Here is a 104108-nt window from a genome sequence, read left to right on the forward strand (position 1 = left end):
TAGACTCACTGGGGTGTTTGAATGTGTTACAAGTGCCGAAACAAAGCACCAAGTAACAGATATATGTTTACCTGAAAAACAGGTTACAGTGTTGAGACAAGAGAGTCAGCAACACTGTTTTTATAGTTAGTGAATTCTCAGCAGATACTATATATATAAGTATTCACACGTGTTTTGCCGCCATCTTTCTGCTATGGATAAACGAAGGAGACAAACTTAGCAGCCATAGTTTCTGGACATCATGACAACAGCATGTGTAATAAATACCATCCTTACTCTATCACTTGAGGGACAACTACCAGTTGTTTGCGATAATTTTATTTTTGCATTGCTATGGAAGAAATTGGTAGTTGGCTTGCGTAGTGTGCCTGCTTCAAAATGCACATGCTTTGAGCTAAGATTGCTGCATTCACTTAGTTTAACATTAAATGGTACTAAATTCTTTAAGTGATATTATGTGATCTATAAAGCTTTATCTAACTGAAAAACAGGTGACAGTGTTTTAACAATTGAGCCAACAACACTGTTGTCATTAGTTCGTCAATTCAGTGATGAGGAAATGGCTGCCCTCTCAACTCCAGTCTCAGGTGAATCGGGCTTAACCGTAGACTTACACTGCCGTCTACTGACTAATTTGAGTACTTTTCATCCGACACAATACATCAAAATGTAGATTAAAGAAATATTTTAAAGGAAAAATCTAATCCCCTCAAAACATATGGACAAAATTATACGTGCACCACTGTCATCACACTCAGTGGGCATCACATATGACATTGACAGGTAAACTGCAAGCTCTCCCCTTGCGGATGATAGAGTCGGTCGTGCATGTGACATAGGCAATTGGAGACCGCCTTGCACCTCCAATCCTGCATCCAAGTGTGACACGCCCCCACACCAATAGTGACGGGGGTGCTGTTAAAATATTTTTAAGATGACAATGATTATAATTGGGCGGCCCCATGGTCGAGTGGTTAGCGCATCAACCTCACAGTGCAGAGGTATCGGGTTCAATTCCAGCCTCGGTTCCTGTGTGGAGTTGAGGGCAGCTTTGCGGTGTTAAATGTCCAGACGTTGCAGCCATTGGACAGTGGATTCATTAGGTGCTGTGAGGTTCAAGTTGCCATCTGGTGGTCGATGAATGGGACAGTAGTAGATGAGATGTTCTGCAGTTTGGAGTTCTGGTCCACAGTCGCAGAATGGTGATTCGACGAGACCCCATCGGAACACGTTGTCGTTGAAACGGCCTACCCCAGTTCTTAGGCGGTTGAGTCGTACCCAGACTTTCCGGGGTAGCGTTGAGCCAGGTGGGGGTTCGGTGTTGGGTTGGACCATGAACTGGTTGGGTCTTGCAGTTTTATCCCAACTACTTCTCCACGCTTCCAGGATGTTAAAGTTGGAATCATGAAGTTCTACAGCATGATGAGGAAAAGGGTGGCGAGATTTTAGCCTTTGGCGCTTTCCAGGTTATACCTCGGCGATCAACTGGTTTAGGGCATGGTTTTTGTCCAGCACAGCATGTTGAGCAAGGCAGTGGCTAGCTTTTTCTCTACGTAAGCTGGCTGGGGCAATACCTGCCAATACTGGTAGGAACTCCGTGGGGGTGGGACGCAGACATCCGGTGATTATCCTCATCAATCTTCTTTGAATGGGTACTTCGGCACCACACTGGTGTTGCATATTCAGCTGTGCTGTAAGTAAACGCAAGAGCACTTGTACGGAGTGTGTGAGTGCTTGCACCCCAGGACGAGCCAGCTAGGCGTCTCAGCAGATTGTTTCGAGCTGTTACTTTGCCACGAAGAGCATCTATGTGCTGTTTATATGTGAGCTGTCGGTCGAGCTTCACTCCGAGATACGTGGGGGATGGGTTATGTGGGAGTGGAGTCCCATGCAGGTAGACAGAGAGTTGGTGCTTGGATTCCATGTTGTTCCGGTGGAAAGGTGTGGTGGTAGTCTTTGCCAAGCTCAATTTAAGTCTCCACGTTCTCAGGTATTCCGATATCAGTGCCATATCAGCAGTTAGTGATTTTTCCACCATGCGCCAGCTTTTGTGGGAGTAGCATAGTGCAAGATCGTCAGCATATCCATCTTGATGAGACTTGGTTTTGGGCATATTGCTGATATAGATGTTAAAGAGCATAGGCGAGAGGCATGATCCCTGTGGTACTCCACTTCTCAAGCGGTGAGGTCGACTGCGTTGTCCGTCACTGGTCTTTAGCACAAAGCTTCGGTTTGCCAGAATATTGCTCAGGAAGCGAACCATTAGCTTGTCCGAAATCATCTGGAGAAGCTTCAGTATCAGGCCTTGATGCCATACAGTGTCATATGCCGCAGTTAGGTCAACCTGCGTGGGTTTTCTACGGGTACTCCGGTTTCCTGCCACATTCCAAAAACATGCGCGGCAGGCTGATTGAACACTCGAAATTGTCCCGAGGTGTGGTTGTTAGCGCGGATGGTTGTTCATCTCTAGGTGCCCTGTGATTGGCTGGCAACCGGTTCAGGGTGTCCCCCGCCTACTGCCCAACGAGAGCTGGGATAGGCTCCAGAACGCTCTGCGACCCTTGCAAGGATAAAGTGGTTCAGATAATGGATGGATGGGTGGATGAATATAATTTGTCAAATGAATTTCATTCTACAATGATTCAGAGAGATTATTTTAGGCTGCTGTCATATTGGTGAATGAAATACCATGATGTCCATCATACACATCCGTGGAGTACTATATTAGTCTGCCTCTGCCTTGATCAAGTCACCAAAATCGCAGTGTACCACCTGCATCATGAGTGAGACTAGCTTTCTACGAATCTTAATAAAGTCAATTGTGTTGCTCTTGTTAGATTCCTCCGTTGAATTTTGTTTCATAACACACTTTCAAATGCTTATGATCCCCAATGCCAGGTTTGCTCAGATAAGAATCGGGTCTTTTCCAAATGTGGATACAATCTGATATGTATTTTGGATATCTGCCAACGTTACAGAATGTGAGCGGGGAGATTGGATATATCCTGTCTATGCAAGTCTGATGCTAGTCAGTCCATGCCAACTAATCAATAGCTCTATAACATGTTATTAGTTTTTATCTTTTATGATTATAATGTTACTCTGGTTAGAATATTCTTACATTTTTTTAAAAATCTGAGATTAAAGTAAAGTTTTCTAGATTGCACTGATTCGAAACTGCCCTTGCTTTATCTCTCGCTCATTAGGTTTGCATCATCATCCTCATTATCATCATCATAATATACAGTATGTGATATATTTAGTAATATTTATCAATTAAGTGTTAGTTTCAGGTGGAATTCTTTTCTGAAATGTCATAGCTATGAATTACAACGCATGGTCAAATCCATATTGTGCATGCTTTTATCGGTCAAATTTAAAAACAAAAATGAAAATATCTCAAAAACCTGATGTAAAGACATTTTTTAAAAATCAGAATCAAAACCAAGTTTAGGGACACATAAAGCCATGTCTGATTAAAATGTGTTGTTGAGCAGTGTTATTATTTATGGATAGGGTGTAAAATTGATTTTTGCACAGACTATGTTATGGTTTCCCTCAGATAGCCATTATGACTGATGCCATATAAATATATCATTATTTCATCATAAATACATACACAACTTCCCCTACATTTAATATACATTACATTACATCCCCTACATTTATATATACAGTACATACTGTATCTTTTTCAGCAGCAAATTTAGTTTTAGATTAAAAGTCGGAATAATTAAAAATATAAATTATTATGGGCAGCACAGTGGTCAACTGTTTGGCACATCCACCTAATGGCTGCGGAGTTCTATTCCTGTGTGGACTTTCATGTTCTCCGCGTGCCTGAGTGGGTTTTCTCCGGGTACTCAGGTTTCGTCACACATCCAAAAACATGCATGGCAGGTTAATGGAACACTCCAAATTGTCCCTCGGTGAGAGTGTGAGTGTGAATGAATTTTTGTGTGCCCTGCAATTGGCTGGCAACCAGTACAGCGTGTACCACGCCCTACTGACCGAAGACAGCTAGAATAGGCTCCAGCACGCCCGTGATCCTCGTGAGGAATATTTATGGATGGGTGAATTTCCTATAACTATTGCCCAATTTAGATAAAAACGGGCAGGTGAAAATATTGCAATGAATGTGCCTGCGAGTGTATGACAGCTCCTAAGCCACGCCCACTGTCTATGATTAATTGTTTTCCATTGGCGCTGTGGCATTAGAATTTTTTCCCAGATTAGACTCATCATGTACTCCTGTTAAGACATAATGAATGTTTGAACAAATGACAGAAAGTGTTTTGTTTTGTTTGTTGTTTAATTGTATACCGTTACTCCCTTTTAACAGTGGTAGAATAGACACAAAACATTCTCTTTTTGACACAAAAACAAAAGTGACAGTTTTTCAATGATAACAGAAAACTCCTCAGTTTTCCCTTCCACTCAGGTGAAGAGTGTGGGTATTATCTTTGACAGTGCACTATCATCGCAGTCTCATGTCAATAACATTTGCATATTGTGCACCTCTTTCACCAGCAACACTATTGCCACTGCTCTTGACCGAAACCATGCATTGCCCTTCACATTGTTTTTACATGCAGATACTGTAGTTTTAGTTGTAATGATTGATTTTAAGGTTGGTTGTCCTTGGATGCCCCACCATTCATCCCTGTATCTCTTGAGACTCCTGTCCTCCAAGTCAGATGAAATTACAAGATCACCTGATCAAGGTAAACAGTACACTTTGTTTAAACACTGGGTAGGGAACATTTAAGTGGTAAGGTGGAAGCTGTTGAATCAGGCTAACAATTTTTCCTCACACATACTCATAAATATCAGTGTGTTATACATTATGTCATTTTGTATTTCTCTTCTCTTCAACTCAGTTTGTATCCTTCCATGTGCTATGTTCATAACTCCATCAACCTTTGGCCATGCAATCCCAAACACTGAGGCGGCCTTTTGTTGTCTGCGTTCATGCAGTGAATCATATTTGTCAAGGATGAACCCTTATCCGAATCAGGTCAGAGAGAAATGTTGCTATAGTTATCTACAGCTGTTTAATGTAATGACATGCTGGATTTATGTTTACATGCTAGCCTTAAATATTTGTGTAGACTCACTGGGCTGTAAAAAAAGGCCATGTAAAGTAAAAAAAATATTGTTCAGAGTTGAGAATATGAAGACATTGTCACTCGTGGTCTGATGAATCACACTAATGAGATTATGGAAAGCAGTCAATCCCTTAAAAGTCCATACAAAGAGGACAATGTAATGCCTCATCATGATCTTTGAGAACATCGCTTCTCTTTTAATGAAACTTAAAATGTAATTGTGATAGATTTGGCTGGGCTGTAAAAGGAAATGATGGTGAAATATTAAGATATCAAGTGTCTACCATTAAACATTGAAATAAAAATGCACTTCAAGTCCAACAGCGTGATACAGCTAAACATAATTTTGTAACTTCTACATGCATGACAAATTAGATATCAATTGAGTGAGGGCAAAGTTCTTGCTCATTTTCTAAAAAGAAAAAAAAAAAAGCACATGATCAGCCCAGGGTTACTCCAAGTCAGTTACACTTTTGGCTTGTCAATCCATCTGTTAAAAAACAATAACAGCTGTGAATTCGATTCACAGACCTAAAGCCAAACTGCAATGTCACTTAAGAGAGCATATAAAAACACTGCAACTCCTTACTTGCGTTCGTCCCTTAGCCAACCTCTTCTCACAACATAGAGGATGATATAAGAAGTTAGGAATGGAGGGGCAGTAGTTCTAGTTCCGGGATGACAAAAACAAAGTAAATTTGAATTAAAGACAGTAAAGTGAAATGCCGACATCCAAATATTCTGATTTGGTGCAGCGGATTACAAGGTGCACTGTTGATTTTTGAGAAAATTAAAGGATTTCGTGTGTCATATGGTCTGAAAAATTCTGTATATCAGTTCTTATTTTGGTATTCGTATATCCTATACTGAGAATGATCAGGTATTCGGATAAAAATAAAAAAGAACATTTTTGCTTGGTTAATGCACAAGTATAACAACAGAAGACAAAAGTGGGGCCTGACAATACAGAGAGAGAGTAATTAATATATTAATAAATATATTTTACAATATCAAATGAAGGGCGGCACGGTGGAGGACTGGTTTGCACATCTGCCTCACAGTGCAGAGGTGCAGGGTTTAATTCCACCTCCGGCGTTCCTGTGTGGAGTTTGCATGTTCTTTTCGTGCCTGTGTGGGTTTTCTCCGGGTGCTAAATTGTCCCTTGGTGTGAGTGCGAATGGTTGTTCGTCTATGTGTGCCCTGCGGGTGACTGGGATAGGCTCCAGCACTCAACCCTAGGATAAGGGGCTCAGAAAATGGATAGATGGATGGATATACAAAAGAAATGAGTGAAATCAATTGAATCACATGAATTCCTGCATCTAAATTGTAATTTCCTGAGACAATGCATAATCTGTCCATAGAATGTTGTAAAGTTCTATGACTCCATCTACATTCACAGGTGGGTATAAAATCCCATAATGAATAAAGGACCAAAAGTGTAACACTAAAGTACACACTCCGAGCCACATCGCTATTATTTGGTCCACTTGTCACCAATCCAAAATACTGTGTAAAACTGGTTATGTATATTTAGCATAATGAGTCACTGAACTTGCACACTAAAAAAGATAATTATATACAGTACTTCTACTGAATTCAAATTGTACAATAGTTACACATGATCAAAGGTGTTTAAATAACATATAATGTGATTATGTTCAAGGAAAAGAGAGGGGAATTACATCACCACATTTTGCAAAATTCTACAAAGTACTCAATCTCCAAGTCTTGGTGAGTTCTGCAGCAATGGGATCTCACCATCTAAACAATATTCAAAAACAATCTTTGTCCAACGATGACCACTGATAGACAAGCTGCATACCAGCATGATAGGCCTGTTTCCAAAAATACTGAAAAACCAGTCCTGTGATCACCCGCTGGAAACTTTCATCTCCTGCTACAAGAGTGCTGAGAGATGAACAGATTGGTGGCTGGGAGGAGTTTGAATTCCTCAAGCCCATTCACACATAAACACACCAGAGATCAGATCATCACCTGCAAAGAGAGACAGACATGCACCCATGTCAATCAGACACTTTTATTAGACTTTCCCACACACACCCTTGGCGTGTGGAAACACACTAAGTGTGAGCACCGCTATTATAATGAAAGATGATGATCTGAATAACTGAGACAACAGTGACCACAAATTTTCATCAACCTGGCGTGCGTGCAAATAATAGATGAATATGGAAGAGTTGAACTTTATTACTTTTTGCATTTAGAAAAGCCTACTGGGAATGTTCCGCGGTTAACACTGCCAGAGAGGAATTTCTTTAACAATAATATTGTGGTTGTCATATTTAGGCCCCGGTTAACCATGTACGTGTTTTTTCATAAATTCCTAAATTCATAATGCAGTATACAAAATTATATCATTATACCACTGCAAACTACACCTATATACCTGTATACAGTATTTATACAGCAATGGTGAACCATCGCAAGCATTCATCTATATTTTCAATCAAGTTTTTTTATTAATTTCTTGAAAGTCGATTAAACCAGGGGTGTCAAACTCATTTCACATTGTGGGCCACATACGGACTTGGTCGCTGTCAAGTGGGCCGGACCATTAACATTATACCATACTCTGCTATAAATAACCAAAATATCATGTCTTTCCTTTGTTTTGGTATAAAGAAGTATTGGCGCATTGATACTGTCTGCTGTGTTGGGTCTGTTTCAGTGCCAGATTGAGACTGCTGTTTTCTTCTCTGATCAAAACAATGTTGTCTTCTACTCTGATCAAAACGGTCTGCTCCCTAGCGGACAATCCATGAATTGCATTTTATTAAAACATTCATTCTGTGTCTTGAATGCATTTTTTCACTTTTAAATTATCCTGTGGGTTCCGACCCTCGGGCCGTATGTTTGACACCACTGGATTAAACCCTTTCATGCACCCTGTAACCTGATGACATGATAAACTGTCCACTGTAGTCACCGCTGTCCCTGAAAGGGTTCATTTATTTCCAACAGTCTCTCATTGTTTTTGGGGCCAATCAGATTTCAGCCTATAAGTGCTGCCATGTCATCTAATCTGCCCAAGGGCTTCAGAAATAGTGGGGCTCGCCCTTGTACCTTTAACGATATTGCCAATGGGGACTGTTTTTCTGACCATTCAAATTTCAAATTCACCCACAATAACGTCACCATTTTCCATCCGCCATTTGGTTGGTCAGAGCAAAACGGTTGCAGCCAAGTTCCACTAACTTGTCTGCAGTGATCAGGATAGCAGACCGCATTTTAATTTTTCATGCCCATAATAGCTGATGATGGTGGAGAAATCGACTTGGTCTCAGACATAATTACTTAAAAGTGCATCTTCGAGGTGGACTTTTTCAGAAACAATTACACATTATGAGGCATCATTCTTGAAAAGTGTTGATGGCTTCAAAACATGTGACGTGGTGGTATTGAGGGATAGATTAAGTTGCATATGCCCCCACTGAATGCTCAGGTACCAAATACACAATCTGCCAATGATACAGTATATAGGTTAAAAATCAGATAATTGGCTCTATGAAGGCTTCTGTGCATTGAAATTGACTTCAGTCGGGTAACGGGAGTTCCTAAATTTTCTTTTCATGCCGGCACACATACAAGCACACACTCCTGCGTTGATTCAGTAGGCAAGGATCCATCCCTCTGTTGGCATTTCTGTGGGCAGCCTGGGTGCTTTGGTGGTCAAAGCAGACAGTCAGAATTGGAGAGGGATGGAAATCCACGTCCCTTATTAACACAGATGATTCAGCCTCTTTTCAAAGGGGCCCTACTGTGTGTGCGCGTGTGTGTGTGTGTGTGTGTGTGTGTGTGTGTGTGTGTGTGTGTGTGTGTGTGTGTGTGTGTGTGTGTGTGTGTGCGTGTTGGGGCAAGGGTGTGGGGTACAAGCATGACTGCTTCAACCACAAAATATCACTTACAAACGGAGAGGTTGTGACCTTCAGTATTTGTAAACAGTTTTAAAAGTGAAATTTTGTCCAGATCATGTTGCCAGTGACGAATAATATTATTGCACTTACCAATACTGTCATTATATTTTCATCAAGGTGTATGCATGCAATCAGGTTTAAGAGTCGAATCTGAAAATTAAACAACTTAAGAGTGTGAAATGAAAATAATTAAAACGTTTGTATGAGGGGCAGACTCTTATTAGAAGCTATATTTTGAAATATCCTGAATGTAGGGGTAAACATGTATATAATACTCACCAGATTTTAAAACTACAGATGTTTTTTTTAGGCGCCAATCAGTTTCCCAAATCTATTAGAGTAAATAGCATTTTCTTTGTGCGCTTTATAGGTTGTCATTTTATGAAGTTGAGTGAAATTGTCCTCGTTAATTTACCGGGGCGCTTCCACATCAAATATGGCAGACAGCTCGCGGCCAGAAAAGCACTCAAAGTGGAGTCGATATTAAAATATGCTAAAATAACGATCACTTTTGGGGGTTTTTATTGGTATAGTTTCAAATTTTTCTTTCAAAAACAAAAGGCACACTATATTTCAAAAAAATAGATCTTCAAATGCTAACAGAATGACGTGTCAAGTCATGGAGTTCAAGTCAATGTCAAGTCAGGTCTCATGAATGCCTAGCCACATTCAAGGTGAATCTATCATAAATATTCCTAAAACTAGGGAATTTAGTGGACTCGAGGGCATATCAGTGTGTGTTTTGCTCGTTTTTTTTTTTTCAACATGACTGGAAGTTTGAGGAAGGCCCTTTGCTGTTACCAATGCCCCAGTGCACAAAGCAAGGTAAAAAAGGTATGCTTGGATGAGTTTTGTGTGGATGAACTTGAGAGCCCTGCCCTCGACACAATCAAAAACCTTTGAGGTGAAGTAGAGCAGAGATTGTGAGCCAAGCACTCTTGACCCATATCATGAACCTGTGATTCACCTGACTTACTCAGATCTAAAATAGCGGCACTAGATTGCTTTCACCATATCAGATTGCGTATGTGGGTGTGTTGCATGTGATTTATAAAAATGACTTCTAAATAATCACTTAGACTACAACAGAGACAAGCGTTAATAGTTAAAGCAAACGGCATCAGCATAATGTTCTGTTTTGTTATTTTCTTCTTTTCATGGTCAGTTCAACTCGGGCTGTGGACAAGCAGGGAGTGCTCTTGGATGACCAAGCCATTTGTATCTTTGGGGCCACACAAATTAGCACGGTTTGTCAGACATAATCCTGATTGCACCTGGATAGAAGATCAGTTTTCACATCTGTGTTCAGAATCTGAAGCAACATATGCTGCCATCCGAGCAATATCTCTTTCAGGTATGTTTTTAGGCTCCGCCCTTCCTGTGTGGAGCTTGCATGTTTTCCCCGTGCCTATGTGGGTTTTCTCTGGGTACATGCATGCATGGCTTAATTGGACTGGCTGTTGAAACACTCTAAATTGTCCCTCGGCTCCAGCACGCCTGCGATCCTCGCAAAGATAAGCGGATTTGATAATGGATGGATGAATGCATTGTCTTTTTATTTCCGTTTTACACAACGTCCCAATTTCATTGGAATTGGGGTTTGTATATGTGGTTTATAAATGTTGTGTCGTCGTGTCAAGGCTACTCTACATATTTGTTGTGAAGTTTTAATGACACACTGGAGAACCTTCCTGTCCTGTACAGTACAGTTCCACAATTAGACAGTGATGGAGATGGTCAAGAACCTCGACTGCGCAACAATATCAGCAGGAGGTCATTCCAAAGCTCGATGTCCTCTGAGGCTCCGCTTAGTCCTCGGTACCTCAAATAGTGTATGGTCTGCAGACCTGAGGGACCGGGCAAGTGCATAGGGGCAGAGGAGCTCAGAGAGGTAAGATGGAGCGAGGCCATTTAAAGATTTGAAAACAAATAATCAAATCTTAAAAAGAACTCTAAAATGCATCGGGAGCCAGTGAAGGGATGCTAGAGTAGGAGGTCTGTGCTCCCTCTTACGAGTACCTGTCAAGAGGCGAGCAGCAGCATTTTGGACCAACGGGAGACGCTTCATGGAGGACTGGCTGACTCCAAAGTAGAGTGCATTATAGTAATCCATCTGAGATTTTCAATGCTGTTTCATTTGTTTAACTATTTTGAATATAATACGCACATTTATATAGTAATTATTATTAATTAAGCAACCCAATGAATAACAGTGGCCACCTGAAGCATTTGGGAATATTGGAAAAGTTGACCCATCCTCCCTCTTCTCTTGTTGCCCTCCATCCAAGCCTATTAAAACTTGCTCCGCAGGAGGAAACTCCCACTTCCTCCACATTCTTGAAGGATTTTCCATACAGAGAATAGTAAACAAACCTTTAAACAAAGAGTAAGTGTGGAGGGGAGGGTGAAACAGTGCACGGACAAGTCAATGTTATTTCCTTCTTGTAGTAAATCAAAAGCTGCTTTCACACTGACTTCCTGGCAAATTGATGGGGGGGGGCAGTTTCTTTTGTGAGGCAGTTGAAGCGTTTACAGTCAGCAGCGATGGTGGCGGGAGGAGCTGAAAGAACAAAGAGCTGTGCAAAGACCTGGAAAACCCTCTTCGTCTTCCCCCAGCTCCCTACACACACACACACACACACACACACATTTCCTGGCACTGAGATGAGTAAGCAGGGGGAGGAAGGCATCCTTATCAGTTTTCCTTATGGGGATGTCTGGTTTTCACTGACTCGTGTCAGTATTTCACTTTTGTGTCAACCAATGCCTGTACTGATCTTCAGGGTATGTGTGTTTGTCTGTGTGTGTTTTTCATTTTTAAATACTGTGTTTGTGTTTTGAGTGTGCTGTCCTAATACCTAGGTGCAATTTGGCCACAGACATCCAAGTGGCACACACCCGGGACAAGTTCAATTAAACAAAACATGGCATTTACCTGGTGCAGGCTTCCCCCAAATTATCAGAGCCATCAATTTCTTTTTTGTGACTCAGTAATACGTTTGTTTGTCTTCCGCCACCACTTCCAACGTCACTTCAAACTCTATTTGGTGATTGTGGTGCTCTCCCAAATGTTCCATGGTGAAAACCATCAGCTCTATCTAAAGCGTAAAACACTCCACCACTTTTTAACCTGTTGCCAACAGTGCCCAAAATCTATTAACGTGAGTGAATACTGTGCACAATTTGATGCCTGCTACTTGTGATCTTGGTGGCCCGGTGGTCCAGTGGTTAGCGTGTCGACCTTACAGTGCACAAGTGCGTTTGATCCCGGCTCCGGCCTCCCTGTGTGGAGTTTGCATGTTCTCCCCAGGACTGCGTGGGTTTTCTTCAGGTACTCCGGTTTCCTCCCACATTCCCAAAAACATGCATGGCAGGCTGACTGAACACTTGAAATTGTCCTTATGTGCGAGTGTGAGCGCGGATGGTTGTTTGTCTCCATGTGCCCTGCAATTGGCTGGCAACCGGTTCAGGGTGTCCCCCGCCTACTGCCCGAAGTCAGCTGGCATAGGCTCCAGCACCCTTGTGAGGATAAGCGGATGGGAAAATAGATGGATGGATACTTATGATGTTACTCAACCAGGCCCTAAGTATTTTTTTCAATCATACACTATTTTTTAAATAATCCCTCTTCGACAATAAACATTTTTAGATGGTGGTAGTTTGACCCCATTGCCATTATTATTTGGAATTGTTTTTCTAAATCTGAGCAAAAGGGGTTCACAAAATTCCAGAATCCACCAGGTGGCAGGACTGTTTGATAGGTTAAGGTTTATTTTTGTCTATAAAGCAGAAAGGGATAGGTTCAAAAAGTGGCTAAGATGCAAGTCATAAATAAATACATACTTACATAAAACATCAACATCAACACGCATTTATTTCCGAGCTGGTGAGTCTTTTTCATTCCAGGACTGAGTGGTCACACAAACTACAGTTGAAGTGCTTACTTGATCAGACATTTCCCACAGGCAAACACACACACATACAAAAAAACACAACTTTGGCATATGCAAGCATTTGTTAATTTGGCTTCCCTTTGCAGATGTTGCTCCACTCGCTGTTGACAATTTCAGTGGCCATGTTAACTGGACATCCACCTACAGTCCACACGAAACCCCCGTTCCAAACATAAAATATCTCCTGGAAGCACGAGTGCACACTCATTAATCATTATTCAGACTCCCATGGTTCCATCTAACTAGGCCCTATGAAATGTAAGTTCTGACCGTTTCGTTTTCCTCAATCCCTCTGGCAGGGTTTAGTCTGGAGCTTTGGATCATGTCCCAGCTTGCTCACAGGAATGCGCTATTGAGAAAGCACCGCACCGCAAAGCCTCCCAGTCATTCCAACCCATAATCAGATCCAGCTTGTCATCCCCCCATCCCATCTCATTCTTTCTTTCCTCCTCACTCCCATCTTGAAAAGAAAAAAAAAAAAAAAAAAACGACAAGCACCCACAGCACACAAACACCCACATCGAGAACAGGAACCCAGACACCCCCACAGAACAGCAATTTGTAGAAATGTAAGCTTGGGCAAACATAGCTCCGCCGTGACTTGTAAAAAGAGTTGTACTGGGGAAAACCAAAAGTACAGTGCAAAGACAGACAAGAAGAATTCATCCGACTGATTTCATGCATGGACTGTTCTATGTGCTCGGTATTGTACCATGAACACAGCAATAACTAATAATGAGCAAGCGAGCATATGATGATTCACGTGTTTTATTTAGGCAACAAGATGATTCATTTCAATGCACTTTTGAAAGTTGTCCCCCTGAGGCAATTGGTGTGTCGAAATGTGGAAGGAGACTTTCATGTCTTTTTTTCCCCCATCACTTGCATTGCAGCCTATCTCCATTTCAAACTTCTTATTGCCACATCACAAACTGTCATTTCGAAATCATAAATTTCCCTTGAAGACTTTTGACTCGTGGGATTGGTCTTTCCGATTTATAGCTTTTAAACAACCAAAAAATCTTCATGTTGTGTTGTAGCACAACAAAGAATTCAAGTGGCGACCACCAGAGCGAACTGTTGGATATGTAAACCATAGGGGAATCCATAAACAGAATAATAATGCAAAAACATAATTATTTTTATTTTATTTCGTTTTGCCATGACCTTTCTGTCCAGTTCTGTCACCTTGACTGTCATACTGACAGTACTGTCATTGGCCGGCTTTTTATTTGCTGTTGACCAAAGAAATGTCAATCATTATAGCAGCGTGTTGGTCATGAAGTCACTCAGTATGTGTACATGTGTACATGTAATCAACAGATTGATATGCAGATAGCGTAATGCATAACTACATACAGAAACTAATTACTTTCAATGACAGAAAATAGTGACATATAAAAGATAAATTGGCCAACTGTGATTTTATCCTTGAACTCAATGGTCAACCCTTGCTTTTGGGCCAATGGTTATTTTGCCAAATCTCAATACACTCTTCTGTATTGCTGAAAATAATCAGTTCCAAAGGTTATTATAGTTAACGAAAACAGCAAACAGAGCAAAATAACAAAAACCAAAGCTGAAAATGTTATTTTTTCCCAAGTAAAAAAAAAAAAAAATTACTATTATAGTGTAATCATAACGAAAATGTCCTTCATTTACTCTTTGTCATTTAATTTCATACTGTACTGTTGAATATCCATCCAAAAGAAGGAAGGTCAAACAGCTGTTTGAGAATTGTAGTTTACTTTATTTTTACAGTACTTTGTAACCTTTTTTTTTATTTTGCACTCCACAAATACTCCACATATGTTTAAAAAAAACCAAAAAACTATGACTAATACTCAACTTAATAAAAACGAAACTAAATAAAGAATTTTCAAAAAATAAAAACTAAGAACCCTGCTTTAAAAAAATTTATTAAAACTAACAGAAAAACAAAATAAAAACTCATGATAAATAAAAAATCCCAAACTATAATAACTCTAATTTGAATCGCGCTCTTGCTCAGGGTAATGGGGTGCTGACTGGGTGAAAGGCAAAATACACCCTTGAGCAGTTACCAGTCAATCACAGGGCACTTGTAGAGACAGACAACTATCCATGCTGACATTCCTGTCACTGACTGGGGAACTGAACCTCCCCTATCTGCATGGAAGTCAGACAATTTAGCTACTACACAATCACTTACTGCATACGACGACTACGGTTACTCTTTTTTTACAATATAATACAGTAACTCATGAATATTTCAGTACCAGTTATGCATACTCGCCCAAGAATGAGCAACCTCATCATTCCTACAATATACTGTATCTCTAACCACCAATCTTTTCATCTCGTTCCACCTGGCCAGCTATGAAATCTGCTGATCTTTTCCCGCTTCATCTCTCCAACTCCAGACCTCCACTCACTTGCTGCATCTTTTCACCAAGGCGGGATCGGGAATATTTCTTTAAGCTCCCTTTTCTCTCATCTTGTATCAGGAAACTCTGACTGCAGGGCAGTTAAGCTGGCTTTCAATAAAATCTTGGATCCCCTGCCTGTATGAGAAACCGCAGCTTCGATTACACAAAATGTGAGCACCGCACAACCATGGGCAAGTGAAAGGTGTTTTCAATAATTACTTATTATATGTGTTTGGAGAATCAAAAACATCTGTGCTGAATTTGACTGAAAGAGCCCCAAAACATTCCTAAAATAGGAGTGACGCACGCAGGCTGAGTCTCTCTCTCCCTTCTCTCTCTCTCTCTCTCTCTCTCTCTCTCTCTCTCTCTCTCTCTCTCGCACTCTCTCGCTCTTCACACACACACACACACACACACACACACACACACACACACGCGCGCACACTGGAAGGCTACACTGCACCATTGTCAGGACGGGTCTATTTACAGGCTGTTGTTTTAGCTGGCCACAGCTGCGGAAATGAATATCAAATGTAGTTCTACCCCCATAAATCAAAACCTTTTGCCATGTTCTGACTTTCTCCCCCCATTTAAAGTCAATTCACATGGGCGGTGTGCATTACACTCACACCCGATGGCTTAAGTCTTTCCTCTGAAATAGTCACAAAGGAGTTTTAAGAAGTTGAAGGTCAAGAAGACAGAGAGCTTCATCAAAGCTTGTGTTGAATGTACAGACATTTCACAGTGCTTCAGAAATTATGAATGCTGGCAGAGAGTCTGAAGTAGGAACTTTTTTCAAAACAGAAATATGTGGGATATAAAGAGAAGCTGTGACACCGAAGATGGGGTTGACAACAGTTTGTTGGAAGCCCAGTTTAAGTGATGAAAATCGCCTACTTTTTACAGCTTTAGAGTAAGTATGTGGGCAACATGAGAACTTTGACATCTTTTATGAATCCTCATTTGAGTCAGTCATGCTCAGCAGTGTAGCTGTCTTGGGGAGGATATAATAATCACATTAATTTCCAGGTTCAGCAATCACACCATAGTCGTCATAAGATATATGAAAACATGGTAACAACCACTGTAAGAAGATATATTGGGAAGGGGAAGATCAATTAAATCAGTTATTTTCTGCTATTTGTTCCCTAACCTGGCCTGCCAACCACCATTTTTTTTAGATGACCTATCTTATGCTATTGGAAGCTTTCCGCACTTAGTTTATATATATATATATATATATATATATGACAACAAAGGTAACGCTAGCCCATTGATGCTAATGTATGTCATCATTTAGCTCGCAGTTTGATTTACTTCCAGCTCTGGTCTCTAAATTAGGTTTGATTGTGGTAATTGCACCAGTTTTAAGGTTCAATCTGCCCAGCCGATCCACTTTTGTACGGGCCATGGTTCACCGGGCAGTCCTCTGATAAATAACGATCACAGACAAACAGCTACTTGATGGTCTGTCGGCAGAAAGGCTGCTGATAGCACCTATTTCCCGGCTGGATATGATTGTCGGACGTCCCGCCAGGAGGTGGACTTCGAAAAAATTCAAAAGAGTGGAGCGAATAAGACTTTACTGGTAAGACAGAGACATTCATGAGTGTGCTGGATTGTCTTACCAATGTAGACAAAGGATGTCCAAGTCCAGTAAACTAAATATCGAATAAATGTTCAAACAGCCTTCGACAGTTGCAAACCTATGTAGTGACAACTGTATTTTGGTCCAAACGGCCACTGGTCTGCTCGCAAATGGCGGTTCCAGGCCTCTTGTCAATTCTGCCACCACTTCTCAAACACCTCCAGTCTTACGCTCTTACCCTTTCTCTCTTATGTACCCTTGTGTGTCAGTTTAATACTAAAACCATTGAAGGTACATAGATGGTTAGTTTATTTTAAACTAACAGTTTAACTTTGAAAAATGTATTTGGGTTCCTCTGATCATCCCAATATGGTGTATGTGTGTGTATGCAGGTGGAGATGGGTTTACTCCAGTGCCGGAGGTCCTGGACTCTGCTTATCTCTGCTTTTGTGGGATTAGTGGGGATCTCATGCTGTCCAAACCTCATTCTGACCTACCAGCCGGGCCAAACCAACACACACACTCCAGATCAAGCTGTGGCACAATAGACATGGCCGTATGTTGATTTAACAGGTCTGGCTGCCTGGTAAAGAGGGATTGGGGTTGCTTGCGCTGATGTCCAAATGTAAGGGAGGGTGAGGGAAGGAGGGAAGCATTGCCAAAGAGGGATGAGTGGTGTGTTGAAGTCGGGCAGGGTAGAGCCGAGGGGTCACATAAGGCTGTGATGTGATCGTGTATGTTTGGGACAATGGAATGTGAGGGAGGGAAGAGTGGGCATGCAGCAAGTGACATCCCTTTAATACCAGACCTAATCTCCAGCGAAGGCATTGCGTGTAGGCACACATATACAAGCAGACAGAAGATGGCCATAGACTACCAAATGTTTAGTGCTCGCAGTTCAGTCTTCAAATAATTGTCCAACTTTAGTCTTGGGACTTGAGTTTGTCTTGTTCAATTGTGGAAACAGCTAAACACTACTGTAAAACGTCAACCTGATGATGATGATGAAATTTTAAAATGACATTTAAGATTTCCATAAAAGGCATGAGATAGTTGAGAAAAAGCTATTTTGCCGTTCTGTCATCTGCCTAAATGGTTGGGACGGGGGCGTATACAGCAGGAAATGACGAGCTGCTGTGTTGTGAAATTCCACATAAATGGTTGTTGTACCTCAAGAATTTCAGCTTTTCTCGACGAAGATTTTGATTTGCAACAATAACAACCCTTTTCACTGGAACGAATGATGTCAGCCTGTCCCCTTCTTTCTACCCACAAGCTGAACTGACATCCGCTGAGTTGCTCACATCAGACACTGGTGAAAATTACTGTACCAGTCTAAGTTATCCAGTCCCGTACATACTGATCGTACATACCGATTCCTACGCTTTGTTTATTAAGCCTTCCCCCAACCCAGCGCTCAAGAGTCACATTCATAGCCCACAGAGGCAAAGCACGATTAATAAAACCGCAAGAACTTGCTGAGTGACACCTTGCCAATTTACACTTACAAGTGTTATCATAATCAAGCTACTGGAAGGTGTCATGATAACATTCGTTTTTCAATATTGAGAGGAAAAACAGCTTTGAAGGGGTACTTTATGTTGGACTTGGGGAGGGTTGCTGTCTTCTTTTGATCAACTGCCGGATGAGAGAGCCACAAGGATAACGTCCTAAGTATAGCGTCTACAGTCAGTCACATGTCTAAGTAGATTTCAATATTCGTAATTTTGAACTCAGTAAAATAATAACATCAGTGGGAGGGAGTTATGCAGCCAGTTGATATTAAAGCTTAGTACAGTCTCTGGAGTTCTTTGGAATAAGTGGTAAAACTCACCTGGATTGAAATAAAGTCTCATAAAGTTTCTGTAACAGCATTGTAAAATACCACTACATGCAGTCTGTGTAGTACACGTGAGTCATTTTCAGCAATGTTACACACCATATACCATTTCTGAAAATGATTCATGCACAGCTCCATCAGCATTAGGGACAGTTTTAGTTGCCCAAGAGGAACTGTTGCAATTTTGTCGGTTCGTTTTTTTCACAGCATGCATTTCATTTCAGATAAAGCTCCCCTTTATGATGTCAATAGAGAAAGGACAGGTTAACATAAAGGATCACAGGCTAACAAGCTCCTTGTTTTGCTTAGGATTACACTCGAGGCTCTATTTTCATGACTGTCGCATGTCTGGCATGAGAAAAGTTCTACATTTGGACAGAGGCGGCCATTTTGCAGATTCGTGCAAGCCAGCACATTAAAGAAAAGGACAGTTTGTTCCATTGTGGGCGTAAAATACAGCCGGCATGATTCGACATCAATCAACGCGGCTCCTCTCATTCTCTTTAAATGCTGACATAGTCCTTGACATGGTGGAAGTAGAAACTAATTTGCTGCAGTCCGACGACAGGTTAAAGTAAAGTACCCTTATGACGAATTGCAGACCTCTCCAATTGGATGATCTAAAGTTGACTATGAAGTGGGCACAATGGTTCAAAGGGTTTAATGCCTGCTGTTGGCATCTTTCTGAATGAAATACGATGACCACTATACATGTCCGCAGAGCTCAGAATCTGCCTGTGCCCTGATCAAATGCGCTAAAATCACATTAAACTACCTGCGCCAAAACTTGCACGTTTATAGTTTAACATGACTTTCTGCCTCAAATACATAAGTTGTGCCGGACGCACGTCAAAGGATCCACCTTCTGTACACCGCAACACCCAGCATCAAGATGAAACAAATTCCCAAACAGCCCAAACAAGGATTGCGCTACCCCTGAAAGCAGGGTATTTCATGACATTTCCACATGCACTGTCAATGAAAATAAAGCCCTAGATGAGTGGTTCTTAACCTTGTTATAGGCACCGAACCCTACCGGTTAATATGCACATTCACCGAACCCTTCATCCGTGAAAGACAAAAAGTATGATTTTTTACAAATTCAAGACATTAAAAAAACACATTTATTAAAAACAGAAAAAAGTCAACAGAATTAGTATAAGTATAAAGTATACATTTTTTTAATTGTGCAGAAAATGCACCAGCAGTGACGGCCAAGCGGGCGTGTCATAACGAATTGACGTGTTGAGTCGGGTGTGTCTTAACCTCCATGGCAGAGGCTCTGTCGAACCTCTGAGACTGATTCACCGAACACCGAGGGTTCAATCGAACCCAGGTTAAGAACCACTGCCCTAGATGTAATGAATAACAAAAGCAACATTGTAGGGAATCTTGAGTTAGACCTTATGTAATAGTTAGCAGGTAGCTGGGCCTCTGATGTGATCAAAGGCAGAACAACAACACTGAACTTGGTTGTTTTAATGACCGTTTTCAACCTTAGCTACTGAAGTCATTTTGACAAAGTTAAGCAGTAAATAGAAGAATACAGAGTCGCTCTAGCGTTTTTGAACCTTTCATGTTCAAAATCACGATGGCCCCATTGACCTTCTTCATCCTCCATGATCCAAGACATAAAGATAAGATAAGATATCCTTTATTTCTCCCACACTGGGGAAATTTACAGTCTACAGCAGCAAGATTGTGGGTAGAAAGAAGAAAGAAGAAAAACAAAGTGTTTGCATTCACAAAATAAATGTTACAGTTTCAATGTACACCTTTCAATTAAGTGCAATATAAATATAGCTATAGATAGGTGGCTGTGCTATTTACAATTGTTTTTCACATCATTTTATTTTTTATTCAGCAGCCTGACAGCAGTCGGTAGGAATGAGCGGCGGTATCTCTCCTTCTTGGAAGCGCGGGTGTAACAGTCTCTGGCTGAAGGAGCTACCTAGTGCTGTCAGGGCGGGCTGGAGGGGGTGAGAGGGACTGTCCATCATAGTTTTTAGCTTAGCTAGCATCCTCCTGTTGCCCACCTCCTCCAGAGTGTCTAGGGAGGAGCCCAGGACAGAACTGGCCCTCCTGACCAGTCGCTCCAGACTCTTTCTGTCCCGGGCCGAGATGCTGCCTGACCAGCAGACAATTCCATAATGGATGGCCGAAGCCACCACCGAGTTATAGAAAGTCTTAAGGAGTGACCCCTGAACCCCAAAAGACCTCAGTTTCCTGAGTAGGAAGAGTCGGTTCTGTCCTTTCCTAATCAGGGCGTCCGTGTTAGTAGACCAGTCCAGTTTATTGTTTAGAAGAACACCTAGGTACTTGTAGGAGGTCACCCTCTCTATGTCCATACCCTGGATGTTCATCAGTGCAGGTGAGGACTGTTTCCTGCAGAAATCCACAACCAACTCCTTAGTTTTCCTAGGGTTGATCTGGAGGTGATTCTGCTGGGACCAGTCCACAAAGTCCTTCGTCTGTCCCTTGTACTCCCGATCGTCTCCCTCTGTAATGAAGCCTACAATCGCAGAGTCATCGGAGAACTTCTGAAGGTGGCAGTTTGGAGTGGTGTGTCTGAAGTCTGAGGTGTAGAGGATGAACAGGAATGGAGCCAGAACAGTCCCCTGCGGCGCTCCAGTGCTGCAGAGAAGCTTGTCCGGCTCACAGCTCTGTACGCTCACGTGCTGCGGCCGGTTTGTGAGGTAGTCTGTAAACCGCAACTAAATGAAGAGATAAACACAATCGTGGCATTTTCTCTATAAATACTTGACACTGGCAGTTGTCTGCACCATAAATTCCTTTTCACTTGGCTAATACTGTGAATTGAATGGTGGTCTATGACCTTTGCACAGTACTGTGTATTCACCTGTAAAAGTGCAATTCTATCACTTTCAATTCATTGAACTTCACATTTAAATTCAAAAAGCGAACATGAATAAGAACGGTTGCGGTGAATTTCCACCATGGAACACTAGACCGGGTGTCATTCATCATTGCGTTACCCTCACTGAAATGCATGAAATACTTGTATGTATTTATTTATTTCCAGACAGATCAAATTCTGGCGTCGCAGAGTGAGCAGCACCTGTAACTGCGCTTGCCTTCCCATCTGTAACCGCAGGCGACGACAGTGAAACTGCAGAGTTTTCCCAGGTTCAAGAAGGGTGAATATAAAGGCCAGTCTGTTCTCCGTGTGTGCCTCCATCTACTGCATCATCTCTTTGAACTGGGAAGCCATGTCAGCAGCTCTCTGCCCCCCACAAGACACCATCCCTTCATGTGCCCACACGGGAATGATAGGCCGGACGCCAACATATCCACACAACACACAACTAATAATCAAACACATACGCACACATGTTGGACGGCTTGTACAAAAATATTTCTCAACATGCACATGGATGTGGAAAAGAGGGAAAATTGTCCCCATAGTACTGCACTGTCCACAGTAAAATATGAACCATCAAACTTTTCCTCAAATTACGAAAGGTCCCCTCAGCCGCCAATCAATTTGTAAAAATCAAAGACCATGCAAGATTGATTACCCTCAAACAAACTCCCATTCCAATGAAGTTGGGATGTTGTGTAAAGCATAATCAAAACTAAAATGCAGTGATTTGCAAATCATTTTCAACCTGTATTCAATTGCACACTACTAAGATAAGTTCTTTATTGTTCCAATTGATGAATGTTCATGGGGGTGGTTTCCAATATTTCTAGTTCAGTGGTTCGTAACATGGGTTCGATCGAACCCCAGGGGTTCGGTGAATCGGTCTCACGGGTTCGACAGAGCCTCTGCCATGGACACACGCGACTCAACATGTCAATTAGTTATGACACGCCCGCTTGGCCATTATTGGCTGCAGACATTGCTTTGTCCAATCAGTACTGTGGGAAATTTAGTTCGCTTAGTCGTCAATGTGTGACTGTCGTGATAGTATGTTGTACAATTGGAGAAAAAAAAAGTATACTTATCTCTTGAAATTGTATTTACTTTTTTCTGTTTTTAATAAATGCATTTTTTTATATCTTGATAAATAAATGTTTATTTTTCACTAATGTGAAGGGTTCAGTGAATGTGCATATTAACTGGTTGGGTTCGGTACCTCTAAGAAGGTTAAGAACCACTGTTCTAATTCATTAATCGTACACAGTATGTCACTGTTACTGGAATAAGCGATATATTGTAGTACATTTGGGTTCTGATATTGGACAAAAGTTGTATTTATTTATTTATTTATTACCTACAAACGAAAGCCCTGACCTCGGTCGTTTGTCATCATTGTATTTATTCGATTCACTCTCTTGTCAAATTTTTCTACTTGATTTTATTTGATTTATTGAACATATAAACACACCAAGAAAGACACAAAAACTAATCAAATCAAAAATATCAATGCATATCTTGACTAGGTACAGCTTATATGCTCAGAAAGAGTAGGAAGAAGTAGAAAAACATATCTAGTCTTACACCTTGTTGTCTATAAATGATTAAAAATCATGATATCGTGCAAATAGACTACATATTCACAAATCTGTATCAGTACACAACCCAAATAAGAGCAAAAAACACTGATCCTCTTGACAGATGTTCAAAAAAGCGTGACGTGTTATTATTCAATATACTGGCAATAAATCGAAACAAAAACGAAGGAAAGTACAAACAGACATGCCTCTTTATACATATTTATAGATAATCTATTTCATAAATTTTAGATTCAGTGCCGTTTTTCATGTCTATACATGATTGATTATTTCTGTAGTACTATATTTTTAAACCTCTTTTTGAACACAACACAACGATTCACTTATGTGATGCCATATAATTACAACATTTGCATGACAGATCATAAATGACATCTAACGACGAATGAATCAGACCGAGTCTGTGCTTAGATGTAAATCGCATGTTATGTCATTTCAAGAAACAAATCTGCTAATACTCAGCTCTTAATAGATGGTGGCTTGTGAGCTACAATGACGAACATTTGGGATGCTGTGCATGCGAATATATTTGCACATCCCATTGATGCTCAACTGAAAAGGCGCAGCTTTGGAAGCGCCTGCGATTCCAAGACAAACACACATTTGTTATTAACATATGAAAAGTCTTCTGTCTTCCATTCTGTCTGCCTCTCTGATGAGCTGAGGTCAGTACAGCCAAGAATGACGTTTGGCTTCAACTCAGTGGAAGAATTCTTGCCTGCCATCAGCATCCCGCACTTTTCCTCTTCCAGAGAGCCATGCACATGCATAAATCAAACAATCTCTGAAGAATTCCCTCCATTATTTGTGACATCAATCTGCTCGAGCGGGCACATTGAAGAGGATGTGGTTGATAACCAGGTACTGTGAGGCTCAATTCCAGGTTTGAGGGTGTGGCTGGTGGACAGGATTAAAACTAATACACATCAACAACCTTGGAAGAATAGAAATGTATTTTATTTTTGCCTTTTTGATATATATTGAAATTGCCACATTCAAAAATGACCTAAAACTTGTTTCTTTCCAATCTGTATGTCAGGCCAATATTTGGAAGCATTTAGAACAGAGACTGTTCATCTTCCCTTTGTCAGGATATGGACTCCCCTTCAAAAATATTGACCAATAAGCCTTAATGCCTTTATTTTTGCTAGAGATTGAAAACATTTACATTTAACATTAAAAGATGAAAATGAAACATTCCAGTCTTTTATTTTGATGTATTTCCATCAGAATGTGAGTCACAAGTGAGAAGATAACCGTTTTGTAACAGAACATGAAATCTTTTGGGGAAGATTGGGTGGATTCAAACCAAAAATGCTGCGCATCAGATTCATATATAAATTAAATCTGACATGTTGATCTCTTGTCTCATACTCATCATTCTTAGAGTATTGAATGGATCACAAATCAACTTTGTATCCTTGGCTGGGGCAAATACGTCACTTTGGACTCCAACACTCAGGTTAAAGCTGTCCTATGCAGCCTATGGTATGTGCTTGAAGCGAAGGGTCTTGTGAGACAGACAGACTAGTCCAGTTGCGAACAATTCAATGCCCTGAGACAAAATTACTTGTATGAAAAAGAAAAAAAAATCACAGGTGTATTAATATTTTTCTACGATAAACCCAAATGATTTCAGTCAAAAGCCAAAATAAAGGGGAAGTGAGCGTTTAACTGGACTCTTCAAGTCATGTGTACATTAGAGCAGTTAAACATGGCACATTACATGTCAACATGTAATATGCTTACATACACCCGGACATTGTTTATCAGAAACGAAATTGATGTCATTTTTCAAACGCTTGCACTCTGACACCCAGAGCGGTAAAAAATGATACGTTAGGGTGTCCTTCATGTTGCATTTGACTGAACTTTGACTTCTCTCCTAGCATTGGTACAGAAAACGAGGCTTTCAAATTGAGTTCGCTGTTTGGATTGCCAAATAAAGTGGAGTTGAAATTAGCTGCCATTTTCTCAAGGAATGTGATCAATATGATGAATGTTGACGAGGTTGAACGCCGATTGCTTTTTGTAACTTGTCTTGTCTTGTCTTGCCTGTTTCCACAACATCTTGTGGATTTTGGTGACAATCCACTGTTTTAAAAATGCTTTTCAGAAACCTAAAGGACTCAAGTTGAACAGCGCAAGTTGACTAAGTGTAAGCGGTTAGCGCAGTAGCTTTCACTCGGTTCGTATACATCGTGTATACGTCGTGTCTCTGAGCACTTCCCGTCATGAGTTCATGGAAAAGCAAAGCGTATGCGACTAGAATTTCAGCCCGTTTCGCTGGGTTTCAAGATATGAAATCCCTTCCTTTCAGCATTGGATGGATGCTTGTCCTTATCAGACCAAGTTTTCCACAACCTCCACCAATTATCTCCAGATCCCACATCCTTTGCCTGACAGCACCTCACAAGAGCCCTCGATGACATAATGATGGTACTAGACATGTCATTACTCGTCAGAGTGGTCACATTTCAGGTTCATACTGTAAAATTGTAGGGAATAAGGTAGCCACATCATTATTTCTGCCGTTTGTCTAGCATGACTTTTTATTTTTATATGCTGTATATATTTCTGTTACTGCTGCTATTTTCAGTCGTCTCTTGAAAAAAGAAAAACAGCTGTGATAACAACGCAGGGTCAACCAAAACTTGCAAGGTAAACGGAATAAAACTATGAATATCAATCATTTATGAAAACATATAGTTTCCAACTTACTTGTCAATACCCATGCATCATAGCTTTATGGAAGGCCGCAGGTGTGGACACATTTTTCCTCTATTAATAAAAAATGAAAAATAAATGTGTAGAATTGTGCTGTATTTGGAATAGAAACATTGGAAGGGGCACATACGTGCGTACTACTCATTAACTCTAACTTATGTATATAAAATGTTTGATATTTGACCAGGGATACCATAAAGGTAAAGTGCTGCAGTCCTTTAAATCCCCTGGAAGAAAAAGAGGGATAGACTTGGTATGAGTCTGTGTGCACGAGAATGAATTTGCTCATACCAACCTATTTTAATGAATGAATAAAGAGAGAAGTCAAGTCCAGTGTCATGGTGTCCTCGTACTGATGTGATATTAATGTTCCATGATTAAATGTGTAACATGAATGTAAAAAATAGCCATGCCTAAATAAACAGAAAACTGATGTAATGGGAGTCTGGGCGGGGGGAAGCAGCCATTGGGCCAACAGGAAGGAAGTTAAAGTACCCCTTCTAATGTCAAAACTGCTGTATATATGCGATTTTTGTTGTCGGCCTTTTTATGTCAGAAACAACGCAGCAAATAGACACATGTACAAACACATCCGTAAATTGTTGCCATTTAGCCGAGCAGAATTTCATCATTTCCTTTTGGCTACTTGATAAATGCTGCAACACCGAAGTTTCTCTTGGCTTGAGAGTGCAATGGCAGGGAGGGCGGGCGGATGACAAAACAATAATAATGATGATTATACCTTTACAGCTGGGACTTTGGAGCTGTCATATTGCTACACTGAGAGCAAATTCATTGGTAATGGCAGACAGATGTTTAATCAAATTTGGGACACATGCTCTGCGGTTTGTGGCATGTTAGAGGAAGGTTTGGATACAAGTCCTAAAATGTACTAATATATACCATAAGGCACCAAGTGTATTACAATTTCAATTATTGGTCAACTTGTCACTGATTGTTTCCTTCAGATTTGCATGTTTGGAACAAGAAAACGAAACCAACAAAGTCATACCGTAAGTATTGAGACACAATCATTGTGTTGTAGGCCAGATTGGGCCATTGGGTACGTGACTGAATATCTCTTTTTAAATCCCAACATTCCACTCCCAACTTTCTTCTCATGAGAACAGTATGACTCACGGGCACTTACACATTCACATCATTACAATTACAATGTGTTCAACTCATAACCAATAGTTCGTGCACAGCGTGGTTACATGATCTCATGACCAAGTCTGGAATTGTTTTCTTTTATATAAGCGTCATTAAATACCCACCTCCTTGCCTGACAAGACTTGAGAATTTTGTGCATTAACCCTAAACGGGACACTCATTAAAATTATTGGGAAATCTGATATACTGTTTAACAGTATATTTACAGTAATTTACATGGAGTTTTATTGCACAATAAGAGAATTCTTTATGCTGAATAGTGTGGTGAGAAGAGATTTTTTATTATTATTTTTTTTTAACTCCGACTATGCAAAAACTTGCATGCTAGGTTAACAGAAGACTCTAAATCAGGGGCCCACCAACCATTTTGAAGGTGAAAGCTACTTTTTGGGGACTGATTCATACCAAGGGCCGGAGCAGCCTGTACGTATTACTCATAGGCCCCAGGGCTAACCATCAAATAAAGGCCCTCCTCCCCAACCGTAAAGGAGATGCTCTGCATGTTTTTCAACATTAGGGGTGTTCACACGGCAAGATTTGGTCCGGTGCTACGACGGGGCTGCCCCAGTAGAGCGTTCACACATGCAAATTAGCTCCGGCGTAGCCCCGGAAAACAGCTCACACCGGACCAAATTTGATCCACCTCAGGGAGGTGGTTTAAAAATTTGCTCCAGAGCAAATGCTCGTTAGCGAAGCAGCACCGGTGTAAATTTGTACGTGTGAACGCAACTGGGTTAAATTTGCTCCAGAGCAAATGCTTGTGAAGAGTTTACGTACGGCGAGAATGCGTTGCTTTCGTGCTCTGTCGGACTTCCGTCATGTGTTTGTTTGATAACGACACAAGACTTTGCTGGTAACATCTTTCCTTTTGTAGAAGACTGGACTGTCTCGGAGTTGTTTGTGTAGTTTGTTCATTTGTTGTGTGTTCACAACCCCCCCCCCCCCCCCCCCGCTCCCCATATAATTTATTTTGTGATTTCCTCTCTTGATTTTCTGTTTGGCGCATTACGTGTTTGCTTTTCTGAGTGTCATTGAAGTCATCGTTGATCGTGTTTTCGGGGGCGGTCACTCTCGAGCAGAAGGCACGGAGACCGAGAAGGAGAAGGGCGTGCCTGTCCAGTAGTCGCTTGAGTTGTGTATACGTTTTAAAAAGAACCAACACGACAGCTCATTTGTTTTCTGTCGTTTTGCCCCGCTGCAGAAACTGCCGTGTGAAGGCAAGTGGGGCTGCACCGACGCTGTGCCGGTGCTGACACGCTCAGCGGCTTTGTACGTGTGAACGCTCCACACAATTTGCTGCGGTGCAAAATATATCGCAACAAAATACATCGGTGCAGCGCCGGAGCAAATGTGTGTCGTGTGAACACCCCTATTGACAACAGCTCACATATTTATGCTTTTGATCTATTTTAATAAATAGATTGAAATGACAGAAGCGTGGCCCGGTGGTCCAGTGGTTAGCGCGTCGACCTCACAGTGCAGAGGTCCCGGGTTCAATTCCAGCTCCGGCCTCCCTGTGTGAGTTTGTATGTTCTCCCCGTGGGTTTTCTCCGGGTACTCCGGTTTCCTCCCACATTCCAAAACCTTGCATGGCAGGCTGATTGAACACTTGAAATTGTCCCTAGGTGTGAGTGTGAGCGTGGATGATTGTTTGTCTCTCTGTGCCCTGTGATTGGCTGGCAACCGGTTCAGGGTGTCCCCCACCTACTGCCCGACGACAGCTGGGATAGGCTCCAACACCCCCCACGACCCTTGTGAGGATAAAGCGGAACAGAAAATGGATGGATGGATGAAAATTAAGACTTCTGATAGGCCTCTTTTGGGCACACACTATAAGAAGCTCATTTGCGCATGCTTAAGAATCAAGTTTTAAAAAAGGGCAATCAAACAAACGAGTGGTCATTGAAATTTTGTATGAAAGTACAAAAGTGAATGCGTAATGGTACACCTTAAAACTCCCAGGGATTGTTTAAAAGGCAGTCTTAAGTTACAAAACGACAGGTGCACTTTGTGCCATGTTTAACTGCTCTAATGGAATTTATTGGCCTGAACGTTGGTGTAAAAAAAAACATTGTAAAACTCCAAGTTCATCCAAAGAACAGGTTATAAACCTCCGTTCATTCTTCACAATTTCCCGACACAAAACATCCAAAATGACATTCAGGTGATTTGTATTTAGCTGGCAGTGTCGATAGTATCGCGTTACAAAACTAGCGATTTTCAGAAACATTTAGTTTCTCAGCATCTAAGTCATTCAAAATATTACATGAGACTATTTTATGCTATAAAGACATTTAATTGAGTCATTGACGATGCATGATGATTCATCACATCATGCACCGAGGCAAAGCAAATGATCACAAGTGTCCGACCTGTGTCATCGACACATCCCAGTGATGCTCCTTTTTGAGTGTCCTCTTTAGTACACACATCGAGCTAAATGTCTGATAGGCAGTTGACTACTGTAGGCCCCGTTGGTAAAGACGGGCCTTCCAAGGGCCACAAGTTTCAAATACACTTCTGAAATAATAAATTTGCAAACATGACCTTGAGTTATGTGGTAATAATCAATTATATTTATACATTTGAAGACACAGATCATGTTCATGATTTCCCCCAATAATTACAACAAACATTTTTGACTCGATTTCTTTTTAGTCAGAGATGCAAATAAACTTTTGTAGATTCATTTTTTTTGCACAGATTCCGAATCTGCCCTTTGTTTTTCTCAAGCACATCAGGTTTTCAAAACAACAACAATAATAATCATAATAATTTCAAAATAATATGCTATGTAAATGCAAATATTAACATTTTCAAATTATCACTTTGCGGGTGGGATATTTTTATATTATAGATAGATAGATATATAGATAGACAGATAAAATTACAAATATCAAATTAGGGCAGCATAGTGATCGACTAGTTAGTACGTCCATCTCACAGTGCTGAGGTGCAGGGTTCTAGTCTGACTACAGAGTTTACATATTCCCCCCGGGGCTGTGTGGGTTTTCATCCGGGTTTCCTTCCGCATTCCAAAAACATGCATGGTAAGTCAATGTCTTTGTCAATGTGTGCATTGTGATTGGCTAGCAATTAAGAAGGCCATAGTCGGAATCGAACCCTGCACCTCTGCATTGTGAGGCGGACATGCTACCCAGTCGTCACCGTGCCACCTGCAAAAAGCAGAGATGCAATACTGAAACGACCAAATCAAACACCCTCAATGCCTCGGCTGTGTGTAGATATTCTGTCCATTAAGGTTATGAACAGGATCGATAACAAAGGGCACCCTTGGCAGAGTCCATCTCTCACTGGTGTCTGTCCAAGTGAAGCTACAGCTGAGCCGCAAGGTGAAGCTCTCAATTTACCGATCAATCTTTGTTCCCACTCTCACCTATGATCACGAGCTGTGGGTTGTGACTGAAATGACGGCATCTCGGATACAAACCGTCGAAATGAATTTCCTCCGCAGGGTGTCCAGAGTCACCCTAAGACAAAGGATAGGAACCTCGGTCATCCGGGAAAGACTCAAGCGTCGAGCCACTGCTCCTCCACGTTGAGAGGAGCCACCGCTAGGAGAACGCGATTGTGCCCCTGACCTATGTCTACTGGTTGGCTCGGGAACGCCTTGGAATCCCCTACAGCAGTTGGAAGTGGCTCGGGAGAGGAAAATATGGCGTTCCCAGCTAAACCTGCTTCCCACTTGACCTGACCTCGGATCAGTGGTAGAGAATGGATGGTTAATTATAATAATAACAGGCTGTGCATATGCTTTGTTAGCATATGGACTTCAAATTCACCATCTGAAGAGCAGACCAATTTTTGAAAGGGTATAAACCACTACGGATGCAGTTGCAAAATAATCAGCACCGGCTTTTAACTCTGTTAAGGTCCCTTAAACTTGTAAGTTCTCTTGTTTTTAATATTTCTTTTATTTCTTTGCAAACTGATCACATTTATGGCTATTGCGGCAAAGGAGTCAGCAGTACATTCTAATCTTTATTTTGCATTGTGGACACAACTGAAACGGTAGAGTGGAGTTACAACTAAGAGAAGGGTTTTTTGCATTGCAATATATGAATACAACTGTAAGTTGAGGGGTTTGCTGTTCTTAATGGATGGCTCTACTTTACGAGAACACACTCCTCGGCAAACTAAAATGACTTCCTGCTTTCCCTGACCTCAACAGCCAATCAGAATATATGAGCATAAAAACATGTCTAAGCAATTATTAAACAACAGAATGCAATTTAGGTAATCTTTTTTTATTCATTCATTCATCGTCTGATCCGCTTTATCCTCACAAGGGTCGCGGGGGGTGCCGGAGCCTATCCCAGCTGTCTTCGGACAGTAGGCGGGGGACACCCTGAACCGATTGCCAGCCAATCGCAGGACACACAGAGACGAACAACCAGCCGCGCTCACACTCAAACGTAGGGACAATTTTGAGAGTTCAAGCCTGCCATGTATGTTTTGAATGTAGGAGGAAACCGGAGTACCCGGAGAAAACCCACGCAGGAGAACATGCAAACTCCATACAGAGAGGCCAGAGGTGGAATTGAAACCGATACCTCTGCACTGTGAGGTCAACACGCTAACCACTAGACCACTGGGCCGCCCTTAGGTAATCTTAACATGAAATAATATGATGCTCAAACATAAAATGATAATTAATAATATAAGCTTACACAACTGTGTGATCTCATGGTTCTTCAGTCTAACATTCCCAAATTATTTTAAACGACATACACTGTCCAATGTTTCTTTTATTATTCTATATGGTCAGAAACCGAAAGTTTTTTTCATTGAAGGTCCCTCTGGATAACAATTTGTGAGATATATGAACATAAAAAATAAGAGGACACATAGATAGATATTTGAGGTACACTTGCTGGGCCAATAGTTTTTATTCAAATATTCCACACGGCCAATCATATCCTTGCAGTCATTTCAGTTCGCTCCACGTCGGTAAATACAAGTGAGGCAAACTGTGGACAGCAGCAGCCCCTGCTGGTAAAACTGCAAACTGCATTTTTTTAAAATAGAAACGACAGAAAAGGTATTACTTTAGCCCTGCAAAAATTCATTACAATGAAATTACTACGTACCAAGGAGTGCGGTGCATTTCAAAGATAAAGTGCAGTTAACCCTTGTGCAATAATAGTGAGTCATAGCAGTTGGCCTTTCAGACAGTACTGTATGTGCAAATACAAATCATATATTGCTTTAATTTGTGCAGAAAAGTGGAACACGTGTTGAGTGCTTAGCACAGCAAGACGTCCTGGGTGAGAATCTTAGCACAGGCCATATTGTGTGGAGTTTTCATTCTTGCATTTTGAAGACTCTAGTGTCTCATCGGGAAGAAGAGAAAATACAATACAATACATGCTGATTTATTGCGCTTTCACAACAGTGGCAGCTGTAAAGCGCTAAAATGGATGGATGGATGGATGGATGGATGAGCATGTAGGTATCACTGAATAAAATAATCCTATAAAAAACATGATGATACATTTTTATATATATTTTTTCATTATGTAAGACCAATGGCATGCCTGAAGACAGCTGGGATAGGCTCCAGCACGCCCACGACTGGAGTGAGGATCAGCGGTTTGAAAAATGGATGGATGGAAGTCCAATGCAAGATTCCAATAAAATGCAACATGTTTTTACCATATCAAATAAATGGGAATAAATTCAGCAAATGTAATGCAAACATATGTATGAACTTTAGGCATTGTTTTTTTTCAGGTATGGTGAACTGGAAACCTGATGCACTCACTCAAAAAAGGTGAAATAGCAAATCAACACATTGCTGTTATGCTTTTCAATACATGTAATCCAAGACAACCGATTAACGTAACCCAATCATTACGCAGCATAAGTGACAACATTTTTTGGCAGAACATCGATTTTTCTATTTTATATTGTATTTTATTTTCATCACTTACTCTTTCTGACTGACAGTAACGACTGAACAGTGACAAATGCAGGTTGGAACACATTGGATGGTACAAATGGAGAACTGACTCCTCAACTCATAACGGAAAACCAGAGTTGGAATTGGAAATACATTCAAATAGTACATCATTTAGAAAAAGCATTACTGTTGAATTAATGATTTACTTAGGTTTTAGTTTTTAGGGAATAAAAATGGGTTCCAAATAGAACAACACAGCTCAAACAGTGGTGACCTCCACCGAAGAAAAATGTTTAGCAACTGCAAATTTAAATGAGTCGACACATTCAAACTTTTCCTCGTTTCATCCACTATTCGGGAATTTATTTTACATTAAACTTGCTGTTCGAATATATTGCATAAATAGACAAAGGCTGCTCCCTACTGGCAGCAAAACCAAAATACTACTGTTCGGGGTTCTCCATGACTTCTAGGCCTGTCATTGTCATTGCAGAATAGATCACAATGATGCATTAATTTGCATAAAACTACAAATATCACAACATATGTGCATTGAAAATACCGTACAAAAGAAATGCGGACTGTGCAAAATTCTGCTCCAGGTGAGGCTCGAACTCACAACCTCGGCATTGCTCTACAGTGTACTGTCATATAAGTACCGCGCGCTAACCGATTGCGCCACTGGAGCTTGGCTAAATCTGCTCGCAGAAAGGTTTATAACCTATAGACAAAACACGGCGTTGGGTGGTTTTAATACAATGGTGGTAAGTCTTACCACGGTTGGAAGACGATAGGAAAGACCACATGCCTACTTGTAGTGTTTCAAAATACAGGTCTAGACACTTTCCTTGTTCGTCGACGTCGTGTCTCCAACCGAAGTACAGCTTTGTTGTGACGGAGCGCTGACATAATTTTTTGTTTCGTTCTCAATCGAAGGCTGATTCCGATAAATTGTCTGCTGTTCTGGTTCATCACAACACATTTCCCCTCCAGCAAACCGTCTTCAGAATTTCCTTAATTTATATCACTAAGGTAATATTCCATCCATTATACAAACCGCAAATGTCTAAAAAAAATGGGACTTAACCCGTTTCCATTCGTTATTATTTTGCAAATGCGAGGCGAGGAAACTGCGCCAATAGATGACGTCAAACGATAGCGTCTCTGCCAGAAGACACTCGGGTGTCTGTCAGCCTCATTAATTCGTTTTGTGTTCGTTTGTTGTTGTTTTTTGCGTCCAATTAACAATTGAAGATAATTTCGGGGTGGTGTGATTGATATTGGTGTCAACAGTTTGTGACAGCGATACAAACTGTCCCCAACTACGAGTCAGGACAGCCGCCACGCCACCACGCGCTGCCGTAACAACTTCAAAAAAAAGCGAACCAAGGCATTGATGTACGATGAAGTTTATTTTTAAGTTTTCCTTCTCACCACGTGTTAGCGTCATGCTCGTCCTCCCTACGACTCATAACCACGGACGTCTTTGGTGTTTCCCATCAAAAATTGCATTCATGTTCATATTGGGGACCCTCTGGCGGCCAGGGGCCCGAAGCACCTGCATATTCTGCTTGGAAGCTGGTCCAGCCCTGGGTCGAAATTTCCGAACCAGTGCGCGCGATTTCCGAATACGCCCCGAATAACTGAAAGCCTCTCCCCTCCCGTCCATGGGCTCAAAAACAACACAAAGTACAGTTGCAGCACAAACACGGAAACAGGAATTGTGTTGGAACTCAATGGTTACTTATTTGTGAACTTAAAAAAAAAAAATTAAATTAAAATAAATAAATAAAGTCGTGTAATTATATAATTAGGTTGACAGATAAAACAAATTCAGAAAGCACTGCACCAATGATCACGAAACAATAAATTGTGAAAAATTATACTTCTAAAATGCATCATTAATATTTTAAATGAATCAAGGACACATTCCATTGATAAATGGGCTGCATTTGAACAGTGCTTTTGTGTCTCTGGTACTCAAAGAGCTGCAGACTATTATCTCATTTACCTACTGATGACGCAGCAACTGGAGATTCAGAATCTTGCTCAAGGGCACTCCGACATGGCCGCAATGGCCAGAGATTGAACCTCCAAACTGGGTTAGGAGATGACCACTCTACCACTGAGCCATGCCACCCCCCAATTGATTATTTAATGGTGTAATTGTGTATAGATGCTCCTCCACATTGATATACTGTATGTTCAGTGGTAAACAATTTGGATGTAAACATGCAAAAACACAAGTCTGCATTGTTTCTGCTGAGGCTGCTCTCTTTATTCTGATCAATTCTACAATGTCACATATGGAGGTGACACAAAGGTCTCATATTACTGGGCATGGAGCTGAGTACAGAAGTCGGGTTTAGTGGGTTCCTTGTGTTCCTCGTTACAGTTGGACGTGAGGATGGAGCAGGCAGCACACCTGCAACTTAACGCCACAGGGTACTTGACCATGGGGTCTACACCTGGAAGGCAGTTAGACAGCTCAAACTCTTGGTGGCCCATATCCTCATACATACAGACTAGAGGCTCTTCGCTGGGGAGGCCGTAGTAGATAGGGTACTGCATGGAAGAGAACATATACAACATTGTTACATTATGCAGTTGTAATTGGAGGGAAACATGCAGGGAACGTTACCTCTGTGGCACAGTATCCAGAACAGATGGTCGTCTCCACAAGGTGGCAAGAGAGGCATCCTTCTTTTTCCAGGCTCACGTTTTGGGTGGTCAGGTGACATCCTGGCACCTTATTGGATGCTGAACATGATGACACCACAATTACACAATAACGCAACAACACCGAAATAAGTTTTGGGTGAATTTACTCAGTAGATCATACTACCAGAGACAAATTCCTTGTGTGTTTTACATACTTGGCCAATAAAGAATATTCTGATTTTATTGGTTTTGTGTTTGCACATAATGAAATCATTTGGATCCAGATAAGTCTTTTCAGTAGACTATACATCTTATTTTAAAAATTATTGTTTTCAGTGAATGTTGCACAGCGCACTCATGGTTATTAACCACAGGTTGAGCAACTGGTGTTACAGAGAGGGCCTCAAAAGTCTTTCAGTTGTTACATTACTTACCACTTTCAATATGCGTAAATTGATTAACAACAGGCTCAAACACTTTAAAAAACAACCTATAGAATATATCCAACAAATGTAGGCTAACAATTTGCAGCCACTTTATTTGGGTACATTTGAACCATATTTCGGGTAAAGAGAACCTTAAGTTTACCTCGCCTTATGTTGCATTCCACAACTAAATCACCCATTAAAATTGAGGTAAACATCCATCCATTTTCTGATCCGCTTATCCTCACAGGGGTTGCGGAGCGTGCTGGAGCCTATCCCAGCTGTCTTTGGGCAGGAGGCGGGGAACACCCTAAACTGGTTGCCAGCCAATCGCAGGGCACACATAGACGAACAAGCATCCACGCTCACACTCATACCTAGGGACAATTTAGAGTGTTCCATTAACCTGACATGCATGTTTTTGAAATGTGGGAGGAAACTGGAGTACCCGAGAAAACCCGTGCGGGCAAGGGGAGAACATGCAAATTTCACACAAGGAGGCCGGAACCGGAATCGAACCCTTGCCTCTGCACTGTGAGGCCAATCTGCTAACCAGTCAACTACCAAGCCGCCGACAATGCAATACAATACGAAACAATACAATACATAAATCCACACAACACAAAACAAGACCTGTAGAGTGCATCCACCAACCATAGGCGGCCAAAAACAAGGTCAGCATCTGAAGGGCCATGACTTGACAGACCTACATAACAAACAAGATCACATAATCTTTGTGGAAACAAATGTCACAAGTATGTTCTGTACAACATGATCTACAAGACGATAATACTGTACATTCATTTTTTTGCAGTTTATCGTGCTCAGGGTCACGTGTGAACAACGGCCTATTACAACTGATTTTGGGCGAGAAGCTGGGCTTACTCAGTGAACTGTTGACACCACTAATAGTTAATAATCACACTTAAGCTGTCAAAAGATTTTTATTATGCCATTCAGTTGAAAGTTACTGCTGGTGAGTGCTATAAGTAAGAAAAATGTTTTCATAGCATTATGATCACAAAGATTTAATTGAAATGCAATCATTCAGAAAGAATGCAACAAGCTTGGCTTACCTGTGTGTGTCCTGTTCATTTGGGTGGTGCTCTGCCTGTTCGTTTTTATAAACTGTAGGGGGCTCTAGCACCTGTCTTTGCCTTGGCTTGATGCCCTCATGACCATGGTGTGTGCGTGTGTGCGTGTGCGCGTGTGTGTGTGTGTGTGTGTGTGCGCGCGCATACGTGTGTGTGTGTGTGTGTACAGACAGGCAGTCTGATGAATAAAAGATTGTTTTTCTGTAAACAAGAGTGATTGAGATAAGAGTGTTCGTCATATACAGAACATGCTATGAGTTATATTGTGAAGTAAGTTTCTGTACAATATCAGTGTTTCAATTCTTGTTGCATGTGCCCCATTCAACTATAAACACTTGCACCTCCAAAGTTATCGGGGCATGACCCTGTGTGTCGGGGTGTCAGAAAGGCCTTTATTGTCATGAGAACAGTAACAAACGGGGAAGGCTAATCTACGCTTGAGTGGGATTTATTTACCTGACAACCTGTACTCGCATGGCAACAAAGATCTGCTTTCATTGATTATCAGACGGTTTTGCTTCTTTGGGATTTAATGTGGATTACAGTAATGGGATAGATGGACTATGTGAATAATCACTTAATTCCTTTTCCTCCATGCATCATTTGATATCCCTTTCCGCCTTTCCATCTTACAGTTGCATGTCTAGTTCCTTCTCCAATGTCTTCTACATTGTCCCGAGGTGTGATTGTGAGTGCAAATGGTTGTTCGTCTATGGGTGCCAACCGATTGGCTGGTAACCAGTTCAGGGTGTACCCTACCTATTATCCAAAGACAGCTGGAATGGGCTCAAGTACGTCCACAACTTGAGTGAGGATATACAGTAATAAGTATAATTTAGAGCAGGGGTCACCAACATGGTGCCCACGGGCACCAGGTAGCCCGTGAGGACCACACCAATAGCCCGCCAGTGCTAGGATTCTGATTTGCTCGTAGAAATTATGATTTAAAAATGCAAACACGGCAGTATTGTGAGACATCTTTAAGATGATCAGAGCCTGAAAATTAAAACACATTCTAATATTATTAAATGTAATTTGTACAAATGTTATTTTAGATGTGGGCAGCCCGGTAGTCCAATGGTTAGCACGTCGACTTCACAGTGCAGAGGTACCGGGTTCAATTCCTGCTCCGGCCTCCCTGTGTGGAGTTTGCATGTTCTCCCCGGGCCTGCGTGGGTTTTCTCCGGGTACTCCGGTTTCCTCCCACATTCCAAAAACATGCATGGCAGGCTGATTGAACACACTAAATTGTCCCTAGGTGTGAGTGTGAGCGCGCATGGTTGTTCGTCTCTTGTGCCCTGCGATTGGCTGGCAACCGGTTCAGGGTGTCCCCCGCCTACTGCCCGAAAACGGCTGGGATAGGTTCCAGCACCCCCCGTGGCCCCTAGTGAGGATAAAGCGGTTCGGAAAATGAATGAATGAATGAATATTTCAGACATGTCTCAATTTGGTAGCCCTTCACACAATCAGGACACATGAAGTAGCTCTCAGTCTCAAAAAGGTTGGTGACCCCTGATTTAGAGTGTTCCATTAACCTGCCATAAATCTTTTTGGAATGTGGGAGGAAACCGGAGTACCCGGAGAAAACCCACAAAGGGACAGGGAGAACATGCAAACTCCACACAGGAAGGCTGGAGCCGGAATATAACCCTGCACCTCTGCACTGTGAGGTTGACATGCTAACCAGTCAACCCCTGTGCCGCCCTATAGTGTATTTATATCAATTAAAATCCACAAAGTAAGGGGTAGGACTAGATTTTTTTTTTTACCTCTTCCTACTTCCTTTGAAAATGGAAATTGTGTTGTCATTTCTTATTCATTCTAATGAAAAACAGTACTTTAAAAGTGCTACGAAACTGACGAAACAATCACATTAACATTTGCAATCGTTTGTGTTAAGTCGCATGGCAGATCTACAGTGACAGATCTCGAGCAAACAATACCACACCGTGCTGAACGGCGGGCCTCGGAGTCACGTGATCCAATGGCCGTACAGACGTTGCAGCGCGCTGCCTTGCACGCCGACGTAATCCCCACAAACGCCTGCAGAGTTGTAGTTTCCAATAAAAGGGTCCGAACAGTGCCCCGGCGCGTGTTAAACTAATCGCCTTGAGGAATTCCTATGACTTTTGGTAGATTTATTTTGTAAGATTGGGATAGCTCACGATTTCAAACGGAAATGTAAACTTATGAGAAGTGATTCCGGTTCATTTGGAAGGTTTTGAACTGTTCTCTGGAAAGTGACCATTGTTGTAATCGGGTCGGGGCTGTTACTATTTCTTCTAGCTGACCTTAGTTGCTCACAGCTTCGCAGCAAGAATAGAGCTAATCTATTTTGAGTGTCATGAAAGAAATGTCAAGGTAAGTCAAATTAGGGAGTCTACCTAGTAGCAGTAAGCATTTTATTCGCGTTTAACAGTCAAAGAATAGGCTAAAAGCTGGCGTTAGCATAGCTAACTGTCATAACAAGGCCTGTCGCTATCGATTGTTGGCTAGGCCGTTACATTGTGGTTTGTCTAACTATTGTTTAAGTGAGGCCACGCGGTGAAGCGGTTTCACTTGAAATTTTGCTGGGGCAGTATGTCAACTGTCGGAGTCTGTCTGAAATTTGCTTAACAAGTCATTTTCACCGTAACAGAAAGCTAACGTTTACGCTCATGCTAAATTAGCCCGCTCGTGTTTCCAACCTGTTCGCGACCTCTTTGCTAACGCTCGCTCGCTCAGTTGATGCTTAATTGTTTAGTAGTAGTGTTCAATGTCCTTGGAATGGGTGAAATTTGGATGTCTCGTTCAGGATAGCGTATATTTATTTGGCACGGCTTGATGCTTCACTGTCGTGTGTGCTGCAACTTGGCGAAGTTGTAAATGACACCCAAACATGTTTCTAAAGTAACCTGCGAGTTTAATAAGCTTTGTTTGATTCATGTGAATGATAATGAAGTTGTTTGTTCGACTCATGTATAAGTGTCATGTAAATTGGAGGTTTTACGCTGTGTGTGCCTGGCAGTGCTCATTAGCCCGACTAAATCACGAACTCATATCTGCAGATAGTATTGTTTGGGTGCTACGCTGTATTTGAGGTCTTTTCAGGAAAATTGGAAACAATTGCTTTTTTTTCAAATATATACACATATTGGAAATACAGATACTTTGAATGAGAACGACATTATTATTCTCCTTCGCTGTCTGTTTTTTGTAATTCTATTTCCTGATACTTTGCAGCAACATGCCTGGTGGGCAGCAGCCTCAGAAACACTATGGTATTACATCTGCAATTAGCCTTGCACCTCCAAGAGACATAGACCACCAGTACACCAAGAAGCTCTGCGATGCTATGAAGCCATTTGGAGTGTTTGAAGATGAAGAGGAATTAAATCACAGGTAAGTGTATGCATTCTATTTACATCTCTCTTGAATATTATTTGTATGAGTGGGTCTGTTACTAAGTTCACCTTGTTTATGTTCTGCTCTAGTCAGTTAAATAGCTGGGCAAAATTGAATCTAAAGTATTCAATGTAATGACCCCTGCCGCCTTCTCTTTTCAGACTTGCTGTTCTGGGAAAATTGAATAACTTTGTCAAAGAATGGATCGCAGAGATCAGTGAATTAAAGGTATGTTGGATGATCTAAGGCGACCAGGCGTAACTGATCTATTGGTTTGTGCAGTGTGTGTGTTTCTGCAACTAGTTTTTGTTAGTTGCCAATCGTTTGCAACTACTTTGGCTGCCATACCACATATCGTGGCAGATGTTTACAGCCAATGAAAATGCCAACACCTAATCTTTCACAACCAAAAATAGCAAACAGCTGGAAGACAATGAGTTAAAGGAATGTTGGCCTTTAGTATTCGGTTGCACTTGTCTCTGCAGTTTCCACCGCTTCAGAAGTATGAATATGGGGCCATTGCAATCAAATTTTTTCCTGGACCATTCCGCTGTATTTGTGGTTCACGAAAAGAATGTAGGTGGCACTTCAAAATGCCTTCCCGATTATAATGCCAGGGTTAATCTTTTTTAAATTTTTTATTTTTATTTTTTTTGTTGTTACATGAAGTGTCTCTAGCTGTGTGAGGGTCAAACACTACTGTAATTTGTTTGAGATTAGCCAGTGATGTCTACTTCAGTGACGTTCCTCAATAGACGGTGGTCGTACTCCAGGAAACTTTTTTGCAATTAGAGGGGAAATTAAATCCTGTTGTCTTCAACAGAACCTTCCACCCTCGGCTATAAGCAGTGTTGGGGGCAAGATATTTACATTTGGTTCATATCGTCTTGGAGTGCACACGAAAGGTATGTCATGTCACACATTATAAAATGTTTTTTTTCTTTCTTTTTTTTTTTTTTTAATTTTAAAAATACATTTTGGTCTGCTTTGGGGAATAAGTGTGAAAGTGGTCATTTTTGGCTCATTATGAACAGACAAATGTACTTTGGGTTGCTTATTTTAAATGGCACTGACAAAAAAAGACAAGGCTTAAAAAAAAGTACGCCCTGGACATTGGCATTTTTACTGTATCATGTGACAAAAGACTAATCTTGTATTAATGAAGATGAAGCTATTTTCTTTCTATAGTAAACAACACTGGATTAACCATGTATCATATCATATACTGTATATACCAAAATTATCTCCGGTAGTTAGCATCCTAGGCATGTTCAAACTTTTGCAATCCGTTTCTCTGATGCCTATTCAAACAATGACAAGTCGTCACTTTGCTGGTTGTTGAAATGGTTTGTACCACACTGAATGTAGACTATAGAATACAAAGAAGAGAGTTGTCTCAGGAGATTAGACAATCATGTTAAAAAGTAAGTGGTTTAAGACCAATCTTGAAAAAACTTACCCAGAAGTTTAAGGTCCACGGTACTGTAGCTACCTTCCCTGCATGTGGCCGCAAGAGAAAAATGCATGACAAATTTAAGAGACCAAGAATACAAATTATAACCAAAGAGGCCAGAACAAACTCCAGACAAATCCAAACTGAAACTCTCAAAGTTTAGCTATATCAGTGGTCGCATCATGTGTCTTGTATTGAGCCAAAGTGGGAGATGACCAAGGAGGGCACCACTAGTGAAATCTAATCATACCAAAAGCTAGACTGGAGTTTGCTCCAATGTATTTTGTATTTTGGCAAGCTATAAAGACTCTCGGAAAATTTCCTTTTGACAGATAAGAGAAGACTGGAGCTTTTTAGGCTAGGCTATCAACAGGAAAGCGCATTGTCCCTGTTGCGCAACATGGAAGTTTGTCTATACTCTTGGGGTTCATTGCTCCACCTATCCTCGGATGTCTTGAGTCTCTGCAGGGTACAACAAATCTTGAGATGATCAAGGCACTCCAAATGAAGGAAATATACTGTTTAGTGTCAGTAGGCTTTGGTTTCAGGTAGAGGTGAAGTGTCTTCCAACAGGTTAATGACTCAAATCACACAGCTGAAAACACCTGGGAATGGCTAAGAGCAAAACATTGAACCATTTGAAGTGGTCTTGAATAAGCCCTGGTCTAAATCCTGTTGCACATTTGTGAAAGGAGCTCAAATATGCCGTTTGGAGAAGGCACCCATTAAACCTGAGACAGCTGGAGCAGTGCGCTCACCAAAAATTACCGGTACAGAACTCATTTTACTGCAGTCATTTCCTCAAAAGGTTGTGCAAAATATTAAGTAAGTGTTCCCCCTAAAATGGAAATGAATCAGTTATGTCAGCCATATAGGCGATGTATTTGTATTGATTTATTTTTAACCCTAGAGTGCTGAATTTTGAGGTCTACACAATGGCAGGTCCCAAAATAACATTGTTTTTGTTTATAAACAAGTTTAGCTTTGATAAGGGACTATATTTGTAATTTGTGACATTTATTTCATAGATGTATTTATTTCGTAGAAGAACAAGTGGACATGTTTACATGAAAATGAAAATATGAATGAAAACCAAAATGAAGAGTATTCTTTCTGCCTCTTTTAACTTATATTATTCGACTAATAGCTTGGAATATTTTGATGTTATGATATAAGTTTCGGGCGGCCCGGTAGTCCAGTGGTTAGCACGTCGGCTTCACAGTGCAGAGGTACCGTGTTCGATTCCAGCTCCGGCCTCCCTGTGTGGAGTTTGCATGTTCTCCCCGGGCCTGCGTGGGTTTTCTCCGGGTACTCCGGTTTCCTCCCACATTCCAAAAACATGCATGGCAGGCTGATTGGACGCTCTAAATTGTCCCTAGGTGTGAGTGTGGGCGTGGATGGTTGTTCGTCTCTGTGTGCCCTGCGATTGGCTGGCAACTGATTCAGGGTGTCCCCCGCCTACTGCCCGAAGACGGCTGGGATAGGCTCCAGCGCCCCCCGCGACCCTAGTGAGGATCAAGCGGTTCGGAAAATGGATGGATGGATATAAGTTTCTCTCATATTCGTAAATGTTAATGTTCCTGGTGAATATTAGGAAGCTTTATATGGGGAGAAAAACATTGTGAATCGAAATTAGGGCAATTATTTGCATCTCCAATAGAATAGCGATTTCATAAAATTTGATTTTCGTAATTGCAAAGGCTGCAGTTGAAATGGTTATTTGATTGAGCCACGCTATCTTTCAGTGAGGTTTCCATCTCATGAGACATTGGGGCGAAGCTCTAACATGGTTGATCTTTTTCACCTTGCAAGGTTCACCAAACTTTCTGTGTATCGAGTGATTAAGAAGTGCAGTCTACGTTTACATGTTGTATCATGTTTCATCAAACAGAATGATGAAGGAAGTGGTAATGTGACCGATTTGTTTACATCGGATGTGCTTATGTTTAAATCACACTTGTGTGGCAGAATAAAGCTTATACCCGTAATTGTTGTAGATCGACTGTTTTTCATATTAATTAATGCTTAATTTGACTTTACCTTAGTATCATATAATGCATAACAGATCTTAGATTGTTTATTGTAAAATAAGATGAGAAAAGCACCGGGGGGATCACAAATCTAATCTGTCTCAATTTAGGGGGGGTGCAATTTAAATTATTTACCATCATCATTCAGTTAGAATGAAATTTGCAATTTCTGACAAAAAACGACAATCTTCCAAAGTTGCAGCAAATTTAAAGTACAGCCATGTCGTTGCTTGACTGATGAATTCTCTTAAAATGTCTTTCCACATCATGGAATTCACGTGTGAATTAGAATTCACATGGAATTCTGATAATGAACAAATTACTTCTAACGAATATTACTGATCAGATGGTGTTCACTGCAGGAGCTGATATTGACGCCCTGTGTGTGGCTCCTCGCCATGTAGAAAGGAGTGACTTTTTTCAATCTTTCTTTGAGAAAATTAAACAGCACGAAGAGATCAAGGACCTGAGGGTAAGTCATGCTCTATTTTGTCAATATTAAATACATTTTAAGTAGTGTCAGATGGCCTGAATTCAGCTAATGCACAAGTGCCTTGACCTCATGTTTGTTTCTTATTTGGTCCATAAATTTAGCCCAATAGCATAATTGCCCAAGAACATTTTTGAATGTTCTCGGGGGGGGGGGGGGGGGGGGGGGGTCAACAGTTTGTCATTTGCCATTTGCCTTGATTCATCCTTTTTTGATATTACCCTGACGACTAAAATTCTGCTTGTCAGAAAGTTAAAAATGACTTGACTGTTGAGCTAACATCTCCTCACTTCGGGCTACTGCTAATTTTCTCAAAATTGTAGGAAAGACATAAATCCTTGAAATTAAAAAAAATGTAACATAACAGAGAGAGAGACGTTGCTACAAAAAGGATACATTTCAAATGTTAAGTTTACCATGTATACTCACTTTGTTAGAATCCGCTTGTGATCATGGCTTTCTTTTCGTTTTTAAGGCTGTTGAGGATGCATTTGTTCCTGTTATCAAATTCAAATTTGATGGAATAGAGGTAAGTTACTTCAAGGCGAGAAGTAAAACAGCATTTGAGCAAAATTGTGTTGTTCATAAAATATACTGTAAATACTTGGTTACAGAAATTAGTTATTCACATTTGGGTGAAGGCCTATTCTGAAATGATAGTTGATAGGTGATTTTTTACATTCAGGTATTGCGCAGTTTTTTTTAAACTCTACATTAGCGCACATATTTTCTTCAGTATCCACCCTATTCCTTGCGTCCATGAACCTTTGTGTGAAATATGGGCCTGACATCCGGTTTGAACCGGAACTGATGTTTTGTTGACAGGACAACCGTTCATGTGAGTCCACTTTCTATGACAGTTATGGATTTAGGGATTATATGACAGGATGGTCCATTTTAAAATGACAAGCTCTGTTTATTTATTCATAAATCAGGAAAATATTACCTTGCATTTTCAGTTATATCAATTTGTTTTCGAGAAATCAATCCAAAAAAAATCCTTTAAAATCGGACACTGAAAATGAGAAATATGGTCATGCCCCCCTCCCCTCCCTTCCATATCTTTGTGTGAGTCATGGGAGGCATTGGAGGCTATTTGTCCATGCAAAATGACTGTAAATACATAACTAATATTGTCAAAATAACGGAGATCAATTTACGTGAACATCTCTTCTTCGGCCCACTTAAACCTCTGAAAATGTCACAAAATAATTAACCTTTCCATGGCTCACTTTATAGAGTTTTTTCTTTCCACAAATCACCAAGATACAACTCGTTCTGAGAAGCTTTTCATAAGATGAATTATTCATAGAATGCTCTACAGTTTATTAAAATCTGTTAAGGCTAGCTTGACTGACTTTCTTCCCTCAAGTCTACTTCTATTGGATACTCCACCACCTATCCGAAAATGAGGCGTTTTAAACGGCCACACTCGACCGAAGTGTCAGCTTCATCGCTGGAATTCCCGTGGTCCGAATCTTTCCAAGTCTTAGAAATTTCGACACGCCGACCTCCGGGGTTTGTCTCGTAGCTGTTTATGTGAAATTGATGCATATGGGCCGGCCCACTTGCACCACGTCACGGCTGCATCTCTGGCTGGACAGAATTCAATCGTTTTGCCCCCGTCCTACTGCATGGACGGCAGGCTGCCACGACGGGGAGGTCCGGATCACGACGTGACCTCCTCAGGTCAGGTGTTCCGGTGGTGGCGAACGTGGCCGGCGGCGGGCACAGAGCTTCTTGACTGCCTGGCCGGCGGGTGTCCGCAACACGGAACCCCTTGTCTGGCTGGTAAGAAGCTGATCACGTTCTGCTAACCTTGTCTGTCTAGCTGTCGAAAGCTAATTCTGCCTGGGCAAGCCGGTAAGAGGACCTAACAGCCATGGCTGACTGCATGTCTCCCTATGGAGCTGTAACAAAACTTTTGCATCACTAAAGGTCTGAAAACTCTGACAAGTCGACACCAAAATTCACATGCACATTGCTAAGATTGTCCACTTCAACCAAAACAAAATCTGCGCAATATTTTTGATTTTGTGGATGTGATACTTTTCTTCTTAGTAGCTCACATTTTATGTTAATAAATCCAAAGTATTGTGCAGATTGCTCTTATATTTTCACAGGAGTAGAAATGTGCATATGAATTTTGGTGGCAATGAATCACTATTTCAGACACTTGCATTTTCTGTTTTATCAAGTTATTCTGGAGGAATCAATAACGCACATACTAATCTCAAAACGACCCTTTCTAGTCAGCAGTATAGCCACTGACCCCCTCCCTCCTCCATGTCTTGGTGGAAGTCAGCGGAGGAACTGGACACAATTTGTCCATTCGTAATAATCGTATATACATCACTAATAATGTTCAGAAACGGTGATCGATCTGCACCAAAATTTATGTTGACATCTCTACTTATGCCCATTTCAACCTCTGAAAATATCACAATGATTAGGCTCTCCATAGCTCACTCATGGCAGAGTGAGGAAATGAGCGGGTGACATGCAGTTTCGCTGACGCCGGATCCGTTTTCTCTGATAAGTCCCCAAGATACGAACGCAATGCATTCAGAGAGGCTTATCGTAGGCTCAATTGTTCGCGGTGGTTATATTAAATTTAAATCCAAGGTTTAGTTTGATTACTCCACCTCCTTGGAGTATGCCCACCCCATGCGTACCCCCCACCCCCCAAAAAATTAAATCACAAGTGTGTTTTACAGGGGGTAAATTTTAGTGCTGACAATTTTTACAGACAGACGGACGTATTCCATAAGTGCCAATGATCAGCTCAATCAATATTAGTCCCTTTAATGGAGAAACAGTCTAAACAAACCTCCTAGATGAACTGTTCAGAAAAATGTAATTCTACATGTTGTTGCCGGACTAATTCTAAAGTGTTGTGTCCCCCATACACATGAAATCATACGTGATGTTCTTGACACTGGTCTCAATCTTTAAATGGCACCTGGTGAAACTTCTCTGGTGGTTTGTCACAACACGTTCGATGCATTTTGTTCACAAAATGAAATAAGCACATGTATGTTGAGGTGAGGTGAAGTGAAGGTTTTCAGCCTAATCCTTCCATCTTCCTCATCCCCTGGTAGTTGCTGCAAATCAATTATCACAACAACATTCTGTCTTTGGCCGGGGTGCATGTTCCAAACATTGCTCTTTGTCACCACAAGTTCAACGTCTTCTGGTTGTTAGTCCAACGGCGTAACAAGTTCCCAATCTGTGCAAGACATTTTTTTAAAAAGCGATTGGGCCTTGGCATCATTTATAAAAGGAAACAAAAATTTAAAAACAAAACAGCTTTGAAATAAACCGCTCCAAGTAAGAAAAGCCGCCTCAACAAATTGCTCACTGCACCTTCAGGTGTCGCTCAGCAAGTCGGACACAATTGTCTGTACATCAGAGCCCTCAGGAATAAGGTGGATATTGCAGTTAAAGGGAAAGGAGGGGTCATTAGTTCTCTGGGAATGTCAGTGGTGCTTCAGAAGCATTTCACAGCCTGTTTGTAGAAGCAGTTTTTGTATCTTCTGCCACTCTTCGCCAGTCCTTGTGGTATGTGGTTACATTTAACATTGCAGCCTTTCTGATTTGACATACAGTTCATCTCTTCATCTCTTAGACATGAAAACTGTCACTTGTATCATATGGACATTACATATTTCTTTTGTTTTCCGGATTTCCGGTATTGATTGATGGTTAAAAAAAAGTATTTCTGTATGATACGTAAATACCCCTTTGTTCTTTGTTACTTTTCTGTTTCCTATCAGATTGACCTGCTTTTTGCCAGACTGGCCTTACAATCCATTCCAGACAACCTAGACCTCCGGGGGGATTCCATCCTAAGAAATCTCGACATTCGTTGCATTCGAAGTCTTAATGGTAAACCACATTGTTTTGCATACATACATACATGAATTTCTCCATCGCGAGACTAATAAAGGATTTCTTATCTTATACCCATCCTAGCAATAACCATAGTTATTGGTTGAATTCTGATGCCAGTGTGCGAGGTCCATACGCCTTTATCAGAATGCAGTGGTACATCAACTGATAAAGATTCTTCTAATTATATTTAATTTTTTGGTCTTTATTCTGTTGTTTTTTGTACACCACAATACTGGAGAGTGATTGTTTTTTGTTTTGTTTTGTTTTGTTTTTTCACCCAATAAAAAAAACAAGTTTTTTTTTTTTTGTGGCGGAACATGGTCTTTTTAAGGGCCGAGCAATTATATTGGAACTGCTTTTTCAGAGCCAAATGGTTATTGTGATTTACATGAATTCAATAACCCTTCGAAATCCACAAATATTGTCAGTATTCGGGTTTTCAAAGGCCTTGTAAAAGTGTGCAAAAACCCTAAAATGTTCTTATTTGGGTTTTTAAAGCTTAATAAGACCCCAGGTTAACCCCTTTTCTAACCTGAATATTTGGTCATATCAACGCGATCGGGTTACCTCCTTTGACTGGACCATTGGTTTGTGTTCTACGCATACTCTTCCCACAAGGAGTCTTGTTTTTTTTAGTCCCAGAAATACTTGTATGTACGGCAGCTGGCTTATTTGCCGTAGTGAAATGTCAAATGTGCTGACTTGAATACATTGATTTCTCCGTGGAGTTTTCATGCCATTCTCTGTCTCTATGGTGACACAGTTTGCATACAGAGATGTGTGTATAAGGACGTGTGTCTGGTGTGCAACTCGCCGGAAATGCACAAGCAGAGGAACACAAACATGGCGAAACTCACACGCAGCCATGAGCAGCACAGCAGCCCACCCGCTGATGTTGCAACTATTAAAACAGTGCCATTGCTTTTAACGTGGATCTGAAGCCCCCTATACGCAGTGATTTCTGATATCTTTTGTGATTACAGGTTGTCGAGTGACTGACGAAATACTTTACTTGGTGCCAAACAAAGAAAATTTCAGGCTGACCTTGAGAGCCATCAAACTTTGGGCAAAGCGTAAGATTTGATTGTCAGGTTGAATGTGGAATCTTTATTTGTATGCCAGCTTTTTTGCCATATGTACTCTATTGCACACGTGAAGATGTTGGCATAAATTCTGTTTTATTGTACAGCCGACTACTCAAATACTGTATTAATAGTAGTTTAATGTAAAATTTGTACAACAGGTCGTGGGATCTATTCCAACATGCTAGGCTTTCTGGGTGGAGTGTCGTGGGCCATGCTGGTAGCAAGGACTTGCCAACTCTACCCTAATGCTGTTGCTGCCACCCTCGTCCACAAATTCTTCTTAGTTTTCTCCAAATGGTGAGATTACTGTTGTTTTTCACTTGCATAGAGTTGTTCCAAGAAACACTGCTGAACCAAATGTATTTATTGCGCATTCCAGCGAGGTATGATTAAATTACATTTCTAATTACCGGTAATATAAATTTCCCTTTTTGTCGATCAGTGTGAAAATATGTAAACTTGTCTTTCTTCATTTGATGGCAGCATTCCACAGCTGGTTATGCATTTCCTCTACTGATTTTAACTTTAATACATTGACAGATGTGATGCTTCATAGACTGTATATCTAATATATATACTGTATCTAAAATATCCCTCCTTCCCTTCAGGGAGTGGCCAAACCCTGTGCTTTTGAAACAACCTGAGGACAGCAATCTAAATCTACCTGTATGGGATCCCAGAGTGAGTATGCTGGAATGCTGTCGCCACATGTTTAGGATAACACATTTGGATGGAATTTGGTCTATGCCTAGGGTTACACTTGGAGTATGTATTTATTTTCTTTTTATTTTTTGGGGGGTGGGGGGTCTCCCAAAGCCACTACTTGAGTTATGACACAATGCTGATTTCATTAAGCCAGTAGCTCCAGAAAGAAAGAGGGGACCCCCCTTCCCCCCCCCCCCCCCCCCTCTCTTGGAGCTCCTCTGATAAACAACGGCTGTCCTCTCAAAAGTCAACAGCGGTTTTATTCACCTTCACTGGTAGATCACCATCACATCTGATATCGTCAACACAGAAACGTGTGAAACAAAAATGTGAAAAGAAACAATAACTCCTGTGAAGTCCACCGTTATGTTAACTGTTCTATTGATGGCGGCGCGGGCACCCGCAGCGGTTCCTCTCTCTACTGAGGATAGAAATTTCATCTGTGCTGTTTGTTGCACATGTGACATTGAAGTTGACATGAACATGAATTTAAGGTCCATCTCCATGAGGACATATATCTGCTCACTAAGGTGCCTGATGTAAAACACACAAAATTCAGGACCAAACAATGCCGCCCAGCCACAAAACGACGCTTAGGGATCTTAGAACAATTACCTTTTCAGAAGACCGAAAAGGTAATCTAAAATTTCCTTCGTAGTTTTTCTACTTGACAAATTGACATTTGTGCTTCAAATTATTGTCAGGCATTTGTGCAAAGTTGCAATGTAACTGAATGCTAAAAGCTATGTCATGCTAGGGCTGTGTAATATGACAGTTGATTTGTTTTTGTCATCCGGCAAATGTAAAACACTATTCAGTATATCACCGGGGTTGATGAAAGGTCCCCCACCACCACCACATTCCTCACCCTCTTCAATTTACTTGTTGAATACTTGATCTGCTTCCTATTCCTTAGGTGAACCCATCTGACAGATATCACCTGATGCCCATTATCACTCCAGCCTACCCCCAACAAAATTCCACATACAACGTCTCCACATCAACACGCACCATTATGAGCGAGGAATTTAAATATGGTAACTGCTCTGACAATTAATTCAAAAGAGGTTCACATATTTTTCCTTTTAATAAGTCAATTAATGTCTTGCCTTTTATTTCTCATCTGGCCAGGTCTCAGTGTCACAGATGAGATCCTTCAGGGAAAAGCTGAATGGCCAAAGCTCTTTGAGCCGCCCAATTTCTTCCAAAAATACAAGTAAGTGTTGAGTTAGACCAGAGTTGTCAAACTCATTTTTCGTGGGGGGGTTCACCATAGTTATGGTTTTGTTCAAAGGGCCATTATGACTGTGAAATAAAATGCATACCTGTCAACTTTTCGGAGCGCCAACCTGTATAAACTACCAAAAAAATCCTTAAAGAGCAAAAAATCCTTATAACATACCAAAGCATTTATATGTCAAAATAACGGCAGAAAAAAACCCACGAAACTTTCAATGATATTTATTGTAGATCTCCATAATACAATGTCTGGTTAGACATACCGTGGAAAGTTACTGGAAATGAAAGCATTCGGGTAGACTAGCACCATTCTGGGCAAAAGCAAACGGAACTACCTGTTAAGGGGGGAAAAACTGAAATTTTCAGAATCCGTATGATTTGTGCGATACGGCCATATACGTAAGATTCACCACAAAATCCGTATGAACTATGACTAAACCTTATGAGTTGACAGGTGTGAAAATGCCTCATATTACATACACACAACAAAACAGGCGAATAACTGGTTTTGAAATCAGGCCTCAGTGAAAACTGTTCAAATTTTAAAAGGGGGAGTGGTCACAAAAATGCCTGACCTATCTCAACATTTCAAAAAGTGAAGACAGTTTACAGTTTTGGTATTTTAGTATGAAACATTAAGTCGAAGTACATAATTTGATCTAGTTAGTTAGTTAGTTAGTTCCGCCCGCTCCTATTTGGAACATTGGGCGACGAGCCTCCTCCATTTGTTCCGGTCACTGGCGACCCTTCTTGCTCCATGCCAGCTGACACCCATCTCACTGAGGTCTTCTTTGGCAGTCTGTCTCCACGTCTTCTTTGGCCTACCTCTCTTCCTCTTTCCACCCTCTGGCATCCAGTCCATGGCCACACTTGCCGGTCTCTCTCTTGGCAGCCGGAGTACGTGGCCGATCATTTTCCTTCTCCTTTCAGAGACAATGTCTGACAGTTCAGCCACTCCTGCCCTCTTCATCACCTCCTCGTTGGTGATGTGGTCTCTCCATGAGATCCTCAGGATGGATCTCAGGCAACGCCGATGAAAGACATCTAACTTGTTGGTAATGTTGGCTGTCTTCATCCATGTCTCACAGGCGTAAATCGCTGTTGGGATAACCACTGACATATAGAGGCGTAGCTTGGTGGTCGTAGTGATGGCTTTCGATGACCAGATGTTGCGGAGGCGTTGGAACACTCCCGCAGCTTTACCAAGTCTACTGTTGACGTCTTTCTCCACATCACCTGTATTTGAGATGTTACTCCCAAGATATGTGAAGCTGTCAATGTACTCTATGTCATGTTGGTGTAGAGTGAGTGGTTGAAGGTGTTGGTGCTGTCCGACGGCCATGGCCTTGGTCTTTTCCTGGCTAATTCGTAAACCGACCTTAACTCCGTGCTCATGCAGATTGTTGGTCAACTCCTGGAGTGCGGGCTGGGTGTGACTTAACAGAGCCAAATCATCTGCAAATTCCAGGTCAGCTAGTCTGCTCCCTCCCCACTTGATACCAACTTTTTCCCCTGTGATGGACTTCCTCATCACAAAGTCAATTATGATGATGAAGAGTAGGGGTGACAGAATGCAACCCTGTCTTACACCAGTGACAATGTCAAAATCATCAGTTGTGCCACTGTTGGTTTTGACACAACAGGTTGAGTTGTGGTACAATGACCTGAAGATGTTGATGTACTTGAGGGGTACACCATACAGCTGGACGATCTGCCACAGTGACTCCCGGTGGATGCTGTCGAAGGCTTTCTTGAAATCGATATAGTTGATCATGAGTGGTGTCTGAAGTTCTTGGCACTGCTCTATGATGTTTCGAAGGGTAAAGATCTCTTCAGCATGCCAAATCAGGTTGAACAGGTGGGTAAGGCTCTCCACAACAGCGTCTTGGCCGTGTTTCAACATCTCGGCAGCTACCTCATCGAGTCCCGGTGCCTTGTTGTTCTTAAGGCCCTTGATTGCTTTGGCAACCTCAGTCTCGGATATCTCTTTCGATGTAATATTTAGAGCTGGAGCTGGTGTCTCTTGATCGAAATTGAAGAGCACGGGAGGCATTGGTTGGTTGAGAACCTCCCTGAAGTGTTCCAGCCATCTTGCTTCTTGCTCCTCGTCGCTTAGAAGTGTCCTGCCATCCTTGCTCCTGATTGGCACGCTAGAGCTGCTCCTGGAGTTGGTTAGCTCCCGCACGATCTTGTATAGGGTCGTCGTGTTGTTGTTCTCGGCTGCTTCCTGTGCCTCTCTTGCTTTCTCTTCTAGCCACTGTCTTTTATCCTTCCTGCAACTCTTCTTCACTGCCCTGTCCAAGCGCCTGTACTCCTCGTCTTCCATCCTCCAGCTCCGGAGCCTCCTCTTTTGTTCTCTTTTTATCTTGGCCACTTTCCTTTCATCAATCAACTTCCAGGTGTCGTCTGTTATCCATCTCTCTTTGTTGGTACCCCTCTTTCTGCTGACCCATGTGGCATTCAGGCCCCTTCTGTCATTATCCAGTTTTGCGTTGAAGTCTCCAATCAGCATTTTGATGTCATGTCTGGGGATTTCCTCAAGCACGGTCTGGAGCTGGTTGTAGAAGGTGTCTTTATCGTCCGCTGAGGCAGCTTCGGTTGGGGCATAGACTTGTACGATGGTTACTTTGGCATATCTGGTGTAGAGCCTTGCTGTAATAATCCGTTCATTCACCGGCTTCCATCAAATCAATGCTTTTGCTGCACTATTGGAGAGGATGATGCCGACTCCATGGGAATGGTGGTCTTGCTTCCCAGAGTACAGAAAAGTTGCTCCATCAACCACGAGACGCCCTTGCCCCGTCCACCTCATTTCACTAACGCCTAAGATGTCCAGGCGATAGTCCCTCATATTCTTCAGCACCTGGTCCATGCGACCAGACTGGAACATTGTGCGCACATTCCAATTTGATCTAATGGGCCACATAACATGATGTGGCGGGCGAGATCTGGCCCCCTGAGTTAGTCCTGCGGTCCTAATTGAAATGCCAAATGTCCTGAACATCATATGGTATATAGCACAGGGGTCCCCAACCTTTTTCGCCCCACGGACCGGTTTATGTCAGACAATATTTTCAGGGACCGGCATTTAAGGTGTGGAGGAAATAATACAACAAAATAATATGGTATGAGCTGCATGAAAACTGGTGTTTTCGAAATATAATAATAAACACAAGGAGAGTCTAATCTGGCCACAACACTCTGATCGCTATAGTAATGTTGAATGCCTTCAAAATACGATACAACGCAAATTCAAAGTGCATGAAAATGACGACTCACCACAGCCCCGAGCTTGATTTTCTGCAACTAGACGGTCCCATCTCGGGGTAATAGGAGACAATGACGCCTCAAGTGTGTGGTTTATGTCCAGTCTACTTCGTAATTTTGTTTTAGTCGCCGTTGCTGCACAAAACCCCCGCATCACACAGGTAGGATGCCGGAAATAGCAACAGCGCTATTCTGGCGATCTCAGAGTATTCAGCCATAACTTGAATCCAGTTGTCTCGAACGTACTTTTAAGGCTGCCGTCATTTGCGATCTCCAGCAGTTTTTTTACTTATTTTGCGTGGCTTGACGTGTGTCAAGTGTGACACAGACGGTGTAACGGAGAATCCGGTAATTTTTCAAAATAAAACATCTTTCGTATTCCGAAATAAATGAAACGGAATTAAGGCAAGTTCTTTCTGTGCGGCCGGGCACCGAATGCCCTGCGGACCGGTACCGGTCCGTGGATCGGCGGTTGGGGACCCCTGGTATGGCATTAATTTGTAATTTAATCACAGACTTAATTTCATATAAACTGAAATTTACCTGTAATAAAATATTTGTTAAACCTTCAAATTAGCATTTCAAAGAATGTGAGTTTGAAGAAGTTATCCAAGAGTTCCTAGGGGTGACAAAGTTAATGTTTTTTTTAAAAACATAAAGAAAAAATACATGAGTAAAAATGTTGGCTTTGAGTATTTTGAATTGCTATATTGTTTGACTTTTGAAAATTTGTGTAGCGTATAAATACAAATGGCATTACAAAACAAAGACAAAAGTAATGAAGACAATTGATTCAACAAAAAGGCACACAAATCTCATGGGCTCACATCCACAGAAGGGGCTAAATATCCTTCAATGTCTTGCTTATCTCCTTCCTCCGTTTAATCAGTAGTTAATTTTGCTTTTGGTATTATCGTCGTTTCATAATGGCTGTGCAGAGCTCACAAAGTAGTTGTCTGAGTGTGTTGGCAAATGCACGTCAATTAGTGTCGGGCAGAACCCGTTGAGGTTACGATTGGTTGCTGCTATAATCACCACTAGATGGCACAGGAACACTAACGGGTAAACAACTCAACAGTGAATATAATGAGAGTCACGGTCTCTTTATAATAGGCACATCGGATTGTAGGGCGCACTGTCGGTTTTAGAGAAAATTTAATGCTTTCAGGTCTGCCTTATAGTGCGGAAAATACGGTACATGCGCTCTAATGGCAACATAGCATCAGCCTTTCATTTCAGATAGTCACTTAGTGTATCCACCACTGCACACTGTCGAACAGAAGGACTCCGTGTGTATTCGCATTGACCTTTCCTTTTTATGTTGTAAATGTGAAAGCAGTCCCCTTTGTGCAAGGATGACGATGGGACTTTGTCATCTTTTTTTGATTTGAAAAAGCTCTGTTGTAAATTTAGCTGCCGGTATTTTTCCATGTTCTCACCAAGATCTGATCAAAGCCACTCCTGCCATCCAGTGGTGATTTATCAGACTGAAATAATTCCCAAAGCCTTGATAATTACTGAAGGGCTGCAAACCATTTTTACATTTTTTTAAATAAAAAGAAACCCACCAAAAACGTAATTTCACACTGGCACTAAATAACAAACGTTTGTATTTGCAAACGTAATTTTACGTTTTAACATTAAATGCGTTAAGTGTTAAAGTTAATGAATATTTGTTAAAAACATCAGTTTAAATCTCTTGTCTTTGTAGTGGATTGAATTAAATATAGGTTGAACATGATTGGCAAATCTATGTATGTATATATTTATTTTTGTCTGTTTAACATAACGTCCCCACTTCATTGGGATTCGCTTTGTCTAACCAATGTAACCAAAATGCATTGCGATGCGTCCCCCCGCATATTAACAAGGCGGCTAAAATGTTGTAATCTGAGATCTACACCTTGTTTGTTTCACAGACATTATATCGTGTTGACAGCCAGTGCATCCACAGAAGAAAATCATTTAGAATGGTAAGTACCATTCGTGGATGTCCACATGGGAAGCATTAATTAAAATGTTGTTCTCTTTGAAATAACGCAACTTTATAGATTCTATATTATATAGAAATCTGATCACTGAAGTCTTGCTCAAATTGCAAGGCTGCTATGTCTTCATATGGTGCCCAGGAATAGCAGTATAGTAATCCCTCGTTTATCGCGGTTAATGGGGACCAAAACCACCCGCGATAAACGAAAATCCGCGAAGTAGCGTCCAATTAACATAAACGGGTAAAAAAAACCAACTTTTTTTTTTTAAAAGTCTGCAAACGGTCCGCGAGAAGCTGCAAAACAACAGCGAGTCACATAGAGCAACATATACAGTACTGTACTCCATGTATATGTAAAAATAAATAAATAAATAATACGCCAAAAAAAAAAAGAAAGTCGATGGGATTGAAGAATGGGGTTTTTTGGTGCCAGTCCGACATCTCATTTTCATATATACAAGTTGTACCGGAGTAAAAGTCACGGGACCCACCAAATATGATTAAAAAGTGACTTATTGTATGGAAATAACATATAAAAATGTCAAAACAATAAAATTGTTGGTAGAAACAAACTTTCATGTGAGTTAGGTATTTGGAGTATGTCAGCCCAGAACCCGATTCAATCAAAACAATGCATTTTTCTGCAGGATTGGACTTGTTGAGTCAAAGATACGAGTTTTGGTGGGAAACCTGGAGAGGAATGATTACATTACCTTGGCGCATGTCAATCCTCAGTCCTTCCCTGGGTCCAAAGAGAACCGCAATGAGTGAGTTCTATTTTATTTATGTATCCCCCCCGCCCTCCTTCGATCATCCCCTTCCCAAGTAATAAAAACTCAATACAATTACACATTTTGACATCACTTTTAACAATGTACCACAAATGAACACATTTAAAATGTCAAATGAGGTCTATTTTTCTTGAAATGTCTTGCAGGAATGACTTTGTGTCCATGTGGTTCATTGGGATCATTTTCAAGAAGGTGGAGAATGCGGAGAGTGTGAACATTGATCTTACATATGATATCCAGTCATTCACAGACACCGGTTGGTAGTCTCTCAAACATACTTGTTTGTGTCAATGTGGCCTCTGTACTTGTCTTTGAAATCCATTTGTGGTCACTGTAATTTTGCACTACAATTGTGAAACGGCAAGTTCGGGTCACAATGGATATTGTCTTCATTGAAATACCACTATAAATACGTAAATAAACAAAGAGTGCCATGAAAAAGAATTGCCCCATCCTGATTATTTTTTAAATTTACAAAATTATTACATTTAAATGTTTCAGATCATCAAACCTATTTTATCATTTAACAAAAACAACCCATATAAATATAACACAGAGTTTCTAAATAATTGTATTTATTAGGAGGGAATACAAACATGATGCTACATGAAAAAGTAATTGCCCCCTAAAACTAGATATTGGTTGTGGAAGCGGTAACTGGTGAGGAGTCGATCAGTGATCCTCACTTCATAGGAATTTTGCCCTCCTCTTTGCAGAATAATTTCAAATCAATCATATCGGCGGGTGGGGAGTGCTGGTCCTGATTTAGGAAGGCAACCCCAAACGTCACTGCTACCATGTTTTATTGGCGTCATGATTTTATCAAATTGTGTTTTACACCCGCTATAATAGGCTCTACACCATATAAAAAAAGTTAAACCTTTGACTTGTCTGTAATGGAATATAATAAAACCTTCGGGGGTTGGCATGGTGGCGGTGACATAATTTTTGCCCAGTGTCTTTCTAATGGTTGAATCAACTGAGTCCTGCAGTCATTGTGGACTCTTTTGTGACCTGAATGAGTTATCAATGGTTTCTTCAAGTAATTTTGGGTGGCCAACCACTCGTGTGAAGGTCTCGTGATTGCTGTGATAGCGGTTTTCAAGTCCCAAAGCCTGGAAGTCCCGATATGAGCCTTCATTTATTCTTTCTTGAACTTCTTTGTCTAGCCTTCTTCATTTTATGTCGGGTATTTTTTTGTGATTTTTTTTTTTTAACAAATCTGGTGATAATCGGGCCTGACATTGAAGTATGACAGAGAAAAAAAACTATCCAAAATCACTGAAGTGGCAAATACTTCACAGCACTGCAATAACACCATAGCCGCATCTGTCAGCTTCCAAAAATATTTATAATTTTTTAAATATTAATATTAAATCTAACATTTAATTTTCACTGTCATGATTAGAGTGCAAACATTCAAGCCTGTCATGAAATACCCTTCATGTGACTTAAATTCTACCCCCCGTTTCCAGTGTACAGACAAGCCAACAACATCAACATGCTGAAGGATGGGATGAAGATTGAAGCGACTCATGTGAAGAAGAAGCAACTCCATCAGTACCTTCCTGCGGAATTAGTGCAGAGGAAGAAGAGGGTGAGCCTTTTTTTTTTTAATTAAGAAACTGGCATTTTTCACTCTTGATTGCTCACTGTATTTCCCTCTTCAGAGCATAGCGGAAGTGAATCGCAGCTCGAATGGAGGCAGCTCGAAGAGGATCTCTCTGGACAACAGTCACCTGGACAGCTCAAGAGACACGGACTCGGGGACTCCCTTCAGCTCCCCCACGAGCAAACCCTCCAAGCCTACATCTGACACAGACGACGGGTATAAAAATAAAGATTCTGACTGTATCTTTCACATCTCTTTAAAACCCTTCCTTGTTTCTTTCCTTCAACATAATTTGCCATTTAAACTTCATAGATGTACTTCTTTTCCCTCTGCAGTGTCAGCCCTCCCAAGCAGCTTTTTCTTGAGGTTTCCACTGCAGCCAGCTCGGCACCGGCTGCGAAAGACCAGGCCGTGTCCATCCCTGCTCTTGGTTCTGGTGAGTCTTAGTATTTCTAATTAAGTATACAGTAGTACCAGTTAAAACTTTGGATACGCCTAATTGAGTATTTTTCATTATTTAAAAAACTTCCAGAATTGTGGATTCATAATTAAGTCGACATGATGAGGAAATATTGATGGAATTATTTGCTAAACAAGTTAATCAAAACAATGTTTTATAACTTTGATTCGTTAAAGTAGGCATCTTATGCCCAAATAACAGCTTTGCACAAATTACTATTTTCTCAGTCAGCTTTATGTTGTGGATGATGCTTTATGACCTGAGATGCCTTCTCAGTTCTCAGCTATGTGTTCACTGTCAAGTTACTGTATTTTTCAGATCATAAGATGCACTTAAGATCCTTTTTTTTGTTTTTTAATTTACAGTGCGCCTTGTCATCCGGCACCATTGCTTGCAGCAGACATCTATGTTTTTATCACACCACAACTAGAACTATTTCCTGCTTCCATGTGTAGAAATTCGTTGTAAATGTAGTCTTACCAGCCTAATTCTGCAGTCAGACTGAACGCAAGCCGAGCATTTCTGGCAGCGCGTTTCCATTACTATAATGTACCGTGAGATAAACGACACAGCCAGCTTCCGATGGATGGCTGGGATGGACCGAGCAAAAAAGGTTTGGTAATGGTGAGTCCATGGACTTGCTTACAGCTGTTGAACTATCAACCGAGATAGCATTTAGCATTAGCCAAAGTAATAACATAACAATGGGCCACCCAATTGACTAGCGACAAACATATATTTTTTTTGCCTGCCTGTCAGAGGATTCCCTCCTCTTTTCTGCTCAAAGCAAGTGCGACATGCGCTACCTTATATTTCCTGTTAGGTCTGAATCGTAATGGCACAAGATCTCCCAAATAAACATCCAGTACAATTACAATTTAACATCCGATGTTTCATAAAGATAATTTGCCTTATAACCCGGGACCTTATGTATGAGAATGTTTTATACTCGACCACTTCATTGATATTGCGACCAATAATACAGCGCTCATGATCTGAAAAATATGGTAGCAGTGTGAATGTCTTGACCTCTTAATGTATTTGAGCACATTAACACTTTGAAGTGAATCTGAACTTTTGACTTGGTACTGCATTTAATTTTCTGGTGAATAAAAATGATCAAAATATAATTAAATAGTCCACAGATTTGTGTAAATAAACCTCTGAGTGTGGTGTGTGTATGTGTGTTGCTCATTCAGAGCAAGAAGACAAAGCAAAGGTGCCTCTTGTTCCAGGCAGCAGCACTGTCTCTGCAACACTGAGCGGGAATCTGATGCCCAATGCCGCAAGCAGCCCCAAAGAGGAGCCAGACAACCAGGAGGACTCTGTCAACGGAGCAGCCAAGAGACCACACTCGCCTCTGCAGGAAGACGTGGCCAAGAGGCACAAAGACACAGAGGTAAGACTACCTGAGCATGTGTGCTTCCTCAAGATATTTACTATTATGATCTTACCTTTCCTGGCAGGTTGCCCCCAATGATGATTCAACATTCAAGGAACCATTTCCACCATCATCAGACACTCCTCGAGAAAACCCTGCGATGGTAGATCTTGTTTGCCTTTATTTGTTTTCTTTCACCCATCAGATTTGACACAATTTTTGCCTGTTCACCATTAGACTCCTCTCTCAGAATCAAAGGCTAAGCCCATTCCAACCATAGATACTCCAAGAACACAGGTGACGCCTCGCTTTCTGGGGAGTTTGGTTTCTAAAAAGCCTGCGCGTATGGAATAAATGTTGTTGTCTCTGCCATCAGAGGCTTCCCAGCATGGAGTTGCCCGACGCATCCTCACCTCTGCCAGCCAGCAACAGCTGTCGTGTCGTCAAAAATTCCATCAAACTTGCCCTCAACCGCCACAAGTGAGTTTTGGACGACCATTCGGTCCCAGCTGCAAAAAGAGTCAGTGAAAGGGTTCATAATGTTTGGTACCTGACCCCGCTCTTAAGTCTGGTCTGTTTCGATGATTTGCAGCATCACACCTCCCAAGGCCCCAGTATTTGAGGCCACCCGAACTCCTGAGGTGCCTCCTGCCAGTCAAGAAAGGGGGATGTTCATTCCAGTTATCGGTTCCAGTGAGTGTCTCTCCTTCGTCGCTGCTAAACACTGAAGATGTGATTGTTCATCAATGCCACTGTATTCCAGTGACATGACTCTGATTCTGTCTGTCAAGGAGGTCTTGTCAGCATTGATGCCAGGGTGCTCGGTTACAACGGCTCTGACGTTTGAAGTTTATGAACACCACGCAATGAACGAAATCTTTTTATCAGTTTGTTTGTTTTTTCTATTTCCAAAAAAACAAAAGTGATCTTGTTGTTGTTATTTTTACCAATCAAAAAATGTCCGATTTATTTCAGTTGAGAAATGCTGAATTGAGAAACAGGCCACAGAACTGAGTTTGATTTTAATGATAAATTGGTCAAGTTTTCGTGATCTGTGAGTTTGGTCACAAGCATTATTTAAGATACCTTAGCCGCCACAATCCATCAAATAATCCATCAACCATATTATAACATTGACCATTGGCACTGTTTGAGCATGTGTGGGGGAGTCATTTTCCAAATGGGCCAAGTGAGAAATTAGAATAATTGTTGATAGCCGTGCCAACATGCTAACCTCAATTGTTTTTGGTATTAATTATTATACCATCAATATTATGGTATAATATTAAATGAAATTACAAGCATTATCTAAGTCAGGGGTGCCCAAAGTTTTTGGACCAAAGATCTACTTTTCGATCAACCAACCAACCGCGATTGACCCGTTACCGCGCATGCGCACTTACACACGCATGCCATAGTGAACAACAGGCAAAACCACTAAAGTAGCCACAAGAGTTTGTAAAAATCACTGCCTACCTTCGCAAGACCTCACGCGGAGGCATTCGATGCACTTTTGCAGCCTGTTAACCGTAGTAGCTCTCGCGTACCATTTTAAAATGCTTCTCTCGACCCTCCACATTGCCATTATTTGCGAGTGCCATCAGTGAATTGTACATGAAACAAACTTTGACTGAAAATAATAAAAAAGGGCGGCCCGGTGCTCAAGTGATTAGCATGTCGACCTCACAGTTGTGGGTTCGATCCCCGCTCCGTCCTTCCTGTGTGAAGTGTGCATGTTCTCCCCATGTTTGTGTGGGTTTTCTCGGGGTGATCCGGTTTCCTCCCACATTCCAAAAAACAAGCATGGCAGGCTGATTGAACACTCTAAATTGTCCCTAGGTGTGAGCGTGGATGGTGGTTCGTCTATGTGTACCCTGCGATTGGCTGGCAACCGGTTCAGGTTGTTCCCCGCCTACTGCCCAAAGACACCTGAGATAGGCTTCAGCACGCCTCGTGACCCTTCTGAGGATAAAACGAATCAGAAAATGGATGGATGGGTGGATAATAATAAAAGCCATATCACAAAAGCTGTGATCACAAGCTGAAATTGCAGACTGCTGAGCGCTAACAATTTCCAGTGATGCAGGTTACCCGGCACCACAAGTTAAAGATGACCTTCTTTATTTATCCATCCATTTTCCAAACCGCTTGATCCTCATTAGGGTCGCGGGGGGTGCTGGAGCCTATCCCAGCTGTCTTTGGGCAGTAGGCGGGGGACACCCTGAATCGGTTGCCAGCCAATCGCAGGGCACACAGAGACGAACAACCATCCACGCTCACATTCACACCTAGGGACAATTTAGAGCGTTCAATCAGCCTGCCATGCATGTTTTTGGAATGTGGGAGGAAACCGGAGTACCCGGAGAAAACCCATGCAGGCCCGGGGAGAACATGCAAACTCCACACAGGGAGGCCGGAGCTGGAATTGAACCCGGTACCTCTGCACTGTGAAGTCGACGTGCTAACCACTGGACTACCGGGCCGCCCCTTCTTTATTTATTTATTTTTAAAATACTTTTTGTGAAGGTGAGACTGATGGGATGATTTGGGTGCAGTGTACATTAACAAAAATATCTTACTAACATGCACAGAGACACACAAATGTTTGTTTTTCACTCTACACCCCTTGTGATCGACTTGTCGATCGCGATCGACGTAATGGACACCCCTGATCTAAGTGTTATATCACCCTTTTTTTATTGCTAATTAAAAATATAAAGACTGAATGAACCATGGATTGAACTAATTTTCGCTGCAGCGTGAGAAAACCTCACACGGTATAAGATGGCAGTGGACTTACCCTTTTCCACTTTTATATTTGCAGCCTATAAGTGCGTTTCTTAGAAATATTTACTGTATTTGTGCCCTCTGAATTAATGTGTGCCTTACAAATATGTACTGTATTGGTGACTTATGAGTTAACTTGAGCATGAACCGATGCTAACGTCACAGCTGCAGGAATAGAACTGAGGTAGTTTCATCTTAATTCTGCTAACTAAGGGTAACCAAGGCTGTGAGACTCAAGTTATATCTGACAGCCCATGAATTGACAACATTGCTTTTGCGTTTTTCCTCCGTAGAACATGTCTCATCCAAACACTCGACCCACTCCGTCGGCAGCTCCATCCCCACGTTAGTGAGCCGAGGAGCAGACCCCTTGAATGGAGCAGCCTCCAAGCGAGCCCATTCGCCCACCCTGGAGGAGCAGGCCAAGAGGCTGAAAGAAACGGACAAGGCCAGAATCCACATAGCGTGAGCTCCACAATAAGCGTCTGGATTCATGAATGCGCACAGGTGGGGGCTTTGTTGTCGGTCAGGTCCAACACAACAGTTGACTTCACACGTTGAGAGAGGCCAGTTTTGGCTGTCACGTTGAAGGACAGACCTCACCGTCAGATCTCCAGCGGTTCCAGAAAAACCAATAAATAGGTGATTTGGTCAATCACGGGGGTTGTCGGCACTCAGCAGCCGGAGTGCTTTTTACACAACGCTCAACTGAGATCTCGAGACAGCAGCAGTTTTTCTTTCCTTTCTTTTTTAACGAACATCTCTCATTTTCCTTCTCTTACGTTTTTTTTTTTTTTTTTTGGAGTTATGTTTTAAAACAAAAATATCCCGCTCATTTGTCAACCTTCACCACACAGCTTAGTTGATTTCCTTTGTCCCAAAACAGTAATGTGTACAGTAAATGTCAATGTACATACCATCTTTGTCTTAAGAAAAACAAGCTAAGCTCACTGTCAAGTCTTTTGATGCCTATATCATAGTTTTATCTAAAAATTGAAAAAAGTTAAAAAAAAAATATTTATTTTTTCTTTGTGGCTTGTTCAAAAGTTTTTTCTGACCTAATGATTTTTTTTTCCCCCAAACACAACATTGTAGTTTAGGTAAAGCAGCAATGATTTTTTTGAAGGTTTGCTTGGATTTGACAGAAATCCCAACCATAGTTCTTTGGACCTCAAGGACCACTGAAAAGGATTCCAGGTTTGTATCAGTCTTTTAAGTGTGCAATTGTTGTTTTCCAATAATGGGCTCAGCAGCGCTTTTACGAGTGCTTATTATAGATGAAAGTAACATTGGGGGAAAATCAAGCTTTCAAGTACCGAAATTATTCAGCCCTAGGAATCGCCGGTTTGTCATTTGCCACGAAATGAACAAAAACATGTCTCGTGTTTTTTTTTCTTCTTCTTCACCCCCTCCCTGGTTTGCTTCAACCTGAGGGTTGATGGTGCACTAAACAAAAACAAAGCAACTGTGTTGCTCCTAAAGCTGCACTGCACTCAGCCACCATCCTGTCCGGCCGGCCCTTTGGGCTTTAGGAGGGCTACACACTCACCCGCTTCATAGCGCCCCAGTCTGGAGCAACCTTTTGACTTCTCTGCCGGTGAAGCAAAGGTTTGTGGTGCTTGGTGAAAACTGGTTCAAAGCTTTGCGATTTGTTGTGCTAGTTTGTGTGTATGCATGCGAGTGGTTGAGTGTGCGTGCGTGCATGCATGCATGCATGCATATATGGTTGTTTTGGAGAGAGACAAACTTCCCTTTGTTTTGGGTAATAACCCTCTGCGCCTCCTGTGGAGGTTCTTAAAAGGCATCATAGAATACCCCCCCACTGCCCCCATTCTGCCATAACAATCTGACGCTAGGTGTGTTACAGCACAAAAGGTGATGTGAACAACTCATGCTGCTGCATTTGTAACCAACAAGGAGCCTTCTTCCTCAGAGCAGGTACTGCTTTGATACAGGCTTTTGTTTTGTTTTTTTACTTCTACACTGCTTTTTCCAACATCAGATTCCCATTCCGCAAAATGTACAGAGGATTTTTTTTTTTGCAACAAAATATCACATGCTTCATTAATGGGGGTTTTCTTATGAATTAATTTATATTTGCTATTTGTACCATTTGATCTTTTTTTTTTTAAATAGCATTCATATTGTAGGTGTTTTTGAGCAAAAAAAAAAAACACCACCACTCTGTTTCAGACAACTCTTTTTGCTGTTCAGAAACATTCAACAAAAAAAGGTCATTTAGATGTTTGTTTCTAAAATGTATTGAAAGGGTATTTTTGTATGTGTTATCACGTCATTTAAATGAATCTGTACAACCATTAAACCCCTAAAACGATACAAGTCGTCTGTGTGCTATTTCTATTCAGGCACCAAGCTTAAATGTGAACGTTGTTGGTTACGGATATCTGTGACAACAGTGTAGGTACGTACGTAATGCAGGTTGTTTTACAATTTGCATCGTTTGGTCTACACTTCTTTTCAAAAGGTGGTGGTAATGCTGAATAATTTGTTTTCCAAGTCGACTAGACGATATAAAAGTATGCCACTCCACAGTACTTACGTATTTTCAATGGCCACATTTCGATCTTGAAGTGCTTTGTGATTTTTGACTTTAATTCATGATGCAAAGGTCCCCTTTGCCATGGAAATGCCTTAAACCCTTAAGGCATAAGGGCATAAAAAAAATCATACGTAGCGATATATACTGTGTATGTGTATATATATATATGGATGGATGGTAAAAAGGGGTTTCCGACTGTACTAGAGAGGCCCATATCTTTGCCTCTGACTGCTTTGGCAGACTCCCATGCAATCACAAAGACCCTACTTAGGGTCGATGTTGCAGAGGTGTGTCAATAGAACAACTCCACAACCCCCAGAGCCTTGAGGAACTTCAGGCAGATTCAATCCACATATATTTTGTTTAATCCTAGGCTGAGAAGTATTTTATTTTGAAAGTGACTGGATTCTCTGTGACATCCGTCTATGATGGACTCAACTCATGTCAAATCTTGGTCACATATCACCAATATTAAACCCATAAGCTAGCAAAATCAGTAAAAACAGGTATTTGGAAAGTCTCTGTAACTGGGAAAGGGCCCAATGATGTGACAACACAAGAATAGATGACCAAAAAGAAAAATAAAGATACATTTTCACAGACAATAGCAGGGGACCGACTTGAAATAAGGATTCAGAGCAACAGGTGATTCCCTCAAACGAAGACCGTTCTGCACAATATGCTACAAGTGACCCTTGATTCTGCCTGATGGTGAGTTATTTATTCAGTTATTCATTTTGACAGACGGCCCGGGCCATTTTGCATAATGTGACCAATGGCTCATTCGTTCAAATCAAAAGTAAAATGGCAGTGACATAAGTTTCCTACTTGTAATACGAGTGAGTGCCTATTTTTGTGGGCAAAATTTGAATATTTAATTCATGAAACAGTGACTGTGGATGGTATGATCAGGAATGACTTCCCAACCACGTTTGCCGGTTGATTGATGCAGTTAATGTCATATCTTCTTCTTCTCCTTTCGGCTTGTCCCTTTTCAGGGGTTGCCACAGCGAGTCATTAATTTCCATCTTTCCCTGTTCTCTGCATCCTCTACTCTAATCAAACTACCTGCATGTCTTCCCTCATGGCATCCATGAATCTCCTCTTTGGCCTTCCTCTCTGTCTCCTACCTGGTAGCTCCATCTCTAACATTCTCCTACCAATGTATCCACTGTCCCTCCTCTGTACATGTCCAAACCATCTCAGTCTGGCCTCTAACTTTTTCTCCAAACTTTCCTGTCTGAGTTGTCCCTCTGATGACCTCATTTCTGATCCTGTCCATCCTTGTCACTACTAAGGAGAATCTCAGCATCTTGAACTCTGCCACCTCTAACTCTGCCTCCTGTCTTTTGCCAATTGCTCGTGTCTCTAGACCGTACATCGTGGCTGGTCTCACAACTGTTCTGTAAACTTTTCCCTTCACCTTAGCTGACACCCTTCTATCACAAATCACACCGGACACTTTTCTCCAGCTGTTCCATCCCACCTGCACTCTGTTCTTCACTTCTCTTCCACAGTCTCCGCTGCTCTGCACTGTTGATCCTAGGTACTTAAATTCCTGTACCTTCGCCACCTCTGCTCCCTGTAACCTCACCGTTCCACTGGTCTCCCTTTCATTTATGCACATGTACTCTGTCTTACTACGACTGGCCTTCATTCCTCTTCTCTCTAGTGCAAACCTCCACCTTTCTAGGTTTTCTTGTAGCTGCTGCCTACTCTCACTACAGATCACAATGTCATCTGCAAACATCATAGTCCAGGGCGACTCCTGTCTGACCTCATCTGTCAATCTATCCATCACCAGAGCAAACAAGAAGGGGCTCAGGGCCGATCCTTGATGCAGTCCTACCTCCACCTTGAAGTCTTCTGTCCGTCCAACTGCACACCTCACCACTGTTGTACTATTCTCATACATGTCCTGAACCAACCTAACGGACTTCTCTGCAACCCCTGACTTCCTCATACAGAACCACAATTCCTCTCTTGGCACCCTGTGGTAAGCCTTCTCTAAATCTACAAATACGCAATGCAGCTGCTTCCTACCTTCCCTGTACTTCTCCATCTGCATCCTCAGGGCAAATGTTGCATCTGTGGTGCTCTTCCTCGGCATGAAACCATACTGCTGTTCACAAATCTCCACTTCCTGTCTCAACCTGGCTTCAACTACTCTTTCCCAAACCTTCATCGTATGGCTCATCAACTTTATCCCCCTGTAGTTGCTACAACTCTGTACATCGCCCTTCTTATAAATTGGTACTAGGACACTCTTCCTCCACTCATCAGGAATCTTGTTTGTGTCTAATATTCTATTAAACAACCTAGTCAGAAAATCAACCGACACCTCCCCTAAGCACTTCCATACCTCCGCTGCTATGTCATCTGGACCAACCGCCTTACCACTCTTCATCCTTTTTAATGCTTTCCTGACTTCATCCTTTCTAACCTGATCGACCCTCTACTTAATCCTCTCTGGCTCTTCATTCCTACGTTCCCTATTGTTTTCCTCATTTAACAACTCCTCAAAGTATTCTTTCCATCTCCTCAACACACTTTCCTCACTCGTAATGACATTTCCCTCTCTGTCTTTAATCAACCTCACCTGCTGTACATTAATGTCATATATACATATATATATATATATATATATATTTTTTTTTTTTTTTTGGGCAGATCATCAACGGGTCTAAGAATACTGCATCCATATGAAAATGGCAGAAAAGTCTCATATAAAAAATTACCCGTGGGTGAAGCCAGAGGAGTTGCCACAGAGTAAAAAGATAAAAGTAGCAAGTAGTCATGGCTAACCCTGTAGCTTCCCTCTTGTACAGCGCACCAGCACTTGACAGTTTTAGCTTCTAGTGTACCAGGACTTCACATCAGCCCACAATAACCTCTCTTGTTCTATTTCGCTTTGTGATACACTCCTGTCTTTCGCGAGACAGTCTCGTGATGTGTCTGTCGATCGCGAACGAATGAGCTCTTCGACCCAGCTTTTTGAAGTGAACAACAAGAACTCCTTGTTCGGACCCTTCTTCATCGTTCACTTCAAAGCTTCTGCACATGGTTGTCAATTCGTGTCTAACTGCTTGCAGCCAAAGTGCAGGCAGTTACAACACGTACAGGAAGGAGAGAGAAACTGAGCAAGTAGAAACAACACGAACACAGTCGTCAGGAATGGTTAAGAAAATGAGAGACAGCAGCATAGAAGAGTTGTTTCTGGACACGTCTAAACTTTACTGACAGGTCAAATCCAGAATTTAGAATCTGCAACAAAAAAAAAAACAACCCTAAACATTTTTATGATATTAAATGAAGGTGCCAGTGTCTCTCATGTATTGCTGCTTGGTGCCGGATTGCAGTAATGTCAGTTCCTAGACAATCCTCTCCAAAACACGGCAGAGAACAAGAGGTTGCATTAAAAAATAATAATAATAATTATTATTATTATTATAATTACAAAAAAAAGTTGCCAGCAACATTTTTAGGGAAGTTTCAGATGTACAATCCAAATATTTCATTAGTTTTTTTCTCTCTATGCTCCCGTTATCCGTGCAGAAAGAGAGGTGAAATTTCTTCCTTGAGTGGACTTCTAGATATTGTACTTTCTAGGAATACCTTGGCAGTTCAGGAATAGTTCGAGGGACCACGTTATAGTGCAGAGTGTTGCCTTTAAGATAAGCCAGTGTTCAACCATATTTTAATTTATGTTTTTGTTTTGGAGTGATTCAGTGTTTCACTTTAAATTCATATCGAAGAAAAAAAAGGTTAAAAGTTTCAATTATTAAATGTTAAGGTTATTTTACTTTTTTTAAACACACTGTTTATGCTCTTTTTTTTTATCTCAAGTTCAAAAGAAAAGCATCAAACAGTTTCACCAGGACCAAAAACTAAATAATTAAAACATCAGCACACACATACAGTAATACCACAATAAAATAAATTACACAACCTCACAAACAATTTATTTTATATTTCAATTGGTTTTGTACAGTAAAAAAAAAAACAACAACAAACATCTAACAGAGAAAAAGTCTATGTACGGATGCTCCTTAAAACAAATGGAGTGTTAAAACACATTTTGTGTGGGTTATTTTTCTAATCTAGCTGTGTGCTTTGTGACACATTGAACATGTTTTAATTAGACCACACATCCTAAAAAATAAATTACACATGAATGACAAAAAAATTGTTGAAACAAAGAATTGTTTTATTTCATACAAATAAACGTAAGAAAAGTTTCGAATTGTATCAGCTATTTTTCCTTTTTATTAAAAATGAATTTAAAAATGTTCTAAATAGCTGTCGCAGAATTATTTTTAAACTTAAAATTGTAACTCAACAAGCACTGTACAATATGTAAGCGCCACATTATTATTTGAAGTTTTCAGATTTGAAATTAATTTAAAATGAGCACCAATATAATGGTATGATGATATAATAATAATGCAACACTTTTTATATCAGACAGTTCTTCATATTCACGTTTCATAAACCCAACAAGGTAAAGTAACCCCAATTCTTCGATTTGTCTTTATGTGGCTTCCATGCGGAATTTTGGGGACATCCCAAAGTTAAGGACGTTTAACTTTTAACATGAGCACCGATATTAAATAATAATGTCATAATCATAATGAAAATCCCAAAAATAATGCAAAGTTCTTTGTATATCTGACTGTTATTCATATTCAGGATTCAATTCTCTCTCCTTGTCTCTCGCTGTCTGTCTGTGTGTGTGTGTGTGTGCGTGTGTGTGTGCGCGTGTGTGTGTGTGTGTGCGCGTGCGTGCGTGTGTGTGTGTGTGTGTGCGCGCGCGTGCGTGTGAGAGAGAGAGAGAGAATTTATAAAAAGAACTTTCTTCGTCGTGTGTAAGATCTCTGAAGTGACTCACAAGCTGCTGATTGGCCCTTTCTAGCTGGGGATTTCCGCCGGGGCACTTCCTTCACGACTCCATGTTTCGAGTCCTCTGTCACGCACTCTGAGCAAGTCAGAAGCCTGTGACAAGTCAACAGAGCGTTTGCATGTGCATCATGGATGGTGAGTAGCAATCCCCTTTTTATTCATTGTACCGTAGTCGAACAGTAGAAGATGTAATGAATGAAAAATGACATTAAGAATACATTGGTATGTGTATGGTGAATATGACTGGCTCTAGAATGTCAACACTATGCATACAGCATGTCTCATAAATGACAACTTGTTGTTTTCACTTTTATTAAACAGTGAGCTCATTTTTACACGGTGTCAGGAAATTGCTAAACTAGCTTATTTTGCAATACCCAACCTTCAGCACACACGCTCATCAATATAGTTGGAGGTTACATTTTTCTTTCCCGTGTGATTCTTTACTTCCAGCTCTTTTGCCCTCCATGCTTGAGGATGACCCACACCAGAGTAAGTACAATTCAAGACTCAAAGAACCACACAGAAAAGCAAGCTCCATCACTCAATAAATGCACAGCAGTGTACTTTCACTTCCCCATTTTGTTTTGAGGCAAAGAATCAAGCGGCATTAGTTATGTTTCACAGCTGCGTTTTGAGCTTTGTGGGACTCGAACGATCATCTTAGGACCGACATTATCTGTCTGTGGTGTGAGCATCAGATTTTTCCATTTGGCAAACGATACACACCGCAGTTAGAAGAGAAATGCGACAGGGCTTGTTTTATCCTGGCAGAATTGTGTGTGTGTGTGTGTGTGTGTGTGTGTGTGTGTGTGTGTGTGTGTGTGTGTGTATGCGCGCGCGTGTGTGTGTGAGAGAGAGAGAGAGAGAGATGGAGAGAGAAAAAGAGACCTGTCACATCGAAGTTCTGTTCATATCACATGAAACTTCCTGGTTCACTTTTAGTTCCTCTCACACAGGCACACTTGTGTCATTCTATAAGTTTAACAACAGCGTCAACAGGGTTGACCCCAAAAGTTGCACAAAGCGCATCGCGGTTCAATTAGTTTTGCCCTGCTGCAGCCCCGCTATATCACTGGAATGCCCTCGTATATGGGACAGGCGAGCCACATCAAATGTTACTCTTGGATTAAGTGTGCATTGATTGGTCATGCCTGCAGAACGGGCAAGAGGAGACTTTTATCTGACGCTCAACGTTGAGTTCAACAAACAGTCTGTGCAGTGTGCATGCGCTCCCTCAGCGTATGAATTGTGGATTTTTGTGTGACGGGAGTGATTTTAGACGCCAGGCTAACATTGTATGAGAAATGAACAAAGGCTGATATCATTGCAGAAAGGCCACTTTGCATGTGTACATCTCTTTTATGGCAGTGCCGGAGGTGCGTGACTGTAAACCACATGGCAGGTGCGGAGAGTTTAGCAAATAACAAAGTGGAAGCAGAGTCCAACGACTTGACACCAAAAAGAGGGAACTGTAATTCTACGGTTTTAAAAAGTCAGACACCAACCAGAAAATGGCCATCTGCAAACATGTCGCCAGCACGCTGAGACTAGCGATTCCAACACGTCGACTTTTTACTATCACTTAAAAGACGCAACACGGAGCACTGTACAGAGACAATGTGAAGTTACGACAAAGCACCAACGTTACACCAAAACCTCAGTGTTTAAAAAAAAAAAAGAAAGAAAAGAAAACAGTGCATGGTTCAGTACCTACATAGTATTTACATGTTAATTATCATGACAAGAGTTAGCCAGCTATTTCTGTCTCTCAAAGTATAAAACAAGTAATGACACGATGAAACAAAAGCTGAAAAAACCCTACAAGAAGATATTTTAAGAAGTTTCGTTTCTAGCTGGCAAACTTGTGTTCCTAAAATTCAACCTCTGAAACTGAAAATGTGACTATTTCATTCCTTGAAAATCGCTACGATCCCAGATACATAGGACAGTATTTTCCAAACATTTTATGCTTGATTTTTTTCCCCGTTTTGTTTTGTCATCAAATACAGTTTACAATGTGTTAAGAAAAGTGTGTTTTATCAAGTTTACATGTGTTTAAAGCACGTTGGTGGATAAAACTACATGAAAACAACATGAGGTCTTTCAACTTTTTCAACTGTTGTGTGTGGCACTGGAACACTGCAATAAACCGGAAGTGGATTTATTTTTTTTTCCAAACAGACAGCCACCATTTATCAGCACTTGTAGATATACAGCATTTCAAGTTTCATTTTAAATATAGAAAAGGCAATATAGTACACTATAATGATGTGATGTTTACAAATTAATAATAACCAGCCATGGGTCAGAGTTTTGTTTGGGTTTATTTTTTAACATTTTGAAGCAATCATTTATCAGTTTTTTTTATAAGCCTTTCGTGAGGGTACTGCTGCTACCTTTTGGTTCTCTGACTATTTGCTGCATTTGCATTCACTGATTGTTTGGACCACCGTCCCTCCCTAGTGGGCGAGCCGGCGATCCGCATCTTTGAGCAACCCAGGATGAGAGGAATGCGCTTCCGGTACAAGTGTGAGGGTCGTTCGGCTGGCAGCATCCCCGGTGAGAAAAGCACGGACAACAACAGGACCTACCCCAGTCTGCAGGTGACGACTGTTTATTGTTTTATTGTCCACCCAAATAAACTTGTCGCGACATCCTTTCTTGAACTCACTTACTGACTTTCCTTGTGCGTGCTTGTAAATCAACTTTTCCACCCACTCCCTCTTGTCCCTCCACAGATTCTGAATTACAGTGGCATGGGTAGAGTGTGTGTTTATTTGGTGACAAAGAATGAGCCATACAGGCCACATCCTCATGATTTGGTGGGCAAGGACTGCAAAGATGGCTACTACGAGGCAGAGTTTGGGCCGGATCGCAAAGTAATCGCGTGAGTTTCACGGGGCTTGTACTAACATGCTAGCTGAATCATTATCACCTTCGCCGTTATTTGAATAGGTCAAGCATTACAAATAAATAAACATGCCTGTACACACAAAAAAAAAAATGGAGTATGGCATCATGGGAATTCCCCACGTGACATCACTGATACACCCCGAACGTGTGGTAGAAAGGGAAAACTGAGGTTGTCTATGTGTATGTGTATGTGTGAGTGTGTGTGTGTGTCTGTGTGTGTGTACTTGAGCATGTGTGAATGAGTCTGAATATTTTGGTTTGTCAAATTTGCAATTCTCTCATGGACCTCGCTATAGTAAATATTTACATTAAGCACAAGGCTTTGTTCGTCGATTGGGCATATCTGATGCCATTTTAGCTCCATGAAACAGGAAGTAGCCCGCTAACTTAATTGTTTGCAAAGTTTGTGCCTCTGTAGTTGCTGTGGCTCATGTAGTATGTCGTGATTGGCTTAGTTTCCAGAATCTGGGGATCCGGTGTGTGAAGAAGCGGGAGGTAAAAGATGCCATTTTACAACGGATTAGCAAAAGGATCAACCCCTTCAATGGTGAGTCCTGGGATTGTCTCAGTCTTTTCATTGCTCTTTGGGGGAAATCTTCCATAACAAAGTCATGTGAATGAAACCAAGTGATGACAAAAAACGGGGACAGTTTGTATGCTTTTGTTCCCACTTGTGCAGTCCAGTCCACCTTTCATTCAGTCGGGCCCAGCATTAAAGCTACCGGTACTCTCCATCTAGATTCAAAACCATTAGTGTCTCTTGTGACCTGAAGCTTGTCTTAGCAGACTTTGGGGAGAGAGGCAGCGTACACCCTGGACGATAGCCAGTCATGCACATATCGACAAATTCAAATTCACATCTAAGGACATTGAAGAGTCACAGATGAACCTTCCACGTATGTTTTTGGAGGAGGAATCCGCTCTACCGGCAGTAAACCTGCAGGAGCATGGAAAGGCCACACAAACTCCACACAGGAAGGCCGTTGCCAAGAATGAAACCCCGGACCTCAAAACTATGAGGCAGACTTGCAAACAACATGAAATATTTGCGTGATAAATACTGCTTGACTTCCATTCGCATTCACACGGCTGCCTGAACATTGTAACATTCCGACTGTGGCGATTTTATCGGAACACAAACCACAGCGTGACCAAGCTTCGATTGAGCTGAAAATGACCCTTCCGTCGGTAATTGAATCGAAATGTCGCAAAAACAACAAATGATAGACGTTAATTGAGTTAATATAATGCCACGCGAGACAGTCCTAGCAATCCTCTCATAACACAGTGCATTGAAATGAATGTTCTCATTTCTTTGCTTGTCGTCAACAGAAAGGTCCAATTCTATAATTTCTCAACACAATTCAATAGAAATCGCATGACAGTGTTTTCTCGAGTTTCCCTTGATATTTGCCTAACGATTGGCCGGCGACCAGTCACCCGGCCTCCAGTTTACCAGCGACCTCACAGAGGACGAGCGCTATAGAAAATGAAATGGATGGAAAATTACAAACTGCAATCCTCTGGTCAACTTTTTTTTTCATGTTGTTGCTAAGCCAAAATACAAATAAAATAAACAAAAGGGGGGGGGGGCATAACCATGCTTAATGCATGGCAGTGTATCCTAATCCTTAATCTTGAGATTCAATACTAAAATGCCCCAAAGGTATGCGACAGTATGACATCTTGCTTTTCTTTTGCTGGGATCAAAGTGGCGTAGTGTGACTGCTCATATCTCAGCGGTCATGAAATAATTGAGATAGGCATCTGGTAACTATTTTCTTCCTTTTGTTTTTTGTTTTTTTTTAAATTTTGCTGCTGTTACAATATCATGTCATTATGTTATGAGCGTATTATCCTTATCAGTACTGCTGCTGCTGCTGTGGTTGAAACGTTTCAAAAGAATTTGACCCCATTTTTTTTTCTCACGTCACACCAAAGCTCAGATTATATACTGTATATCTAGCGAAATGCCATTTCCCCTCTCTTTCCATTTTGCGCCTGTGCAGATCGACAGCGGCCGCTGTCACGCAAACAAGCGTTAGGCTACTTCCCCGTTCTTGATCACAGTTGCTCAATTGAGCACATGGAAAATGCGCGTGAGATATGGGAATGCAGGATTCATTCATAGGCGTTAACTGGGGGTGGCGGGGTTGAAGTTAAAAGCGAAGTTAGCTATTATTTTCTTCATGCAGCTGTCAACTACGGGGAGATGCGTTTAATTCTTTGACTCCTGCTTTACGTTTTACTTTGTCGACAAACATGGCTGAGCGCCTCTGACCTTGAAGCCTACTGAGGATTCATGGGCCTCTGGTTGTTGTCATTTTCAAGTTTTAATCCTCACTAGGGAAATGGTGCATCCTCAATTGCAGTGCACAGCAAGTAGATGCGTTTGAAGGGCATCATTTCAATGTCTGAGTAAATCAGGCAGTTTTCCCATACACACACACACACACATATATATATATATATATATATATATATATATATATATATATATATATATATATATATACACAGTAATCCCTCGTTTATTGCGGGGGTTATGTTCCAAAAAGTGAGAGGGACGAAATTTCAATAAAGTTGTACTTGGTACTTGATAGTCATCTTTTTTTTTACAGTTATTAGACAATACTGAACTATGTATACCAGGTGTGTCAAACACATTTTTTGTCGCGGGTCACTTCGGCGTTACGGCTTCCCTCAGAGGGCCGATGCAAAATCTCAACGTTATTTATTACCCATGACAGTTTAACATTTCGGTACAAATTTCAGCAAGAATCATGATAGTCAACACACACGATTTGTTCCAGCGGGCCACGTAAAATTATATGGGGGCCGGATCTGGCCCCCGGGCCTTGACTTTGACACCAGTGATGTATACAATGCAGAGGCGATTGCTCTCAGACTGCAAGGGAAGCTCAGCTTCTCCTAAAATGTCAAAAAGTAAGTGATCAAATATGTGTGTACGTACAATTGTGTGTACATGTCATTGACTATGCGCTTCAACGCGCTCAACTTTTGTTCCAAATCAGCGTCTTATTACTGATTACGACGCGACTCTCATTCATTCCCGCAGCTTCACTGTGTGGACGCTGAGCGTCTACAGCACGGACGCTGGGCGTCGAGAGACTTCAGTGTAGGTTGTCCCAATGCATTGAAACGAGACGAGTCATTGGATAAATGCTGGTTTTGTCCCACCCATTGGACGCTCAGCGTCTCTGGGAGTCTATGGACAGTGGGCGTTTATAGGCTGGCCAGGAAGCTCAGCTTTTCTGCATGATGATTGGATATTCTGTCTGAGGCTGAATCTCTTTTTGATTGACAGCGAAATGAACCAATCACCGATCTTATGGTGAAGGCATCCTTTTCATTTTTTTGAAAAGGAACGAAGAGTAGAATTCACGTATAAATAAAACAGACACATTTTATGATGTAGGCCGAAATTGAGCTTCCCCTCCTTGACAGACCAGCATCCACCACTAATACAATGAAACCAAAGACCAAAAATTTGCCAAGGTAAATTTGGCAAGCTGTACAGCGACGAGGTGCGGAGACTGTTCACGTTGGTCAGTCCCTTAGCCAATCAGGATGCAGAACACAATTCACTGTTTAAAAAAAAGCATTAAAAAAACTGCACTAAAAAAATCCGTGAAACAGCGAAGCCGCAGAAGGTGAACCGCGTTATAGCGAGGGATTAGTGTGTGTGTGTGTGTGTGTGTGTGTGTGTGTGTGTGTGTGTGTGTGTGTGTGTGTGTGTGTGTGTGTGTGTGTGTGTGTGTGTGTGTGTGTGTGTGTGTGTATATATATATATATCCATCCATCCATTTTCCGAACCGCTTGATCCTCACTAGGGTTGCGGGGGGTGCTGGAGCCTATCCCAGCCGTCTTCGGGCAGTAGGCGGGGACACCCTGAATCAGTTGCCAGCCAATCGCAGGGCACACAGAGACGAACAACCATTCACGCCCACACTCACACCTAGGGACAATTTAGAGCGTCCAATCAGCCTGCCATGCATGTTTTTTGGAATGTGGGAGGAAACCGGAGCACCCGGAGAAAACCCACGCAGGCCCGGGGAGAACATGCAAACTCCACACAGGGAGGCCGGAGCTGGAATTGAACCCGGTACCTCTGCACTGTGAAGCCGACGTGCTAACCACTGGACTACCGGGCCGCCCTATATATATATATATATACATATATATACATATACATACATACATATACATATATAGAGTGGCTGGATAGCTCAGTTGGTAAGGCATCGGTTTGGCATACGGGAGACGGTGGTTCGAATCCCGCTTGGGGCAAAAAATGAGCACATAACACCATCCAGTGTGGGTCCTTGGGCAAGATCCTTCACGCTAATGCCTACCTCATACAATGATGAGAGACAATAAAATGAATGACATGCCGGCTCAGACGTCGCCCGGCCAAACAAGGTCTGCGTCAGGTGCTGGGGAATAGAGCACCTTGATGAAAAATGGGCTACTGGAACAAAGCGGAGATGGGCGAGATGCGATAACATGGCTCTGTTGGAATGCTACTACTCAAGCAACCCTAGTCAGAGGGGTTACATGCAGAGAATGTGGGCTAAATGGCTACTTCGAAACCCACAGTCACGGTTGACTACGAAACAACTAGTAGCACAGTGTTCCAACATCCACAAACGGCAACTGCTGTCACAACTTGAGATTGATGAGGTACAACGCAGGTTCCATGGTGAAGGGCCCAGAGATTGGGAGGCAAGCCCCAATGAATGCAGATGATGAGATTGGGAGGCCAGCCCCAATGATTGAAATGCTGAGCGAGGCAGCAACTGACCTGAAAGCTAAGATCATGGCGAGAATGAAAGCTGGGCAACCTAGAAACCGATTACAACGGCTATGTGAAGTACCACCTGAAAGTCTCATGGAAAGTGTGAATGCAGCACTGAGGGCGATCCCTACCGTAACGATCACGGAAACCAATGAGCTGATATACGCTTCAGCATTAGTGATCCTTGAGATGCTTGGCTATAAGAGCAACCATGGAAGCCATGAGATACATTACCCACCATGGAAAAGACGGTTGGAGGCTAAGATCAAGGCGGCTCGGAAAGATGTGAGTCAATTGACGGAGGCCCAGAGAGGTGTGATGAAAAGGCCGATACCCAAGAGGTACATCCAGATGACCATACCTGAAGCACTCGAAACTGCCAAACAAAGGCTGCAAGCCTTGTCCAGCCGCCTAAAGCGGTACACGAAAGAGAATGAGGCCAGACGAATAAACAGGCTGTTCGCAACACAACCTGCGAAAGTGTACGCTCAGTGGCAGGGTCCTAACAACAGAGCTGACCCACCAAGACTGGAAACTGAAAGGTACTGGAAAGGCATATGGGAGAAGGAGGTTGCACATAACAGCAGTGCACAATGACTGGTGACCCTGAGAGAGGAGCACAGCAACCTCCCTGAACAGAAACCAGTTACCATAACAGTGGCAGACATACAGGAAAGAGTCTCAGAGATGAAGAACTGGACAGCACCAGGCCCGGACATGGTCCACACCTACTGGCTAAAGAAACTCACAGCACTGCATGAGCGCCTAGCAGCACAAATGAACCAGCTGCTGAGGGATGGGGCTCACCCAGGATGGCTAACTGAAGGGCGAACGATCCTGATCATGAAGGATCCCTCAAAGGGTGCAGTCCCATCCAACTATCGGCCAATAACCTGTCTCTCCACGACATGGAAGCTCATGTCAGGCATCATTGCGGCTAAGATAAGTGGACACATGGATGAGCGAAGCACAGAAGGGCATTGGTAGAGATACCAGAGGAGCCAAACATCAGCTCCTGGTTGACAGAACAGTCGCACAAGACTGCAGGTCCCGACGTACCAACCTGTGCACAGCCTGGATTGATTACAAGAAAGCCTATGACTCGATGCCACATACATGGATCACTGAATGCTTGGAGTTGTATAAGGTGAACAGGACCCTAAGAGCCTTCGTTGCGAACTCGATGAGGATGTGGAAAACCACACTGGAAGCCAATGGCAAGCCACTTACCCAAGTGTCCATCAAATGTGGCATATACCAAGGTGATGGCATATACTGCTGTTCTGCATAGGACTGAACCCCCTAAGCCAAGTAATCACCAAGACAGGCTATGGATACCGCCTCAGAAATGGAGCTACAAAGTCACCCCCTCTACATGGATGACATAAAGCTGTATGCTAAGAGCGAAAGGGACATAGACCCCTGATCCACACAACCAGGGTCTACAGCAGAGACATCGGGATGTCATTCGGGCTTGAGAAATGTAGTCGGATGGTGACTAAGAGAGGAAAGGTAGTCCGCACTGAAGGGGTCTCACTCCCTGAAGGAACAATAGCAGACATTGAGGACAGCTACAAGTACCTCGGTATACCACAAGCCAATGGCAACCTCGAACTGGCAACAAGGAAAGCGGCTACCGCCAAATACCTCCAGCGAGTGAGGCAAGTCCTAAGAAGCCAGCTCAATGGCAAGAATAAGACCCGGGCAATAAACAGATATGCCCTGCCAGTGATCAGGTACCCTGCAGGAATAATAAGGTGGCCAAAGGAAGAGATTCAGACCACGGACGTTAAGACCCGAAAGCTCCTAACCATGCATGGAGGTTTCCATCCCAAATCCAGCACCCTGAGACTGTACGCAAGCCGAAAGGAAGGAGGCCGGGGACTAGTGAGTGTGAGAGCCACTGTCCAGGATGAAACATCCAAGCTCCATGAATACATCAAGGAGAAGGCTCCAACAGATGACGTACTCAGAGAATGTCTCAGACAATGGGGAACAGAAGATGAGGCGCTGGAAGAGGGACAAGCCCCTACACGGGATGTACCACCGGACCATAACTGAAGTGGCCGATCTCAAGAAGTCCTATCAGTGGCTAGAGAGGGCTTGCCTGAAAGACAGCACAGAGGCACTCATCCTGGCTGCTCAGGAGCAGGCCCTGAGCACCAGAGCCATTGAGGCCCAGATATACCACACCAGACAAGACCCAAGGTGTAGGTTGTGCAAAGAGGCACCTGAGACGATCCAACACATAACTGCAGGGTGTAAGATGCTGGCAGGGAAAGCCTACATGGAACGCCATAACCAGGTGGCTGGCATAGTCTACCGAAACATCTGTGCGGAGTATGGACTGGAAACCCCAAGGTCAAAATGGGAAACACCTCCGAAGGTGGCGGAGAATGACAGAGCGAAGATCCTGTGGGACTTCCAGATCCAGACTGACAAGATGGTAATGGCGAACCAACCAGATATCGTGATCATAGATAAAGGGCAGAGGAAAGCCGTTGTAGTGGATGTAGCGGTCCCAAGTGATGGAAACATCAGAAAGAAGGAACACGAGAAACTCAAGAAATACCAAGGGCTCAGAGAGGAGCTGGAGAGAGCCTGGAAGGTAAAGGTGACAGTCGTGCCTGTGGTGGTCGGAGCACTCGGGGCAGTGACCCCCAAACTAGATGAGTGGTTGCAAAAGATCCCAGGAACAACATCGGACATCTCAGTCCAGAAATGTGCAGTGCTGGGAACAGCAAGGATACTGCGCAGAACCCTCAAGCTTCCTGGCCTCTGGTAGAGGACCCGAGCTGAATGAGGGATGAACACCACCCGAGGGGGGGTGAGACGAGGATTTTTTTTTTTATAGGACCCAAAATCAGCTCTAGTGAAAACAGCATTATTCAGCTGATTTTCTTTTCCAAAATCTTTTTAACACAGTAACACGTTACAACAAAAATAAAGATAAAGGCAAGATATTTTTAAGCTTTATTGTGGGAAGTGTTAAGGGACAAAAAAAAATGTTTTTTTATTCTTTTTTTTTGGTTTTATTTTTGGGTAATTGGCTATTAATCGGAATCGGTGTACAGGTATATCGGACATCGAAATATTGGAATCAGCCTAAAAAAAATCCATATGGGTCAGAACCCATTAATCTGTTTCCAAATTTTGGGTGCTGCTGGATCAACAGCCCCCCGTGTCCAAATTGAGAATTATACACATGGTAAATGGGCCGTCACTTACATACATTGCGTGTATGAGGTGACATTGTGAAAGTGTTTTGAGTACTTTTAAGTGAAGCCCATTTATAAATACATTTATTTATTTTACGTTTTTCTTCTGGGTTTTTTCCAGATTTGTACACATATGCAGCCGATTGAAGTATGTTCGCGTTTGGCATACTTTCAACTTCCATACTTTGGTGGGTTTAAATTAATTTCTTGTCTACTAATCCTAGTGAGACTAACGTCACCAGAGAGTTAGGGTGGCATACATTTAATATAGAAGTACCATCTGACCAGTGGTTTTCACTAAAAGCAGTATTGCCACCGTTTGTGTGATGTACAATATAGCTCTCTCGCGCGCGGTCTCTCATCAGCTCACTTCTGCTCTGAAATTTGACTTCTCCCCGCATCGGAGGGCATTACTTCCTCTCTCTATTCATCCCAACACACTCAACCAACCTCCATTAAAAACTCACAAACTCCCCTGACAGATCCACGCTTGTCAGGCTTGAGCGTGAAAAAGTGTCTACTTGTCAGTAGTTAATACAATACAATACAATACATGCTGATTTATATAGCGCTTTCACAACAGCAGCAGCTGTAACAAAGCGCTTAACAAAACAGTTAACATAAAGTAAAATAATAAACACAACACATAACATAAAACACGGACAGTCATGCGGTTCTAACCACTTTTCCATCACACGCTTTGTTGTTTGAAGCAGTTTGAGATGAAAGAGGAGAGAATCAAAGTGTCCTTTAACCAGTGGATCAGAGACGTCATGCTCAAAATGTGCACACGTCGGCTACAAGCTAAGTTTCAAAGTCAACAAGAAGCTGTAGCATCCATTGACGAAAAAAGAAATTGGTTCACTTCTCCTGTCCCATGGAAATCCATTTCAATTCCAAGCAGCGACTCACGGTTCCAAATACGCATCGGCGCTCTACGCCAACGCTCCTCTCTCCTCATCCTCAACTTCAGCAGCCATCCATCCAGCCGCACCAACGCCGACTGTCCAACAGCGCCGACATCTCCACTGAACAAAACGGGGTTGTGAAAAATGCTGCCCATTACAGGCGCAAAAAACACAAGCGCCCCAGGTCTGTCCAGCACCGACAGTCAATGGCGCCGACATTCCTCCCAATCAAAATCTGTGCTGGTACAGGCGTGCTGCCGAGAAGGCGCAACCACCAAGCACAGATACTTCTCCTTTGACGAATGTCGTGGCCAAAAAGCGCTGAAAACAGCCCATATCAGGTCCACACGATGAAACAACAAACAACATGTGACAAAATAAAAGACAAAAACAGCAAAAAAGAATAAAAAAGCAAGGCTCTTGAAGAGCACTTGCCGAAGGCTGCCTACTCGGGTGCCATCTTGGAGAAAAAAAAAAGCGTGTTATCTGTTCACAGATGATGCTAGCATAGTATCACTTTAGTTTCTTTAATTCATTCCAGACTTTTCAAGAACCACAGAACAAAAACTTTACACACAATATACTGTAGGTATACACATTTGTCAATACACTGCCTATTCATAAGTCCTTCAGCATGCCTGAAAAAGAGTAAAACGCACAAATCTTTAATTCTACCCGTACTCCAATCTTCACCAATCACCGCTGATATTACTGTAATCCTGAGTCGTGTAAATCCTGTCCAGCAATACTACAACCAACAGTTTTTTTGTTTTGAAGCATGATCCCCCGGTATCATTGTATTTAGAGTGCTAGCTATGTGTTCTACTGCATTACTCTGAATTTTCATCCCTATATTTATTGATGATCACCTTTTAATAGAAAACGAATGAAGGTCATGCATTCTTTTTAACCGTCGTTGTCAGTTGGCCTTCGGCACCAGTGCTCAAGTTAATTTGCAATACAGTGAAACTCCTCTACAACGAAATCATGTTTTCAGCAAGAATTTTTTCACAACAGGGGTTTTTTCACTGTAGCAAATTTGAACTCAGATGTAAACACACACACACACACACAAACGTATGTGTACTCCTTATTTTTATTCCAATGGTGCATAAGTATGAGCATACACTTATTTGACACTTCATATAGTCGGTGTAGAAAGAAAAAAAAAGGAAATAAATTGCTAAATTTACGATCAGCATTCAATTTCACTTACATCAATTTCTTGGATAATGTATTTTATTTTGTTTCCGCCATCTTTCATTTTGATCACTTTTACCCTCTCTTACAGCGTCAGAGCTCTTCTTGTCTTAGCTGCTTGACATCCAAAGGTCCGTTTTGTAGCCTTTTTAGCAATGCAATGTTCTTGCTGCGTCTGAACAAATATTTCCTGGACTACTGCGCATGTGCAAACCAATGTGGTGGTTGCTGTTGCCATTTCCGAATGAAGCAGTAGAGGTCGCTGTTGGAATAACCTTCTTTGTAGTGAATCTCGTCGCGAGGCAAGAGCAGAGAAAAAGATTTCGTATAACGCAACAGGGTTTTTTTTTTTGTATGGGGGGCAGGAAAATGGCAATGATGTTAATGCATGAAGATTTTTTCACACTAGGGGAGGTATTTTCGCCCATGTAGGTTTCGTTGTAGAGGAGTTTCACTGTATACTGACGGTCAACTTACTTTTGGTCTGACAGGATTGTAATGCAAGAAGTACATAGAAGAAATAGAAATATACTATTTTAAAGAGTTTAGTACATTCGTCAAAGATTATTCATGTGATAAATAATCAAGCACTGTACAAACAACTTCATTTCATCGATATAATCTCATGCACTCTGTAACCGGATAACATGATAAGCTGTCCACTGTAGTAACCGCTATTGCTGAAAGGGTTAAAAACAGTGGTCAACAACACTCACTTACTTCAGTTCCAATGTACATATTGGTGAGAAGAAAATTACCCCCCATGCCACAGGAGGCAAGTCACGCTTCTCTGCATAGAAGCATTGATTTTTGATTCTGCAAACGCAGAGAAGCGAGCAGGGGAAAACACCCAACAAGCTAGTTGCAATATTTATGCTACTCAACACGTTCTAGATGAATGAGTTTCCATCTCGTGCGTCGCAGCACCCCAGTCAAAGATTCACGCTTTCTGGTCCCACTACATTACTTTCACATACGTCACGAGCCATTTTCAGGCAATTGTGTTGGGAGTCTCGGCTCTCAGTTATACACGCAGGCACACGCACACGCAGGCACGCACACGTGCGGGCACACACCCTTCTTTCCACTCGACTGTGACGTTGCTCAGCGTCACTGTGGCAACAAATTGTAGGTGGGGAGCTGAAAGCCAGTGTTTGACAGCTTTTGTTTTACCGTATATCAGTCTTGCTGCAAGGTGTGTTTAATGTGGGGCTGTCAAACTCGATTCACATTGTGGGGCCACATACGATCTTGGTGGATGTCAAGTGGGCCAAATCATTAAAATTATACCATACTCTGCTATAAATAACCAAAATAATATGTCTTTACTTTGTTTTGGTCTAAAGAAGCACAAGAACATTTGGAAAATGTTGACAATTAATGAACATATATTTTACAAAACATTTCATGAAGCACCTTAGATTTCCTTATCCTCCCACTGATTGTACAAAGGCACAAAACTTTTAACAAGTAATTGGTATTGAAAAATATAGTAATGCACTTTAAGATTAAACGAGATTTTTAAAGAAAGGAATTTTTAAACCATTTACACATGTGGATATAAAATCAAAATTTAATCCCTGCCTACACCTTACAAACTAAGGAGAGTGCTATTAAATGTGTAAAGAATAAAGTATTCACATGTCCTTGATATCGTCTGTGGTGTTGGGTGTGTCTCAGCGAGAGACTGAGGCTGCTTTTGTCTTCTTCTCTGATCAAAACAGTGTGTCCCCTAGCGGGTACTCCATTAATTGCACCTTGTTAAAAATATCCATTTTTTTCACTTTTAAATGATCCTGCGGGCCTGATCGAACCTACTTGGGCTTCGCCCCGCGGGCCGTATATTTGACACCACTGGTTTAATGCCTATGATGTGAAGATATTTGTACGAAAATTCAAAATCATTGTTCATTTAGACGTTCTCAGTAGTCATTTCTACATCGCATCAATGATTGCCGCTTTAAGTGCGTTCAGCTATGTGGAGTTTTCTTTTTACGTTTCCTGTACCGTCTACTCACGAATGAGCTTGTGATCTGCAGAAACGTGTCGACTGTAATATCAAAATATGCGTTGAAATTGCTCTACGATAATAACAAGCGTCTTGGTGTTTTTGTGCATGTGTGTTTGTGCATGTGTGTGACCACAGTGCCGCAAGAGCAGCTGCTGCAGACAGAAGAATATGACCTGAACGTGGTCCGCTTGTGTATACAGGTTTTCCTGCAAGATGACAACGGCCACTACACTCGAGTACTCAACCCTGTAGTCAGCAACCCCATCTATGACAACAGTTAGTGACATTTTTTTGTTCTTGTTTGTTTCTTTGTATAACATTTGGCTTCAAAGTTTACTTCTTGACTCCGAGCAGCTATCACAAAAGTCTGCAGTACTCGTACAGGTCATTTTTGAGGTTACGTTTATCATCCTTCATTACGCAAGTGGATAAGTAACCTCTGTTAATATTAACATTTTCACTTAAAAGACAAATCATGCAATGCATATCACACTCATGTGAGTCACTTTGCAGATGCGCTTTAATCATCCACAAACCCAATTCCAATGAAGTTGGGACCTTGTGTTAAATAAACATACGGTGATTTGCAAATCATGTTCAACCGATATTTAATTGAATACACAACAAAGACAAGATATTTCATGTTTAAACTGATAAACCTCATTGTTTTTCGCTGCTGATCATTAACTGAATTTTTTTATGGCTGCAACACGTTCCCAAAAAGCTAGGACAGGTGGCAAAAATGAAAATTGAGGAATGTTCATCAAACACCTGTTTGGAACGTTCCACAAGTGAACCTCAGGCTATTCAATGAAATCTACTGTAGGTCAAGCATGATTTGCAAATTATTGTGTTCTGTTTTATTTATGTTTATTTATTTTTCTGTGTTTTGTTTGACTGTTCAGTGTGTTGCGGCAAATGCGACCGTAAGATAGACGTCCTCATGTCTTTGGGCAATCTTAGAAAGAAAAATAACATCCCACTCAATTTTGGAGCAGAGGAATTTACGCCTATGATAATACTTGTGTAAAAGTAGGATAAAAACTGCACTATTTATTGTTCAACCTCATATGCGCCCATTAGAATTATCATATATATCTCTTAAAACAGTTGCAGGTGCTTCAGTCACTTGTGAACGAATTCAGTGTTTTATCACACACACACACACACACACATGCACGCACGCACATCCACACATTGAGAAAGGGGAAGTTGTATACTGTACACATGAACCCTCAAACAAGTGTCACCATGAGGTACTTCCTCTTCTGACAACAGACATGTGACTCAACTTGGCGAGGCTTCAACTTGAATGTTATATGTGTTAGTTAATATGTGTTTGTTTTCATCTGCCTTGATGGTGCTCACAATGTGTTTCTGACACGCCACCTGTGATTCCACCCGTTTGCTCTCTTGTATGTTTCAAACGACAGGGGCCCCAAACACTGCAGAGCTGAGGATCTGTCGGGTCAACAGCAACAGCGGCTCCGTGAAGGGAGGAGATGAGATCTTCCTCCTTTGTGATAAAGTGCAGAAAGGTACACTGGTGTGAAGTGTCTTCCTTTCTATTTCTTTTTTGGTGTTTTATTCCGATTGCTTCCTGTTTCTTGTTCTAGACAGAGGTGGGTCGCTACATTTACTTGACTACTTTTATTTTTATTGTTGCTTGTGCAACCTATTTGTTTTTCTGTTGCCAGCGAGACATTTGTCACATGACTATGTTTCACCAATCTACCGCAACCAGGGGTGATTTTTCAGCACATTTGGACCAGTCAACAGGAGTTAGCAACGTTTCCAAAGTGACTCATTTACGTGACACGTAGCAGGGTAGAACACTGACTTGATTCGATTTTTCACTCAATACTTACCCTTACTCAAGTCATTATGTGGGGGTCTACTTTTTACTTTTACTTGAGTCATATTATTACAAAGTTCTGGTCCTTTAGAGCATGTGTGTCAAACCCAAGGCCCGGGGGCCAGATCTGGCCCGCCACATCATTTTATGTGGCCCGCAAAAGCAGATCAAACACGTCAACTTCCATGATGTTTTCTAAAATGTCTACCAAAAATTTAAATTCTCATATGTAATAAAAAAGAGAGATATTCTTATCATTTTCTTGTTCCAAAACCTCTCGTGATAGTAACTTAAACAAGAGTTGAATCAACAGTTATTCTTGACTTCTTTACATGGTTTCAGTTATAACAACCCTCCAAGGGAAACGGTAACTAAAATGTGGCCCGTGTCAAAAATTAGTTTGACATCCCTGCTTTAGAGCATTGGTCCCCAAACCCCGGGCCGCGGGTCATTTGGTACCGGGCTGCACAGAAAGACTCAATAACATTACATTACTTCCGTTTTATTTATTTCACAATCTGAAAGATGTTTCATTTTGAAAAAAATACCGGATTCTCTATTACATCCGTCTACAGTGTGTCACTCTTGACGCAGCTCAAGGCGCTTTTCTCGGTCATGTGATAGGTTACCGCTAAAATGAAAGCCAGGAGCTAGCAAAATGAGTAAAAAACAAACGTCTTTGGAAAGTTTCTGTGGGAAGGGGAAAAGGCCCAATATCATATTATTTTGGTGTATTTAGCCGCCACAGCTTAAAGTCCGGTCCCTGAAAATATTGTCTGACATTAAACTGGTCCGTGGGGCAAAAAAAGTTGGGGACCGCTGCTTTAGAGTACAATTTTAAGCGACCCCACCCCGATTCTGATCTGAGGCTTAGCCATTCATCTCTTTGCATACTCATCCGTCATCCCTCTTTCCTTTAGATGACATAGAAGTCCGATTTTTCTCTTCTAATGGGTGGGAGGCCAAAGGCTCGTTCTCCCAAGCCGACGTTCATCGCCAAGTGGCCATCGTCTTTAAGACGCCGCCTTTCTACAACACCTCTATCACGGAGTCGGTCACTGTGCACATGCAGCTACGCCGACCGTCCGATGTGGAAGTGAGCGAGCCACTGGACTTCCGATATCTTCCCGATGACAAAGGTGAGCAGTATGCCGGGAAAACATGCACCGGATGGTGGCCGCCCTTTACCACTTAGTTGGATAAGAAGCTGCACAACCTTTCTAATACAATACATATTCTATGCTTTTTATGCTTGGTTTTTTTTCTAGACCCTTATGGCTATAATAAGAAAAAACGCAGCCGAGAGAATTTAATGAAGATGTCCGGATTGTCAGGTAAGATTTGCCACTGAACGTAATCGGTTAAACATTAGCCCTGTGCCCAGAATGCTCACATCCAGAGTGAGTACCTAAATACATGAATGTGACAAAGGTGTTTCTGCATTTTTCTAGCTGTTCCCTTTTCTAGTCTGGCTACGAGCAGGCAAAGAGCAGTGCCACAGAGCACCAGGAATCACATGCAAGGTACAGTAATGACTTTGATTCATATAGTACCTTAAAAGAGACTCAAGGACATACAAAAGAAAAGATCCCGAGACAAATGGTGTCAGGAGTTTTGGATATTCCGCGACCTTCTATCTCCATGATTACTATGTGTTGCAAGGTCATCTTTTTTCAAAACAGATTACCAGATTTACTCACAACACTACCAAAGATTGACCAAATTTACCTACAACACTACCAGTGCCCATTTTCCATTTCAATTGATTAATGAATTATGTTTGTCTGTTGCAAATAGTTATGTCCCTACAATCATTTCCCATTCTGAAGTAGTTACCCGTTCCAACAATGTCCAGTTGCGTGTTCAAAATACTGTACAGTCATTCCCCATTCCATTAAGTATTTATTTGGATTTATTACACCGGTAAAATGAGAAGTCCCAACTGGCAAGTGGCCATCCTTGACAGTCGCATTTTACGGTAGCATAATGATGGTATACAGTATTCCACTGGTGTCAAACTCAAAGCCCGGGGGCCAAATCCGGCCCACCAGGTCATTTTATGTGGCCCACGAAAGCAAATCATGTGAGTCAACTTGCTAAAATCTGGACCGAAATGTCAAATTGTAATGTGTAATAAATGACGTTGAGGTTTTGCAATGATTTTGTAAGCGTTTTACTCTCACTTGAACAATAATTGAACAAACTATTACACTTGACTGATTTTTAAAACGGGTAATCTATCAATTTGTTGTGTACAAGTAATAATTTTGTGGTTTCATTGTCCTAACGGCCCTCCGAGGGAAGATGTAACTCCAAACTGGTCCGCGACTAAAATTAGTTTGACGCCCCTGCTGTAGTGGGTCCTGGCTAATTTGGCAGTGATCCTTCATTTAATGACTATAACATATCACGACACCAAAATCATCATAATTCTATGTTGATCTGTCGTAAAAGTTATTTATTTATTGTTTTGTTTTTTTTCCCCCAGACCTCAGCATGTACCCAAGGCAGCCTCCACCTCCAATGCAGCAGCAACCTGCGTTCAACCAACCCTACCATGCAAATGTTCCAGTCAGCCATTCTTGGACAAACCCCAACCAAGTACTTCCGATGGATGCGGCCTCCGTCAATCCTTCTAACGTCATGGGCAATCCGCCCCGGCCGAAGAACTGTCGGCCACAGCATCAAAACCATGGTTCTGCTTTCCCCTGTGAAAGCAATCTCCTACCTGAGCTCTCTATGAGGGACTTGCAGTGCTTGGACGCAGTTCCTCAAGTTCCTGTGATCAGCCAGCCTGAGTCCCACCCACTCTTCCATTCACAGCACCAGGGGCCGGGACCTGCCTTTGATAACCGGGTCCAGAACCACCTTGGGAGTCAGAACCAGGGCTTTCAAAATACGTGGAACAATTTTAGTGCCCTCAGTCCATTTCAGATTGAGAGCACCGTTCCTGGTTCAGAAAAGAGTGCTCAGGGGCTGGGAAATTTCCCACTCCTGGAGGGGATGCAAAGGAATGAATTTCTGAAGGGCCAAGTCGGAAGAGAATCTCAGACGGGGTTCCAACTGAAGCAAGAGTCTCACGTCTCAGTCAAGCAAGAATCTACCTTGCCTGCGATGCCTTTTCCTCAAGAACCCCACGCGAACACATACACCAACCTTCTTCCTCTTTCTATGAGCAACGGCACCAACACGAATGTTTTAAGGCAAGATGGTGGAAGAAAACCACACCTTGCTCACCTGAATCTGAAAGACCCTTACTCTACCAATCACATGACTTCTGAGAGTCACTTTTCAACTTTGGAGGACTGGATCAGAGCCGAGACAAGCCATTCCTTAAAACAATAACCACTAGGAATCACATCAACAGAAGGTGCTCGGATCCAAAGAATTCATCTCGTCGCATTGAGCATTGACTTCCTGCAAACTGAAACCGATACTAGTCCTAAGCATGCTAATTGGGCATTTGCTTTGCCGTGTGATGTATTGTGGATGACATCAGTGAGTGAGCACAATCATTGGTACAGTTGTTCCACACCCTCACCAGCGCTAGGGAATGATTTCATGGCACGTGGTAATGCAAATCTTTATTTTGTATTCCATTATTTTCACCAGATAATAAATCATCATATTCCATATTAGATCATTTCTGACAGGAAAAACTGCTGCAGTTCCAATGCACTTTTGTCTTCTGTTATTTTGAGCTTTCGTCAGATTTCTTAAACGTAAACCAGAACAAGAGATGAGCTTGTGATGAAGGCTATGAAAATGAGAGGATATAGAAGTGGGTTGGTGGTACACTCGCTTGACTTTGGTTCAGGCAATGTGGGATAATAATAAGAGGTTAAGCGCTAGAGCAGGGATGCCCATTACGTTGATCCTGATCTACCGGTAGATCTAAGACAGGTCCCAAGTAGATCCGAGGAGTGTCGAGGAGAAAAAAAAACAAATAACCATTTGTGTGTCTTTGAACATGTTAGTTATATACTGTATATTTTTTGTGTTCATGTACGCTGCACCCTAATCATCCTATCAGTCTCGTTTTCACAAAAAAAAAAAATCCAAAAAAAATAAAATAAAGCAGGTAAATCTTGAATTTACGGTGGCGCGTGATTACGTCACCGGAGGTTGTTAGCGCTCAGCAGTCTGCAATTGCAGCTTGTGATCAGAGCTGTTGCGCTCTATCTTTTATCGTCATTATTCTCATTCAGAGTTTGCTTCGTGTACAATTCACCGAGGGCACGGAAAAAGAATAGGAATCTAGGAGGGCACAGGGAAGCACTTTAAAATGGTACGTGTGAGCTATGATAGTTGACAGGCTGCAAAAGTGCATCGCATGCCTCAGTTTCAGGCTGTTTCTCATCATGGCCTGCGTGTGTGTGTGTGCGTGTGTGTGTGTGTGTGTGTGTGGTAAGGGTAGATCCCAGGAGGTTAGTTGATCGAAAAGTAGATCTTCGGTCCAAAAAGTTTGGGGACCCCTGCGCTAGAGCAATTGGATGGTATTACTTTGTCCCTTTTTTTTTTCCTCTTGTGATGTGTCATTCCTTGCTGCTGCGAATCAAGTGCAAATGTATCATGATTTCATTGGAGGTTCAATTGTTTGGGGGAAAAGGTGGGGAATTTTCAAATTACCATGGCTCTTTGAATTGCTTTGTAAAAGAATGTCACATATTGCGCATGTGCATTTCGAATTTTTTCCATTGTTTTTTGTCGAACAACATTTTTGTCATTTTAGCCATAATTCAGTACTCTCTGAAGGGCTCATGAATTGACAAGGTACTAAATTTTCCAATGAGGAAGTTGGAGGAAGCACGCAATGTTGTGACTTTCCTCAGTAATGACTATGTCACACTAGTGATCACATGTGTTATTCTCAGAGAGGCAAACAGATGTGTGACTGGTAGAAATGTAAATATTTTCTTGTTTTATTCATTCAGCTGAGGCTTCTTTGATTGTTTTCTTTTTTTTGGATAGAGAAGTGGCTAATGAAGGACAAACGTTCGCTCTTGTTCAGAGCTACTTTGTCGTCTGGCCAAGCTCATCATGTCTTTTACTTATACCTCCTTAAGAACAATTTTTGACTATGATATTTTCTGGGTGATTGGAGGGTTTCACGGCATGATGAAATTTTAATAAACAATGGTATTCAAAATCTGATGTCACTTACTAGTTTAAGGTATCTGATAATATTAATAATTATAATAACAATAATAATCAGGCAAAACCTTTATTATGATGATGATGATGGTGATTATTATTACTACTGCTATGACTATGACTACAATGGTCAATGGGAAATTTTAATCAGAGATGGCTTTATGTGTTCCTAAAATTACTTTATGACGGTGATTAAAAAAAGGCCTTTACTTTTTTCTAGCACATCGGGTTTTTGAGATATTTTCATTCCTAGATTTTGAGTTTGACCAATGAAAGATTTTATGTGTTTTTTGCTGAGCCTAACCCTTAAGCCATAAATACTATATTACATATTATATTAATAGCAGTAGTAATATTATTAAAACCTGATGTGCTAGTGGACAAACGTGGGTAGATTCGGAATCAGTGTAAAACAATTTGCAAGAAATGTTTCCTTTCATCTTCGATTTAAAAAGAAATTGCAAAGAAAATGTTGGCCACTATTATAATTATCATTTTCATCAAGATTATTACCATTATTATTATTATTATTGTTATTATTGTTTTGACAAGTTCCTCCAATGGGAGACCTAATAAAAAGTCAAATCAAATTATAGCAAAGTAACAGGACGCCATAGAAAACCCACACATGCATGGCAAGAATAAATAAACTCTGCAGAGGACCCCTTACCTCAGAACAGTGAGCCAGCCACAACCACTTTTTATGCGCTGCATGACACCAAAAAAATAAAAAAAATAATGGAATAGTTTTTCCAAATTTTGTTGACTTGTATTTTATTAAATCTATTTTACAATGAATATAAAAATGGCTACACTCCGCGTTCAAATGCTGGGTTATTTGTGATTTTTTTTTAAAAATGAGACAAAAAGGAATGATTTTAATAACTTGTTGACCAATGAATTATAACCTATACAATGCAAGTGAAAAAAAAGTTATTTCAACAAGGGAAGTTAAAAAATAAGTAAATATAAATACTGAGGTAAGGTGGATGGTGGCTGTGTAGTTACTGAGTTAACCATTCACATTCAGTCATATGTTAAATATGAGTTAGCACGCACCTGCCACCATTGACTGTTCATTTGATTAGCCACAAATAAAGTTAATAAAGAGTAGACTTTTTCTGACATTTGATTACAATTTGTACTCACATCTCACAGCATAAGCCATGGTCCACAAAAAGCTTTCACAGCATCAGAGGGATCTCATTGTTCAAAGGTAACGGTCAGGAGAAAAGTACAAAAGAATTCCCAAAGCATTGAATATGGATGTGACAGTTTGACATTTTCCTGACAGTGAAGACAGTCATTATCAAATGGAGAAAATATGGCTGAATCGTGAATGGGGACCAGAACCCCCGCCCCCCGCGAAAGATGAAAAACCGCAAGGTTGGATTTGCGCCCCCCTTAGGAATTTTCGTGTTTGTAGGTACCAATATGTTTAAAATATTTCTGGCGCTTACGAGACAGTGAGGAGCAGTTGCACATTTGTAAGCAGAAGAACAAGCTTACTTTTTTGTCAAGTCACACAATGGCAGGTGTTGCCAAGTCATTAGTTAGCATCTCATGCACAATCATGGTGTCACGTCAAAACCGAAATGATCACATAACAACTATAAATACTGAAACAACAAAAACAATAAAAGAAATAAGTAACGCAAAACATGCATTTAAACATTATTTACATTCGAGGTGCACATCCGGTCTCCCAGCGAAGCTACAGTATTTTTACTTTACGTATTTGAGACAACAGTTACACAGTACACGTATTACCTAAATATACTGAAATATTTAATTATAAAACCTTATACAGTAATGAACATTCATCAATATTGCCTCCTGGGAGAAGTGAAGATTGTTGCATTGGTGGCATAAAATAAGGCTCTCACTTGACTCTGTCAGGCTTTAGGGTCACTTGGAGGCTCTTCTGCTAGAGGCGCTGACGGTGTACCTGAGGTTTTTAAATACGAGGGAAAAAAATGCTGATGTGTAGTGCTATGACATTCATATTGTCTTTTTATTAGTTGAAATAGATTTAAAGTTTTGTTTTTATCAGACAGTGGCCTTTCTTTAGTGAAGAAAAAAAACTTATCGAGCTAACAGTTTCAGCTCTCACTTAAGCCTTCGTCTGAGTTGTGACTGCTTCCTTATGACCTGTCTAAAAAAATAGCTGACTGGGTCAGGAAACCTTCAACATAAGGCTCCTAAATGTAAAGCTATTCCCAACCAGTGGGCCGGGTCACATTAGTATGCCATGAGCGCTCTTAATGTGTGTCGTGGGAAATCAAATTTCACTCAATCGGCCCAAAATTGACACAATATATATTATTATAGTAAAATAATGTATCTTTGTCGATCTACGCAAGTGATTTATTGAGGCAGACAGAACTAAATTCATAATCTTCTATTAGATGGCAGAAAGTATAGAATTGACATGTAGCCACTATTTATGATCATTTTGTTTGGAGGTGTGCCATGAGATATTTCCAACTTAAAATGTGTGCTTTGGAAATCACTGTATTAATGTATGCATGTTTGCTATATTTTTTTCCAAATCCATACTGTGCTCCCCCCCTCCTTCCAGGAGCTCAGCTGCACCGAATGTTATTTTCAGTAATGCTGTAATAGGCTGTTGTCGATAAGAATGGGCATCAATCAAGTATAAGTATACTTTGATTTATTTTTAATGCCAAGTGAGCCTGTGTTTCCACAACATGTGCATTGTATAATACACACACTGTACCTGCAGCTAATTTGAACTGGATTACAAAATTGCTCTGCGTGCGTCTGTCTACACCACAAATTAGTCTATCACTGCAGTATTTATTCATCTCAGACTCATGTGAGAATTTATTTTCATGAGGCTTTCAAAAATAAAGCTCTCTTGTGAAAGGAAAAAAATAAAATAAAATGTGAATTCCAGTTTTAAAATTTGATATTAACACAGGTTAAAAATAAGAGAAAATAATGAGAAATTCATCGTTAAGTTAATCAAAAAGTGAAACATTATTACAGTTTAAATTGTATGAAATTCAGCAGTGGAGGTAAAGGTATGTGAACCTAGAATACAGGTATATTTATTTTTATGTATGATGTATAGTTAAAAAAAGCTCAGCAATACAGCAAAACAATGATTTTTCAAGATTCTAACATAGTTGGTGGCACTATCAAATGTTGACTAATTGTTTGAAAACAAGGCAGTGAGAGATGAGAGCAAACAAATTCTGTTGTCCTGCTTTGCCACTAAAAGTATAAAAGGTGAGTACCGTATTTTCCACACTATAAGGCACACCTAAAAGCATTCCATTTTCTCAAAAGCCAACAGTGCGCCTTATAATCTCATGCGCCTTATACATGGATCAATATCCTGATTGCTTGGATGTAGTATTTTAAATGTTCTGTAAAGTGCTTTGTTACAGCTAAAGGCGGTTGAGAAGGCTCTATATAAATAAATCTGGGTTGAATTGTATTGTATTCCCTTTAGGGTAGCTCCATCTCGTGGATGCATAACGCAACCTCAGCCACTATTGTCGCTTCTATTCTATGCGCCTTTTAATGCAGTATATCAAGTATCAAGTACAACTTTATTATTTGTTACCCATTTCATCTGTGCTGTATGGGTAACATACATCACAGATGAAATTTCCTCCCTCTTATACAGTCAATAGACGACAAGAGGAGCCGCTGAGGGTGCCCACGCCACCATCAAAAGAACACTTAACATAAAATGACAAAATAATACAACACAACACATCACTTTATGAAAACAGTTTTAAAATAGGCCATTCAGTGAAAGTGCGCCTTACACTCCGAAGCACCTTATAGTGCGGAAAATACGGTAATGTACAAGGTAGACGAATGATATTTTAGTCTGTGCTGCGAACTGCTAAAAACAAAAAGCCATAGGGTTGGACACCCCAAAAGTAATTGAAAAAAAAAATCATCATTTCAAATTCAAACAATGGCCCATCCCTACTCTACGCTATGTTCTGACTCCTATATTTCCAATAAGTACGAAACCGTATTGCTAAATAATGACAGTGAATACGTCCATTGGCAGTGAACGTATTCAGTGGACGAACGGCTGAATTTCACACGACAGTCTAGAGCAGGGGTGGGCAAACTTTTTGGCTCGGGGGCCGCATTGACTTTTAAAATTTGACAGAAGGGCCAGGTCAGCACGAGCTATGGTACATTAAAAAAAACTGCATTTGTTGACAGTCTATATCAAACATCAACAGAACAAAAGCATGAAAGTACGGTATTAATATACTTTTTTTAAATGACAAAAGTGTTGTTGATGACCTATTTTAGCCTGTGCATCGCTGCAGATGGGTTGTGGTCAGACCAGTAGAAGTAGAGCGATACAGAGGTACTAGGTGGTCAAAAAGATTGCCCCGCCCCCCCGTGTTCTGCAACTTCAAGTCAATGCGCCACCTGGCGGTGAAATGCCTGTCATTACAAGTCCAATTGAAATGAATGCAATCATTCACATCGAACCTTAATTGTGGACCAACCTTCGGCGGGCCAGATTAAAAAGACCAACGGGCCGGATTCGGCCCGCGGGCCGTAGTTTGCCCACCACTGGTCTAGAGTCCAACCAGTGCGACGAAGGAAAAAGTAGATACAAATAGTCATGATGAAGTTAGAAAAAGTTTTTTTTTTAATAAAATTTGAATAAAAAATAGCTTGCGGAAATTCTGATTGGCTGGTAACTTTAGAGTCACCAGCCAGATTGACTGCTGTTCAAAAAATTTAATTTAGAAACCTGTTCATTTGATTATCCAACAGTAATTTGTTAACAGGAGTTTGTCTTGTTTTGTCCCACTGACCTACTTTTTACATAATAAAACAGGTTTGGGATATTTTTTCTCTCTTTTATTCAATTATGTCACCAGTTGCATCAACAAAGAAGGATCCTAAAACTGGTTTCTGCAATCGGTCATCAAGTATCCTATAAAAAGACTTTGACTCTGCTGTTGTCACGCATCAAGTTTTCACTTCTTCTGGAAGCTATTGCAGTGAGTGTTTTCACAATGCACGCATGCACATGACGTATGCAATGATGATGTATGCAACCGTTAAGAAAGTTAACTGAGTCTCTGAGTCTCGCTCATTGCTACACATCGCTCCGTATCATATGATTATGAACATCTTTGTGGAAAACACACGCTGGACCAGTTGGGCCACCAGTTTCCAGTCAAGCACGCCTCATCTGGCTGCGACTCCTCACCTTTTCTTTTCCTGAAGCCTGTCAGACTCACAAACTCACAATCACTGGTAATCTGGCAACGCAACGCACTGTAGTACAGTGAGGTTATCTAATCTAATTATACAGTTGTGTTTAAAAGATAGCTCTGTGATTGGGTTTTTATTTATTTTTATTTTTTTACAAGCAGGGCATTGACAGCTGTGTTTGCACGAATGAAATGATTGATTGTTTTTTTTTTTGTACTTTTTATGTATGTGTCTCAAGGGGTTTATGTATAAACAAACAAATGTACAAAATCAGTCAAACGCAAACTCAAAACAAAATGTCAGAGTAAGATTTACAAATTTGCACTTCCATCAAACGCCTTGTCAATGGAAGACGAAGTTGAAGATAAGTTTGGCCCTCTTGGGGTAAAACTGCTTTGTCGTTGAAGCAGTTTTCATCTTTTTTTCAGTGTACAAGTGTTTCACTTATTTTAAATACTTGATTTGTATGATTTGACTGATGTCATTGTGTTTTCAATTTTCTATCATGTTTCTTTATATACAACAAAGAGCCATCCAACTCTATATACTGTATATATATATATATATATATATATATATGGTATAGCAAATTCTTAAATTCATTTGTAATACATTTTTGCAATCGCTGAATCTTTTATGCTCAACAAGTCAGTGCAACAGTAAACGTAAATGACAGCCTGCTCTGATTTAATTAGTGGTGATCTAACTGATGGAAGGATGCCCAGTCCGCAAACTGTCATCTTCCTCCGTCACTATGCTCGCTTAGATAACAGACAATCTCAGTGCCACAACATTTAGAAACCTTCTGCAGCACATTTTAATGATAGCAATTAAATCTTAAGAGTTTAGACTCTCGCTTGAAAAACTTACTCACAGAGCTGGGAAAATCCCACCCACACTAGGAGATTATTTAAGAGTACGGTGCAGTATTTCAGAATCGTCAGCCACGCCTCTCCCACCCCCAACAACTACTTTTTTTTTTTAATGTTCACAGTGGAACCCTGTCTGGGACTCTGCCACTCTGGTTCCAAATGAAGTAATTTTGCATTAAATTCTTCAACTCGTTGGTTCATTTTTGCCATTTGCCATTTTTAGTGTTTGATCATTTATGTTTTGAGTTTTTGTATTTTCATATTGGCATACCTTCCAAATAAGACATCTGTTTGGGGATATTCTTGGGGTTTTCACTTTACCTGAGTAAAAAGTTCTCATTAAACTAGCCTGTCTAATAAAAAGACGAGTAGCCGTCATTTGAAACGGAATCACCTATTCTTATACATACAAAGGCAAAATTGTTGGGACGCTTCTGTTCAAGAAAAACAAAAGAAAACGCACAAAAGGTCACTGAAACAAGTGAAAATGACGACAATGATGACAAATAACGGTTTGGTGAACATTGAACTTGAGTGTTTGAAGGTGGATGTTTTCATTTTTAGTCTTGTCGTAAGACTCGTGAACTGTGAACAGCCATCTGACATATTTCGGTCCAAGTGCACAGAGTTTGCTTGACTAACAATTTAGCCTCTGTGTGTATGTCGCCATTCTTTATTTCTGTGGAAAGGTAAGTCAGTGATCGCCTAAGAATGAGAGAACATTTTCATATCGCGAATCATACCGGAGTGGGCATGCACGTGCATGTAGACATGGCGTTTAGTGACGATGTGTGCAGAATACTGACACTTGCAGCAGCGTGCCTCATTCAAGTTTTCAAACGAGAAACAAGTTGAGAATCAAAGACAGTTTCACTGACATTCTCAACTGCATTTTAGGAAGTGCCATCCATGTTTTATCCTGACTTGAATGTTGCTGGGTGTGCCAATCGGACAGTCGATTGAGAAAAGACAGTTACGGCAGATTATGTTTGTCTGCCCAATGTGCTTTGGCGATCACTTTACTCTATGTTATGCATGTGATTTTTAAACTGAACAGGGCCAGGTCATTTGCAGATGTGCCCCAGAAAAACAAAGAGCATGCAAAATTGTTACTGCGGTTGTGACCGTTAGGGATCCTCGCAGAGTGTCACTCACATGAGTTGTTTGGTTCAGATTTCAGATTTTACTTTCTTCCTGACACAACATCCACTTACTTTTGTCAGGGCTTTTGACCAGCCGCGCCTGGATAATTCAATATTATAATTACCGTAATTAAATGAATACAGGCGGCCCGGTGGTCCAGTGGTTAGCGCGTCGACCTCACAGTGCAGAGGTACTGGGTTCAATTCCAGCTCTGGCCTCCCTGTGTGGAACTTGCATGTTCTCCTCAGGCCTGCGTGGGTTTTCTCCGGGTACTCCAGTTTCCTCCCACATTCCAAAAACATGCATGGCAGGCTTATTGAACACTCTAAATTGTCCCTAGGTGTGGGCGTGAGTGTGGATGGTTATTCGTCTCTGTGTGGCCTGCGATTGGCTGGCAACCGGTTCAGGGTGTACCCCGTCTACTGCCCGAAGACGACTGGGAGGGCCTCCAGCACCCCCCACGACCCTTGTGAGGATTAAGCAGATCAGAAAATGGATGGATGGATGAATACACAAATTAATTTGGAAATATATTATGAATTAAGCGGTGGTCAACTGATTAGAATGTCAGCCTTGCATTGCGGAGGTGCAGGGTTCGATTCCGGCTCTGGTCTTCCTGTGTGAAGTTTGCATGTTCTCCCCGTGCCCACATGGGTTTTCTCCAGGTACTCCAGCTTCCTCCCACATTCCATAAAACATGCACGGCAGGTTAATGGAACACTCTAAATTGTCCCGAGGTGTGAGTGCGAGTGCAAATGGTTGTTCGTCTACGTGTGCCTTGCAATTGGCTAGCAATCAGTTCAGGGTGGCCCCTGCATACTGCTCGAAGACACCTGAGATAGGATCCAGCACGGACCGTGTCCCTTGTGAGGATAAGCAAAAATGGATGGATGGATTATTAATTAAGCAACTTCAGGCAGAAACTGGCTAAAGTCTGCAATAACTAGAACAGGAGACTTGATCATGTATAGTTACTCTGTGGGTCTGATAAAAGAATTGAGCCAGCCGTATGTGGTCCGCGAGCCCTTGTCTGGTTAAATGTAGTAGTCTGTGATCTCCGTAAATCACGACAGCGCAAAAGGTCATGGGTTCTTTTCATTAACCTCAAATACCAAGCCCACCATCAACTCCAGCGCCTTCCCACACACTTTGACATCAGAAGCCAATACGTTTTATTCCCAGGAAAAACGACAGCATCATCTCACAAATGGCAGCCAAACTTTCACACGCCTACAGTAATAATACCACGCAGGCATTTTATCCAGTCCGCCCCACAGCAAAGCTGCTGTGACGGCTCTGCACACACGCCCGCACCGCAGCATTGACATCACTTGGCTTGTTTGATGAAACCACAATACACACCTCTGCACTCGCTGCTTGTCTTTCGGAGAAGCTCTCCTCATAGTCTGACAGCAGCCGCCTCTTCACACACCTCAATCGGGTGTCACTGTCGCTTTACTTTACTCTTCACCGCATCATGGGGGAATTTCACGATAATGTCACTATATAGCTATAACTAATTGCAACTATAGCGTTAGGTACAGAAATACAGGCATTGATTTTTAATCATTTTGACTTTAACACAGTAGAACAATTATGCATATAAATGTTGCATATCAACAGTATCATATCGTGTACGTATTGGGTGTCTAATTAATCATCGTTATACGGTATTATGTAGCAGCACTGTTCATGACGTACTTCCTACGTGACTTACCACTCACGATCAATTCAATGCTCTGAAGATGAAATGATCTGGATGAATGAGAATATTCACAAGGACTTCACACTTGCACTAATTGTACAAATATGCTTGTCGTATAATCGAACTATATTTATTACGTACCAAATACCACATCTTAATTCCCTCCCCCATTCTTATTGAGATTAGATTTCAATCTCTTTTAAATTGTTTTGTTGTGTTTTCATGCTAGTCTTGCTGCAAAATAAATCAGTAGCATGATAACTAAACAAAACAAACGAGTACCAAAAAGTCACGAGAGTAAAAAAAACAAAAAACTTCGTATAGCTGCAGGACGAGGGACTCTTCGCTCTGCTCGACAAAAAGTATGCAGTAATCCCTCGTTTGTCGCGGTTAATGGGGACCAAAACCACCCGCGATAAACGAAAACCCGCGAGGTAGCGACCAATTAACATATACAGTACTGTTTAATCTGATCATGTCAAAATAGATATGCTTATATTTCAAAATAGTTTCACTTCAACGATCAATATTTATTATTTACTGTTTTGTTCTCAAATGAAGTAATGTGACTGACCACTGCCAGTGTTGTGGTGGCACTCTGGCACCCTCTAAAGGACCAGTAACCGAACTGGGTACTGTATGCAACATGACATATTTTTAGTACTGTACTGTATACAATTTTAGGATTTGTAAAAACGAACCCCTACAATAATGAGGCATTCTATAAAATGGCAGCAATTGCTAAGCAAATTTGGCTAAGAAATCAAAATTTCAACCATAGATGTATGTCTTTATTGCTAATTCAACGTGATATTGTACAAAGGATGAATCTTCTAAACTGTCATTATTCAAATACTTTAGAATCTACATGTATATTACCAGTATCCCGATTGTGTAAGTTGATTGGATGCTCGTCTTTATTAAAATAGGGTGCGATAACATAGCAAAAAAGTGTCGTCGAGTCTTGATGGCCCATTGTCTTATCTAATTTCCCACACGAAAAAACCCCATCTATCTATCTATCTATCTATTGAAGATATCACCTATATATGTTATATGTTTAGCTTAAAACTTTTTATCATAGACAGGTCGACTTTGACACTAGTCTCTGTCCTGAACATCTGCTGAAGTACTTGAAACAAAGAATGTAGTGTGAAGTTTAGATTCTATTTTCACTTGGTTAATTAACAGCCCCCTGAGGGTTTTCTTGCCTCCTCCACCTCGTAAAAGTCCCTGAAGGCTGTCAAGTGCCTTCGAAGAGGAACCCTAATCTCAAGATTTGTGGACCAGCAGATATGGTCTGTACTTTGTCAAAATGCCAAGATCGAACTGCATTGACCTTTCTTTGTTTCTGATTTTTACATGAGGGGAAGGACTGCCCGCCCCTAATTAATATAATTAACATACTATGCCTATATGTACGTGTGACTGTAGTTGCTCGGGGCTTCCTGATGAAATCTGAGACTCACGGGAGCCCGAATCGATTCGTGTTGTGCCCTGAACGTTCAGTAAAACATCTTGCAAGAACTTCTCCATTTCCAGCCTCTGACTTTTGCACATCAACTCAGCCCGAATCAAACGAACACGCGGAGGACCTGGGGAAGTGGAGAACGGTCAAGGGATCCCGCCGTGTCGACAACAACACGCTTCCCCCTGTTTGATCATCCTCCAACACTATCTATCTATCTATCTATCTATCTATCTATCTATCTATCTATCTATCTATCT

The 104108-nt window shown here is 41.4% G+C and overlaps 3 protein-coding genes and 1 non-coding gene across 9 annotated transcripts; 2 read left to right on the forward strand and 2 right to left on the reverse strand.

The window, feature by feature from the left end:
- Positions 1 to 33731: 33731 nt before the first annotated feature.
- trnai-uau (transfer RNA isoleucine (anticodon UAU)) lies at positions 33732 to 33825 on the reverse strand. The gene is made up of 2 exons: positions 33788 to 33825; positions 33732 to 33767 (listed from the first exon to the last, which is right to left on the reverse strand). It is a non-coding gene; the product is annotated as a tRNA-Ile (tRNA).
- Positions 33826 to 35388: 1563 nt separating this feature from the next.
- On the reverse strand, positions 35389 to 39475 carry LOC147199476 (gonadotropin subunit beta-2-like). 5 transcript variants are annotated; one of them, XM_086121697.1, is made up of 4 exons: positions 39266 to 39475; positions 36878 to 36929; positions 35779 to 35897; positions 35389 to 35702 (listed from the first exon to the last, which is right to left on the reverse strand). In XM_086121697.1, the coding sequence occupies exons 2-4, from the start codon at positions 36915 to 36917 to the stop codon at positions 35469 to 35471; spliced, it is 393 nt and encodes a 130-aa protein (XP_085977823.1). In that variant the 5' UTR covers positions 36918 to 36929; positions 39266 to 39475; the 3' UTR covers positions 35389 to 35468. The 5 variants fall into 5 exon arrangements, with proteins under 5 accessions (XP_085977823.1, XP_085977821.1, XP_085977825.1 ...); XM_086121695.1 differs by having other exon boundaries at positions 36857 to 36929; XM_086121699.1 differs by lacking the exon at positions 39266 to 39475 and adding an exon at positions 37300 to 38438.
- Positions 39358 to 66075, forward strand: papolg (poly(A) polymerase gamma). 2 transcript variants are annotated; one of them, XM_086121693.1, is made up of 24 exons: positions 39358 to 39678; positions 40540 to 40698; positions 40863 to 40929; positions 41525 to 41606; positions 44547 to 44656; positions 45150 to 45203; positions 48451 to 48562; positions 49552 to 49641; positions 49812 to 49950; positions 50262 to 50334; positions 51275 to 51395; positions 51490 to 51574; positions 56784 to 56837; positions 57502 to 57621; positions 57792 to 57901; positions 59121 to 59242; positions 59316 to 59473; positions 59593 to 59693; positions 60917 to 61116; positions 61184 to 61261; positions 61336 to 61395; positions 61475 to 61578; positions 61691 to 61791; positions 64179 to 66075. In XM_086121693.1, the coding sequence occupies exons 1-24, from the start codon at positions 39662 to 39664 to the stop codon at positions 64352 to 64354; spliced, it is 2493 nt and encodes an 830-aa protein (XP_085977819.1). In that variant the 5' UTR covers positions 39358 to 39661; the 3' UTR covers positions 64355 to 66075. The 2 variants fall into 2 exon arrangements, with proteins under 2 accessions (XP_085977819.1, XP_085977820.1); XM_086121694.1 differs by having other exon boundaries at positions 60953 to 61116.
- Positions 66076 to 71398: 5323 nt separating this feature from the next.
- On the forward strand, positions 71399 to 93420 carry rel (REL proto-oncogene, NF-kB subunit). Its single transcript, XM_086122462.1, has 11 exons — positions 71399 to 71479; positions 71798 to 71836; positions 73811 to 73950; positions 74086 to 74234; positions 74716 to 74807; positions 86552 to 86692; positions 87850 to 87954; positions 89192 to 89410; positions 89540 to 89605; positions 89723 to 89794; positions 90760 to 93420. Exons 1-11 carry the CDS (start codon positions 71464 to 71466, stop codon positions 91614 to 91616), a joined length of 1896 nt encoding a protein of 631 aa, XP_085978588.1. The 5' UTR covers positions 71399 to 71463; the 3' UTR covers positions 91617 to 93420.
- The last annotated feature ends 10688 nt before the right edge of the window (positions 93421 to 104108 follow it).

This window comes from Hippocampus guttulatus, chromosome 10 (assembly GCF_054856545.1).
Source record: "Hippocampus guttulatus isolate MCC_2025c chromosome 10, RoL_Hgut_1.0, whole genome shotgun sequence".
Taxonomy (NCBI): Eukaryota; Metazoa; Chordata; class Actinopteri; order Syngnathiformes; family Syngnathidae; genus Hippocampus; species Hippocampus guttulatus.

Excerpts from the sequence above, each read along its gene's own strand:
- rel (XM_086122462.1), top strand. Across the intron at positions 73,951-74,085 it reads GGACCTACCCCAGTCTGCAG|ATTCTGAATTACAGTGGCAT; the intron begins GTGACGACTGTT and ends GTCCCTCCACAG. Across the intron at positions 89,606-89,722 it reads GAAGATGTCCGGATTGTCAG|CTGTTCCCTTTTCTAGTCTG; the intron begins GTAAGATTTGCC and ends GCATTTTTCTAG.
- LOC147199476 (XM_086121695.1), bottom strand. The coding sequence starts at position 36,917 with ATGGCCCTTCAGATGCTGACCTTGTTTTTGGCCGCCTATGGTTGGTGG. Across the intron at positions 35,898-36,856 it reads TTGGTGGATGCACTCTACAG|CATCCAATAAGGTGCCAGGA; the intron begins GTCTTGTTTTGT and ends CATCATGTTCAG. Across the intron at positions 35,703-35,778 it reads CTGGATACTGTGCCACAGAG|TACCCTATCTACTACGGCCT; the intron begins GTAACGTTCCCT and ends TCTTCCATGCAG.
- papolg (XM_086121693.1), top strand. Across the intron at positions 49,951-50,261 it reads TTCTTAGTTTTCTCCAAATG|GGAGTGGCCAAACCCTGTGC; the intron begins GTGAGATTACTG and ends CCTTCCCTTCAG. Across the intron at positions 57,622-57,791 it reads TCCAAAGAGAACCGCAATGA|GAATGACTTTGTGTCCATGT; the intron begins GTGAGTTCTATT and ends AATGTCTTGCAG.